Here is a 144,179-nt window from a genome sequence, read left to right on the forward strand (position 1 = left end):
TTGGACCTCTTAACTAAGAAGTCAGTGTGTGCACAGTTCTTTTCTTTTGCACCGAGACGTAAACAGGTGTTTGGTGCTTTTATCTGAATGGTATGTGTGTTAAGTTGCAGCCTTGTTGTAACATACCTTAAAATGTGATTTACAGATAGGCCTTCTTTTGTATTTACATGCTTTTGTTTAGATTTTGTTAGTGGATGGTGAGTTTTGGTGATGCCCACCAATATGTGAAATCTGTTCAGAATAAAGGTGCAAGCTGCACTCCAGTGTACCACCCTGTATTGTGTAATGTATTGAGAGTTGAATTGTGCATAATACATTTGCTGCATGTAGGTGCCAATACAGTGATGCAATTGATAAATCTTTAAGTTCTTGGGTTTTTTTTTTTTTTTCATAAGATATTGAACACACACAAAAAATCAATTAAGTGGAAGCTGCCACTGCTGGCTAGTGCTTAAAGACTTAATTTAACTATTGTGTCATTATGGCATAAATAGTCAAGTGAACAGCTGCATTTACATTAAGTAGCCTAAATCAGTAAAAGTATCACAATGTATTTCTAATACAGGAACGGCAAATTAGCATGTTACCTTTTACACAAGTAAATTATTCAATAAATAAATTAATTGATAAATATGCCGCGAGTTTAACCCCCCCAATGTTAGAGCCAAAGTTACGCCCTTGGCTTTAGTTGTCAATTAAGAAATGTATTTGAATTTCCCCTTTCTTTAGTTTGTATTTTAAATGACAGGCCTCTGACAGTTTAGGTTATCTCCAAGCACATTTTTCCACACTACGTTTTAACCTAACTTTATACATGCACATTGAATACACCTTTTATGTAAATCTGAAACCCCTAACAGAAACAAAATCAAGACTTTGTAAAAGGACATAATAGGACCCTTTTAAAAACAGGATAAACAGCAATTTATTCCAAACATTATAAAGCAGTGTTGTGTTGTGTTGTGTTGTGTTGTGTTGCAACACAATGTATTGCATCTAGGGATGGGCGTATCGATACAAAGTATCGATACATCGATACTGACGTCGAGTATCGAAAGTATCGATACTAAAATAAAAATATCGATACTGCAGTTTTTTTTTTTTTGTTTTTTTTTTTACCATTTTGGTTATTTGACAAGAAGTTTAATGCGTACAATATGCATTGAATTGGATGAATAACCTATGTTTAGCAAACAATTGTGTAGTATAACCATTTTCCTGCTTATCTGAACACACGCAAATGCTGCAAGTCCAAAGCAATCAATCACAGAGAGTATTCACACACTGCAGACATTGCATTCAAACAGGGATGCGTTTCCTAAAAGTATCACAAGAAACCATTGATGCTTTTGGGAAACGCAGCCCAGAACAATATGCTAAAGACAGAAAAACATCATATGTTTGAGCTATTTCACAATAAACTAATTTAAATTGTAGCCTACATAGTTTGTGCAAATTAATTTTGAATGATAAAAGTTCATAGTTCTATTCTGTAACAAATTTTAATATAAATCATAAAAAGGTTGCATTTTATGGGTGCAACAGTCGGTCACTGGCAGTCCCTTATGGAAATTAACATTACAGTGATCATAGTTCAACTAGGCCTATAATATTTTTTAGATTTCCATGGTTACCACTACAAGTAAACATTGTAATCATGTGTAAATAAAAATATAATCTAAAAAATTCCAATTACGGCATATATTGAATGTTAAAATGTCTTTAATATATAATGTTAAGTGGGTATCATTACCCATTTTAATCTTAGTAATTCAATAATTTAAGAAATTTTCAAATTTAAAAGTTCAGTTTAGAGGTATCGGTATCGGTATCGATATCGGCGATACTGGCCTTGAAAGTATCGGTATCGTATCGAAAACAAAATAAGTGGTATCGCCCATCCCTAATTGCATCCGAAGTTCTCTCTGGTGGTATATAATAGTTTTGTGGAGGTAAGAATTTAAATTACTAATAGCTGAAAATCGTATCCTGGACCACTCTGTGAAGGTGCACATTTTATTCAAATGCACAACTATGGAAGTAAAATAATGACAAATGTTTTTGAAACAAAAAAGCTTGTTGTATTGCACTAATAAAAAAAAAAAAAAAAAATGCATTGCATTAACCGTGCTTGCATTTTAATACATTGTATTTTTAGGGCTTGCATTTGTATGGGCTGAAATTCAACATGGAATATTTAAGATGTGAATATTTCAATTCAAAATATTTCACACATATTTTCATTATTAATAATTCACATTCACCTTTCAGATTTCACTTCCAAAATGTTCATTCTGTTTAAAATCCAACCTATAATATTCAACAGGCAATTTTCAGTCCATTTTATTTCGCCTTACAAATTCGCTTCCACAAATTCAGTGGTTCAAATTCGACAGCAAATTCGACATTTGACATCTAGATCCAGTCAAGAACCAGTTTTGTAACAAATTTATCTTTTATTCTCTTTAAGGTCGCGAGCAGGAACAGCAACAGAACTACTCTGACTCTCAGTCTGCGTACTCTACAGGTAAGTGTAATGCTACTGACACCTAGTGGTTAGTTTCGGTACTCACATCTACAACTACACTATCACTACAGTAGATTACCGACTAATAATCTCCATAGCTGTTAGTCGACCTCACCAGGAGGTGCAAGCGGATGTTGACGAAGACCAGAGCAACGGGTGAGAGAGTCATTCATTCATAAAAACGGATTTACCGAAATGGAGCAAGCGGTCAGTATGTTTATCAGGACCAGTAGTAGCTATATATGGAAAAGCTGATAAAGACATAAAAGCTGTGTTTACATTTAAGTCTTCATAGTTAGTTTTGCACATGTAAGCAGCTTTCTCTACCGTGAACGAGATTATAACGTTCTCGAGATATGAAGCCAAAAAATTATCCTTTATTTTTATAATCTTGTCAACGCAGTGCAGCAGCACGCAGACCTAGAGCAGGCTATCTAGCGTGCTCATTGGCTGCCCTGCGGCAACTGCAGCAGCCTACCACTGAGCCTGGTGTGACGTCACGCCCAATGAGGGCGCTTGGCGCCCTCACGCGTCCCAGCCCACCAGAAGGGCCATGGTTTAGCGTATATAAGGAAGGGCTCGGAGGCTGCTCCCCTGATTTTTGTCTCTTCAGCGAAGCTCTCCGCATCGCTGGATCTTTGAGAGAAGCTGCCGCCGTCGAAGCAAGTGACAGAGCAAGCAGAGGACAGCGCCTGAGGAAGCCGGACGATTCTTTGCCGCCTTCAGCCATCCGTGCCTGCTATCCAGCGTCATATCCTTTTACTGCTGTGTGTGTTCGCCGCTGTGACACACACTCTCGCTCCTTCTAAAAGAGAAATTTCAAATGCCTCGCACCACTTCCCGCTCTCTCTCTCTCCCTCTGTTCGAGCCGCGCAAACTGCACCGCTCACAAGGGGTGTCAGAGGCGTACGGTCACGTGGCTAGCTTTCTTTACCAGAGTAACTATGAGCGTCTAAATATATGAGCCTTCAAAGCATTTCGCTCTGTCAGTCCCCTTAAAAAGGCGACTACAGATGTGTATTTTGCAGCCAACGATCGCGTTGTACAACCCGCTCGCCTGCACCCAAACACCGTTTTTAGAATAGGGTCTGGCTGCAGACTTACGGGGCGAGTGGAGCTCCACTCAATAGCGGAAATACGTCACCTCCACTGCGCCGGAGCACATATATACGTCACCTCCACTGCGCCCAAGAGGATATATAAATGATAACGATTATTATAAATGTATAAATGACCTAATCTTCACGCAAAATATCGAAGCGGTATACTAAGCTTTTACGTTTTATGTCTTTTTAAAATGTAATATTATATATTTAATATTATTTAATAATATTATAGTAAAAATAATTTCAGAATTTTCTATTTAAAGCAAAATAACATGTACAAATCAACCAATGTAAAATAATGAAGAATAATTTCCACAAATTAAGTTTTAATTGTTTTTATGTAAAAAAAACCCCCAAAAATCTTAAATTATTTTGACAACACACAATAACTGCAAGGGACCATACTGTACATTTTTTGTTTATATTAAAATTTAGAAATATGAAATAATAATTAATCTGAATTTTGTATTTACAGCAAAATAACATACAGATCAACCACAGTAAAATAATGAAGAATAATTTCCAGTTAATTTAATTGTTTTTTTAAAGAAAAGGTAAAAAATATATATATTGACAACACACTTGACCTACAAAAAAGTGACAAATTGTTACATCAGACACATTGCGCGCGCACACACACACACACACACACACACACACACACTTCACTCTTCAAGACCTCCATCGTCCAAAAAACAATCCCAGCTACAGTAGCCAGGTTTGTCATCTGAGGAGTAAAACCCCACAAGCACTCCCCGTTGTCCATTTCCCTGGTAGCCAGACCCACAGTCTTTGTAAAGCTGGCTGCATTGTAGACGGCTGCATCTAGAGATGGTGTATGGCTTTCTGTAGCTTTGACTATCAACCTTATACAATGTTCTTGTGCATTTTCATTGCAAATGATTATTACCTCAACATCCAGGCCTGACTGTTCTTCCCATGGCCCGGGCATGAGCTTTTGTGCAACAGCCCTGATAAAAATCAAGACAGTGTTACGAAGAATACTTACAATTTAAATACACACAGTACAATTCAGCTGGGGAACACAAACCGTTTCAGAAATGCAGAATAAAATTAAGAAATTGGTCGAACATGAAATGCCAACAATGCTTACATCCTCTGAACGTGAGGTACTATAACTATGAAGTTTGTGCAAGCAGCCTTGACAAGTCAAAGGAACGCGACTGCCGAGAGTACATGTATATAAACGTGGGCAAGTCAGAAGAACACAACTGCCAAAATTGTAGTTGCATTAATGTGGGCAAGTCAGGGGAACGTGACTGCCGAAATATATCATCGTGTTGTAACCTCAATATGTCTCGGTAGGGCTTGTAGCCAAAGCCTTGTTCCCACTGTGCAAACAGCGAATCGAGGAACAGTATTCCTCTTTTGAGTGGCATCATCACCTATGAGAATTGTCTTGGCAATGAGTAAACCTTTCATGTGTAATATTCCAATAAGCGTTGTAAAAAGAAATCTTCATATGCTTCTTTCATATTCAAACTTTCTTTGAAAGCATGCATTACTTACACATAGCAAAAAATGGCCTTGTGTCCACAGCGGGAATATAAGTGCATCTTTCTCGGTGGAGTCGACCTTAAAAGAAAGCAAGTTATGCTGTTAATTCAAATCAGTTTAATTATTGCTGTTAACCCTCTACAATGCGAGCAAATCACTCGCATATGCAAGTAAATTTCACTCTGGGCGACTATTAGAAAATAGAAAATAGAAAATTTAAATTACTAGCCAATGACGATTCTATTGCCAAGGTGTGCGTAGAGGGTTGACTGTACAAATGGGTAGGTACTTAGAGGAAGACTGCCTAGAGGGTCACAACTCAAGGGTGGGAGCCATGTTGGGGGGATGTGGAAGTCCATAATAAAGACATTTTTCCCCTACAGAAAGACAACTGACTTTGTTGTACTGCACAGAGCTCACATAGGTCCCTCTAAAATATACGTTTATACATGTGTATACGTACCTGTAACTCGACTATTTCCTTAACAAGCCTCAGACAAGCATTTCCCACCTGTTCATATGATTTAATGTTTTTTACTGTATTTACAATACAATAATTAAAACATATCGAGTACTTTACCATTCCAACAAAGTCTTTCACTCACCACCGAGTCCATTTCCCTGTTAAGACCTAAAGATAACAGGTTCTCCCTGGTCAAACATGTAGGGCCATCCTTAACCAGAATTTCATTGGCAGGCCTACCCTCATCCAGAACATAGCTGACCTACAAGCAAGACAAATTAAAAGTAGCATTACATAATAATAATAATAATACAATCAACAACATCAACAAAATCCTTTAATTACTTCAATGGAAGAAGAAGAAATTAAATTCTGTCAAATAAGCTATGCATTTATGTACCAGCACACCACAGTTGTGCTTCGTCGTTTTGATGCATCACCTATGACAGCTTGTCCCAAAGTAGACAAGGTGACGGTGTTTAGAAGTTCAAGCCGACATCCAGAATTTAACTGCCTCTCCAGAAGTGCTCTATTTGTGGAGGTGTTATGACGATGGATAACACTTCTCATAAGAAATGCATGCGTTGATGGAGTCATGTTATTGAAGAAGTAGTTGCTTTTACGCATTTTGGCAAAGAACTGCTCAGCAACTTGGCTATTCAACCACCCTTTCAGCTCAGGGACAAGTTGGATCCTGCGTAGTATGTCCTTTGGATCTGTGGCATTCTGCTCATGGAAGCGGTCATATAAGGCATAGTGCTCAGATGATCCAGTGACCGGATGAGCATTATCCTCCCCACAGTGCACACTTTCATTTAGCCATGGCAGTGATACCAGCAATTTTCCATCCCTGGCAGCCTTCACATTCTCTTCTGTGGGCTCAGACAGTCTGCCCTCAAAAGGCTGGAAAGGCAGTGAATGAGGAACCCGTAAATTGGAGTGTGTCGCCAAACCTCTTGCGAAATCATAAACACAGACATTTGGAAAGTGCTTCCAGGAGAGTAACAGGGCTGCAAAGTCCCTGGGACTTTCAGCGCGTAGATTAAATTTGATGCTGTATACAATGCCATGTGGGCAAAGTATTACAGACCATCCACCTAAAATTAAAGATTCAAAAGATTGTAAAGTGTGTAACTTACAACAACTTAATACCATAGTTTACAGAGCGACACAAACTTACCAGATGCACCCCATATGCTTTGGAAGACCTTGTCATATGTTTGTCTGCTCTTCATGTTCTCCTTCAGTCTTGTTATGAGATCAAGGCGGGAGCCCTTGGTGTCGATGTTGCAGGCTTTGCACAATTTTCTCACAACTCCAACCTGATAATATTTATGACAAACTGTAAACAGAACATTTACTGGACACTTTCTTACCCTTCAAACCCAGTGAGCTTCATCACATGGCAACATCACCTTTTGTTTTGCCAACTCATCAATCAGAGGGTCCTCAGTAACACTGCTCAGCTGTGCTTCAGTTGAAGAGGGGCATGTTCTCACTTTTTTGAACTCTGTGTTAAGAACAGTGCCACATCGACGTGTTTCACTCCTAATCCAGGGTGCCCAGTGTTCGTAGCTTGGACTGACAGTGAAAGGGTTGTTTGCACTGCCTACAAAATGTGATGCATTATTTTTAATCCACATTGTGTTTACAATGTAGAATCTGATGAAATTTAGTAATCACCATAACTCACTTTGGAAAAAAACACGACTTATCGTCACAAGATTAACAGAATTCCAAAAACTCTCAATGTCATGTTCACCGTTGAAGTCATCAGGGGGTGCTTTGAGGTCACTGACTGTAATGAATCACACCATTAGGCAAAAGCAACACTTATGCACTGTAAACACACAAAATAATCACAATATCACTTACCTGCCAGCTTGAAAACCCCTTTCCTGTGTAAATCCATGACTACCACAGGTGGGTAAAATCCACAGTTGATACAGGAGTAAGTGTAGTCTGTGTCACACAAAGCCTCAAAGTGGCAATAGGCGTGAAATATGACAGTCCTGGGTGGAAACTTCTCTCCTCTTAACCCCTACAATGAATCCACAACTCTTGACACAGACACATGGTTCTAAAGTGTGGAGCAAACACAAATAAGTCTGAGATTAGAGAGAGACAAATATTCTTGTTACTTAAGGATAGAAACTTCAAAATAAAAATAAATAAAAATGATGTAATGTTCCATGTACATATAGCCCATAGTCAAGTAATCTTAAGGAGAAAAGATTAATACTCACAGTAACATTTTCTCTGAGAAACACACAAAGTTCAAGGGTGAGAAAAATAATGGTTATCAAAGTTGTGAAGACCATCTTTCCACTCCTGGTACCTATACACCATGTTGCACTGTGGACATATCCTATGGTATGTTGAAATGTCTGTGAAACACAAATCACATTGATGTCAACCCATCAAAATACTAGCCATCACTGATCACAATTGCTCTTTACATTAGTTATGCTTCTTTGACTTACTTTCTATCAAGCCCATCATGCTGACAATCCTAGCTTTTTTGGTAACGAGTACAGCCTCTGCAAGTGCAGGATGTCCAAGGCATAACTGGCACGCTGTCTCAAGAGGAAAGAACTGCTTTGGGTATTCAATCTTCATTATTGGTGTTGTAACTTCTTTTGGCAGTGTTTCTGGGAATTTTTTTCTTTGAAAATGTACTGCACACTTCTTTTGATACCAGTGTTGTCCAGGAGACTGCAACCCTCTGAGCTTGGTGTTGTGGGCACCTCTGACTTGAAGAGGTCTCTTTGGGTTTTAAAAGGATGCCACTTTGAGATGTTTATGTGTGGACAAGATGTCCGTGGCTTCGTGCAGGGACAATGCCAGGTGTTCCTTTGAGTGTTGTAGGTGACCATTATCCTCCCAAGTCGGCTAAAACTATGAATGTCTGGCTCATGGATCGACAGGCATATTTGTGATGGAGAACCACCAAAGTCCACAGGCACACAAAGAGGAACATGCGCTGCACAAGCAGCCTTTTGCCTTTTCACACATATAGCAGCTTTTGCCTCTCCCAAAATTTTTGCTGCAATCATATCCCTCAGGACGTCTTCTCCGAGAAATGTCTCTGCAGCGATCTCGCTACAGTAGTCTACAGAGCGAATGTGAGAGCACAAACTGTAGCTTAATCCACTCCGCTGAGCCAAAAAACTGATACTGCACACATTCCTCTAGCTCACATCTAACTTGATGTATTGTTCCCCATGTTTTTCTCTGGACATGGACTGGCACAGAAAACCCATGTCCAGTTTTTTGCACAGAAAATATGCCATTTGTCTCATCGACAGTAACACTCCGCAGATGACAGGCCTGAGTGATGTCGTGAGACAAATCAGCATGTCTCCTCAAGAGGTGTGTGTTATAATTCTTCTTGAGGAGACTAAGATTGCAATGAGGACACCTGACAGACTTCCCATAAACCTCTGCTGCACCCTGCACCGGTTGCCATGCATACAAGTGGTCTTGTGATGACCCAGGCTCGGCTGATGGAGTGGCACGATGCAGGTAAGGCTCGGCTGATGGAGTGGCACGATGCAGGTAAGGCTCGGCTGATGGAGTGGCACGAGGCAGGTCAGGCTCGGCTGATGGAGTGGCACGATGCAGGTAAGGCTCGGCTGATGGAGTGGCACGATGCAGGTAAGGCTCAGCTGATGGAGTGGCACGAGGCAGGTCAGGCTCGGCTGATGGAGTGGCACGATGCAGGTAAGGCTCGGCTGATGGAGTGGCACGATGCAGGTAAGGCTCGGCTGATGGAGTGGCACGATGCAGGTCAGGCTCGGCTGATGGAGTGGCACGATGCAGGTCAGGCTCGGCTGATGGAGTGGCACGAGGCAGGTCAGGCTCGGCTGATGGAGTGGCACGATGCAGGTCAGGCTCGGCTGATGGAGTGGCACGATGCAGGTCAGGCTCGGCTGATGGAGTGGGACGATGCAGGTCAGGCTCGGCTGATGGAGTGGCACGATGCAGGTCAGGCTCGGCTGATGGAGTGGCACGATGCAGGTAAGGCTCGGCTGATGGAGTGGCACGATGCAGGTCAGGCTCGGCTGATGGAGTGGCACGATGCAGGTCAGGCTCGGCTGATGGAGTGGCACGATGCAGGTAAGGCTCGGCTGATGGAGTGGCACGATGCAGGTAAGGCTCGGCTGATGGAGTGGCACGATGCAGGTCAGGCTCGGCTGATGGAGTGGCACGATGCAGGTAAGGCTCGGCTGATGGAGTGGCACGATGCAGGTCAGGCTCGGCTGATGGAGTGGCACGAGGCAGGTCAGGCTGCATAGACTGTGAGGTCAGCTGATTATAACATAAGACCAAATGCCTTTCCATGTCCACTCTTCGTATAACAGTCCGTGAACAGTGGTAATGCCCCACAGCACGGCATGGTAATCTACATCTGTTTGAAATTTGCCCTGAAACAAAAAAGTAAAACAACAGAATAATAGAACAAAAAATTAGGACAAAAAAATGTGTAAAAAGCCTTTGACTTTTAGGGTAGCAACATATCTCTAAAATGTAAAGATTGCTGCATCCTTCGTGCTAATCCTAGCTCTGAAAGTGAGTGAGAAAACGTGAATGAAAACAGTCAAAAAACAGAAAAAAAACTCAATCCGTCCCCTCAGTTTATAAACTGTAACTTACTCACAAATTCTTAAAACTGTTCCCTCAATTTAACAAATCGTGCCCACGGATTAATAAACTGTACCGTACCCACGAGTTCCTAATCCGCGCTCTCAGATTTGTAAACCGTGTAACGTTAGTAGCTACCGTACAAAGTTAGGTAATTGTTTTACTGAAAATGCATAACGTTAGATTCCTCAAATTCTCTTCACATTTACACTTCTCAATACCCGTGAATCAACAATCAGCACTAAATAAACAGAATTAAACAATAAATACAAACATACGTACAACACACCAACACTAAAATGTTATCTAACGTTATATGTGGTCTCGCGCCATTACTGCTCAAAATGGAGATTTGCGTTCGTGCATCTCTTAACTAAAGAACTTTAAAACATTTAAATTAACAAGCAATCGATATAATACTCACACTCTACAAACATTATACAACATTATATTTAAAAAAAACATTAGAATTAATACCTGAATATAGAAGGGGAGAAAATCGCTGATGTTTCCCCACAGCGAAGTAGGGATGGCTGACGCGAAACAGTCGTTCCGAAGCTTTGCGAGATCCCGAAGCGCAAATGTTTCGAAACACTGATCCGAAGCGTGATTCAAAACACCCATGTCACGTGACTTTGGCCAAACGAAGCCTCGAAGTGTTTCACGAAGTGTTTCATCAGGTGTGGTCCGGCGAATCAGCGTTTGATTGACACGGTCGAGAACAGACCACACAATAGCACATCTATAAAATTGAAATCAACGCATTGACCTCGTGGGTTTTTGTGAGAGGAGTTTGATTTTGAGATAGCGGATTTTTGATGATATAGTGACATAGTGCGATTTGATTTATAGCCTATTTAGGCTTAGGCTACATTTAAATTTACACAACACATTGACTGATAGGCTAGAGACAGACAGAGTATAGCCTACATATAGTGACACATTAATAGATACATAGAAACAGTGGCGGCTTGTCCATAGGGGGCGCTGGGGCGCCACCCCCATCAACATTTCAGAAATTAACATGTGTAAAAACATTATATTAAAATGAAATAAAAAAATAATAATAATAGTTTACTCATGTGCCGGCTGGTAGTAAGAGCCTCAGAATTGAATAAAAACTGTCTTTAATCGATTAACTATTTACTATGTTTTTCAATACGTTTCATGGGCGAGGGACGCCGGACACATGGGTGTTTATGTGAGTACACAAATTCTCGGGCAGCATGTGACCTGAAGCTGGTCTCTAATTGGTTTCTTAAAGATCCTCCTCGGGGCGCAAGTCGTTGCGTCCCTGGCCAATCATAATTGGATACATGTTATTTTATCCAATCTGATTGGTTCTCGTCACCTGTCATTCAACTGTACTACGCGGTGGGAAATAACCTTGCTTGCTACTAGGCTGATCACTTTTTATTACGCAATGGCAGCAGTTAATCGAAATTCTGTTATTTATTTACAAAAAAACCCTTTCTCAAGACTTTCGCTTGAAGAAAAAAAAGATTAAGGATCTCGGACCGGAACAACCAGATTTACACATCCAGCAGCAGGCAAGTGACAGAGGACGAAGCATGGTAAGTGTGTGCGCCATGGTGATGCAGGATTGACTGACAGCAGATGAACTCTGACACGGTGGGCATCGCAGTACAACAGCCACGTTACAACAAACACATGCTAACTTACGAGACGTTGAAGAGAGACAGGAATATGATGGCAGACATCGCAATGTTTCAATGTGCAGTTTATTTACATATAACGTTAGACGTCGTCTTTTTGTCTGGTACTAATAATCTTCACTAAGTTAGCTAAACACTAAGTTAGCATGAGTTTTATTTATTTAATATTTATTTGACAGGGACAAATAGAACATTGCTTTATAAAGAATACAAAGTAGATGCCATGCAATTCATAAAGCTTTTCTGCTGAAGGAAGCATGAAGTGCAGAATGTCCTGGAAGTCCAGAGTCAACGCAGCCGTCTACCAGGATATTTAGAGCACTTCATGCTTCCTTCAGCAGAAAAGCTTTATGAAGATGAAGATGATTTTCCAGCAGGATTTTCACCTGCCCACACTGCCAAAATAACCAAAACTTGGTTCAATGACCATGGGATTACTGTGTAACTACTGCAGTGTGATTTCATGTAATATTCTAATTTTCAAAAAAAAAATATTTCGTGGGTTCCATAAGCTGTAAGCCATAATCATCAAAATTATAACAAATCAAGGCTTAAAATATCTCACTTTGCAAGCAATCAGCCTTTTTTATAAAATTAGTTTCACATTTTAAGTTGAATTCCTAAAATAATTTAACTTTTCCATGATATTCTAATTTTTGGAAAGGGTCTGTATATAAAGGAGAGCAACATTATGTTCAAGTAGGAAACATGCTTTTTGTTACTACTTTGTTGGTCTGAAATGTAAATAAAAAGAGATCAAAATTGCTTTTTTGTTTCTGCTTTGTATTTTGACCAAATGCTTTGTATTTTGAACATATATATATATATGTTCCATATACAGCTCCTACTGCAACAATACATCATCCATGATGCGCCATTTGAGGAGCACTCATCCTGCCATTTTGCAGGGTGCAGAGGATGGCATTCCTCCTTGCTACTGACACTGCTGGGCCATCTAAGCAAGGTATGCATTGTTTGAAATATAATTATAATTGAAATATAATTACAAACTGTTGGGACACTTTTTAGAAAGTCCATAGGCCTGTGTCAACCCAAGCCCTACAACCTAACATCCCAATCTTAACTGCCAGTCATGTTAAAAACAGCTTCATTGTGAATATAATATAATATGATTCATGTAATTTACACTTCATATATGCAGTCAGTTTAGGATTTGTTACTAACTGCTGTTTTCATTTTCATTCTGAGCCACAAATATCAACATCAGGCCCATCATCATCAACATCAACACAGGACAGTTTATGGGAACTTTTTGATAATCGTATCCGTGAAACCCAGATGATACACAATGCTACAGCTGATGCCACAGTGGTAGTGAAAAAAATACCTCAACGATGCGTTTTTGCCCAGAACTCATGATCCCCTAACTTACTGGAAAGAGAGAGCAGTAATCTTTCCCTTATTTGTATGTCCTTGCTAAAAAATATCTTTGCATGCCAGCAACAAGTGTCCCTTGTGAGAGGATTTTTTCAAAGGCTGGAGAAATTATCTGTAAAAAAAAGTAGTAGGCTAAGTGCTTCCACAGCAGAGAAATTCATAGTTTTGAATAAAAATCTATAAAAAAAGTGAGACATTGTGGCTTGATTTCTTTTATTAATATTCATTTTTCATGACCAAAATAACATGCACAGTGAGGAGCCTACAGGTTACAAGCTTCACATATTAAAAAAATAAAATAATAAAAAAACAACACATTTTTAATGGCTTCGTTGTCAAGGTTGTTTCAGATCAACACCTGCAAGTGACCACTAGGTGTCACCGTTGAGACGGGTGTCAGATTGTTTCGAAGCCTCGACACAATATGGCACATTTCCTTCAACTGTTTCATTGTTTCAGGAAGCCTCGGTCTGCCCATCACTACAGCGAAGTATGTGGAATGTAAAAACCCCGCGAATTTTCCAAGTGGAGGTGACGTATTTCCTGTCTGAGAGTGGAGCTCCACTCGCCCACAGTCTGCAGCCAGACCCTTCTCCGTTTTTACGGCACCCCAGAGAAGTCTCATAAGAGTATAATGTCTGGTAATCACTGCATTGCTGATCATGGTTTTGAGTATCGATATATATATCGGTCCTTTCCAATGAACACAAGAACACATAGTAATCTCAGATAACTTAATCCAGATATTTTAATCAAATCCGCAAATTCGTTTGAAAAACCAAATTAGCCAGAGATCAGAAGTAAGCAGTAAGTCACAGAGATGAATCGACGAGTCACCATGGAAACGGACGCTAAGAAAAAGTGTGGGTAACACTTTATATTACGACCCGCAAACAACTGCGTAAGTAAACACGAAATTACGGTGTACGTTTCTGTAATTATAGTGTAGGTATAAGGGAACAATATGTTAAGTTTTGGGTAATAAAGTGGTAACAAGCAGATATACAACCTGCAAAGAACTTCGTAAGTAAACAGAAATTACGGTGTACGTTTCTGTAATTATAGTGTACCTCCGTGTAGGTATAAGGGAACAATATGTTAAGTTTTGGGTAATAAAGGGGTACAACCAGATATACAAGCAAATTATTTATAATGTAATTACTTTAAAACTACAGGTATCTACTGTATTCTGTTAATATATTCCAGGCAAAAATTGTACGTCTGTTGTATATAAAAGTTTTTATCACATTTCTGGCAAAATATGCTCTTGTGCAATGTAGTTACAGGGTAATTTTGACATCTGTGGGTTGTAAATTAAACTTAATAATATATATATGGCTGTATGTAAGCACAGTATGATAAAAATTGAATCTGAAACAATTTTATAAACAGCTGATTTCGAAAAACATTGGCAATGCTATTTATTGGCTTTTGTTACTAAACTACTTAACGTTAAGCCAAAAAAATTAGTTTCTGCTATGATTTTAATCTAGAACGTACCATGTAGTACTTAGTACTTACCTTATCACGTCGTATTGCAATGACACTTAAATGTCAGGGCAAATATACTGTGTAATTAAAAGTTTTTTTTTTTTTTTTTTTTTTTTAATAAGAGTACCTTTCTCTGTAATTACTGTGCAAATAGTGTTGTTTTGTATTGTTACATAGTAAGTAGATAAAAACTATATACAACAGACGTACAATTTTTGCCTGGAATATATTAACAGAAAAGGTACCCGTTAGTTTTAAAATAATTACATTATAAATAATTTGCTTGTATATCTAGTTGTACCCCTTTATTACCCAAAACTTAACATATTGTTCCCTTATACCTACATGGAGGTACACTATAATTACAGAAACGTACACCGTAATTTCGGTTTACTCACGAAGTTCTTTGCAGGTTATATCTGCTTGTTACCCCTTTATTACCCAAAACTTAACATATTGTTCCCTTATACCTACATGGAAGTACACTATAATTACAGAAACGTACACCGTAATTTCGCTTTACTTACGCAGTTGTTTGCGGGTCGTAATATAAAGTGTTACCAAAGTGTGCCATAATAATTATTTCTTCGTCTTTTGTTAAATGTTTATTTACACTATTACAATAGTGCATTTCACCACCTATTTGGTGATCGTTTTTCAATCTTTTCATTTAATAATCTTTAATGATTAAAGACAAACAAACAATACAGTTCTTATTCACAGTGATAAATAAGGGTATACGAACTATATTGTTTGTTTGTAAAAATAACATGGCTGTACTTTTTGTTTAGTCATTTTGCTTTCACATTACTTGAAAGGTAAGATGTATTATATATCATATCATATGTCTTTTATTATATAAATACATTAAAGCAGAGAAAATGTCCTGTTGCAAAAAAACAAAAACGTCTTATCAACGGAGATCAAAGATGTGTGAGAATAATATAGCTATATAAAACAAAAACGTCTTATCAACGGAGATCAAAGATGTGTGAGAATAATATAGCTATATATTAGAAAAAAATTAACATTACTTTGTTTTAATAGTGCTTTAAATATTGATATAACTATATATATGATATTGTGCGCAATCTGTCACGCCCACTGGAGCCTCATCAATAGAGCACGCCTGCGCTGAACACCTCTGAAGTAAACTAACCCTGGAACAGATTCTGCTCCGGAGCAGGTTATGTTCAGAGAGTAAGTTGCTATGGCTACTTACATACCCTGAAAGTTAACTCAGCTTTCGGAACCAGAAGTTGAGGTTATCTGCTTACTTACCCTTAAAGGCCCCCTGAAATCAAAATTTAAGTTTTTTAGCTCTTGGGATGGATATGTTAGCCTTAATGTTATGAATAAGCTGGTTTGTTCCAAAACAGTGACAAAATTCGCATTTAGAAGATATAAGCATTCAAAACTTACAGTCTCTCACTTCCACTAAAATGGATCACGTATTTTTTATGACGTCACCACGGACTTCAGCTGCTCATCATATCTTCTGTCCAATCAAATGCTCTCTAGAATCTGAAGCGTCCCGCCCCCTCTGCTATAAATACCATCTGGCTAAAACGACTGTGGCTGTACCTGACTGTACGTTGGGTAGTAAACGTGTCAGCTGCTCATGCTCATCAGTTCCATCAGTTAACTGTCAGAGTTACTGGAGTATATACTCTGGGATATTGTTTATTTCGAGTCGGAGTGACTGTCAGGCACGTCCGAAAGCGAGTAACTTTAGAAAACTGGATCAGCGCTGACTCTGTTTTGAATGATTCACTTTTATTTGGTGAACTGGTACGACTGGTTCACAAAAAAAGAACCAGTTCAAAAGAACAATTCGTCACGAACCGGACATCACTACCGTTGTCACGTCACTGAGCAATATGGGTTGGAGATGTGTGTTCGGTTGTTCAAACGCTCGAGTTTTATTCCATTTTCAGAATGAAATGGCTAGAATTTATACACACCTCTAACGTTACTATTGAATCCAACGTATCAGCGCTCGGATTCGTTTTCATGGTGCTGTCAAGTACGACTTGCTGTCTGTGATGTAAACTAAACGCTATTGACTATTTGAAATGGGGGAGAACCCTTTCAATATGTCCCACCTTCCTGTTTCAGTGGAAATTACGTCAACGCATCATACAAAGCTGAGAGTTTCAAGGCACTTTAGTGAGCCTTTAAACATACCCAGGCATGTCACATAACCTGCTTTCTGGAATGCCCCAGCACACAACATCTAACACAATATACACTATTATAATAACATACAAATAAATAAGCACGAAATACCTATATGGCCATTTACACACCCTGAAAGTTACCTCAGTTTTTGGAACCAAAGGTTGAGGTTAAAAATAAATAAATAATGAATTTAATTTAATTAATTTTGAGATTATACAGGTTTACAGTAAGCAAGTAGGTGCTAAGCTTGGTAAGTTTTAACAATATGTATACGGTACCAGAAGTTTCTTACAGATGCTAATTTTTGTACTGTAGGTACATACATTTCTTGGTATATTATAACAAAGTGAGGTAAATATTATTGTGTCAGGCAGGACAGATATATGAGAGCAACACGTCGACTTCATTAGCAATGATAACAGGACCTGGGTGAATATCTTCACGTAGATAGTGACAGGACGTCATCTGCCAGACATCGAAGTAGATTACTCCATCAATATCTCGGAACATCTCCTGCATCACTGTATTCAGCTGCATTGCATACCAATCACTCTGAAAAATATCCTGTAACAACACAGATAAGTAACAGACAGTACTATAAGCATTAATATTAACTTGGTTTAGACAAACTACATTGTTTGTATTTTCTACCAGAAACAGTGCTGAGTAGGTTACTTAAATATTTGTCTGTCACCTGTTATAACTGAGGCCCTGTCCCAAATGGCACTCTAAGCACTCGTGGTCTTCCTACGAGTCCGCACTTTCGTGACGTAATGCCGCATTTACTGTCGGGAAAAAGTCTGCTGCGGAGCGCGCATCAGTGCGGGCTCGGCAAAAGTGTGCATCGAGGGCGCAAATCGGTCGCAAAGGGGGGTCTGAGGCTTAAAATGACAAATGGGACACCCTACGGTCTCACGGACTTAACGGACACTTATCTAATAAGGGGAAAACAAGGAATAGTTAATTAAAAAAAACTATTAATTCATTTATATATTTCCGCATGTATTATGCTGAGCTCTATACTAGTCTCTTTTATTGAACAAAAAAGTTACTTATAGCAGAATGTCCAGTGAATGGTGACCATTTTTTCATGGGAAAAATAGTTACATTTCAGTCTGTTTCTCTCACAGTGAGAGGAGTCATATGGACTACTTTGCTTATACTCTGGTATCCATCCACTTTCATTCTGCAAAACCATGGAAGACAATCATACAGGTTTGTAATGACAGGATATGACTGAAACTCCTTTAAGGGATGGAATTTGGCATGAATTGGATAATGAAGTGTCACCTTAGCACATGCATATTTGTGTTTCTAGACTTTAAATATAAAAGACAGCAGGACAAATGTACCATTACAAATACAAGACAGAAAAATGATTGAAAATGGAGTAGGATTGGAAAATGAGCAATTGTACCTTAAATCCTGCAGTGTTTCCAGACTTGATGATGACGGTAGTCTCTGGTGCACGACTCAACAATGCAACAACAGACTGACGGATTTTGGCCACTTCATGCACGTAAAATGTTATAGGGTGAAAAACAAAGTGGGCAAAGAATGTGAAGACAACGACTGCATGAGGTCCACCAGCTATTTCATCAATATCATTGCTGATATAATGCAAGTCAGTAATGGGCATTTTAGAAAATCGCAAAGGAACACCGTGTGGCCTCCAGTGAACAATGATATTATTTTTCAATTCTACAGCCATCAGGGGTCCACCGGCACGAGGAGTGTGGAGGTCCATTCTTTTTATGTCTAAATAAGATAAGTAAAACTTACATTAGACTCATTGCTTTATTTATTTCTTAAACAACTTTGCAAAGCTGCTTTTTATTGTACACAGCAGCCCCCTAGAAATATGGAAATATGGCACTTAAGGAATAGTACACTTAAGATTTTTAATTCTGTCATAATTTACTCACCCATATTGAATGTTTGAATGTTGATGAGTAAATGATGACATAATTTTCATTATGGAGTGAACTATCCCTTCAAGATGCACTGACTTATTTGCATGTCTGAATGTCATTGCATTAGATGCAAACAAATTCTTTTTGAATGTTTGCAATTACATGTTGCAATGAGGAAAAAAAATACAGTGTAATTTTTAAGTGTGACCTGTTTAAGTCTTTACAAACAATTGTCACTTGGTTTAATATTTTGGTGTAATGGCAAGACATTCATGCATTTGTTGATGAAGTATCCAAATGCTTTTTGGGGCTTCTGTATATTTCAGTTATATTACTTTTATGACATCAAGTCTTAAATAACATGAGGACATTTTTAAATAATCCCCCGCCACCCTCCCATCAATGTCATTTATGAACAACTTGCCTGGCACTTTTCTTTCTAAATACTCAAACCACTGCCTTGTGGTGGAGTCTCCCATCAAGTAGACAATCTTGTTTTTAAGACAATTTCCCATTTGTGAAGAACTGAACTTCTGGGTGTTGCACACAAAAGAATTCCAGACATCTTTCAGATAAAACCCTGCAGGAACTGGTGTTGTCATGCCAGATCTGCATCTCTCCATTGTGCCTAAAGCAAAGGAACATTAACCTGAAGAGACAGTGCCGTAATTATGCAAATTCTTAATTCTATTGCAACTAACTACATTTGATTTTAGATTATATCGGTCCTGATATATGAACATACCGATGCCTGTAGTGTTGGGAAGGACATTTATGATTTGTGTGTCTCCAGTAATAGCAACATTTGTTAATGTCCTGTGGAGAGAAAAAATATATATTCTGCAGTTTTTCTAGTTTTACAATTCCTCTGTAATTCATTTTGAATTCTTTCCCACTTACTTTGTGAAAATTTGCTTCTCAAAAGGATTTAATGGGTTTTCCAAACCTCCGTAAGAGTGATGAACCAGTTTGTCACAAGAAAGTTTCTTTGGTCTCTCACATTGCCACACCGTCCCTGTTTTTATATCCTTATACTCACAGCAGCAGTCGCCTTTACTCCAACTTCCACCTGCACCCCACTTAAGATTGCATTGTACTACTTCACTGATCCTGGTTTTATTGGGTCCTGGCCCTTCAAAGTAGCCATTATAGTGGCTGCGTGGGAATGAGGACTCCCTGTATTTTTTTAGAATCTGCACAACCTCACTGGAGTGCTCTAGACGTACATAAACTTGTGCCTGACCTTCCCAGGGCAGAAGAAGAGCAACAGAGTAAGTCCCATTACAGTGATCCACAACCTCCCCGTACACACTCGCCTTCAAGAAGAACAGAGAAGGTTAAGTGTAATGCAGAAAACTAATGTCTATTGGTAAATCCAAATTTAAAGCATATAAAACTATAATATATAAAATCAAGGCAAATGAAACTCAGCTAATCAAACTCAGTGTCTTAATTTTTATAAAAAATAAATATTATAAAATAATATAAAACAAACACACCTTTAGCTTTGAATTGAATAGCTTTGCTTTGAAAAAATCTCCTCCATATCTTTTCAGGTTCTTGTTGTGGTCTCTGGCTGTGATGGTAACAGAGATCTTTTCTCCCACTTTGTAACTCTCCTTGAGTCCCACAATAGAGAATGTTGAGTGGACTGGGCTTGTGCTCTGATTCAGCTGAGTGATTTCTTGATCTGGACCTGGCCAGTCCAGAGCCTTCTGTAGCCGTTCCCACTCCTCTTCACTGATTCCCATGTCATGAGCGGATATTGCAGATGAGGAATTTGTTTGTATCTGTTTTCCTTTAACACGTGTAGGAATGGGGGGCTGGAATTGTCGTATCTGATGACCACTCTCCAGGAATCTCCATAAAGTCTGAAAGATGACCAAGAAATCAAATTATATTTAAATGTTAGCATTGTATCACAAAACAACAGTGTTGGGGAAAGTTAACTTTAAGCAATATTACAATATTAATTATGTTACTTACGTAGTTACTTTTGTGGAAAGTAATGTTACTTTTCCTCACTTGGCTGAGGCTCGATCTCTTTTTTTGCAAGTGTTTAACACCATATTGCACTCAACAACAGCCTATATAACTTACACCTTCATTTTCTTTTAAAAACACATTTAGATTAGATTAGATTTAGATTATTCTGACCCCTAGAGCTATGCCATCCAAAAGATCCCTTGACGTTACAGGTTATACCTACTGTACCTACTGTACAACTCTTCTTATTGAAAGTTGAAAACAATAATAAAACAAAAAACTAGTTAATTCAGTATTTTAAAAAAAATGTTTAAGCAAATTAATTAAACTGAAAAGTGATGTGTTACTTTAAAAAAAAAAAAGTAACTCAAATATTTATATGTAAATATTTATGTTTTAAAAGTAATGTTACTTTACTTGTTACATCAAAAAGAAAACAAATCTGATTATGTAATGCATGTTAATTCTAATGCGTTACCCCCAACACTGCAAAGCAGTTTCCTACACAGTGAGGAAAATAAGTATTTGAACACCCTGCTATTTTGCAAGTTCTCCCACTTGGAAATCATGGAGGGGTCTGAAATTGTCATCGTAGGTGCATGTCCACTGTGAGAGACAATCTAAAAAAAAAAAATCCAGAAATCACAATATATGATTTTTTAACTATTTATTTGTATGATACAGCTGCAAATAAGTATTTGAACACCTGTCTATCAGCTAGAATTCTGACCCTCAAAGACCTGTTAGTCTGCCTTTAAAATGTCCACCTCCACTCCATTTATTATCCTAAATTAGATGCACTTGTTTGAGGTCGTTAGCTGCATAAAGACACCTGTCCACCCCATACAATCAGTAAGAATCCAACTAACATGGCCAAGACCAAAGAGCTGTCCAAAGACACTAGAGACAAAATTGTACACCTCCACAAGGCTGGAAAGGGCTACGGGGAAATTGCCAAGCAGCTTGGTGAAAAAAGGTCCACTGTTGGAGCAATCATTAGAAAATGGAAGAAGCTAAACATGACTGTCAATCTCCCTCGGACTGGGGCTCCATGCAAGATCTCACCTCGTGGGGTCTCAATGATCCTAAGAAAGGTGAGAAATCAGCCCAGAACTACACGGGAGGAGCTGGTCAATGACCTGAAAAGAGCTGAGACCACCGTTTCCAAGGTTACTGTTGGTAATACACTAAGACGTCATGGTTTGAAATCATGCATGGCACGGAAGGTTCCCCTGCTTAACCCCCTGAGGTCGGCTATCGCGCCGGCGCGATAGGCTCGTTTTTTTCCGTATGAGTGCAAAAAAAAATATTAAAAAAAATATTAATTTTTATCTTATATGCTTGTGTTATACATCAATCGATCCTGTTTAGTGTGTATTTTTTTGTGTATGCTCATAATAAAAACAAAGTGTTGTGCTTTTCGCCAAATAAAGAAAAATAAACATGATGCGAGTTCTGCCTACTCTCCGTCAGTGAAGTCAATTCTGAAACGCGTCCGAAAATGAACTGTAACTCAGCGAATACTCAGTCAAACAGGCATACAGTCACACAGGCATGAAGCTTGAATTCTCTTCTTTCAAATGAAGTAATTTTTATAAAAAACAAATATTCACAGTTTATATAATATGTATGTAAAGAGAGAGATGTCAGTCGTTCTCATCTCAGCTAATTAAGTTTTAATGTGACTCCGCCTACGGAGACCGCGCTATTCAAACGCAAATGTGAGGTGATCCATACAAACCTGTGAAACGCCCACATCCGCTGGATAAGGCCGGTGAAACACTGGATGCGTGGCGTAAGCGTCTCAGCTGCGTGGCGTGTCCGTTTTTATTTCGGCTCCCATCCATGTTAACAGTTTAGAGTTTGCACACTGCCTGTGTGAGACGCGCGTCTCAGGCGCGGCACGAGCCGCGTGGAAAACGCGTGCATTCTAGAAATAGAACCGACGCCTATTTTTCACGCGACACGCAAGCGTCTTGGAAGCGTTTCCATGCAAAATTGAATAGGAAAATCTGTTTATTTGTCATTTTGACACGAATACATATTAATAAATGTCCTTTTGATGTTTAAAAGTGTCTAGGTTTTGACATAAATGCAAATATAAATGTAATTTTACAAAATATGATCGATTTTCAAATACTGCTGTATTGAATGAAAGGCTTTTAGCAAACTCTATTGCTATACTGAGATGAGGAATATATACTGTATGTGTTTTGTCAAAAATAAAGTCATCAACTAACTAATGAATCCTTTACTTTGAAATACGTATGATAAAATGTATACTTTAGTTTTGAAAGACGTTGACTAGTTTTGAAAAGATTATAAAGTATGTATGTGCATGCATATATATATGTGTGTGTATATATGAAGAGTTCAGATGCAAAAGCCTCTAAATGCCATCTGAAATTTTCTCCTAGAATGATCATTTTTATGAAGCTTGTATATTTAAGTTAGCTATAGGTGACACACCTGAATGAATGGCTCATTAAGTATGCAGGGACGTAGTCTCACCAGGTGTGAACTACTAAATATGCATGATGCTGTTGGAGCGTTTACGCCCCATCCGCATATTGGTTTTCCAAACTAAAAGTGTTTCACAAAACTAAAATCAATGTATCGTTTTTTTGTGGATGATTAGGCAGGATGATTTTCATATCATTTTGAAGAAAAAACACTAGGCGATGACATCCATTAGTCAAAAGTCTTATTGCCACATATTTAGTATGTGTTTTGTGGCCTTATTTCAGAAACTTTAATTTTTAGTTTTTTCGATAACCATGCATAAACATTATTCTCTCAAAAATGAAAACATGTACATACATGTGGCTCACATATTATGGAAGTCCTGTTTGTGCTATATAGAGTGAATTTACACCTTTGCCATTAATATGTTTATAAGCAACTGAAAAAAGCACAAATGTCAGGGCATGTCAGAACATCTCAAGGACCCCAAAAACACCCCAGACCCCAGAGGGTTAAACCAGCACGTCAAGGCCCGTCTTAAGTTTGCCAATGACCATTTGGATGATCCAAAGGAGTCATGGGAGAAAGTCATGTGGTCAGATGAGACCAAAATAGAACTTTTTGGTCATAATTCCACTAAATGTGTTTGGAGGAAGAAGAATGATGAGTACCATCCCAAGAACACCATCCCTACTGTGAAGCATGGGGGTGGTAGCATCATGCTTTGGAGGTGTTTTTCTGCACATGGGACAGGGCGACTGCACTGTATTAAGGAGAGGATGACCGGGGCCATGTATTGCGAGATTTTGGGGAACTACCTCCTTCCCTCAGTTAGAGCATTGAAGATGGGTCGAGGCTGGGTCTTCCAACATGACAATCATAGTTCGAATTACGGGGGGTATTGGGGGGGTCCGACCCCCCTAGATGAGACTTGGTACCTCCCAAAAGGGAGGAAAATAATAGTTGGGGGGTACTGATTTAAAAAAAGAAAAAATATATAATGTTAGCCTATCCAAAATAGTACGTTATGTATTTAAATACGATTTCAAACCCTACCCCCCATCGGGCTGTACCATTTTTCTGGTACGTTCAGCCTCTGTTCTTTACCATGTTTTTTTGATATCACTTCACTAGCTGTCAAAACGTACGTAGGCTACTCGATAGTGTGTCGATAGTGCTGCACAGATCATAATCTGCCGGTCAGTCAAGTAATAACAACATTCCATTCAATCGAGGGTGGATGACAGATAAATCATTATAATGTGTTGAGTGTAATAAAGACACGGAACTCCCATCATGGTAACTTATCTACTGTACAGACGGTAACAAAGTTGCGCTGTTGAGGTTCGCGCAGTTATTTATAACATATTAATTATAGTTAAGAAACAATAACGTTATATAGGCTACACACGACCAGAATGCTGTTTTCCTGGATGCTATCACGATTGAAACCGAGATATTGATTTCATAACAGTTCAATAAACAAATAATTAAAACTAAGTTAGGCTACTTACATTTTTAGACGCAATGACTGTTTTTGTTCTGTTTCAGCAGCGAAAATAGTTCCAAACAACAGAACCATAGCGCATCTCACAGCAACACGCATCCATGATTCATTACTGAATGATTCAGCGTTTTGAACTAATCGCTCGAGTCAAAGATTCAAATTACCCATTATTAAACTGCCTCATTCTGAATAAATCAGCCGTTTGAACGAATCGTTTAAATTAATGACTCAATGACTCGCTCATTAAGACGGTCGCCTGCCGCCTCCTACTGGCGGTTTAGTTTAATAAAGTATCATTCTTTTCAACATTCCTTATTTGTATATTCAAAAAATATTCAAAACAATCTCATAATCTCATTTAATACAGTTATAATTTTTCAATGTAAATTATTTAATTTGATTGGTAACAGCCTAGTGTCTTATTATTTTAATTGAATGTATTGATAAAATGTAAGAATTTGAAATGAAATTTAGAGCATGCATTAAATAAAATTAGGGGAAAAATGCCCTTTATAAAGGTACAAAAAATTATTCCGATAAGTGTTTTCAAAAATGAAACATTGACAATTTAAGTTTAAAGGGAGTAAAGCCTCTGTTTAGGCTATAAAGGAAATGTAATTTTGCCAAAAGAAGAACTTTTATTTTAAATAAATGTTCATTTTAAATCAGCCTACTTTAGTGTGATATGTTACCATATTATCATGCTTAATTGAATAATTGTAATGTGATGATCAGATGCAGATATCTAAATCAAAGAATATGGGTGGTTGGCGGGTGGATTATTATTTATTTTTAACAACAGATTCGAGTGACTCAAAGTGCACCAGATTAATGAATTTAACTTTAAAATGTACAAAAATGTACAAAATGTACAGGAAACGTTTGACCTCTGTAATTGCAAACAAAGGCTACTGTACCAAATATTAACATTGATTTTCTCAGGTGTTCAAATACTTATTTGCAGCTGTATCATACAAATAAATAATTAAAAAATCATACATTGTGATTTCTGGATTTTTTTTTTAGATTATGTCTCTCACAGTGGACATGCACCTACGATGACAATTTCAGACCCCTCCATGATTTCTAAGTGGGAGAACTTGCAAAATAGCAGGGTGTTCAAATACTTATTTTCCTCACTGTATATATATATATGTATGTATATATGTATGTATGTATATATATGTATGTATATGTATATATATATATGATCTCCATTATCTCCACCAGAGATCCCCTGTCTCCTTTGTTATCTGATGATGAACTACATTTTCCATTGCCTGGACTCATTATGGTCTGATTAACACCTTTATGCTTGCCTATAAAAGTCTTGTTAGAGTTACACTGCAATTCTTAGTTCTAATTTCTGGTTTCCATGTTATGATTTTGATTTTCTGCCTGTCTCCCTGGATTTCCTTGTTTGCCTGTGTCTTGTTATCTGCCAAATAATTCGACACCCGTCTCCATGGTGACCCCTAGTGGTCAGAACAGTGTAAATGCAACAAAAACCTGGGCCAAACATGCATAAAAACACCTTTTACAAATCTATTGCAAATTTTTATTGAAATTATTATCTTTCAAATGCAACTATCTAATTATCTAATAAGATTATCAAGTGTCTATATGTTCTTTTATCAATTGTCAGGGTTTGTTTTATTTGTTCTATGAATGGCTCAGCTAAACAGGCCAATAAGAGACAATTAACTACCATTATTAATTTGAATTATACCAATGTCTGATTAAAACATCTAGGTAAACATCAAGTAAAACCCACAGACACTTGTTCATTTGCTCCCTTCTCCACTTTTGTTGAAATCTTATGGGCTAACACCAGCTTGAAACAGCCAGCCAATTGTTGTGAAGTATGCAAATACTGACAGGCTCGCGGGCAGTATAAAATGCATGGGGGCGACAATTGCGTCAGAATCTCTTTCTTCACGCTGTCATTGTGGAAGCTGCACCAGGAGAACTAGCAACCTTTTTCTTTGAGCATCCGATGGCATCAACTTGCCAGATTTGTGCAGGCCCCATCGACCCGCCCGACGAACATGAGTTCTGCGTCGCCTGTCTGGGCCTTGGCCACGCCGAGGCGGCCTTCACGGACTCCACGTGCGCCCACTGCGCCGAGCTCCCGGTGTGTGCCCTAAGAACCAGGAGGGACCTGGTTCGCGCTATAATGGGGACGAGGCCCATTGCCGCCAGAGAACCGCTGGTGGGCCCTCCTCTGCCTGGCAGCAAAGAAGACGTGACCGCTGTGTCATTTCCTAGACATGTGGAGGGCTATTCCGGGCGTTTCACCATGGCTACTGGGAATAATTCAACAGATATTCTCTTCAGTTCAGACGCAGACCACCCTGCTTCAATGGCTTGGTCCCATCACTGACATTGCCCCAAAACGCCCCCGTTCTGAGACAGGAAGTTCTCAGTCTGCTCGAAAAAGGAGCGATAAAGCGCATCCCTCCGAGTGAGCAGGAGAGCGGTTTTTACAGCCGCTATTTCGTGGTGCCAAAGAAGGATGGAGGACTCCGTCTGATTCTGGACCTGAGACCTATCAAACGAGCACTTCACAAGCGCGCGTTCAGGATGACAACACTGAAGCAAATCCTGGCACAGATCCATCCCGGGGACTGGTTCACATCAGTGGATTTAAAGGACACGTACTTCCATATTCAAATTGCGACGCACCACAGGCACTTCCTGAGATTTGCTTTCGAAGGCACGGCATACCAGTATTCAGTGCTTCAGTTTGGGCTGGCCCTAGCCCCCCGCACTTTTTCCAAGTGTGTGGACGCAGCGCTTTCTCCCCTCAGAATGAGCAAATGCGCATTTGGAAATATCTGGATGATTGGCTAATTGTAGCGCACTCAAGGGATGAGCAAATCAGTCACATGGAAAGGCTGCTTCGTCATCTGGATTCGCTGGGACTGCGTGTGAATGTGCAGAAGAGTGTGTTTATTCCGAGTCAGACTATAACATATCTGGGCGTGTGTTTCGACTCGGTGGCGATGCGAGCACACCTCTCTCTAGAGTGCATAGAGACAATTTCATCGACTCTGCGCTGTTTCAGACTGGGCAGGTCTGTTTCACTGAGAGAATTTCAGAGGCTTCTGGGGCTGATGACGGCAGCTTCTTCAGTGTGCCATCTGGGCCTGCTGCATATGCTGCCGCTGCAGTTTTGGCTGAAAACACGAGTCCTGCCGAGGGCGTGGTCTTCAGGTCACACGTGCATTCCGGTCACACACAGTTGCGTCAGAGCTCTGAGACCGTGGCACAACCCGGATATGTTCAGCCCAGGAGTGCCTTTAGGAATAGTGACACAACACACCGTGGTATCGTCGGATGCGTCGACGTCAGGTTGGGGTGCAGTTTGCTTGGGTTTGCCTGCCTCAGGTCTGTGGTCGGAGTCACAGAGAGAGTGGCACATAAACCGTTTGGAATTAAAGGCGGTGTCCTTAGCCCTGGAAGCTTTTCGGTCGAGGTTGGAGCAGCAGCAGCATGTACTGATTGTTTCCCTGCCCGCTTTATCTGCTGAGCTGTCATCCTCGCATGACGCTCAGAGCACTGTTTGCCCTGCCAGGGCTTTGCGGATGTATGTGAATCGCACGGCCGCCTTTCGTCAGTCGGACCAGCTTTTTGTGTGCTTTGGTGGATGTACTAAGGGACGTGCTGTCTCAAAACTGAGATTTTCTCACTGGATTGTGGACGCTATCGCATTGGCTTACGAATGCCAGGGGAAAGATTGTCCCCTTAACATCAGAAATCATTCGACGAGGGTGGTTGGTATTGTGGTTGGTATTGTGAACTTTCTAGTTGTATCCAGTGGTTACCGCTATGCTGTTGACTCTGTGTATATGGCTACTAGTGTTTAATACAGCTGTCACCGCTACTGCATTGACACTGTGTTTAACACTCATGCTTGAGTGCTTATTGTGTTGTGTCTGCCCTGGATCAGTGCAGCCTTCACTTTCATTGTGTTTTGGATATGTAAATTTCCGCCTATCAGATGCAAGCACTCCTAGCGGTGCGGCTATTGGCTGACTGTCTGTCTCTTCTGTGGCTGGTGTAGCTTGACCCCGTTTCTCCGGGCTTATCTTCACAACTCTCACGGCGGGATTTAATACAGTTCCCGCAGTGTTGCTAAGCAATGTAGAGTGTTCGCTGTTTGATCAGCTGTGCAAGCGTTCAGTCGTGATTCTGACGCAATTGTCGCACCCATGCATTTTATACTGCCCATGAGCCGGTCAATATTTGCATACTTCGCGACAATTGGCCAGCTGATCCAAGCTGGCGTTAGCCCATAAGATTTGAACAAAAAGTGGAGAAGGGAGGAGTTCCCGCAGCGTTGCTACGCAATGACTCGTTTCCACCTCTCAGGGAACCGAGGTTATGATAGCAACCGGAGACAGTTTCAAAGCTTCAAGAAGCAGTTTTTCGAAATTGCCATCACTAGTTATCTGGATTGTTTGTCCTGTGGTTTTGACCCTATACCTGTTCTGTGGATTACAGCTGTGAATTACCCTCAATAAAGCAGTGTTTGGGTCTTCAACCTGTGTTTCAAAGCAGTTTGTAACAATAACATAAATGGGTATAATATTATGGTTTTTAACATTTTATATATATATTATTTAATATGTTTTAAATGGACTTACCATACAGGTGGATGTCCAAAGACAAAGCAGCAAAAAACAAATGGAACAGTGAGTTATCCTGTGAACTAAGACACTGTAATGAGAATTTGTTTTTGCAAATGTGACCTAATTGTAACCACATTCTTGTACATCCATCTTTGTGAGGACATTCATTGACACAATACAATCTAATACCTTACCCATCACAAATAGGTGTCTAACCCAAACCTTTACCCTAAACCTACCCTTAATCTTATCCCGAAAACCAAGTCTTGACGTTCAAACAGGCATTTAACACCAGAACCGCCACTGGGTAAAATTGACCCATGGCTGTTTTTCAAATGTGCATAACAGATTTTCAATAAAATATCCCTTTAAAAAAGGTCACACAATCATTGACTTTTACTAAAATTGTGTCCAAAGTGCCAGCAGGTCAAATGTAATAATGCCTTTATTTTGGTGCAATTTGTTTGATCAATATGTATGCTTACTGTAAACAGTCATACAATGCATTTTTAAATGTAGATGTTTTAGCCTACTCAAAAATGCTCAAACTTTCTATTAATTATGAATACTTGTTTTGCAATTTTTATAATTTATTGTTCCCTACCGTGTTGCTATTAATTCAAGTCTGCCCGTTTCCTGAAAAAAAAAAAAATCCGATCTATGATGTAATGAATAAAACAATTTTTATGATTACCCCAAGTTTATTGGTGTTCATTTATTCAAATTATAAATGATATACATTTTTTATAATTAATTAGGTGAAACTGTGTTGAATTTGTCGTTGCATCATACATCCACGCAGTGTGTTGAATTATTATTGCTCATTAATTTAAATAACATGGGTTATCTTAATATGCGATTAATTACACCACCCAAATATGTATTTATTTCCTTCTAATTCTCATTGTCATTGCAGGCTGTTTTAGCCTATATTCACAGTTAAGAAAAGTGATTAGTGTAGCTTGGTTAAAATAGCCTTGAACATGAAACAACAGGATAAAAACATAGTTGATGACTAAAATAATCATAATAATCATTTCATGACTCTAGACACTTTGTGAAGATGGTGGCATAATACAGTGACATAATAAATTTTTTAGCCATATCAAAACAGTAGTCATGTGCATGGGTCATTTTTTTCCCTCTAGCGATTTTAGGTATACAACGACCCCTGGCGGTTAAAGTGTTTAAAGGGCCACCTCACCAAAAAGTGAGGACCGGACAAAATGTCCTCACTTTACTAATTTTGTCCTCACTCCACTGATCTACAACTCAAACTGGTCCTCACAAAGACATTTACAAGTACACAATGAATCACATTTAAAGTAAAAATAAATAAATAAATAAATAAATAATAATTTTGATTTATATTCCATTTTGATTTATATTCTAATCGTTTTTATATTCTCAATCATAATAAACTCCCTATAAACAATTATTTACCTGAAGAATTAGCTGTGGGTTGAATGAACATAGTCACATCCGATGGTTTCTGTACAGCAGGGGTCTCCAGACTTGGTCCTGGAGGGCCACTGTCCTGCAGAGTTTAGCTCCGACCCCAACACCTAAACCAGAAAAACAGTTGGTGTTAAGATCACACATTAGTTTCAGCTGTGCACTAATCAGTCATCTCATTATCCTCTCACTATTTAAGTTCTGTTCTGTTTGTGTGTCTTTGTCGGGTCTCGCCAGGATTGATGTTGTGTTGTGTTGTGTTAACCCCCCCCCACCCAATATATGTGTGTGTATATATATATATATATATATATGTATATATATGTATATATATATATATATATCAGTTGCTGGTCCCCATTGACAGCCATAGTATTTTTTTTTTTCCTACTATTGAAGTCAATGGAGTCCATCAGTCGTTTGGTTACCGACTTTCTTCAAAATATCTTCTTTTGTGTTCAGCAGAAGAAAGAAACTCATACAGGTTTGGAACAACTTGAGGGAGAGTAAATGATGACAGAATTTTCATTTTTGGGTGAACTATCCCTTTAACCTGGTGCAGGCTTGATTCCCTCTGAATATCTTGTACAGTTGGGTTTCGACATGCTCCCTACATTAAACCAGCTGCCTGTAATGAATAAAAAAAAATGTTTTTAATGTTTTTAGTTTTAATGATTTCCTGTTGCGGCTGCGATCAAGTTTCATTCTCGCGCAGCTTGTTTAGTAACTTCACGAGCGTGTGTTGTCTGCTACGTGTGTGCGCCGTTCTCTTTGTTCCGCGCGCGTGTGTGTGTGTGTCGGCGCGCTGCGCTCTCTGCTCAATGTTCTGCTCCGTGTTTGCGCTGCACGTTCTGCTCTGTCGTTAACGGCCCAAATGCTCGAATCATGTACCGATCGGCGATCACGCACTGGAAAAGCAAAGTCCGCTCAAATAACGTGCAATTTAGAGGTGGATAAACGCAATGTAGAGGTGGATAAACGCACTTTGGAGGTGGGCAAACGCTATTTCCGAATTTTGGGAGGTGCGTAAACGGCGTTTACGTGCGTTTAGCCTCCACTACATCCCTGTATATATATATATATATGTATATATACAGGGTGCGATTTGCCGGGGGGGATGCGTGGGATTTCCCCCTTTCTGGTCAATGTATCCCTGCCTCTGCTTACTTATTTTTATCCCCGGTGGGGATAAATTTATCCCCCCCTCAAAGTGATCAGTGCTACTACATAGTGGCGAGGCGGATCACAAAACTTATCACGGATCCGTGGTTTGATTAAAGTCCATTTTATTTAAAAATGCGCTACTTTGGCTGGCTCCGCAGCCTCTCTGTAGCCTAATCACCACTCTGCAGACTTGCTCAATCTCAATGTCCCGCCCACGGCGCTGGTTACACCTCACGAGTAATAGCCTATCAACACTTGCGAGACGGTTGCAGGTCTTTTTTTACGCCGCATATTCAACATATTACTTAAGCGGGAATAAACATCACAATCTGATTATCTGTTTCGACGAGCAGAGTTAGTGTCCCAGTCACACCACTGAGAATGGCCGAAGTTACACACGGTGTTTTACTCAATTGAGGCTAAAGCAAAGGTTTTTTTTTTATTACTCACTCACTTCTGAGTGTCTGGCGCGAGATCTTCCATCTCTCCTTCCCTGGCGCCACGTACCCCTGGTTATAACGGCCCACGTATTTAAAAAAATGGTCGTGTTTAAATCGGGCTCGGGCTCATGATTACAGTTAATGTGTCGGGCCGGACCGACAAAGTCAATTCGCCTCATTCGGGCTTCGCGATACCGCGCCGCGCGAAACGCCTTCGCGCCGCAGGACCTCTAGACTCGCGTAAACGCGTCTTTACATTGATTGAAATCACTCGCGCCAGACACTCAGAAGTGAGTGAGTAATAAAAAAAAACCTTTGCTTTAGCCTCAATTGAGTAAAACACCGTGTGTAACTTCGGCCATTCTCAGTGGTGTGACTGGGACACTAACTCTGCTCGTCATCATAGAAACAGATAATCAGATTGTGATGTTTATTCCCGCTTAAGTAATATGTTGAATATGCGGCGTAAAAAAAGACCTGCAACCGTCTCGCAAGTGTTGATAGGCTATTACTCGTGAGGTGTAACCAGCGCCGTGGGCGGGACATTGAGATTGAGCAAGTCTGCAGAGTGGTGATTAGGCTACAGAGAGGCTGCGGAGCCAGCCAAAGTAGCGCATTTTTAAATAAAATGGACTTTAATCAAACCACGGATCCGTGATAAGTTTTGTGATCCGCCTCGCCACTATGTAGTAGCACTGATCACTTTGAGGGGTGGATAAATTTATCCCCACCGGGGATAAAAATAAGTAAGCAGAGGCAGGGATACATTGACCAGAAAGGGGGAAATCCCACGCATCCCCCCCGGCAAATCGCACCCTGTATATATACTGTATACACAATCGCTTGGACCGATTTCTCAATACTCATATCACTTTTACAAAACTCAGTCTATGAGGGCTAAGGTGAGGATCATTTATATCCTATATATATATATATATATATATATATATATATATATATATATATATATATATATATATATATTGTTTTATGGTGCTTAATCTAACCCCTACGTGGTTCTTAATTAAAGACACCTTCTACCTTATTTTGATTTTTCTCAGGTTAGGTAAAGTAAGTCGAATCCATTCTAAATAATAAGTATTTAAATTTCCATACTAGTCAGAAGACTTCTCCGTGGTTAGTTCAGCTCATTTTTCATAAAGCAGAGACTATGTCAGGCTGGTTCTTTTTATATCAAAAATAAGTAGTTTTTATTAAATTTAGGTTAATTAGTTCACATACAAAATACTAATATATAAAATCAAATCGAATCAAATCAAAAACAAGCAGTTTACAAACTTTGACTGCAGGAGGCCCATGGCAAGAGACTTCTAACACCGGAGAGGCGGACTGGTGGTCCCGTTGAATCCGCGTCTCCCTTTGACATTCCTGACAATACTTTTTATAGTCCACACTCCCTCCGCACAGATTCAGTCCTTTACAGACAATCTGTCCAATCCGAATTCTTGAACTGTCCTCAGTTCTGGAAAACCCCTTACAAACTTATATAAAGCTCTTTCCTTTTTTTCTCTTTTGCTTGCTGGCTCTGTATCCTCTGCCTTTCTCCTGCGCCTCATGCTCCTCATCAAACATAATGCTTGGATTTTTCTTCTTTCTTTGGCACAGCTCTTTCTAATACATTTTCAATTTCTCTATACTCTGCTATAATAAATAAATGCTTACAACATTCAGTGTGGTATATTTTTCTATATAAACCATTTTCTCAATAAATGATTTTACATCACCAATTGCAGTGTCTCTTCTTTATTAACCATTTTCTTAATAAATGTTTTTAAAATAACAGTTTCAGTGTCTTTCTTAATAAACCACATTGGCAATAAAGAACTTTAAAATAACAGTTTCAGTGTCTTTCTTAATGACAATTTCTTAATAAACATGTTTATAAAAACAAGTCTCAGTGTCTTTTCTAATGAACCAGATTCAAGGGTTTCTTATAAAAACTCTTTACAGTGTTTTTCTTAATAATAAGGTTTCTTATAAAAACCTTTTACAGTGTTTCCATATAATAAGGTTTCTTATAAAAACCTTATAAAGTGTTTTTCTTAATAATAAGGTTTCTTATAAAAACCTTTTACATTGTTTCCATATAATAAGGTTTCTTATAAAAACCTTATACAGTGTTTCCATATAATAAGGTTTCTTATAAAAACCTTACAGTGTTTCCATAAGGTTTCTTATAAAAACCTTATAAAGTGTTTTTCTTATACAACACTTTTCTTACACAAAGTCACAATTATACTTAATACCCTATTATAAGCCTATATGAGGCATTAATCATAACAGAATAAATTGCATGTTTACCTAACAATTTATATATATATATATATATATATATATATATATATACTGTATATATATATCCAAGATGTTCATGTCTTTCTTTCTTCAGTCGAAAAGAAATTAAGTTTTTTTTCAACGAAGACTTCAACGAGAACATACCAACATTGAAGGTCCAAATTGTAGTTTCAATGCAGCTTCATAGTTTTATAGTCGTGTAGTTTCATTTACTACACGATCCCAGCCGAGGAATAAGGTTGAAACGATCAGGCATTTTCTAAAAATAAAATAAAAATGTATATACTTTTTTATATAATCACGTTGGAAAGGTCAGGCGGTAACCGGAAAATGTAGGGTAGAGCGAAAAACGTTCGACATCGCTGTTTTACCTCTTATTTCTTTCTTTTTTTGGGTGAAGGGCATTTGACTTAGTCTTTGCACATTTACTTTGTAAACACTAGGTCTGCACTTCTGCCTATGTCACGCGTGACCTTTCAACGTGATTACGTAATGCGTGGTGCATCGGAGAGGTGGTGCAAGTCGAGCGTTTGTGGTTAAACAGTATATAAAAATTTCCTTTTTTTATAGAAAATGACAGATTGTTTTGCTAGATAAGATACTTATTCCTGAAGCTGCATTGAAACTGCAATTTGGACCTTCAACCCATACGTTGGTTCCCGTTAAAGTCCACTATATGGAGAAAAATCCTGGAATGTTTTCCTCAAAAACCTTAATTTCTTTTCGACTGAAGAAAGAAAGACATGAATATCTTGGATGACGTGGGGGGTGAGTAAATTATCAGTACATTTTAATTCAGAAGTGAACTAAACCTTTAACAATGACACATGACAGGATCACATTACGGGATAAGAGAATCACATGACAAAACCAGGAACATGACAATGGGAAAACTTCAAAATAAGAGACATGAAAACATGGAGATGAATACCAAATCCAAAAGTTTTGTTAAGAATGTATATTATATTGTGGGCTACTATTTTGAAAAGGGAGAAAAATAACTTTTGTGGAATGATGTAATGTGTGAGAAGAAGACTGAATCCGAAATCGCCCCCTATACCCTCAAATAGGGCGTATATGTTTATTTAAAGGGGTCATATAATGCCATTTTTGTACAAGCTAATATGATTCTTTAGGGTCTAAATTAAAAGTTTGTAATATACTTTAATTAAAAATTCTCATTAGTATTGTAAGAAAACACTAATTTTACCTGGTCAAAAACAGCTCTGTTTTCAGCACGCCGTTTCAGTGCATGTGTCTTTAAATGATAATGAGCTTTGCTCACCCCGCCCCTCTGTTCTGTGGGTACACCGTATCTAACACAATAACCACGTGTTATTCGTTATAAACGTGTGATTATGAATTATATTGAGAACGTCGTACATAGAAAACATGCCGTAATGTACCCTGAGTGTAAACCTTAGACGCATTCATTGTGAAGCCTGCAGCAAGGTTTGCAAATTTCGCAAAGATTAATATAAATACTAATATAAAGGTTAATAAAACATTACACTCACATCTTCTGGAGGTTCAGCAGTAACACGTTGGTACCGATCCGTTTTTTCTCGTTTGTAAAGCTGTCTGGTGTGAAATGATTCGCGTAAACATGAAAGCATGGACGATCGTGGGGAATCCCCGTGAGGGAATCCCCGCGTCAATCCTTTGGGCATATCGCTTCAAAAACAAAACTCAGCCACTGCATCTTCAACGGCTCAGATTTAGGAACATCCAAATGACTGCTGTGTTCCTTATTACATCTAAGAACAGAACACCACAATCGCTTAGACGCCATTCTACTCCAGCATATCAACAATGGCGGACTACTATGACGACGGCTGTCACAGCTCGCTCAGGGCAGGTCTTGTGTTGAAACACGGCTGTCAATCACAATCGCGGGAGGGGCGTACGATCGTATGACGTCACAATATCGAACGGCTTGATTTCATAGATGGTCAAACATATATGGAGATTAAAACAAAACCACTGGATGGATTTTAATCATGATAGGATGGTTGTGTACAGGCACTGCCAACAGACATTTCAGTGCAATCAACTTGTAAAAGTGCATGTACCATTATATGACCCCTTTAAATGGAGAAAAATCGATCATAACTCCAGTAAACTATGGAGTGCCGCAGGGATCTGTGTTAGGCGCTCTGCTATTTTCAATATATATGCTGCCACTTGGAAATATTATAAGGAAACATGTGTAATAAACCTAAATCAGGGGCTAATGTTGTGGCTAGAGAAATCTACTCTATAAAGCAAGCAGCACCACGGGATTAGAAACAATAATCTTTATTTAACATAATTCATTCAGTTACCAAACATTTCAGAGACTGGGTCAGGTGCTAAATGTCCCAAATATATGGCGTCATTTTTTAGTCAAATGTTATGAGCGTGTAAGACATGCTCACGAGCACATTATGTTATTTCACACGCGCAAAAATGAACCTTCAGCTGGCATGATAAAAGTACTCGCGCACAAATTCAACAACCGAGAGGTGTACAGGTAGCTGCGAGCGAGCGCCTGGCATACTCTCATGCTTGTACAGTGGAATCCTGCTCGCGCGCAGCGGGCTTCTGCTCGCGGAGTGCTGTTTTGCTCGCGCAGTGGATTTCTGCTCGCTCAGCTGATTTCTGCTCCCTCGAGTCTACATGACTTTTGACAATTTGGGGGCGGAAACCAAGGAGGGCACTGACCCTCTTATGATTGGTCACTTTCATCATGGAAAATCTTGGGAAATCCTAACCCCGCCCACCTTCAGACGCAGCGCGAGTCACTCAGCTCGCTCTGCTACTCCGGCTATCTCTGTATATTTTAGACAACGAAATATGTGATAAAACACCATACTAACTCTTTTCATTTTCATTTAAATAAATCTTAAACATGATAGCCACACAAATGTGGTTCATGCAACGCGTATTGATTATATTCACTGCACATAACGTTTGCCTATTTATAAAAAAATATATACATATATATATATATATAAAACACAAACCTGCCTCTTTTCGTTTTAAATATAATATAAAAACATTAAACATTTTAATATGGCCCAGGCAATATGTGCATTTGTACTAAACAACAGATTTTGCAGTAAACAACATTACAATTTTTAAATTTTTAAATACAGTTATTACAATTTAAAATGACAAAACTCAACCCAGTCTCTTTTTGTTAAATTTCAGTTTTATCAATATTAGCCATTATAAAAGTATAAGTAAAAGGTATAAGAAGCTATACAAATAAAGCAAACAATTCAGTCAAACACACAAAGTCAGCGCTCTATAAAACCATACAAAGGTAATGTTAAATAGCTTATAAAGTTATGAAACTTCCCCTCAGCCAAAACGATTGGCCAGGGAATAAATTATAGATTCACGAGACCAAAAATCGCTCGTTAGATATACACAAGACGAATTATATCTCATGTTTAACCACTACAGAGACGCCAGCGAAAGCGGCGAACGTCAGAACGACTATAGCTGAGGAAAGGCTGTTCCAGGCGGGGTACATGAGTGCCGAGCGCCCGGTCATCGTTGTATGGTTAGACTAGCGCTGACTTTGTATGTTTGACTGAATTGTTTGCTTTATTTGTATAGCTTCTTATACCTTTTACTTATACTTTTATCATGGCTAATATTGATAAAACTGAAATTTAACAAAAAGAGACTGGGTTGAGTTTTGTCATTTTAAATTGTAGGCTAATAATTGTATTTAAAAATTTTAAAACTGTAATGTTGTTTACTGCAAAATCTGTTGTTTAGTACAAATGCACATATTGCCTGGGCCATATTAAAATGTTTAATGTTTTTATATTATATTTAAAACGAAAAGAGGCAGGTTTGTGTTTTATATTTTGTTTTGTTTTTATAAATAGGCAAAGATTATGTGCAGTGAATATAATCAATACGCGTTGCCTGAACCACATTTGTGTGGCTATCATGTTTAAGATTTCTTTAAATGAAAACGAAAATAGTTAGTAAGGTGTTTTATCACATATTTCGTTGCCTAAAATATACAGAGATAGCCGGAGTAGCAGAGCGAGCTGAGTGACTCGCGCTGCGTCTGAAGGTGGGCGGGGTTAGGATTTCCCAAGATTTTCCATGATGAAAGTGACCAATCATAAGAGGGTCAGTGCCCTCCTTGGTTTCCGCCCCCAAATTGTCAAAAGTCATGTAGACTCGAGCGAGCAGAAATCAGCTGAGCGAGCAGAAATCCACTGCGCGAGCAAAACAGCACTCCGCGAGCAGAAGCCCGCTGCGCGCGAGCAGAAGCCCGCTGCGCGCGAGCAGGATTCCACTGTACAAGCATGAGAGTATGCCAGGCGCTCGCTCGCAGCTACCTGTACACCTCTCGGTTGTTGAATTTGTGCGCGAGTACTTTTATCATGCCAGCTGAAGGTTCATTTTTGCGCGTGTGAAATAACATAATGTGCTCGTGAGCATGTCTTACACGCTCATAACATTTGACTAAAAAATGACGCCATACAAATACCTATGTTAAGTAGCCTGAGCGAACACCACCACAATGGAGCATGCTACACAGAGGAAACCGCAAATAAATAGACAATCTAAAAGCTAGTATACACACAATAAATATGCAAAAGCTATAAAACACATCACCACCGCAAGACACGGCACACATTCACAAGGCACGTGCACCTAACACCCAAGACGCCATCAGACTGCAACATACGAACTTAGTTCATTCTAACCCTCCCACCCATCATGATATGGTTATACTGCTAGATTTAAAATCACAAACACACACACACACACACACACACACACATATAAAGTTTGGTACTTAACTCTCCCGAGAGACGAGACCCTCCCCCAGGGTCTAGGCTTTGGCGCTGTTTGGTCAAGGGGAAAAAGCAAACACCAATCCAGCGCTCGTGAGGCCTCCGAGCAAATAGCGGAAACGGAGCACCCCTCTTCTGAAAAGCTGCGGCGCCCAACGCACTCCTATACCCGGCCTTATCTACAGTTTAGCCCGCTACACTATCTTCGCAGCCGGCAGCCCTAAACAGCGTGCGAACGGCACCCACCCCCCAACCTTGAGTGCAGCTCGGCGTTAGTAAAAACACACCGCTTCTCAGAACCCCGCACGCTTCGCTGTGCCCCTCTTTTTATCACTCTCTTCCTTCACGCTCATCAATGGTCAGGTGCAACAATCATTTAACTCAACCCACTCTTCCCTCAAATCCCTCCCCCCCCCCCACACACACACAACAGTCATAACAGTACACTTTTCCCACATCACTTCATTACACTCCCCCCACCCATAAGGCAGACTCGTCCTCGAGTCCAATTCAAAACATCTCATAGTCCCGGGACCACACAGGTGCTCTCCTTGATCGTCCTTGGCATGAGTCTTTGGATAACGTTGCACCTTGTTGGACCTCAGTCACTGCAAACTGGCTAGTCATGGGTGTTTGCATATGCCCCGTGTGTGAAGATCCTTGACCACCTTGGTCCTCGGTGGTCGGGGCCGGCCTGTCCATTTGCCCTTTTGATCTCAGTGAGGTAGCACTGCTTCCTGGCACATCACTTGCTCCTTTCGCAGGTGTGACTGGGGGTCCCTCAGACCTGGCCCCTGGCACTGCCACCTCGCTCTCTCGACCCACTGTAGAATCTGAAGTCTGCAGCCAGGTCTCCTTAGGTGGAACGCCATCTATCGGTGGGGTCTCTGCACCCTCTTGGCTGGTAACCTCTGTCACAGAAGAAAGACATGGTTTAAGTCGGTTGAAGTGCACCACTATTTCTGTTCCCCCGTCAACTGGCACAAGTCTATACAGAACTTCGGTTATCCTCTCTGTGACTTTATAAGGCCCCTTAAACCTTCGTTGTAATTTTGGACAGAGCCCCCTTTTCCTCGCTTTCCCCCGAACCCAGACCAATTCTCCTTCAGAATAATATTGAAAATGTGCTCTGAAGTCATAACCTCCTTTCTGCTTCACAGCGGCTCTTAACTGATGGCCCTTTACCGCCTCTACCACTGTAGACAATGTCTCCAACAGTCTAGCCACATATTCTGATGTAGAAGAGAATCTTTCCTCCCCACCCAAGTTAAGCATTACATCCACGGGAAGGACTATCTCTTTCCCAAAAACAACTTTGTAGGGTGTAAACCCAGTGCTGGAGTGAACACTACTTCTATAGGCCATCATCACATACGGCAACAGGACATCCCAGTTAGCTTGGTTATCGTCTACAAAAAGAGACAACATAGAGGCCAATGTTCTGTTAAACATTTCGACCATCCCGTCCGATTGAGGATGGTACGGTGACGTTCTGGTCTTATAAATATTCAACAACTGGCACACTTCTTTAAATAACCTGGATTCAAAATTTCGGCCCTGATCAGTATGGATTATCCTGGGGGCTCCAAAGCGGCACACCCACTGTTCAACCAACAACTTAGCCACTGTCTCTGCTTCCTGATTAGCCAGAGGGAACGCCTCCGTCCATTTGGAAAAGTAATCCCCAATAACTACAATATATTTGTTTTTGTTGGGGGTTTCGGGGAGAGGTCCCAAAATATCTAACGCCACCCGCTCATATGGCCTTGATGCTACCACCGATTGGAGTGGGGCCCGCCATTGTTTCCCTACAGCTTTTCTGGACCCACAATCTACACACTCCCGACACCATCGCTTCACATCCCCAAACCAGCCCAGCCAATAAAACCGGTCTTTCACTTTTGCTTGTAATTTCTGTATTCCCAAGTGTCCACCCGTAACATCATTGTGCAACTGTCTTAAGATGTCTGGCACCATTACAGTGGGAATAACCACCTGGACCTGGTTTGCGGCATCTGAGTTCAGTGGAGGAAACCTCACCAACCGGGAGCCCTGCATTTGTAACTGGGACCATACTGGTGCATACCTTTGTAGATCATCCGGTGGTTGCACCCCACACTCTCCCTCTTTTTTTTTGAGCAATGATCTTTTGTAACTCTGCATCTTCCCATTGCGCCCGAGCCAGCTCATCCCCTCCCCCCCCCCGGGTTTACATTAGGAGGCACATTTTGTACTGCAGCTATTACCGGTGCCCCTCGTGTCGGTGGAGCTGGCTCCAAGGGCACTGGAGTTGACAGATAAGCAGGCAACCTAGAAAGGGCGTCAGCATTAGCATGCCCTCGTCCAGGGCGGTGAACAATTTTATACTGAAAACTTGCTAACTGCTCCACCCATCTGGCTAACTGTCCCTCTAAACCCTGGAAATTATGCAGCCACCTCAAAGAATTATGATCAGTTCGCAGGACAAATTCCTTACCCAACAGGTAATGTTTAAAATGCTTAATGAACGTGACCATGCTTAACAGCTCTTTCTTGGTTGTGGCATATTTTCTTTCCTGCTTAGTAAGGGCTCTGCTGGCATATGCTATAACATGTTCAAACCCCCCATCTTCTTGTGACAACACAGCCCCAATACCAGCGTCGCTAGCATCCGTGTCCAGAATGAATGTTTTAGAGGGATCAGGGTATACAAGAACAGGAGCTGACATTAAACTCACTTTGAGCTGTTCAAAAGCTGTTTGGCATGCCTCTGTCCATTTAAAACGCCTGCCTTTCTCAGTGAGTTGGTGCAGGGGGCGAGCTATCTCAGCAAACCCCTTTACAAACCTCCGATAGTACGAGGCTAAACCCACAAAGCTCCTAACCTCCGTTTGGTTCTTGGGCACCGGCCACTGACGCACAGCCTCCACTTTTGCGGGATCTGCTTTTACCCCTTTCAATGAGATGATATGTCCTAAATACTGCACCTGAGTGGCAAAACAAGTTACACTTAGTGGGCTTGACTTTAAGGTTAGCCTGGCGTAGTTTTATCAAAACTTCGTCCAGACGGCCTAGATGTTCCTGAAAGGTCCGTCCAAATATAATAATGTCGTCCAAGTACACCAGACAGGTAGTCCACTGAAGATCTGCCAGCACCAGATCCATCAGTCGCTGAAATGTACTTGGACTATTGCAAAGACCAAAACTAAGGACATTAAATTCAAACAGACCCTGGCGAGCAGTGGTGTAGTGGTAAAAAAAGAGGTGGGTAAACTATAAATTCTGGTGGACCACGACGTGGTCACCCGGTAAGGTGGGCCACTGCCTACCGGTGTATGTGTGTCCTGATGACATCGCTATAGGCTATCATTTGATGGTACTACCAAGGTTATCACTGGTTGTTTCCTCATCATAGGTCACACAATCACTTTTTCAATTCATACATTAATCTAAGTTCTTGTTAAAGAGACTCAAAAAGGAATAATATGGTTGAAATCTATAAAGTTTACTAAATGAAAAAACAGAGAAAACAAAAATATTTAAGAGAGATCGAGAGGGAGGCTTATATCCAGGGCTTCCAATGCAATGCACTTGTGCATAATGATTAGGGACTTGGGATTATTTTCATAGTCGATTAATCTGTTGAATATTTCCTCAATTAATTGATTAGTTGTTTGGTCTATCAGAAAAATGTGGATCAGTGTTTCCCTGTAGAGGGAAAAGTCTTTAAAGGGATAGTTCACCCAAAAATGAAAATTCTGTCATCATTTACTCTTCCTCAAGTTGTTCCAAACCTGTATGATTTCCTTTCTTCTGCTAAACACAAAAGAAGATATTTTAAAGAAGGTTGGTAATTAAACAGTTGCTGGTCCCCATTGACATCCATAGTATTTTTTTTTTCCTACTATTGAAGTCAATGGAGTCCATCAGTCGTTTGGTTACCGACTTTCTTCAAAATATCTTCTTTTGTGTTCAGCAGAAGAAAGAAACTCATACAGGTTTGGAACAACTTGAGGGAGAGTAAATGATGACAGAATTTTCATTTTTGGGTGAACTATCCCTTTAACCTGGTGCAGGCTTGATTCCCTCTGAATATCTTGTACAGTTGGGTTTCGACATGCTCCCTACATTAAACCAGCTGCCTGTAATGAATAAAACATTTTTTTTAAATGTTTTTAGATTTAATGATTTCCTGTTGCGGCTGCGATCAAGTTTCATTCTATCGCAGCTTGTTTAGTAACTTCACGAGCGTGTGTTGTCTGCTACGTGTGTGCGCCGTTCTCTTTGTTCCGCGCGCGCGCGCTTGTGTCGGCGCGCTGCGCTCTCTGCTCAATGTTCTGCTCCGTGTTTGCGCTGCACGTTCTGCTCTGTCGTTAACGGCCCAAATGCTCGAATCATGTACCGATCGGCGATCACGCACTGGAAAAGCAAAGTCCGCTCAAATAACGTGCAATTTAGAGGTGGATAAACGCAATGTAGAGGTGGATAAACGCACTTTGGAGGTGGGCAAACGCTATTTCCGAATTTTGGGAGGTGCGTAAACGGCGTTTACGTGCGTTTAGCCTCCACTACATCCCTGCTGGCGAGTGATAAAAGCAGTCTTATATTTATCCCCAGGATCCAACTCCACCTGCCAGTAACCACTGGCTAAATCAAGAGTGGAGAACCAGCAAGCTTTATTCAGACTATCAAGGGCATCATCGATCCGTGGCAACGGATACGCATCCTTCCAGGTTACATCGTTTAACTTACGATAATCCACACAAAAGCGGAGGCCGCCGTCACGCTTACGCACCAAAACTACCAGAGCTGCCCATGGACTATGAGAAGGCTGAATTATGTTATTTGCCAACATTTGCTTTACATGGTCAGCAACCTCATGTTGTAAATGGAGGGGAACACGACGGGGTGGCAACTTCACAGGCTTTGCATCCCCTGTATCAATCTGGTGCAGTGTCAAGTGTGTTCTCCCCAAATCCCCCTCCCCCTCACTAAACACAGACATATTTCTTCGCAACAGCTCACGAATTTCTATCAAGTCAGATGGAGTAAAATTCTTCTGATGCAACCCAAAATGAGCAATAAGCTTGTCAACAGACCAAGGCTCATTTGGGCCAGCCTCATCCTCACCCATGCCCAAATGTTCAGCCTTACAGCCCACCTCAATGTCCGTATGTAAAGTTCCCAACCTCATACCCCCCTTTAATGTGAGGGCATCTTTCGTTACATTAATCACTCGTACCGGCAGTCTACCCCTCTCCACCCTACAGACCACCCGAGCTATCATTACCTCACATTGATTTGATAATGTGTCTGATGGTTCCAACATACCCTCAAAACCGGCCATGAAGGAATCATCCACCTTTCCAGCAATGATTACCTCACTACGTGGGGGAATTACCGTATCTTCAAAGACGACCACGGTCCGGGGTTTATCAATATCTGCCGGGACAATCAGGGGGAACATTTTACCCATAATTCGACACTCATTTTTACCAAAATCCACAATGACACCATATTTACTCAAAAAGTCGAAACCCAAAAGAATATCCTTGGATGGTACATCAGCTACCAAAAACTCTGCGATTAATGCCAATGAATCAAACTGGCAGACTGTTTGCCATTTTCACAAAATCCCCATCAACCCTCCATTAGCTGCAGACACATCACCATGATATCCAGACAGTTCTGTTCCCCCTTTAGTAATTTCAAGCCAACGTTGTTTTGGTATAACTGATAATGTTGCCCCACTATCTACCAAGAGAAGGGAGTCTGACGCACCTATTTTGGCTCCGATGTATCCAGAGCCACCCTGGTTGCTTGCAGAGGCCGCATATGTACCAACTCGCCAGGGGGCAGGCAGCGGGCCTACAGTACCTGCCCCCTGTAGTTTCCCTGCGAGTATGGGCAGTCTCGTTTTATGTGTCTGGTACACCCACACTCCCAGCAACCACCCCCTGCCCCTCTGGCTCGATCAACAGCCCCTTGCAAACCACTATTCCTGGATTCCCGTACGGGTTCCCTGGAAAATTGAGAAGGAGTAGGGTTTACCATAGCCTGTTGAATGTTACTCACTGTTATATGAAGAGTTTTTACTTCCTGCCTCAATTCCTCCACCATTCCTAACATCATTTGCATTTGTTCATCACTCTTAGATTTATTCTCTACCACTTCCCTTACTTTTGCATCAGGCATCAGATGGGTTTGCTCCATATTCCTAAGAAGCTCTAGTTCAGAAGCAAGATCAATTGCATCTTCTAGGGTATCAGGTTTTGCTCTGCGCAGGCTAATACAAAAGTCACCAGATGCAAAATATGTAAGAAACTGATCTCTTGCCAACATATCACGAGTGCAATTATCGGCTGTGGGGTAAGCTTTAGTGGCAAGACGCCGTAAGGCATTTCCGAATTCTCTTGCGGTCTCATTATGCATACGCCTGCGAGCTGTAAATGTAGCCCTACTCCAATCGCTACTGTCACAGGGCTCAAAACATCTAGCCATAGCAGCTTTTAGCAGCACATAATTTCCTTTAGCCTCACTGGACAAACCACTATACATATCTCTTGCACGCCCAGAGAGCAGAAGAGACATAAATTTAAGTTTTAAGGGTTCATCCCAATTATTTACATCAGCTGCCAGATCAAATTGCTCTGACCAATCAGACCACTCTCGGCCTACACCAGTAAATGTCTCAGGCATAAAAACTGGCCGCGCAGTAGCTCTTAATGTTCCCACATCCCTTACGTGGTCTCCACCTTCGGGCACAACATTATCCTCCCCCTGTAGCATCTTTGCAACAGTGTCTAGGTTTAATAGGGTTAAAAAAAAAAAAAAAAAAAAAATCTCACCGCTGCCACCAGTGTAATAAACCTAAATCAGGGGCTAATGTTGTGGCTAGAGAAATCTACTCTATAAAGCAAGCAGCACCACGGGATTAGAAACAATAATCTTTATTTAACATAATTCATTCAGTTACCAAACATTTCAGAGACTGGGTCAGGTGCTAAATGTCCCAAATACCTATGTTAAGTAGCCTGAGCGAACAACACCACAATGGAGCATGCTACACAGAGGAAACCGCAAATAAATAGACAATCTAAAAGCTAGTATACACACAATAAATATGCAAAAGCTATAAAACACATCACCACCGCAAGACACGGCACACATTCACAAGGCACGTGCACCTAACACCCAAGACGCCATCAGACTGCAACATACGAACTTAGTTCATTCTAACCCTCCCACCCATCATGATATGGTTATACTGCTAGATTTAAAATCCCAAACACACACACACACACACATATAAAGTTTGGTACTTAACTCTCCCGAGAGACGAGACCCTCCCCCAGGGTCTAGGCTTTGGCGCTGTTTGGTCAAGGGGAAAAAGCAAACACCAATCCAGCGCTCGTGAGGCCTCCGAGCAAATAGCGGAAACGGAGCACCCCTCTTCTGAAAAGCTGCGGCGCCCAACGCACTCCTATACCCGGCCTTATCTACAGTTTAGCCCGCTACACTATCTTCGCAGCCGGCAGCCCTAAACAGCGTGCGAACGGCACCCACCCCCCAACCTTGAGTGCAGCTCGGCGTTAGTAAAAACACACCGCTTCTCAGAACCCCGCACGATTCGCTGTGCCCCTCTTTTTATCACTCTCTTCCTTCACGCTCATCAATGGTCAGGTGCAACAATCATTTAACTCAACCCACTCTTCCCTCAAATCCCTCCCCCCCCACACACACACAACAGTCATAACAGTACACTTTTCCCACATCACTTCATTACACATGGAATTAGTTTCCATTGTTATGCTGATGACACTCAAATCTATATTTCAACACGGCCAGATGAAAACGCTAAATTATCCAAATTGACAGAGTGTGTTAAAGATATAAAAGATTGGATGACGTGCAATTTTCTTTTATTAAATCCAGACAAGACAGAGGTACTAATCATTGGTTCAAAAAACCACCCACAAAACCTCTCACAATACAACTTTAACATAGTAGGATATCCTGTTACTTTATCCGCTACAGTAAAAAACCTGGGTGTTATATTAGACTGCAACCTGTCTTTTGAAAATCATATTTCATATGTTACAAGAACAGCCTTTTTCCACCTTAGAAACATTGCTAAGCTACGTAACATGCTATCAGTTTCTGACGCAGAAAAGTTAGTTCATGCATTCATGACCTCGAGACTAGATTACTGTAATGCTTTATTAGCTGGTTGTCCTGCAACCTCAATAAACAAGATACAGTTAGTCCAAAATGCCGCCGCTAGAGTTCTAACTAGATCAAGAAAATATGATCATATAACACCAATTTTATCATCACTACATTGGTTACCTATAATGTTCCGTATTATTTACAAGGTATTGCTACTGACTTATAAAGCCCTAAACGGCTTAGCTCCAGTCTATTTAACCGATCTTCTATCGCTGTATAATCCATCACGCTCTTTAAGGTCACTAAATTCGAGGCTTTTGGTCATACCTAGGATATCCAGATCCACCAAAGGAGGGAGAGCATTTTCACATTTAGCTCCAAAACTCTGGAATAGCCTTCCTGATACTGTTCGTTGCTCAGACTCACTCTCCCAGTTTAAAACTAGATTAAAGACGCATCTTTTCGGCCAGGCATTCATATAATACTTTTAATCTTACAGTTAAATCCGACCTCTAGTTCATAAACGCCAGAGGAGAACTGGCCCCCGACTGAGCCTGGGTTGGAGTTTTTCGGTTCCTTGCCACTGTTGCCTTTGGCTTGCTCAGTTGGGGATATTTGGATATTTTGGGATATTTAATTTAATGAATCAATCAACGATACTATTGATCAGCATTACCAAACGTGGACGTTCCACTAGAAACAAACATTGATGTATTGTTTTAATTTAATACTGTGAAGCTGCTTTGATACAACCTATGTTGTGAAAAGCGCTATATAAATAAACTTGACTTGACTTGACTTGACTTGACTTATTTGAGGGGACAGCCATTTGTGGTGTTCGAAACCATAGGGGACGTTATTGAGTGCACTTAGTCAGTCCTACATTGCACTGCAATGACGAGTGTACAACCGATGTACACTCAACAGCTGTCCGAATTTGCTCACTCGTTTTCATTCACTCCTTCAAGTGAACAGTATTAGTGGACTAACGTAGGGAAGAGTGAATGAGGGTGTGAGGGCAATTTCAGATTCAGTTCAGAAGTGATGAAAAAACAAGATGAATGAAGTTCGCTAATCCTGTCTCATGTGCTTCGTTGTTTAATAACTCCTGACAGATACCACACATTGGCGATGAGGTTTAGTTTTTTCCCCCCCCCACTATCTATAGCCGCTTTCCGACCAAGTAGTTACAGGAACTTAGTTCTAGGAACTGTCCACTTCTAAACAGTTCTCTCCCCAAACTCGGTTTTGCTGTTTGCGTTTGCACTGGCCAAGTGGCCATAGGAACTAGTAGGAGGGGTAAGGGAGTGACGCAAGCATGGTGACTTTTATTTTGACGGCGCGACGGACCTTTATTTTGGCGGCGCTGAGAACGCCAGAGCAAACAATGCTCACATTCTCTGTGTTTATTAGTTAGCGATCTGTCTAACAGTACTGTTTAATATGTTATTAGATAGAATTGTTATAGATAGTACACAGTATATGAAAAAAAAAGTTATTAGCCTATGCCGTGTGGTTGATGTGCTGCTAGCTGGGCAGATAAACATAATCATGTTTGGCTTGGTCCCCTCAAAGTTGCGTTGGATTTTCTCTTCAGCATAAAGGTTTAGAGACCCATCTATCACTGTTTTCCATGTTTGTATAGTTAGTTTCTGGAGTAAATATATAGGCTATAATCTGTGTGTTTACATTCTAGCTGTTTTAAAAATGGCAGCCAGGTGCTGGTGTTTTGCGTGCGTTCGGTCAATCAGCGTACACTAACGTCACGGGTAGTTCCTATAGTGCTGGTTCAGACCTGACTCTGAAGTAGGACCTAAATTATTTCCTCCAAACGGAGTTCCTAGAACTAAAATCATTCCTAGTTCCTGCGGTGCGAACACGCCGACATCCGGGTACTTTAGCCAATAGTTCTAGGAACTGTGAAAAGGTTCCTCCGGTCGGAAAGCGGCTTATACTATACGTTGAGAATAACATAGAGATAAAATATTGTGTTTAATTAAACTGACCATGAGATAATGTTAGCACCACAAATGACAAATATTTGGCCATCTTTTATTAACCTTATAACTGTTAAAACAAATTATAACAAGTGGAGCCTAAAAACACATTTAAACATTTGCGTAACAACACGCACACACACACATACACATACACACACACACACACACACACACACACACACACACACACACACACACACACACACCTAACCAACAGTTAAACTCTGGTAACCTAACAAGGCACAATATTTAATTAAATTACTAATAAAATAAATAAATATTAAATAAAAGGAAATAAAATCTCAAAGATATCACAGGTGTATATGCTAATGAATATATAGCAAAAATAAAATAAATAATACAAAAAAAACATTAAATGTACTTAAATTAAATAATTAATGAATCATTTGGCTTAGTCTGCTGTGGAGGAAGAGAAAGTTACTGATCGACTAAGGTGAACTTTATTTGTTACTTAGGTGGCAAATGAATGTAAAGATTGAACATTACGCTAAATTGTGCAGATCAACGCAATCAAACATTCACAAGGTCCATGTAACTGAATTGAAACCAGAAGTTACTGCACTGTACTGTGCATGGAATATTCAGCTCGTACTCCCAGAATTACAAGCGGAGTGACTATAGGGGCTTTTGCACCGGAGGAACCTTTTCATAGTTCCTAGAACTATTGGCAACTATTGGCAGAAGTACCCTGGTGTCGGCGTGTTCGCACCGCAGGAACTAGGAATGGTTTTAGTTCTAGGAACTCTTTTGGAGGAACTAATTTAGCTCCTACTTCAGAGTCAGGTCTAAACAAGCGCTATAGGAACTATCCAGGACGTTAGTGTACGTGGATTGGCCAAACGCACGCGAAACACCAGCACCCGCCATTTTTAAAACAGCTATATGTAAACACACAGATTAGCCTATATATTTACTCCGGAAAATAACTATATAAACATGGAAAACAGTGATAGAAGGGCCTCTTAACCTTTACGCTGAGGAGAAAAGCCAAACATGATTATGTATTTTTTTCATGATTATGTATTAGCTAGCAACACTGGACATCAACCTCACAGTACACGAAAATAACTTTTCATTTACTGTCTACTCTCTATGTACAACAGTTCTATCTAATAACGTATTAGGACAGGACTGTTAGAGAGATCGTAAACTATAATGAACACGAAGAATGGGTGCGCTGTGTGCTCAGGCTCTGGCTGGTGTTCTCAGCGCCGTCAAAATAACAGTGTCTGGTTTGTGTTCCCCGGATAGCCACTAGAGGTCCTCTTTCCCCACGGTGTCATTCACTACATTTCCCATCATTCTGTTCTGTGTTATCATTAATTCATTGCACGCAGCTGTTTCCCCTCACCTTGTTAGTGTCTGTGTATATATACCCTGTCTGTGTCAGTGTTTTTCATGGAGTCCTTGGTTAATGTCACACCACTTCCTGAGATCTGTTCTTTCTTGTTCTTGTTCGTTTCTTGTTTTTGGATTGCCTTTTTGGATTTTGACCCTTGCCTGGACTAGTGATGGGCAGATCGAGGCTTCGTGAAGCAATGAAACAGTTGAACCAAATGTGCCATATTGTTTCGAGGCTTCGAATCAATCCGACACCCGTCTCAACGGTGACACCTAGTGGTCACTTGCAGGTGTTGATCTGAAACAACCTTGACGAGCCATTAAAAAAATGTTTTTTTTTTTTTTATTATTGTATTTTTCTAATAGTGAAGCTTGTAACCTATAGGCTCCTCACTGTGCATAATGTTATTTTGGTCCTGCAAAATTAATATTAATATAAGAAATCATCCACAATGTCTCACTTTTTTAGAGATTTTTATTCAAAAATATTAATTTCTCTGCTGTGGAAGGACTTAGCCTACTTCTTTTTTTACAGATAATTTCTCCAGCCTTTGAAAAAATCCTCTCACAAGGGACACTTGTTGCTGGCATGCAAAGATATTTTTTAGCTAGGACATACACATGAGGAAAGATTACTGCTCTCTCTTTGAAGTAAGTTAGGGGATCATGAGTTCTGGGCAAATACGCATCGTTGATGTATTTTTTCACTTCCACTGTGGCATCAGCCGTAGCATTGTGTGTCTCATATGTAGACCTATAAAATGTATATTCACACAATATTATATTATATTATATTCACATTGAAGCTATTTTTAACATGATTGGCAGTTGTGATTGGGACATTAGATTGTAGGGCATAGGGCTATGGACTTTCTAAACAGTGTCCCAAAAGTTTGTAATTATATTTCAATTATAATTATATTTCAAACAATGTATCCCTTGCTTAGATGGCCCAGCAGTGTCAGTAGCAGGCCTAGGTACAGGGGTAATGATACCATCCTCTGCACCCTGCAAAATGGCAGGATGAGTGCTCCTCAAATGGCGCATCATGTATGATGTATTGTTGCAGTAGGCTAGCTGCCGATCACAATACACACATCTCACTTTATTTGGGGTTTCTAAACGGAAATGCTCTCACACCACAGATGTACGGCAGCTCTTCTGAGGACTCGGAGCCTCCATTTTATCTATCTATCCAAATCTATCTATCTATGTATCTAGATATGTATCTATAGATAGACCTACTGTATCTAGATATGTACCTAGATATAATCTATCTATCTATATATGTATCTATCTATCTATCTATAATCTATATGTATTTATATTTATATATGCATCTATAATCTATCTATCTATATATTTATCTATCTATTAATCAAGCTGTCTATATTCATATCTATGTATCTATTAATGTTTCACTATATATACTCTGACTGTCTCTAGCCTATCTGTCAATGTGTTGTGTAAATTTAAATGTAAGCCTAAATAGCCTATAACTCATCAAATCGCACTATGTCACTATATAATCAAAAATCCGCTATCTCAAAATCAAACTCCCAAACAAAAACCCACGAGGTCAATATGCGTTGATTTCACTTTTATACAGATGTGCGATTGTGTGGTCTGTTCCCGACCGTGTCAATCAAACGCTGATTCGGCGGACCACACCTGATGAAACACTTAGTGAAACACTTCAAGGTTCGTTTGGCCATAGTCACGTGACATGGGTGTTTTGAATCACGCTTCGGATCAGTGTTTCGAAACATCTGCGCTTCGGGATCTCGCAAAGCTTCGGAACGACTGTTTCGCGTCAGCCATCCCTAGCCTGGACTAGTTTGTGAGTACGGATTTCCCTAATAAATACTGCGCTTGGATCTACCTGTTTGTGTGCGTTCCGTGACAGAAGGACTCCATCATGTCAAGATCCAGCAGTACGGGGTTCCGTATCCCTCCCCCTACTAATGGGAGGAAGGGAATGCAACTTAGTGTGATTTCTCAAGCCGGAGAGGCGGAGCCTCATATGAACATTTTTCAATGCTTTGCGTTGTGGGCCCGTCTGACTGAGGAGACCATGGCGGTAAATTCTCCCGAGCCCCCTTCCATCGGACATGGACCGTCTTTTGAGGGAACCCGTCTGGACAGGTTTTCTGGGACCTGTGGAGGTCGCAGGAGAGGAGGTGCTAGAGGTGAGCCCCGGCACCACTCTCCGCTTCGGTCTCGCTTCGACCCTGGGCCGGGGATGCCCAACCCAGAGCTCCCTTCACCGCTGGTCTTGTCCAGCCCGGAGCCTGCACCTCGCCATCAAAGACGGTGGAGGAGGAGGAAGACTTCCTGCCTCCCCAATGAACCAGAGGCCGTCCCCGAACAGCCCGCTGTCATCCCGGAGGCCGTTCCCGAGAAGCCTGCTGTCATCCCGGAGGCCGTCCCCGAACAGCCCGCTGTCGTCCCGGAGGCCGTTCCCGAGAAGCCTGCTGTCATCCCGGAGGCCGTCCCCGAACAGCCCGCTGTCGTCCCGGAGGCCGTCCCCAAACAGCCCGCTGCCCACCATCAGTCCTGCCACGGCCAAGAGGGCTGTTTTCCTTTTTAATGCATTGGCTGTACTGCATGCATGGAGGAGACACACGTCTGCCGATCCAGAGACCGTTCACGTCACGTCTGCCAATCCAGAGACCGTTCACGTCACGTCTGCCGATCCAGAGACCGTTCGCGTCACGTCTGTCGATGCAGAGACTGTTCCTGTGCCGGAGGCTGTACCCGTCAGCCCTGCCACGGCCAAGAGGGCTGTCTTCACTTTTTATATGGTTGCTGTCCTGCGTGCCTGGGCTGCACACACCACCAAGATGGCAGCCTCCAGTCCGGTTGGAACCCCGGACACTGTTCCCGAGCCGGTGTCTGTTCCCGAGCCGCTGTCTGTTCCCGAGCCGCTGTCTCTTCCCGAGCCGCTGTCTCTTCCCGAGCCGCTGTCTCTTCCAGAGCCTCCGCCGTGGCCGCCCGAGGGGTCGTCTCCACCGTGGCCGCCCGAGGGGTCGTCTCCACCATGGCCGCCCGAGGGGTCGTCTCCGCCCTGGCCGCCTGATGAGAGATCCCCACCCTGGTCGCCTGAGGGAAAGTCTCCTTCCTGGCCGCCCGATGGGTCGTCTGCTTCGCCCTGGCCACCCGATGGGTCGTCTGCTTCGCCCTGGCCGCCCGATGGACTGTCTGCTTCACCCTGGCCGCCGGCTAAGCCGTCACCCCCTGTTTCTGTTCCCCTTCATGGACCTGGCCCCCCATCCCTCCCCCTGATCTTCCACCGTTCTTCTGTCTGGTAGCCGCTCCGTAGAGGGGGGGTTATGTCACAGTGTCTGGTTTGTGTTCCCCAGATAGCCACTAGAGGTCTTCTTTTCCCACGGTGTCATTCACTAAATTTCCCATCATTCTGTTCTGTGTTAAAAGCCCAAATTCTGGCGGTTGGATGTTTGTCAGCAACCGTTTCCCTACATGACCACTCAGTTCTTAGTTCCACTATGTTCTTTATTGTGGACAAAGGGACACCACTCATGGGAAGGGACCTAATGTCTGCACTGCATGTGTAAGGATTGAAAACAATCAAGTCCTTCCTCCTAATGCCCTTTTGTGCCTGTTTCTCTTGTGCCAGTCTTTCCCTGCACTGTTTCTGAGTCAACTGATTTTTGATGTGCTAAAAACTTTATACTCCAGGTAAAGCTGGATGAAACTAATGCACCAAAAAATTCACTGTCTACCACTCTTTGTTTGCAGTGCTGTGACAGAGGAATTAAATTGCTTACAAGCAGCTTGGGTGATAGTGTATCGACACCTCTGCATGGGTGTCTCCAATTGTTGTTACGCAGAAAAAATTAAATAAAAATAGGATGTGCATTGACCTCAGAGAGCCAAATAAAGCAGTGATCGTGGACTCTTTTCCATTGTTACACATGGATGAACTGCTCTCTGCTCTAAAAGGTTCTACTGATTTCCGTACCATCGACCTGAACAATGCTTACTATCAAGTGCCACTGCACAAGGACAGTCGTACTCTCACGGCCTTTATTACTCATAATGGACTGTTCCGTTTTTTTATGTTCCTTGTGGATTGGCTTCAACGCCTGCGGCATTTCAGAAGATGATGACCATCATCCTGACTGCCTTGTCAGAGGATGATAATTACCTGAACGACATTATCATCCACGGACAAGACATGTCTATGCATGAAAGCACCCCAAACAGTCTTGCAACGACTAGAAGCAGCTGGCTTGCAGCTCAATAAAGACAAGGGTTGTTTCAGGCAAACCAGCCTGCTTTTCTTAGTTCATACTGTTCAGCAGAGGGTCTTCTACTTGGTGAATCACAGGCGATTCCCAATGCCTGATTATCAGTCATGTTTACTCTACCTGCTTCTCTTGCAGATGATGCTGTTGCTCCAGCTCCTATTGATGATGTTGATGAGGAGTGTGTTGCTTTTCAAATTGCCGCCTGTTATTCTCTGTCTGTTGCTGATGTTGATGCTGCATGTGCTTCTTGCCCTGCTCTAACCAAACTTCGTACACTGGACGTGACAACTAGAAGCTGTCTATACTGGATGCAACAAAGCGACCATTGCGAATCCATTTGTCTTTCCTATGAGAAGTATCGCGACTGCTTGGATTATGTCACAAATAGAATGAGGCATCAGTTTACTGTCGGGGATTTGTCATGTTGCTCCCCATTCAGTGTAGACAACATCACTGATTATGAAGGGTTCTATTGTCTTCTGTCGCGTTGCATTGCACCGCTTGTGTCCAGTGTAGTGACGGTGCAAGGGACACAGAAAGTTGACCGATCCACTCAAGGTTGCCGAAAGACTGGGGGTGGGTACATGCGTTGTTAGTGATGGAAAGACATGGACACTGCATTTCCATGCACACCAACAACTCCGGCTGAGAACACTGCTCACTACACACACACTCATACCACTAGACCTAGATGTTCGGAAGCCTAGTTGGTTAAAGAAGTAGATGAACGAGAGAAACTTAAGAAAAAAGCCAGCATGGTCACAGGATCAGTGGTGTGGTGAGACAGTGATGTCAGGAGAGTGACGTCACCTTTTGATACAACCGACCCGAGTTTGACTCTGTCTTTTTACGATCCCTTTTCCTCTGGCATATCAGATTGGGTAGGCATTTATTTTTAAATAAAAAACTATTTGAAAAGTTCAAATAAAGTGACTAACAGCTATTCAATAGGCCTATAACTGAAATCTAATGTGGGGTTATAGTGTTGATTGGACATGACGTGTGCAGCTCATATTTTGATGTGAATACTAGCATATGCATAAAGGCTGATTTATACTTCTGCGTTGGACCTACGCCGCAGCCTCTACGCTGTAGGCTATGTGTCGGTTTTTATTTATACTTCTGCGTTGTTGTCCGCATTGACGTGCAATTACACATGCAGAGAGAGCATGTAAAACCCGAGGGAGGGGTTCTTGCAGACCAATCACAGTGCTTGCGGTCTGTGTAGAATTGATGCGTTGTTACATTTTTGGAGAGGTGCACATGAGGGTACACCATAGGCTACGCGTGCTACAGACAGCCAATGGCGTAAGTTCGACGCAGAAGTATTAATTGGGCTTTAGGCCCAATATATAACTATAGCTCCCTCCCTGGACCTTTGAGGATACCTTTACTGATCAGAAGGTTCAGTATGGTTATGGTTAGGAGTAGGTGTAGGGGAGGGCTTTAGGAATAGCAACAAGTAATGTATCCACTTATGATTTTAATAAATATAATCATATACACTGAATATGTTATTGCATACTGTTTTACAATGTAGTACATACACTGAGGTGCCAATAGTTTTTGCCACTATTTGCACCAAGTATAAATAGCATCTATTGCGACTTACACTTAGTACAAATAGCCTCTGCCTTTTTTATACCAGATTTTTCATTCTCTAATATATTGTACATTAGCTTTGCAATAATCAAAATGCATCAAAATAGTTTATTTTTTTATCCTTATTTTATGTTTCATATCAATGGTGTAGAAGACAGGCACGCACTGTGTGAATAATGCTTTACTTGGGAAACTTTGGCTATGTTTGGAATAACATACTACAAATTTACGACATATAGCAATACTTTTACTATTGATGCAGATTGTAGTTCATACCAGGCTTGGCAGAGCCCTATCACGCTAGTCATCTGCTTGAGAACATAAATCCAAACTATAAACTGGCAATACTGGAATTTATTAGCCATGATTACACTGACAATACATGTGTTTAAAAACAAGTTTACACTCCTAAAAATAAAGGTTCTTTATTTTACATTGATAATCTCATGAAGAACTTTAACATTGATGGAACCCTTCCATTACACAAAAGGTTCTTTAGATTTTTTAAATGTTTTTCACACCAAGATAAAGATGGCTCTTTTAAAAACTGTTCTCTGAATCATTATTTCCCTGAACTGTAATTATTGTTCTCACACTATGGCATTTTTTTGGTGTTTTTTAAAGTCACCATGAAATCAAAATTGACAATTCTTTATTTCTTTTTTTTTATTTCTTTTTTTTTTTTATGGAATTTATTTAATATTGCAGTATTTATTATAAATGATGTATCTGTTCAAATCCGTTTTTTTTTAATTATTATTATTATTATTATTATTATTATTATTATTATTATTATTATTATTATTCATGTGCACTCTTGAATCAAATAACTTTTCATTCCTCTTGCAGTGACATTTCTTCTCTTCTCTGATGACATGATTTGCGGTGCGAGGGTGGGAAAACCTGTCACTCAGTCACATGAAATCACAGCAAGAGCAAACTCCTGTGCACATGGTGTAGATTTTCTGCATGTGCACAACTGAGCTGCATTCAGGTCACTTCATCAAATCAACATCCAACCTATCACAACAATGTTATTGTTAAATAATTGAGTAATTTTACATCTAAGGACTGTGAGCAACATATATATATATATATATATATATATATATATATATATATATATATATATATATATATATATTGATTAATATCAATATTCATGTATTTTGCTTATTTTTTTCAAATTAATTTAAAAGTTAAGTTAGTATAGATTGATTCATTAGAAAAGCTTCAAATCAAAAGAGTGAATCATTTCTAAATCTGATATTTCTAGTTCTGATCTTAAACTGCTAAAAAATACTTGACTTGATTATTTATGTTATATAAATATCTTCAAAAATAGGTAGGCAATAATAATAATAAACTTTATTTTCTATAGCGCCTTTAAAAGTTGCATCTCAAAGCGCTTCACAAGAATAGAAACAAAATAAAACATACAATTTTACAAACAATGCATTAATGAAAGAAAAAACAGATGAAATAAAATACCAAATAAAAACATACTATCAAATGTTCGTTAAATAATGATAATAATATGGTAATTACGAACAATCATGTAAAAGCTACCCTAAACAAATGTTTTAAGGGATGATTTAAAAACACTAAGGGATTAAGTAACTTAAGTAATGGCTTAAGTAACTTTAAATATAATTTATATTAAATTATATTAATGATAGGGCCTAATATTAAATGGTAACGTGTGTCATTACTTCACATTTGGTGGCTATTATTTTTATAAAGAATGAATGAACTGAGATATACATTCTGATTGATTAAACTGACTATTTCTGTGTTTATATGCCTGCAAATACAGAAAGTATTTGCAGGCATATAATCTTACTATTTTTCTTGCTAAAATCTTAATATTTTTGTGTTTATATGCCTGCAAATACCTAGCATTTTTTTTTGCAATAGAATGAATGAAAGAATGAAACACTAGTCAAAAATCCTATTTAATTAATTGCCATTTTTCTCCTGTTCAAATTGCTTAAAATGACTAGAAAAAAGGAGAGAAGTGCCTGTGTTTTAAATGAATGTATGATATCCCGTGATTTTAAGTGATATTGTGCAGTCTTCATGTAAATTACTTACAGCCGCACTTTCTGTGTTCCATCTCAACCACTGACATTATGATGGGGGGCGTTTGAAGTGGCGAAAGCACCAGTCTATTTCCACTGGCTGTGGAGAAGGGGAGGGTCTTTTTTACCCCGGACCGAGACTGAATCAGTTCAGTACAGTTGGAGCCGGAGACAGACGCCGCATCGGCGAAAAAACACGCGCATCACGACGCGCGACTGGAAAACAAGACCCCGGCGGATGTTCGCAGAGTATTGAATGCATCCTGACTGCATTCATAACGCTTACTCGGTTATAATGTACTAATGTCTATTCCGCTACTGTAGTGGTTCTCCATCACCGCAGAACAACGTAAGCAAACGTTTCAAAAGGGATTTCTCTTACGGTCGATACTGATGGACGTACAAACGGATATGATGTTGTGAATGATCGCGATCATTTTTTCTGAGGACTGAGGGGAGAATCCGCGCACTGCAGTGACTCTACATTCAACAATGCACACGACTGGACTGTGGATGTGATGGATATTAGATATATGTCGGCAAACGACGAGAATACATCTGGGTTTTCATTAAGAACAAAGTTTGCTTGCATGGAAACATCGTTTTAATTGATAGTGTGTGTGCAGTTGCTCATTCACTGTAATTGAGTGGTTCAAGCCACACTATCCTTCAACAGATGAGAAGCAACCAGTTCCTGCAACTTCAATTGTCTGTACTAGGGGAAAAGAATGGTGTTTATGACAGAAATCTCAAAACATATCGGAACCATCCCACAAAAATAGTATCCCAGCCTGGAATCGTAATGAAAGTGTTGCGGAGAAAAAGAATAGTACTGTTTATAGCATATTTTCTGCTGTTACTTCTCACAATGCTGAACTTGGCTAACTACAGATGGACTAAAGAACCTCAACAGTGTAATCTCCAGATGAGAAGCACTCCGTATCAGGGAAGGTCGGACATCCGATTCCTCTACAGACCATCTCTTGCTAAGAAGAGACAGCTTGTCTACGTTTTGACCACATGGAGGTCCGGTTCATCATTTTTTGGAGAGCTATTTAATCAACATCCAGAGGTTTTCTTCTTGTATGAACCTATGTGGCACATCTGGCAGAAGCTGTACCCGGGTGATGCTGTGTCCTTACAGGGAGCAGCGAGGGACATGCTGAGCTCGTTGTACCGCTGCGATCTTTCAGTTTTTCAACTGTACAACAGCCCTGGGAGCAAAAACTTCACCTCCCTTGGACTTTTTGGGGCCACACTTAATAAAGTCATCTGCTCGTATCCTCTTTGCTCAGGTTATAGAAAAGAAGTAGTCGGGATGGTGGATGACAAAGTGTGCAAAAAATGTCCCCCACAAAGCCTCAGTCTTTTAGAGGAAGAATGCCTTAAGTACAACACTATAGTCATAAAAGGGGTCCGGGTTCTGGACGTCAATGTTTTGGCTCCCCTTATGGAGGATCCGTCTCTGGATCTGAAGGTGATTCACCTTGTGCGAGATCCCAGAGCCGTGGCCAACTCCAGGATTAAATCGAGGCACGGGCTGATTCGTGAGAACTTGCAGGTGGTCCGAAGCAGGGATCCCAAACTCCGTCGGGTACCCTTTGTGGATCCTGGCCACAAAATTAGTAAAAAAGACGGTGCAGATTACCATTCGGTTGGGGCTATGGAGGTGATATGTGATCAGACGTACAGGAGCCTGAGGACTGCCTTAAATCCACCCAACTGGCTGAAAGGGAAATACCTGGCGGTGCGCTATGAAGATCTGGTGGATAACCCTGTCAAAATGCTCCGGAATGTTTATCAATTTGCCAATCTCAGTGCCAACCTAGACATTGAGTCTTTTGCTCTTAACATGACTAATGGCACAAGCTCTTCCTCAAAGCCATTTATTGTGTCGGCCAGGAACGCGACACAGGCGGCCAGTGCATGGAGAACAGTGTTGAGTATTCAACAGATAAAACAAGTAGAGGAGTACTGCCATAATGCAATGTCCATCCTGGGTTATGAACGTGTAAGAACAGCTGGAGAAGCAAAAGACCTGAGTAAATCTTTATTGACTGCCTCCAAACTGTGACAGAGTTCTTGCACTAGAGATGCTTTCAAAAGCCCACCTGAAACTGTGGATTTGTTTGTTCCAATCAAAGTGCTTTTGAAAGATTTCACTATCACTTTCTGGAATGTCATAGCTCTTTGTGGTCATTCAATAGCATTGTTAGTTTTTTAAACGAACCAGTAGATGTTTGATACAGCAGCATCTGTGAACCACAGCTGGAAAATTTATATTGTACAAAACAAATGTTGCATTGCCCTTTTTCCCTTAAATGGATGCTTAAGGTTGTTTGGAATGTTCTAGGTCTGTTTTTGAGTTTCAGTCCATTTGCTGTATATTAAATCAAGAAATGAAAATGGAAAATGAGCAACAAAAATACTGATCAAAACTGTTATGCAGAATGCAGGTAATGTTATTTCTTTAGAATTAATTCAAAGACAATCATTAAAGTTCACAATGAATGCCAGTGTTATGTGTTGTTTAAGGCATATTTTCTCATTACCAAATAAAACGTTAAAGCAATTCTTTACAAAATCTTAAAAACTGTATTTCATTTCACTGCTTATAGTTCCAGGCTTATTTGATCAAGAAAGCCTTTGAGTCCCTTTTATGTCTACCTTCATCATATTAGGCGAAAATGATTGCATTTTAACGAAGTAAAAAAACAAACAAAAAACAAAACAAAACACTGTAGTTTTAGTTAGTTCTGAGAAAAGATCTAGCAGCATTTGTTGGCTGATTTGTTTGGGTTGGTGTTTTGTCATGTACAGTGTACATTGTGTAGTGACATTCAGACTATATATATATATATATATATATATATATATATATATATATATATATATATATACATACATATATATCAGAATATAAAAGTATATATAAAATAAATATATATATATTTTATGAAAATTGTTTCTTTTAGACACTATAGTGCATGCTTGGAAGAAAACAAATAGGACTAAACCACCAACTTTTCAGCCTAAAAAAAAAAAAAAAAAAAACATGAAATCATACAAATCAGTGTTAGAATGACCCTATTCTATAATAATAATATAATAGTAAACCTATAATAAGTAAATTGTTGGTTATATTTGACCCAAATTAAATGGCAAAACCTACCAAACAACATTTCTCTATTAAATGCAGTTATTTTGAACACACATTTTACTACTACTACTACTACTACTAATAATAATAATAATACATTTCATGTGGTTATGATAGCTCTCTGGATACTAAGAAGAGACAAGGGTCTTTCTTGTACCACAGGTAATTTTCATGGGTATTTAGGACTTCTTTACAGCTTTTATATTTCTCAAAATGAATGGATGTTATATAGAACCATATGTAATTGCTTATGGGTTCTGTAAGAAACAGAATGTCTTCAGCTAATCTTGCTTGAAAGTAAAAATAACATGACGTGAAGGCCAATGTGGTAATGCATACCCAGAATTTGTCTTCTGCCATCCAAGTTAGTCCACACACATTAGGAGCAGTGAGCACACAAACACTGCAAACCAGGGACACACACACCCGGAGCAGTGAGCAGTTATTTTGCTGTGGCGCCCGGGAGTTAGTTTGCCTTGCTTACACTCAGTCATTTTCTGCCAGTATTGAGAATCATTCCCCCAACCTTCGGGTTACCAGTCTGACTTTCAGACCATTAGGCCATGACTGTGCTAGCTACCAACACAGTCTGGCTACAAACAGACAAGAACACGCTTGCGCACAGTTTGTTCCCCATGTACATCATAATGACCGGGTACCACAGCATCTCTCTGCTTTCCTCTGATGATGTCTTGTGCAGTTGCCATGACAACAACTCAAGGAGGTGCAGCTATTATTGTGTATGAACTGAAGCAGGTGGTGAAGTCTCAACCTTATGAGAGAGAGACAACGAGAGATAAGCTGTATACACACTCTTGTTGAATTAATATATGGTCCACTTTTGGTGGCATCATCACATGTTGGAATTGTCCATGTCATGACTGGATTAGATGTTATGCCTGTGATATAGGTTTGACTGTAGTTTTTACATTGTGTCTCTTTCACTGCACTTAACAGCATGAATTATGTTCTCTGATACAGGAATAAGAATTACTCAGTGTGGATACAAGTTTTTTTTTGGCATTATGCACAGGATACTGAATTTTGATTTAGGCCTACTGCAGAATGACAGGAAGAGGAATATACTCAATTGACTCAAGTAAAATTTTGATACTTTGATTCCCTGATACTTCCCCCCTCCTCAGCCGGGTAGACATATTTCTCTCAATCATTCAACACTGCCATTGGATTTTAATTTAGTCATTCTGCACCACAAACATATTGTTTTAGGATAGCTTTATAACATCATACAGAATCATCATAATTATGGAATATGTTAGAGCATTCTGGGAAATAAAGTATATTCATTTATTAAAATAATGAAAATATCGATTAAATTAAATTTTTTATGGCATTTAAATTTTTGATACTGTGTAAAGTTAAGTGTATAATATTGTTTGAGTAATTTGTACTGAACATATGAACATCTTTTTGAATTCTATTCCACTTGAATTCGACTTCCTTTCAAATTCATTTTGAATTAAATTCTGAATAGCACCCAAACTGTGCCTATACTTCTAAACTGAATAATAATTTTGAATATAATAAGTTATTCTTATTCTAGTATCTGTCCTTTTTTTATTTTATAATATGAATTAATAGGAGAACCAAAACTTAATTTTATGTATATTTAAAGTGAGTTTTTGTGACATAATCAAGAAAAACCTTTTAAGAACAAGTGATTTGTGAAAATACAAATGGGTTAATACAGCAAACAAACAAACAAAAATAATGCAAATGTATTAATTAATACTTTAATATAATTACTTTTTGTTTGTGCATATATCACTGGTATTTGATTTTTAGGAATTTTTGCTATATTTAAGTTTGTTTTTCTTGTTTTAACAGAGGCATTTTTGCTGTGTAACAACACAGTTCTTCTGCAATCATAGTGTTACCCCCCCCCCCGAAATGTAAATGAGCCTGAACTTGAGTCTACTGGGGTCAAATGGACCATATCCAATGACCCATGCACTCAAAGAAAGTCCTTTCCGTCAATGGAAATAACCCACTGTTGTAAATGAGACACCAAATCTGGGGGCGGGGGTTCCCTTAAAAAGAGCCTCATGTAAGGTTTGATTATTCTCCCAGGTGAGATGAAGGTAAGGTTGTCAGTTACACTACCTATTTACATTAGAATAATGTTCAGAGTGCTTTTAAAACCTCAAGCCCTGCTGCTCCGTTTGTATGCTGGCAGCACAGCAGTTACCTCCAAGACAAAGGAAAACTACATCCGCAAAAAAACATCCCCTAAAACAACATTTGTATGAAATGAAGATGCGAATGCTAAGGATAACTAAATCTAGTCATGCTATCCTTCACTGCAGTTCTTCAACAATAATAAAACGCATTGATGGTAGCAATTTTATGCAAAGGGAGGATGCTTTTCTTTAATGCCAAATCATTATTGTGTACACAATACTAGACAAAAGTGTGAAAAAAAAAAAAAAAATACCGCTTTAAATATTTAGGGATATTGTGAGGGAATTGAATGTAACAAGATAAAATACCAAAGTTTTAGAACTGCTTAAAAAATATGGTAATGAATTATTTAACATTAATTAGGTATTCATTAGTGTAATGTATATTCAGCTGATTGGCACATTTACGGCGCTGCACTGTGGCGACGAGTGCCTACAGCACGTCTGAAATGTTTGTTTGTTTGTTTTATGGTTTATATGTAAGCGTCTTTCATCGCATAAGCCCCGAACTACACGCTGGGAAAGTTTGGTTGCTAAGTCAGAAGCGAGCCAACAAAGTCAAGATGCGTTTTGTTACGCAGCTTTTGTCTATCGTCTTGGCGATTCACCTGTTGCTGTTAACAGTCCTTTCACTGAGTCAGGGAAGCTATGCATCGGCCGCCGCCACAACATATGGGATTTTACGTTATACCCGGGATCAACTCTGGCAACTAAGGGATTTGCACAGCGGAAACTTTCCAGTCGATCTGCCAGATGAGTGTACACGGACATCCACAGCACCGAGGAAAAGAGGCTGGCGCGGGGGCGTACGGCGTAGAGTTCGCGCACGGGGGAGCAAGCCACCGCTACCTACGGTCATCCTGGCTAACACCCGCTCCTTGGTGAAGCAACTTACGGAGCTACGGAACGCTGTGAGGTACCTCTCAGAGTATCGGGAAAGTACGAGTAATAACTCAACACTCAGGATCACAGGGTTTAGCGACCCGATTAGACTGGACCGTGATGCACAGGTAACTGGCAAAATAATGGGTGGGGGAGTGTGTGTTTATATAAATGAGGGATGGTGTGAAAACTACACAGTAAGAGACTCCCATTGCTCGGAGGACATTGAGCTATTGTCACTGTCGGTAAGACCTTACTATCTACCTAGGGAATTTGGTCAGGTGTTTGTCACTGTGGTATATATTCATCCCCGCGCTAATACTAAGGTCGTGGCAAATAAGATATACGACACAATGACTAAACTAGAAAACATGGCACCTGATGCACCGAAGTTTGTTCTCTGAGACTTTAACCCTTGTATGGTGTTCGGGTCTGTTGGACCCGTTTTCATTTTTTATCAAAAGAAAAATGATACAATTAATTATTTTTTCAAACTGAGACTCATTGGCCTTGGCTCATTTTCTGTGAGGAATATATATCAGAACACATTTTTAATGAAAACACACTGTACACCCCCCCTACACATTTATATTACACACAGGATGTTCGGGTCCACTGGACCCGGGGCTAATAAAAGTGTGGAAATTGTAGGTCCTGTGTACCTTTACTCTGTCCTCCTCCTGTCAGGGCCTGCTGTTAGTGTGTGTATGTTCTTGTATATGGTTTATGAGGACACAAATGTGTATAATGACATGGGTATTACAACGTAAACATGGTTTATGACAACATCTGTGTCCTCATACTAAAACATACTAAATGGTGTTTTTTGAAATTCAAAAAATGCCAAAAGTTTTCTGTGATTGGTAGGTTTAGTGGTAGGGTTAGTGTAGGGGGATATATTATACAGTTTGTACATTAGAAAAACCATTATGCCTATGGAGAGTGACCGTACACCACATATCCAAGTGAGTGTGTGTGTGTGTGTATGTGCATGTGTATGTGTGTGTGTGTGTGTGGGGGGGGGGGGGGGGGGGTTGTGTGTGTCTGTGTGTGTGTTGTGGGTGTGTGTGTTGTGGGTGTGTGTATGTGTCTGCATGAGTGTGTGTGTGCGTGCATGTGAGAGAGAGATTGTGTGTAAGTGTGAAAGAGTGCAAGAGTGAGTTTTGTGCTTCTACTCCTGCCATTCCCACACGAGGTTGCAATTCTTAAATGTGATCTAACAAAGGTAAAGAGAAAATATTGACCATATATGCTGTTTATATTGCTTGTAATTGGGATGAAGTAAACATCTGTTGAGTATTTTAATATAACATTTTTGATTGTGTTGAATTAAAAACCCAAAAATGCAGCGGGTCCACCAGACCCACGAACACTGGCTGAGTAACAAAAATATGAACACCACACAAGGGTTAATGGATGCTCAATCAAAAGCGTATTGCCCAATTACTATCAATACGTCAAGTGCCCGACAAGGAGGGATAAGACACTCGATCTATGCTTTGGGAATATTAAAGACGCTTATAAGGGCTACGCAAAACCACCCCTCGGAGACTCGGATCACAGTGGTGACTGACTATATTCGGTTTTGTGTGGACTGTATAATCCCAGAAAAAACTTTTAGGGTATTTCCAAATGACAAACCTTGGGTAAATAAAGAATTAAAAGTTGCATTGTACAGGAAAAGGACAGCTTTTGAGCAGGGAGACATGCTTAAAATGAAAGCAATTCAGAAGGAAATTAGACAGATAACAAATGACTGTAAACAGAAATATAAACAGCAGATTGAGACGAAAATGAGGGGGAATAACCTGAAACATGCATGGCAAGGGATGTATACAATGATAGGGAAGGAAGAGAAGAAAAGGCACATAGATACAAATGGAGATGATCAAGCATTTGCAAATGAACTGAATGGTTTTTATGCACGGTTCGAAACATCAGACTTTCTCCTGGAGCGTGATACCATTAGACAGCAGCTACAGTATGGTATTCCTCCAACTATTACAGCAGATGAGGTGCGTAGAGTTTTTAATAAAATTAATTCCAAAAAAGCACCAGGCCCTGATCAAATAAGTGGAAGGGTTCTGCAGAAGTGTAGTGAACAACTTAGCCTCATTTTCTGCCAGCTTTTTCAAAAGTCATTAGATACACACTACATTCCTAAAGCCTGGAAGTCCTCGCTCATAGTACCAGTACCTAAGGTAGCAAGACCAGCTGATTTAAATGATTATCGTCCAGTCATCCCCTAACATCAATCCTGATGAAGAGCCTAGAAAGAATTGTTCTGAGACATATTCTAAATGATGTGCAATGTAATATCGACCCTTTACAGTTTGCCTATAGAAACAAGCGGAGCACAGATGATGCCCTTCTGTATATGCTCCATAATATCTATTGCCATCTGGATAAGCCCAAACGATATGCCCAGGTTCTCTTTATAGATTTTTCCTCCGCCTTCAACACCATCAGGCCCCACATTATGATGGAGAGGCTGGGGCAGTTAGGGGTAAATCCTAACATAATCAGGTGGGTTGAGTCCTTTCTGACGGAGAGAACACAGTGTGTTAGGGTAAATGAGGCTGTGTCCTCCCCGATTATGACCAATACAGGATCCCCACAGGGCAGTGTCATCTCACCAGTATTGTTCACTCTTTACACTAATGAGTGTAGAAGTAATACATATGAGCATCTCACAATAAAATTTGCAGATGACACAGCAATAGTGGGGTTAATACAGAATAGTGATGAGACCAACTACAGGGCCTGGGTGGATCAATTCGCAGACTGGTGTAGGTCCAGCTGTCTTCTTCTAAATATAAAGAAAACAAAGGAAATAATAATAGATTACAGAATTGGGAGCCAGCCCCATCAGTGCTTGGTTATAAATGAAGAGGATGTTGCGATTGTAGCCGAGTACAAGTACTTAGGCACAATATTAGATAATTAGTTGCAATGGAACAGTAATACCGACACCATCTATAAGAAGGGGCAGCAAAGGCTGCATTTTATGCGGAGGCTAAGACAATTTAGAGTGGATAGAGATATGATGTTACTTTTTTATCACTCATTTGTGGAGAGCATTCTACTTTTTTGTTGTGTTGCCTGGTATTTCTCTTTGTCAGTGACCAACAAAAACAGACTGAGCAAGATAGTTAACTTGGCCAGCAAGGTTGCGGGGGAAAAACTAGACAGTATGGCTATTACCTGTGAAAGAAGGGTGTTGAAGAAAGGTCAAGCAATTAATAAAGATATGTCACATCCCCTACACCAGGCATATGAGTTGTTGCCATCAGGGAGGAGGTTTAGGCTACCCTCTTTCAAAACTAATCGAGCCAGTAAGTCATTCATTCCAATTAGCTTTACATTGATGAATAAGGAGTTACCTGCAGGACAGCACTTTAAATAGCACCATGCACTTTCTTTCCAGCTTGACTGTTACAGTATGCACAACTGCACTTTATTATCCTAGTTATGTGTAGTGGGGTTTGAGTCTTTTGTCCTGATGCTGTGTATGTGTGGGGGTGTGGTAGGGTGGGGGTGTTTGGGGTGAGGGAAATTTTGTTGTATATTTTGTTTTGTATTCTGTCTTGTCAAACTGTCATTGGGCCCTATTTTAACGATCTGAAACGCAAGTATCAAGCGCAAAACTTAACTTTGAAAAAAAGTAAAAAAAGTAACTTTGTGGGCGGGTCTTAGGCGCTGTTGCTATTATACCGGCGGGATAAATGACTCTTGCGCCCGACGCAAATCTAAAATGGGTTGGTCTGAAGTAGCTTCATTATTCATAGGTGTGGTTTGGGCGTAACGTGAAATAAACCAATCAGAGCGTCATCTCACATTCCCTTTAAGAGCAGGCGCGCTTGTTCTATAGCGGATTCCTATTATAACGGCGGATTTGCCAGGCGAGTGCCAGGAGCAGTTCACAGCTGAGGAGACCGACGTTCTCGTCACGGCCGTAAAAGAGAGAGAAGTTACATTGGGGATGGAGAAACACACCCAAATTAACTTCGGTTAAACAGGCGTATGATAATTTGGGTAAATGTGTAAGCTAGATGTCTGCTTTTATAATAAACTGTCTATCTATCTATCTATCTATCTATCTATCTATCTATCATAATAATAATTATGATTTGAAAACCGCTGCTTCTGTATAGATGAGAGAATCAAAGTGTATGCGCGTTGTGCACACTCTACATTGTTTATGGCCAAGCATGCGCCCATAAAATAGCATATGAATAACATGCGCAACGCGGAATTCAGTCAGTGGCGGAATTGTTTTCTAAACCTGCAAAATAGAATGAGGGAACGTTTGCGACGGAACACGCCTCCTCTTTGCGCTGAACCGCCCCGGGGAGCGCAAGTGTATTTCTTAGTTAACCTACGTGCGTCTGTGGAGGGAAAAGTCCGCTGTGCGCGGGTGCAAAATAGGAATGATACATGCGTTGGTGTACAAAGTCAATTGCGCTGGGTGCAAGATAGGGCCCTTATTGTCTTATGTATAAATGTATCAGACGTACTGTATGGTGCAGAACAATTTTCCGAAAGGATAAATAAATCTCTCTCTATCTCTATCTATGTTTAGTAATACAAATTATTAATACAAATCATTAAGATATTCAAAGTAGAAGAAATAATTGTTATTTTTATTTAATTATTATTTGTTTAATAACCTTTTTCTGTTTAGGTTGGGTGAAGGGATGAGGCGAGGACTCATGGATGCAGAAACAATGGGCTTTTTTATTAATAATAAAATTAAACAAGACAAAGAAAAACTACCTTGTAGGGGAAGACATGACCGGGAACTTGACTGGAAAGGAAACAACAAAGCAGGGCAGGAACATGCAAGGAAACACAGGAGTGGAACCTTTGACAAAGAACTGGCACAGGACTTCTAACCAGAGCCAGGACAAACAAACTAGTGGAGCCCCCAACGTGAGTTTTATAAGCGTTTATCTCAGCGTTATTTTATAACGTATCACCAGTATGACAGATGTAGCCTACCGCTATTATTTAGTTTTTCTTTTTTCCCCCAAAAAATATTCACAAACTTATATTTCATGATATGATATATTCCAATTGTCAAGTATGTCTGAGTGAATATGTTTTGTCATTTAAACACATTTATAATGATCATGTTAGATCTATGACGTGCAATGGGAGCCGCCATGTTAGTTTGCACAGCAATTTAAAGACTCGGATCTGTCGGATTTACATCACGTAAATTTCCATTTCTCACAAATTAGGCTACATAAAAGTAAGTGGCCAATGAACTGGGAGAAGATCGAGAAGAGACTCGATCGCTTTATATGATGAATATTCCGATTAAATTTAGGCTTTTATTAACAAACATTGATCAGTGAACATAAACAGAAGCTCAACCGAACCTGCTTAACGTATGAGAACAAACTTCTTGCTCAAACATGCTGAGTAACAGGAGAATAATCCTCACACGTCAAGCAAACATGCTTGAGTTTCCATTTACCACAACTGATGTGTGAGTTGATGAATGTTTATGTGTGAATAAAAGCCTAAATTCAATCCGTTCATCATATAAAGCAGTCTAGTCTCTTCAGAAAATTATTATTATCTGCTTGATTAGTTTTATGATCTCTTTATGAACTTTTTGAAGAGTCAAAGCGTCAGTTGCGGAGGGATAGAAAGCGCTCAGATATCATCAAAAAGATCTTCATTTGGGGAGAGGTCAAGTGACACATACACGCGATGGTTGACGGACTCTGATGCTCCTTCCAAACCTCCTTTCTTTTGCTAAATAACAATATATAGTACCAACAGCCAGTTAGTTCCTACTCTGTATTTTGTCAGCAAGCATAATGTATGGAAACAAAAAACAGGACTCCTCGCCGTCCACAACTCCCTCCAGGAAGAAAAAGATGAAGCTAGCGAGCACTGAGGCTAATCTGACAGATGCTATTGCTGAGGCGCTTTCAAAACAACAACTCTCGCTTGAAACTACGATTCAAAATGCGATTCGGTTGGCTATGGAGGATGTTAAATCCTCTCTGATTGAGCTCTGTCAAGAAGTGCAATCTCAAACGAACACGGTACGAGAATTGGTATCAAAGGTAGACAAGATTAAGGGTGAGACGCGGCAGATGAAGAATGATCTAAACGTGCACAACAGAGCAGCAAAGCCTCTCCTTGAAAATCGTGGAGTTAAAAGACAGGTCTCGCTGTGATAATGTGCGTTTGGTGGTACTGCCGCAGGGCCGGGAAGGGGATGACCCAATAGGCTTCATTCAAAAGATTCTTCAGGGAGCCAGGGAAGTGACGAAAACCGAACCAATTCGTGACCAGGAGTTCCTACTGTGTTTTTTCGCTGATTACAACGGGTTTACCTCCCGTAGACGACAGGCCTTCGGAAGTATTCAAAAGGGGCTGCATGCGCTGGGAATTCCAAACTTCCTCATATACCCCACCATCCTTCCTGTCAGTTTTGGTGGTAATCATCACTCATTTGATTCAGTTAAAAAAGCGGAGGAATTCTTAGTGGAAGCTCTTAATACTCATGCATCGGGTGCCAGATTAAAAAAAAAAAAAAAAAAATTCTCTTTCGGACAAATTGGTCAAACACTTATATTTATTTCATACATATAAAACATGGCTGTCACTACTGTTTATACTATGTATACTGTTGTTATACTACATACTTCATGTTCAATGGAAGAGGGTGGTTGATGCTCTGGTGAACGTTGACATTATGCCAGCAGCCATATTACCCTATAGCCCAAGACTGGTTGCCCACTGAAGCTAAGCAGGGTTGAACCTGGTTAGTACCTGGATGGGAGACCTCCTGAGAAAACCAGGTTACTGCTGGAAGAGGTGTAAGTGAGGGCAGCAGGGGGTGCTCACCCTGTGGTCTGTGTGGGTCCTAACACCCTAGTATAGTGACGGGGACACTCTATTGTCAAAGAGCACCGTCCTTCGGATGAAACGTAAAACCGAGGTCCTGACTCTCTGTGGTCATTAAAAATCCCATGGCATTTCTCATAAAGAGTAGGGGTGTAACCCCAGTGTCCTGGCCACATTCCACCCATTGGCCCTTGCCAATCATGGCCTCCTAATAATTACCATCCCATGAAATTGCCTCTATCACTCTCTCTCCTCCCCACCTATAGCTGGTGTGTAGTGAGCGCACTGGCGCCGTTATACTGTGGCTGCCGTCGCATCATCCAAGTGGATGCTGCATACTGGTGGTGGTTGAGGAGAGATCCCGACATGATTGTAAAGCGCTTTGGGTGTACAGTAGTACATATGAAAGCGATATTTAAATGCCTCATTCATTCAACGATGGTGGATGTTGTCACGGGCCCTTATAATGTTGGGGGATTCTGTGGCCTCTGATAGGGGGTATTTGTTCATGTTATTTCTATCTATCTCTTACAATGTTTTGGTTTTGTCACAGGTCAAGCAGATATATTTTGGTTTTGCAAAACGTATTCGCACCACTTTTTCATCAGATTATGGATCAATTAAAAATTATATCACCTAATATCAGAGGACTCAACAGTCCAAATAAGAGAGCCAAATTCTTGATCTACTTGCGCAGGAAAGCGATTGATATCACTCTAATTCAGGAAACACATCTAAAGAGAGCAGACGTTCAGAGATTATAGAATACATTTTATAGAGTTGCAACCTTTTCTACTAATACTAAAACTAAAACTAAAGGTACAGTTGTTTTGATTTCTCACGACTGAAACCTCAAGATTGACAGTGAAAGTCAAGATCAATATTGCAGGCTTGCATATTTTTGTACAAACATTAAGGGGAAGAACATAGCATTTGTATCAAATTCATGCCCCTACAATATTTGAGGCAAATTTTTTCCCACATGTAACTAGCCACTTGCTTTCATTGATAGACTGATATAATGCGGTGATAGATCCTGTATTGGATAGATCTTCCTCCTAGTCAAGTTCAGCTTAATTCCTCGGCTGCGCTTAATGATCTTGTAAAAGCACTGAATTTGGTCGATGTTTGGAGATCTGGGAACCCCTTGAGTAGAAACCTTTTTCTCGACATGGCATCTCTCTTATTCAAGAATAGACTATCTACTTTGCTCCAAGGAACTTCTGAACTCTTTTGACCAGACAGTGATACTACCAGCTATTCTTGCAGATCACAATTCTTTAATGGCAGAATTTGAATGTACTCCATTTGTTGAAATATATCCGCGGTGGCGATTTAATATCTCTCGTTTACAGAACAACCAGTTCGATGAAGACTTCAAATCTGGTCTGTCTGAATTTCTTTCATTTAATATTGGTTCGGTTGAAGACCCTATATTTGTCTGGAAACTACGAAAGATTTTATTAAAGATTTCTCAATAGCCTTTGCCACTAATGTAAAAAAGATGCAGAATCAGAGAATTGAAGAATGTCAAACACTTGAATTTAACTAAAATCTTCATTCTCTCATTCACATTTTAAGACGCTGCAGACCCTTAAAGCTGAATTGAACGATCTTCTGAGAAGGAAAGCTGAATTTGTGATTCACAGAACCAGACAGACCTATCCCATATGGAAAAGGTTTGCTAAAAACACCTGTGATTCTTATATGTTCCAACAGAATATTGTAAAGGACATATATGCTGCAAAAACAAAAATATAAATTGCATAATATTAATGTATTTTTAATCATGTATGTCATATATGTCCTACATACAACTAAAGCCATATCGATTTTTATGACGTAAAAACAGGAAAATAATGCTAATTTAATATGAATGTCCAGCATATCTCTTAAGATGTGTATAAAACACAGTGCAGTTTACCAATCAGTATAAGGCTGTACTTCACTCATGCTTTTGCTCTTATCTTGTCCTAAGTGGAGTATGCCTATAGTCAGTCATGGTTACATACTGTATAATCAACCTTAGATGAAACACAACATTTAAACTACATACACAAGCACACATTTTATTTACAAAATTATTTATTAGAGTGTATTCTACAAGATATAATTGCATGACCGAAAGTTAGAACAACAGAATTTTCATTTTTGGGTAAACTATCCCTTTAACTGAGAAAATAATCGGCTGTTTGGAAAAGTAAGGAAAAACTTATGTCTTCTTGTCTGGATCTTACATCCATCAGAAATGGCTTGTAGTGCAGTTTAGCATATATGATGGTGTTAGGTGTTAAATGACTAATATTTTTGTCTGAGATGCTCCAGTCTAAATCTCTAAATCCAGTCTAAGTCTCTAAGGCTGTTGAACGTCTAGGTTACAGCTGTAACCTCTGTTCCCTGAGAACAGGGAAAGAGACACTGCGTCGATTGGCACTAAGGGGAACGTCTCAGGTGTGACAGGTGTCTGAAATCACAATCAAATCACGGTAATCCTATTGACCGGCAACAGCCCATGACATCATCGTCATGCTAACCAGGAAGTATATAAGGGCGCCTTGCAAACATGACATCACCTTTACGTCTGAAGGGACTGTTTGGCAGGCAGGCCTCGAGGCATGGCGAAAAGACGCAGTGTCTCGCTCCCTGTTCTCAGGGAACAGAGGTTACAGTCGTAACCTAGACGTTCCCTTTCGAAAGGGAACTTGCACAGCGTCGATTGATGCTAAGGGGAACAATATACCATGCCACCATGCTAAGGGAAGTGCATACCCATTGGCAGTGACAACTGTCAAAACCAGTAAATTCAAATGAAATGCCAGAACCCCTCACCCTCAGGTCACACTGGGCTGTCAGTGACAGCATTCCCTACGGTCATAGCCCAAGCTATATGTTCCACAGGAAAACCTCCATAAACACTGCTTACCTGGGCCTGCTCAAGGGCCTAGGACCACAGCTTTAAATTTAGAAGGGGTCCCTTTTAAGGAATGTGGCTAGGGAACCCGAAGGAGCCCCAGCCAATCACTATTCAGGGGAACATACTCACCCGAAATGCCACCAGGAAGGCCTGACCTGGCGTCACTTACATTGGACACTTCAGTCTAGCCAACTTCCTGTCTGTCCAAAGACAGACCCTCTGGACACTTGCCTTTAGGTACGGCATCCAACCCGAGGGACTGTGAAGCTGACAGTGAACCACTCGGCCTGGACCTCAGAGACAGGGTATCCTGGAGAACATGACTCAGCATAGTGCTTACAACCCTTGCTAGCGAGGGGAGTTTCTCTGCTCGGCCCACAGATCTACCCAGTGTTTGTTTTTCAAAAAACTGAGGAGGCCTGAAAAGGCTTAAGGGATGATCTAACTGGGAGGCCTCACTAGAGGCCTACGACCGTCTGACCCGACTCAGGAGGCCGAGTACTCATAGTGACCCTCAGTGAGGGGAGCACATGGTCTGTTCGGTAGGCAAACCAGGCTGTAGTCTAGATAAAAGAGGTTCTGGGAGGGAACCAGTAGCAGAAAATTACCATTAGTCATGCTAGGGCGCAAGCTCACCTTCAGAAGCTGCCTGCTAAGGCCATCTGAACTGATAGTAAGTGGCCACTAGCTGCCAGAACAACTAGGGAGGCCTGGAGGAGCCTACTACCTGCCTTCAAGGAGGCCTGGAGAGGCCTACTATCTGATAGCAAGCTAAAACATATAGCAATGGTTATTGCTATGAACCCTGATTCTGGGTGTCAGTCTCAGGGTGGCCTGCTAAGGCCTGCCAGTCTTAGGGCTCAGTCTCGGAGCGGCCTGTTAAAGCCGGTCACCTGAAAATTTTATTTAGGTGAGAAACTGACTGCCATGGGCGAGTAAGGTTTGGGACTGAGCTACATGGTGGCCTGATAAGGCCAACCGCCTGACACTGATCAATCCTATTCGGCTGATCATAATCAGGGCGTGCCTCCAGAGAGGCCCACTGAAGCCAATTGTCTGATTGGCCAGCGAATTAACAGTCGAGCACCCCATGATGGGGCTCAGGGTCAGGGAGGCCTTGCTATTTAGGTCAGCACCTGACCATCAACACTACTGTTTGTATACCCCGTCACTCAAGACTCACTTAGAGGATTTGAGAGGCCTGAAGCAAGTCAGTGCTGTCAGCCAAATTCATACTGCCGAGGACTCGCCATTAGGGTGGCCTGGTCGGGCCTACTAGCTGATAGCCAGTCTATTCTGCAACAAACATACACCGTTGGGAACCATATTACACAAACACAAATATTGAGGCCACCCACAGGAGGCCTAATAAGGCTAGCTACCAGGTCGCAGCTATAATGTATGTCCCACAACGTTAGGACTCCCTTCCGAAGACGCCTGTTTAAGGCCTACTACTCATCAGTGAGTCTACTGCCTGAACTACTAAGGCCAACCACCTGAGGTAAGCTGGCCTACAGATCCCTCTTGGGGGCTGCCCGGTCAAGGAGGCCTGCTGAGGCCTACTACCTACTGTAACAGCACAGCCTTCGTTGGCAAATAAGCTGTTTACACAGCGCCTACAGCATCCTGGTACATAATCACATTGCCCATGGCAGTGTACTCAGCAAGAACACAACACCCTTTAAGCAAGGGGAGTACAACATATGCCACTCTGCCTCAACGGAGTCAGAGTCAGGGGCCTACCATCTGTATGCATGGGCGTCAGCTCATGGCAATGCTCTGGCTTCATGGGAGCGTACTTCGAAATCCAAAAAGAAGTGAAGGTTAAAACTTTCCGCTCGACCCGAGCCATAATGGTGCGAGGTAGGATAATACAGAACTGAAAGTGAAGTACTCAGACCTACCCTTTATAAACAGGGGAATACCACCACCTAACCCTGAAATTTAACAGGGTGTGGGCCCACCAGCAGCTCTAGATGTGACCGAATTTTATCTGCGTCCAGCCTAGGGGAGTGGGGCTTATTTGTAAGTTAACCACCTACAACCTGTCGCTTGAGCGAGGTGAGTGGAGCCTCTTCTGGCGGCCCAAGTCCATATGCTAGTTCTGCATAGTGGGGTCAGGCAGACAAAACCCAGTCTCATTGTGAGGCGAAAGACGGCCTAACCCTGCTCAAGAAAGACCCATTGTTCTGGGGAGGTCTCATGCATAACCAAGGGTCTTTATAAATTATCCCTCTGCACCAAACTGCATTACTCTTCTTGCCCCAGAACACAGAAAGGGGACGGGCCTTGGCCTAACGACTCCCATGGGAGGAGACTGTCATATAAGGATGCTAAAAGACTACATTCACAAAGTGAAGGGCCAGAGGCAGAAATGCTTTAGCAGAAGGCCTCCACTATCCCTAGTATAGCCTAGGCCAGCTACAGAGGCCCTGGTGAGGGCCAGCCTGTAAGCATAGATCTACCTGAAGGCTCGGAGGAGCCACAACCTCCAAGAAAGTTTACTCAACAAGGGGCTGCAAAACCGCTCAGCCTAACTGAAAACCCAAACAGAGCTCAAGGGGGCGATGTACTCAGGACCAAAAAATGTCACGGTCCTGTGGGCTGGACATAAGATCTATCTGAAGCTCCAGCGTCAGTCTATACTCCAAAAAAAAAAAAAAAAAAAAAAAAAAAAGTAAAATTTTTACACTTTTTAAGAGAGACCAACTACTCTACCCTGAGGTGGCTAATAGCCTGAGGGCTAACACAGATGTGTGTAGAAAAAACTAGCAGCAGCATAAACATTTCCATTCTTCTTTCTAGAATGACGTTCTGCCACTTAACTCTCCACTAATAATATATTCATATGAATGAGTAGCGGCCTCAAATGCTCTCACCATGAGAGGAAGCCTAAGCTATAAACATAGTTTACAACTAGAATGAGCGGTGGCACACCTCAATTTATCTTATAACGACAACAAGGGAAGCCATCACATACTCACAAAACAAGCCCATACAACTGGTACTTCTCTCTATCGTTCTAGCCACCTAACAGGGGGACTTCAGGGCCCTAATAACCAAAAATAAAATAAAAATGACCTAACATTATGACATTGACATGACCCCATAACTCTATACAGGGAATGAGGTCTGCAGAGAGATACATTTTAGAGTTAGTTGCAAAGTAGTAATAAAAATAGTAAAGTTAGTAGTAAAAATTACTCTAAAACAAGACCAACTCAGCTCATCTGTGGCGTGCAAAGTGAAGACTCATCAAAACGTTATTTGCCGAACACCGGCCTGACCCGCTGCCATGTAAGCTCTGCCATTCAAACGGGATGTTGCTTTAAGCGGTTTGGATGGCAGGGTTGGAGCTCTCAGTGTCGATGCCCGCTCAGACGCGAGATAGTTCGAGAAAGTCTCGTCGATGGGCGGCATCGACACATACCCATGTTCCCCTATCCCCTCAACATCAGCGAAACTAGCCCAGTGTCCGTATGGAGATCAGGAAGGAATGGAAGGCTCACCTGAGCTGGTGGCTTATGGCCGGGGAAAAATAGATCGTCAAGCCTTCCGCGAGCAATCTCTCCCCCAGAGCACTTCCAAGGCAACCGCAGCCTGCCTGCAGTGCGATCCATCACAGCATACACGGGGCAGAGTGGATGAGAGGGTTCAGAATCTATCTGAATTTCACCACCCTCATAAGCCATCTCCAGCTCATCCTGATAAGCACTCGCTGGGCTAGGCGGAGGAGAGAAATCCTCCACCTGCAGCTCACCCTTGTCAGCCGCCAAACCATCTGATAGGGTTATCCCCCTCTCAAAGCACGAGCGGGACCCGAACCACGAGGTCCAGAAGCTGAACCCTCTTTGCTCGAGAAGAGGGCCAGACAAGAGCGGAGCATTCTCAAGGGAAAACGCTCACAGTTTGCACAGGCAGCTCCCTCGAGAACTGCCTGTGCGTGCTCTTCACCCAAACAAAAAACGCACAGCTCGTGTGTGTCACCCGGTGCCAGATATCTTGGGCACGGGTCTGCACACTTCTGGAAGCTTTGCTTCTCTTACAGACAGAACAGTCCCTGAAGACGAAAAGATGATTGTCATGTTTGCAAGTGCCCTTATACTGTATACTTCCGGGTTCGCACGACAATGATGTCATGGGCTGTCGCCGGTCAATAGGATTACCGTGATTTGATTGTGATTTCAGACACCTGTCATGCCTGAGGCGTTGCCCTTAGCATCAATCGACGAAGTTCAAAAGGGAACTCATTGACGTACTGAAAAAGACACTGACGCATTATCGCAGTGAGGCCTTTTTTGAAGACGTTTGGTCAAAGATACTTAAGACATGTGAAAAAATTGACATTTCAACAACACTTCACATCTGAAAGCAGTCAAAACAGGTAGCTATGGAATTTCAAAATTCCATCATTACTTCCACACTTGGACACTATGTAGAACCAGATTGCAAGAAAACTTTTCGAGTCAAAGTGTTCTACCCTGTCTCCATGATTAGGGAAATAGAAAGACGTTTTTCAGATACCAATTGCAACATCATGAAATGCATCCAGGCTCTAAATCCATCAAGCAGTAGCTTTTTGAGGAAGGAAGAGATTGTCATTTTGGTTAATGCTTCTGAGTCAAATGTTGAAGATATTAAGCATGAGCTTCACTAGGTAGGGGGAGTATTAGAATGGGGATGAAAAGAGTACTAGGTAGGGAGAGTATTAGATCAACTTAAGATGAATGGAAAAGAAAGTCCTACTACTTTGATGGAGTTTGTTTGTTCATTTTACTGGAACCATATAAGAATGTTTTCTTTGAACTGTTTAAGTTGTGCAAAATAGCTGTTGTGTTAGCAGCACCACATGTGAATAATTTTTTTTCAGCTCTGAAGATAAAATCACCTAAGGGACTGTTCGTTTTTTATTTAAGGGGCCACCGAAGGAGTTTTGAGATCTGTAGTCAAAAAACACATGACCCTCCCTTCGCCAGCAATAAATTAATTGATAATTTATTGATAAGCCCTATCATTTATTGATAAGCCTACTTCTGTACTGGTTTGCGCTTGGCAAAGATGTTCAGATAGCCATTGTTTTTTTTTTTTACAACCATAAACTCTTGCTTTCTCATCTTACTAGGGCTGTAACGATAGACCAAACCTACGATTCGGTTCGTATCACGATTTTTGATTTTAGATTAGAAAAAAATCATGTTTTCGTTGCTGATGCGCTGTGACGCGTTCATCTAAAAGCTGTCACAAAGAACCAGCAAAAGTAATGATTATGAATATGTCAAATATAACAAGGAGACATTTTAATTGTTTATTAATAAACAAGTGTTTTCTGTGTCGACTGCAAAGATAAAGTTGACGATGCGTCGCGATCTTCGCAGTAGTGAACGCGCCAGAGAGAAATGCACATTTCATACGGATTACATAAGAGAACAGTCTGTTTTCTTTCGTTTTGAATTGTTCTGTTTAAAAGTAGACATTTCTATTTCTCAGGTCTGTGAGGCAAGTAGCCTAGCCTACCTTGCGCTGAGTTTCGGTTCATTTATTAAGAGTCCAGTTCACTCGCCGGCGCCTCTGTGTCATGATTATCTATTTTCTACTATATTTACTTAAATCCAGGCAATTGGTTGATGAAACATTGATTAAAATTAAGATACAATTAATAAAAAACGAAATTCACTTTAAAGACAGGCTTTGTGCTTTCTGTTTGAGGTCTCTGTGATTTTTTTAAAGTCGCTTTCAGAGCAGTCATGTCCGTAATGGAGAACTGTCACGCCCTTAACCCTCTGGGGTCCTTCGGGTCCAAATGGACCCGAAGCATTTAAATAAAAAAAATTAAAAAATCATAGCTTCATCGGAATGGTCCGAAATTTGGTGACTTTGTTGGTACTTGGTATATGAACACCCAAAAAAATTGGGGACAGGATTTGAATAGTCTAAGTGGTTGTAAAAAAAATATGGACCAAATGGACCCCCATAGGAAATGAAAGGGAAATTGGCAAAATTGTGACAATACAGAGTTTTTTTGTGTGTACAATCTACAAATCAGCCACGATCCAGAAAAAAAGCACACAACAGTGAAGGGGTGAATCTATAAAACATCAAGAGTGCAAAACAGACACATCCACACAGACACACACACACACAAACACACTTTTATACACATACACACTAATAAATTCAGATTACAAAAATCTGTTTTGAATTTTTAAAAATCACAGCTTCATCGGAATGTTACGAAACTAGGTGACTTTTATGGTATTAGGTATGTGAACACAAACAATATTGAGGTCATGATCCAAGCATGCTAAGTGGTCATCACACTTCTTAATTATAAATCATAAAATGATCTCAAAACACCAAAAAAGAAAAGAAAAAATATTATAAAAAACTTATATTATAATAAGATTCTTTTTTATATATATTAATCCCGCCCTCCGGGTCCATTTGGACCCGAAGGTCCTGACTGTGACTGTTAAACGAAGGACCCCAGAGGGTTAACATTGTTTTGTTTTTGTTTTGTTTTTTTGTTTGTTTTTTTTAACATAAATGCGAACACGAAAAATAAAATAAAAAGAATATTTTATGTTCTGTGGAGGCCGACACTTCTTCTTCCGGTGGGTATATATATTTTGGTTTGCGCAGTGTAATTCATAGAATTACTAAAAAATATTTTGCCACATAAAAGTCCCTCATATTAAATATAAAACGCATGTGTAGACTGATATTTTTCTAATGTCTTGACTCCTTTATTAAGGGAGTATATATTAACAGACGTTTCAATATATTGGTATTAAATGCATTTTCTGAGAATTTATATTTCAAGTTTTGACTGCAAATGTCACCTCCATAGCACTGGAATTGCCCAATTTTAACGAATTTATCCTCAACTAGTTTTTTGGTCTAGGTCTACGTATTTTAACTTGAATAATAGCCTACTAATAGTAATTTAAAGATGTGGTAGCCCTACATCTTACACATCACACTCCACTGTTATGGTGGCAATTTCAGTATATCTCTAACATTATTGTGGAAACAAAATATGGTAGTAGCGCTATCGCGCTACAGTGCACATTCTATCAGCTGCAGTTCTGGCAGTTCCAATACTGTAAAACTCGACGTACATTCACATCACATAATGCAGCGGTAGAGTTACACTCACAGGACACTGTGCACTTATTCTCAATCACAAACGTTCATTATTTGCTCGTGCTTTAAAGCTTTGCCGGGTAAACATTTCATTGGCGTTCTGTTCTGACATGATGCACTTTTTCTGAGCGCGTACTGAAGTGCACGCGCACTGTCAAACAGCGCCAAACTGGATTTTTGTTGGGTCAGACCCATCTGATATAGATGGGGGGCTGATTCCGCGAGAGCAACGTGGAGCTACATGTAAAAGATATGCAGCAAACAAGCCACTTTGAAATGTTGCTGTTTTCAAGAGTATAAAAGTTGGGTGACCCTCCCCCTAGACTAAAAAAAGTTGGATGACCCTCCCCTCAACAAAGAATAAAAAGACATGACCCTCCCCTATTTTCCTCCGGTGGCCCTTTCCATAAATACCGAACGGTCCCTAAGGGCTACAATGGCAGAGAGTAGATTGTCGAGTTTGGCTATTCTCAGCACTGAGTCAAAACACACCAAGGCCTTGAAAGATTTGCTGAACAACATGGTAATCGCTGCATTTAGCTGCTGTAGATTCAATTCACTTGCATCCTTTAGAGGTCAATAGTAGATAATATGTCTGCAATTGGACACGTATACCAAAGTCATGGACATTTTTAATTTGTTGGACAATTTAATAGATTGCTGGTCATAAGCTTGTTACACCAAAATGTGTGATTTCGTTTTTTGTTTCATCCAAGTTTGGTGGTTTTGTAAGAAAAAAAAAAAAAAAAAAAAAAAAAAAGAACAAAGACTTTTTTTTTGGCTTTTCATCCAAAATCCAAGATACTTGACTTAAAGGGTCTTTTGTTGCTGTAGTTGCACTAAACTTCTTGATTTTGTTTTTTGTTTCATCCAAGATATTTGATGACTTTAGAGGATTATTTTGTTGTTCTTGTTGCACTGAAACCTGTGATTTATTTTTGTATGTATTTTGTATATATTAATTTATATGTTAGGAGATATTACACAACAAGAGTAGCGAACTTCATCCGTCTTGTAAACTCATTCACTTCCATTCTTGCACATTACATCATTCCACAACACTTCAAAATAGTAATCAACAATAATACAATTCTTCTCATGAACACAACACACATAACTGAATAGTTATATACACTGCATGCAATCTGGATGAGTGATGGCAGATAGATACATGTGTGTTTACGGTTATTCCTCCAACTATGGTGCATAGTGCTCTGTGTGATATTGAAAGTGCAGAAATGCTGTTGAACAGAATCAAGCAACTGAAGCAGTTCATTTGGAGAGAAAAATTAACTTTGACAGTCATCGAACAGCCTTAATGAGAGCTAAGCTCTGAAAAATCCTGCTTCTATTTTGGTCCACTGCCCCACTACTGACAAATAGACACTTGTTAATATATTTAGGTTTTTTAAGGACAGATGCATCAAGAGTTGGCAATTACTCCTTAAAGCACAAACTGGTTTAGTTAGACCTATTACAGACATCAAAACAAATCAGACCTAGGATGGGGAAATAAGTTCAAAATGACTAATAATAATTAAATGACTTAAAGGCCTACAGTACTTCTCTTGTGAAGTTAAAGGGATAATTCAACCAAAAATGAAAATTACCCCATGATTTACTCACCCCCAAGCAATCCTAGGTGTACATTACATTATTCTTTCAGACATTATATTAAAAAATGTCCTGGCTAATCCAAGCTTTATAGTGGGAGTGAATGGCTGGTGAAAATTTGAAGCCCAAAAAAGTGCATCCATCCATTATAAAATTACTCCACACGGCTCCGGGGGGTTAATAAAGGCCTTCTGAAGAGAAACCATGGGTTTTTGTAAGAAAAATACCCATATTTATAACTTTATAATCTAAAATAACTAGCTTCCACCAGACGACCATACGCATACTACGCAAGTCGACTTGAGCCACAAGAGTAATACGCATGTATGACGTATAGGAGTATCGTAAGCTTAGAAGCCTCTCGCGGTTTAAACAAATAGGGCTGTGCAACAAACTGAAGCTCCTCTTCTATTATATAAAAAGTCCTCTGACATTTCTCTTCAAAATTTGTAATTCGCAACAGGTGTTTTGTTTTTCTCTTTCCACTGAGCTTCCGCTTTCGTCATTACGTTGTGCGTTGGGTCAGGGGTTAGCCTTCCACCGATGCGTACGGTCATCTGCTGAAGCAAGTGATTATAGTTTATAAAGTTTTAAATATGGGTATTTTCCTCGCACAAACACGTGGCTTTGCTTCAGAATGCCTTTATTAACCCCCTGGATTATGGATTACTATTATAATGGATGGATGCACTTTTTTGGGCTTTACATTTTCACCAGCCATTCACTCCCATTATAAAGCTTGGAGGATACATTTTTAATATAACTCCGATTTTTTTTTTTGAGAAAAAAATATACTTTTTATACATTTGAAAAACCTTTGTAAGCTGAACACTAAAGAACAATATTAACTATTGAGCGGTGGTGCGCGCGTTCATGTAGGTAGGCTAACATGTAAGGGACCTAAAGCGCACCTAAAAGCTGTCACAAAGAACCGGCAGATATAGCAAGGATATAGCAAGGATACAGCAAAGATATAGCAAGGATACAGCAAAGATATAGCAAGGATACATTTCAATTGTTAATTAATAAACAAGTGTTTTCTGTGTCAAAGATGAAGTTGCCGATGCTGACTCGCGATCTTCACAGTAGTGAACGCGCCAGAGAGAAATGTACATTTCATACAGATTACATAAACAGAGAGCAGTCTGTTTTCTTTCGTTTTAAATTGTTTTGTTTAAAAGTACACATTTCAAGCTTTCTATAGATATATTTCTCAGGTCTGTGAGGTAGCTTATACGCTGAGTTTCGATCGGTTAATTTATGAGATGAACTCCAGTTCACGCGCCAGCGCCTCCGTGTCCTGATTATATTGCCTGCTATATTTATTATTAATTAAATCCAGGCAATTGGTTGATGAAACATTGATTAAAATTAAGATACAATTAATACAAAACGAAATTCACTTTAAAGAAAGGCTTTCTACAAAAACAAACTTAATGAAGTGGCCAAAATCATGTCTGCTCAAGTGTTTTGGAGGAGGCGTGGCTTTAGAGAGTGCTTTAAAGGGTGGTTTATATCTCCCAATTTTTACTTTATTAATCGCAATTGCGAGTTTATATTTTGAGGGGAAAAGTATAAGAGAAGAAAAATCTGAATTGCAAGGTATAAACTCATTATTATACAGAATAACAAGTTTTTCTGATATTTTTCAAAAAACTCGGAATTGCAAGAAAAAAAGTCAGAATTCTGAGACATAAACCTAAAATTACTTTTTTTTTAATTCTTTTGTTTCATGGCTTCAGTAGACTGCTACTCTTTTGGTCTTTCTGTGTCTTGCTTGCTAATGTCGGCCACTTCCAGGGCTGTGTTCTGTGACTAAGTGCCTGACAAAAAAAATAAAATAAAAGTGAAATACTACTATTGATAACCGACAAAGGGCAACAGTGTTTGTTTATGAACTGCAGCTCGGAAAAGATAACCGTGTCGCGCATAACATTCGTTTATATGCACTTTCCAGCAAAACATCTGTGGGGACCAGTACAGTATGGGCGTGATGACACTCCTCATTATAGGTGCACATACTTTTAAAACAAGACAATGATTATCTAGTCTCCAAGTCAAGGTTTAGTTACAACTCTGCAATAAAGCAAGATGGAAAGCAATGTATTGACATTGACTATTGATTTATAAGCTATATTAAAACACAGTGACATGCTATGGCAAGCCATTTTAGCTTTTATTTATTTACAGGATGCATTTTTGATATCAATAATTAAATTTGTACTACTTAAAATATGAATTCTTGATATTAAGAATGTACTTTTTCTAGAAACAATGTCTATTTCTGATATCAGGAATTAAATGTTCATTAGTACTAGTTAAAGGAGGGAGGATTGTAGTGGGAGCACTGGGGTGTCAGGTGTGACTGTGAGGCAATGGCAAATGGTTTACATGGCTCATGGGTCAGGCAGGAGGGCCCCTTAACAGAATTTTGCTTAGGGCCCAGGATCGGCTCTGCCTACACCCAAATGGTCTATTGAAAAAATTACATGTGATCAAGGACCTTTGCATGCCATTGGAAAGACTGTTCTATCTGGACTAAGGTATATTACACTAAAAGCATGCTACTTTTTCCACAAGCCTGATGAATGTGACTGTGGCAACATTTTATGCTAGTTCTTGCACTTATTGCAGCAGTTTAGAAATAACATGAATGTGCTAAAAGCCCCTTACATAAAAGGCATTACATTTTTTTTTTAAAACCCTATATATATAGATATACTGTATATATATATATATATATATATATATATATATATATATATATATATATATATATATACTGTATATATATATAAAAACTGTTTTAATGTAACAAAAGTAAATTATGTTAATAAAAAGTTTTAATAAAAAAAAAAAAAAAAAAAAAAAAAACTAGGACATAAAAGTGCCCAAACGGAGGAGACCTCTATCTACGGAATCCCTCTTTTATCACTCACTTCTTCTGGTTAGCTTCTGATAACCTTTTTATCCCTGTATGCCTTGTGCTGTTTATCTCAGAAAAGAGGTTATCAAAGAACTGTGAGGAATGTAACAGAAATAAGTGGCAACAGAGGAGAATGCAAAGCTTTTAATAAAAAAAGGTGTAAAGTGTCTGAATGTTAGATAAAGGAAGTCAGTTCTGCACTGGGGCCCATGTGGGGTCATAAAGTTACAGAGAGCCCGCAGCAACACTGAACACTTCCTGTTATAAGAAAGTCTTACTAAAACTTGAGAAAGAAAAAAGCATTGAGCCAACTTAGATGTTGGTCTGGATGGTATATTTGTCATAATTACCTGACATTAATATGTTTACCTAGATTGTATCTCTGATGGAAGAAATCCAGTAAATACTCTGTGATATAATTTATCCTGTGGTAGATGTCTGCATAGCAGTCAATGGGTAGTATTGCAGTACTAGAGAGCGACATGGAATAATATAAAAATACAGAGGTGTAAAGCAAGTGTAAACGTTGCCATTGTGTTCCATTTTTAACATAATGCTGTTTAAAAAGTAGGCGAAGTGTGAAAGAAATTTCAGTGATAACCCTACTCTTAAAATAACTGTTTGTTGAAGGTACACTCTGCTACTTTTGGCGCTAAAGTGGTAATAAACAAAACTGCATTACAAGATAAATTGAATTCGAGCAAAAATAAACTCCGGAATTTAATTTTGGTTATACTGTCCATCCCTATGAGCAATGATTGAAAGATGATCAAATAAGCTCTACTTCAACATTTAAGCATTTGGTAGACACTTTTATAAAAACAACAACTTACTTTCTCTAGCTGAGTCACAAGAACTGTACAGATGTTGAGGAGACTCAATGAAGAGTTGAACTTGGTTCAATGGATTCTAGTAAGTTCTGTGAACTATCAGACTATTTTTTTGTGAAAATCTCTTAATAATGTTGTCGTTTGTATGGCTCATGCATGCAGAGACTGTTACAGTTAGATAACCAGTGCTGGCAGCATGAGAGCTAAACATGCTCCACCCTTCCAGCTCTGTGTACATCCTTCCTTTCACATCTGAAACCACATTGCCATTTCAATGGCCAAAAGAAAAAAAAAACAAAAGAAAAAAAAAATCTGCAGACTGTGAAAAACAGGGCTATTACAGTTAACTAAAACTAACACCATAAAAAAAGTTACTTGAAATTAAATAAAATTGAACTGAAACTAAATAACAAAAATAAACTTATTTTAACATAAAAATGTATATATAAAAAACTACATAGACAATAAAAATGACAGAAACAACACAATTACTAAAACTTTTCAAACTATTGATAACCATACTAGTATCTCAATAATACTTAAATAACACTGTATGAAACATGCAAGAAACAATTCTATACCATTTTGCAGAAGTGTCACCACATTTTTCGAATGAGCCTGGGTTGATATTTGCCCTGGGAACCATAATTCTTAGTGTAAAACTGCAGCTGTTAAATTAATAAATATAAATTGAATGTGTTTTTAAAAAAGGACTACATCTTCAATTAAAAAAAGCTTTAATGCCAGTAACACTTTATCAAACTTTGACAAGTTAGCTTAAAAGAGAAAATATCTGGGCAGAAATTCCAGTTTCCTTTAAACAGTGAGATCAGGTTGGGGCTCAAGGCTTGATATGCATGACAAAGTGAGTTTGACAGAGCCTTTAGGGCCAGAATGAACCTATCTTCTCCAGCCACAGCTTGCTATGCCATGCGATTATTATTCTGCTCTTCAATTATTCAAAAGCACTCTTAAATTTTGATCACCTGCATAGGAGTTGAATAATTTTTAAAGCAGACATAGAGAAGGAGGAGGAGGTAAGAAAGGAAGAAGAGACGACAGGATGTTGTAATCAAGGCGTATGCGAACAAAGGATGTCTCTTTCTTTCTCGTACATCCACCCACACTTACTCCTGCCATGCCGTTTTGGTTTCTTACATTCAGAGACAGCTGTTTCCCATTCCAAAGATTACAGAGCATATTAGAAGGCCAGGCCAGAGTAATGTGATTCTGCCAGAAACAGAATGAGACCTTTCATCAGAAGTGTTCATGTTCATTTTCTAACGGCTCTACAGACAGAGAGAGAGAGAAATGAGTCACTGGTACCAGATCCTCAGTATTCAACCTTCTGCTGCTGAGCCTGAGAGTGACAGAAAATGCATTGAAGAGGGGTAATACATGGCAAGTACTCCAAAACTTAGTTAAGGGAAATCTGCATCATTGTTTTCATGGCTGCATCTCAAAGTGAGTGGTGCTAAAAGTGTGTTCAATTTGATCTGAAACAGATGAACGTGAATCTGACATAATTTTATTACATTGATTGTTGTGAGTGACAGCGCATGTTTCGTGGTCAAAATGAACACAGATTGACATGAAAATGTAGTAATCTCACCGTAATGCATTTAATTAAATACTACTATTTTTCACAGTCATCTTTTTACTTTAAGACCGGGGTAAATCAAGGAAAACTACAATTTACTTCAACAAGGAACAACATAATGAACAACACTCGTCTCATTCGTGGAGGTGGAAAAACAAGTTCTTTGTGAGATACAATATTGTATTAAAATTTAAATGCAAACGAAAAGGCATGAGAGTCTGTTGTTTTTGTCAATTTTAAGTTTTAATTTAAAATGTTTGCGATTTTAATACAAGTACATTGTTAAATATTTTACCACTTGCTTGAGCAACTTAATATATAAATCTATATAGAGGTAATGCATTGAATAATACGTTGTTTAAATTGTGTTTATAAACGTGAATACGTCTATTAAAGAGTGTATTTGTATAAAGAGAATTGAAATAAAAGTTGCTGATAAGTTCTGGATTTGAAATAAAAATTGTGAGTATGTGTTTGTGGTACAGCCGCGGATCAGTTACACAATGCAAACACAGCATATGTGAAAGCAGCGCGTGCTGCTCCTGCACCGCATTCGCACTGCACACAGAGTATGAGTGAAACGGGCATTAACCTCAGCTTTCTCATCTTACACATCACACTTCACTGTTATGGTGGCCATTTCAGTAGATAAAAATAATAAGCATGGAAACTAAAATATGGTAGTATCATGCTACAGCGCACATTATATTAGCTGCAGTTCTGGCGCCTCAGTCCCAATACTGTAAAACTCGACCTACATTCACACCACATGTTAATGCAGCGGTAGAGTTACACTCACAGGACACTGAACTTATTCACAATGCTTTAAAGCTTTGCCGGGTAAACATTTCATTGGCGTTCTGTTCTGACATAATGCACTTTTTCTGAGCGTGTACGCCCCGAAGCGCGCACGCACTGTCAAACAGCGCCAAACAGGATTTTCGTTGGGTCAGACCCATCTGCTAGCGATGGAAAAATATGCACAAAACAAGCCACTTTGAAATTTTGCTGTTTTCATGAATAGCCTACAAAAGTAGGGTGACCCTCCCCCTAGACTAAAAAAAGTTGGATGACCCTCCCCTCAACAAAGAATAAAAAGACATGACCCTCCCCTATTTTCCTCCGGTGGTCCATTCCATAAATACCGAACGGTCCCTTATTAAGCCGAGCATTTTCAGCAGGAGATAACTCCAGATTTCTGCCCCGTTCACAAATATATACTGTGAGGATGTACCAGCAGCCAGTTGACATGATAAAGGGCAGAAATAGCACAGTCCAGAGTGGTTTTAATTCCAAAAGGTGCAAAAATATCAACATCCAATGGAAATAGTGAAGTAATAGAAAACAACAGATTAACAAAAGTTATAATACCAAAGAAAATAAATCAAAATAGTTTACAAGACACAAATGTAAGTTGGCTATGCCAATGTACAGGTCCACAAATACAAACAAAATACCACACCAACCCTCTCCACTAAAATGGCTGCCTCTTTTATAGGCATTAGCTCCTCCTATTTTTGGAAAATACCATTTTACGGAGAAACCTATAAATTACAAAGAGGTGACAAGACATAAACAAACAAACTGTCATGACATTTCAACTCTAAATCATACATAATTTATATCCAGTACAATTTAAAGGGCTCAAAACAATGAAGAAAAAACATAAGAAGAAAACTTACATACTAGGTTCCCTCCCTCCCCCATGATGTCAGAACCGAATGCAACGTAACATGAGGAGAGTAAAGATGGAAAGCTCCTAAAGCTTGTTTCCATATAAATTCACAGATAATTTTTTATCTAAGTTATTATGCTTTTCATTGAAATTACAAGTTCATGACATTTCCTCATATAGAGTCAGTTCATTACGTTGCATTCGGAGATCGACTACTTTTGACTGAGAAAATTCCAGCCAGAAACACTAACTGATAAAGTGAGTCGGACAAAACCTTTCTTTTTAGTAAACTTTGTGTACATAAACAATGTAGTCAATGCTCAAGTTCATGTGTAGAGCCCCTGGTGATACTTCGAGCACAGTTTTATGTTGTGTCGAGCCTTCTTAGTGTTTTAAAAATAGCGATTTTGATGCTATCATAGAAGTGCCCCATGCACTCCCATTCAAAAGGCATTTTGATCGAAAACGAAAATACGGTCAATCTTAAAAGTGGTGTTTCCATTCTAATTATGCTTTTACAAGAAAGTTTGACCCGGGTAGATTAACAAAAAGAGCCAAGGTTCAATTTTGGGGAGAGTTAACCTTTAAACATACCTATGTCACATGACCTGCTTTCTGGAAAACCCCCAGAGATTTCTTTCCCTCCATTGAAAGTCCATTCACCCAAAACTTTTATGCTTCAAAAAGTTCATGAAGACATTGTAAAAGTAATCCATATGAATTGAGTGGTTAAATCTTAAGTGGTTAAGTCTTCTGTAGAGATAAATGATTTACATGATGAACAGATTTAATTGAGGCTTTTATTCACATACAAACATTGATCAACGCACAAATATAGAGCACATCAACTATGTTCAACGGCAGTTCAAATATATTTTACACACAAGTACTAATGTACAGGATACAATATTGTACAACTACAGTATATCAAAAGAAGGAACAGAGCCTCTACTTTTAAACAAATAAACTACAACAAACATTTTATTTTAGCTGCATGCATTTTTTTTTATCAACACTTAAATATGGGCAAGTTTCATAAAAAAAACAAAAAAAAAAAAACAAACAAAAAAAACATTTTAAACAAAAAGCAAAAATAAAAGTGCATTTTGGTCAAATATCCGGATCGGATTCAGAACGATTAGATCAAGCATAAATCAAGAAGACTGAGTCCATCAAACCTCCAAAGCTTGAACAGTCGTATACCTCTTCATGGGTACAACATTTAATTTTCGTATCGTTACGCAGTTCTGATTTATATGCTGTTAATGTTTAATGATCGCGTTAGCTTACATGTAAGTAAGTAATGTTTTTCTATCGCTTGTGTCTGCTTCATTTGTTTTTGGATCTGGAGATTCTGTACTATTTCAGAAGATCAGTAATAGAGCCCCCTACCGTATAACAGTGAAAACATGGATTGTCGGAAAATTCCGTCAATGGCAAGAGAAGAGTAAATTACTGTCAATTACTTATTACTTTTTTAAGCCTAACTGCTTAATATGGTTTTCTTTGCAATAATTTCTATCAGAATTTTAATCAGGCTTTTTTTTATTATTACAACAGTTGTGTCACCCTGACATTTCTGATTTTATGCGCCCAAAAATCTCAAAGAAGATTCAAGTCATTGAATGTATTAATATATTTTTTTTTTTTATAGATCCCCAAAAAAAAAAAAAAAAAAAAAAAAAAAAAGACTGGACTGTCATTGACCAAGCACTACCTGGTTTATCTGGATATGACGACAGTCCTGTCAAGCCCAGCGGTATTGTGGCTGAAACGACAAGGAGATCTGTCTTTTCTAGGCACACACAGGCACAGGTAGGCATGCATTCACAAACAACAATGGCCTGGACCATCTGTGATGTCATGCTGAGTTGCGGAGGCTAGAATCTGAGCTGCTTGACTGGGTGTAAGCCAGACTGAACAACCAGAGGAGAACTCATTTAGCTTTGCTATACACACAAGAACAGTCCTAAATTGAACTTGCCATGTCTAGCCACTCGGCCCTTAGCCCATGACCCTCATAATCCACTTTACACCCATATTCCTTTCTCATTTCTCATTCTTTCTTTTTGCCCACTTGGATCTATTCGTTTCGTCTAAAAGCAGAAACTAACCTCCTGTTAAAATCTTGTGCCCGACTTCCAGAACATTGTACTTTTCTAATATCCCAAGGTGTGCTGGCATAACATATGGCTCAGGCACAGGGATTTTAAGTGAACCAAGAGGCTGTGTGCAGGCTGAGGTATCTTAAACGTATTACCAGTGATCAGGAACAGGATAACGTGAAAACAAGATATGTGTGAATTCATGATATGTGTGAATTCATGATTCAGAGAAGACATGAATAGAAGTGGGACTGAAAGCTTGACAAAATCTGAAATGGGCAATTTAGAAACCAACAGACTCAAAGGCAGTATAATAACAGCAACTAGAACAAACATAGGAATATGGACTGCAGGAATAACAGCAGAAATGAGGGTTACGGTTAATTAATCAAAGAGGGGTTGATAAATGTTAGCCTCTGCATTAGATGGCCCATTTTTGCAATCCAACAAATCTTTGTCAGTATATCAGGACATTTTGTGGTAGCATTAGTTTCAGATTTACTCAGAAATTGCGCATGGCCATTTTATATGTTGTCAGAGGACCCCTTCCTGCAGGTTAGTGGGTATTGAGCTACAATATTCAATTCAAGTTGGTCCAGGCTGGATAGAGTTGGTAGTTCTGGTCTAACTGATGGCACTCCCGCTTCCCATGCTGGGGACCAGAAAACCAGCATCCAATGCTGGTTCCAGCATGCAAAACATACCTTATGCATTGTTCCTTATTCCTCAGGGCTGCTGAATGTTGATTCTGATTGGTTGAGGAACGTTCTAATATGTGCAATTATTTTCCAGTAAACTAAAGTAGTTCCAGGCGCTGCCCCACTATTAACTAAAATAGTTTCAATAAAATGTGATGTGATCTGGGAAAACCCGTCGGATGTCGCGTTGGTACAGTACAGTATGTCTTCAGTAAGGTCTAAAAATAGGTTGAATGTAATTTTTTTTTTGTCAAAATTGTGTTTTCATCAAATTATTATTCTATAACATCTTGTCTATCATCTCTGAATATATTGTGGCACAATTCACTAGTTTAGTGCAGAAAAATAGTGTTTTATAGTGGCAAGCTGAAAAGACTGTGTCTTTCTCTTTAAGAACATGCACGGCGGAGATGCAAAAAATAAATAAAAAATTGCCTATAGATCTCTTTCTCTTAACACTACAAAGACAGTTCACCTATCAAAATAAACCATATAACATCTAGAATAAAGGTATATCAATGCGCCAGTCCTGTGTAATCTACAACGGCACGGTTTTTATTTTATTTTTATTTGTGATACACGTTATCGTGAGATGCGGAGAGGGGAGCACAAGAGAACAATGGAGTCTGAAGTAGCTGTTTGTTTAAAAGATCTTGCTTGCCTCTCAATCGTCCAATTTCAAAACGGTTTGCACAGGATGAATTTTGAGTTCGTAAGATGTCGAATGATACCTAATCTATGATGATTACTAAAATATGTGAGATGAAACAATGGCAATAAAAAAAAGAGCGCCAATCATCCCGCTAGCAGGACATGACAGTTAATTAAACCTATTTTTCTCAAAATTCCGTTCCTGAAAATCATAGCGATCAGCCAACTTCAGATAGCCATAACTTTTGTTACCAACAAACGATGAAAGAAATAAAAACAGGGCTTTAAACCAGGTTTAATATGGTATCAAAACTTGTAATAGGTCAAATTTCACCATGTTATGGGTTTTCCCAGATCGCATCACAAATAGTTTTGCGATTAAAACATCACATTTCTCAATATTGAGGTAGTAAGGTCACTGTTCTTGAAGCAGATAAATGAAAAGTTTCGCTATTAGTAGAGATGCTTACCCTGGAAATCCAAAGTTCTCATGAGAGCACAAGTTGAATTTGCTCAGCGAGTTTACTCTGGCGTCAAGTAATGATGCTCATTAAATATGCCCCTGTATCCAAGCTGCACCAATCACATCGGGTTATCTGATATAGGCGGGCCAGAGTAGAGCTAAATAGATGACGACGGTGCTGTGACGTCGAAGTCATTAGTAAACATTGCAAGATGGCTATGGATGAACACCAGTTGCTTGAAACGGCTTTGGCCACTACAATGAACGAGTTAGACTTGGCTTTTTATCTAAAAGAGGAACAGAAGACGGCGCTCGAATCGTTCCTTTGCAAGAAGGGCGTTTTTGCTGTTTTGCCGACAGGATACGGCAAGAGTCTAATCCAGTGTTTCACAAACTTTTTTTCTGGGGACCCACATTTTAAAGTCGATAAATCCTTGTGACCCAATAAACATTAGGCCCATATAGTTCATATATCACGAAGAGAATTTATGCATTAACTGTCAGGGTTCTGTCACTTCGGTCTAGTTAATTTCTTGGTTTTGTGACAGAGCTCTGACACTCCCTGTTTTGTCTCGTCTCTGTGTGAGTGTGCGGTTCCGAGCGCGCTCGGGCCGTGCACTCACTTGTCTATGTGCCTTGTTATATGTGCGGGGCATGGTGTTTGGATCCCGACATGTCTGTCTAGTTAGATTTCGGTTCTGTGTCGGGATTCGGACATCAATGCTCCGCGTGTTCGTTTTCTTTTGTGAGCGCACGGAATGAGCTTTCGCTCGTTCTCGTGCGCTCTGTCTTGTCACGTGAGCGCGCGCGGTTTCGAGTTCGCTCGAGCCGCGCGCTCTTCTGTCTGCGTGTTTTTTCTTGTCTTGTGCTGTGTAGCACACAGCTAGTTTTTCACTGGCTGTGTGCTTTCATGTTATGTTTTGTGTGAACACGTGGCTTATGAGTTTTCACTAGCTGCGTGTTCATGTCTCGTTTTGTGTTCTAGTCCTGTTTGTTGTGAGCACATGGCTTGTCATGTGTTTCCTTGTGCCATGTGCTCTCCTGTCAATTGTCTAACCCCGCCCACCTTGTTACCTGATTATTGATTCATTTTCCCCACCTGTCCTCCCTCGTTACCTGCTTTGTTTGCTCTCTCTATTTATTCTCCTTGTGTTTGCAGTCCTGTGCTGGTTCGTTGTCGTATCTATGCTGTGTGTTTCCCTGCTGTGTGCTTCAGTCAAGTCAAGTCAAGTCCAGTCCAAGTCGAAGTTCAAGTCCAAGTCTAAGTCTGTCTTGTTTTTCCCCCTCGGGGTAGTTTTGTTTGTATTTGTTTTATTTTATGCTTAATAAAAGCCCATTTGATCTGCACGTGAGTCCTCGCTACTTCCACCTACCCAAACCTGACAGAACGAACCAGCCATCAGAGGACTCAGCAGAAAGATGGTCATCTTCCTGTTTCCATCTCCCAGTGCTCGCCCCTCCACTTGTCAGACGATGAAGCACTATGGCAAGCTCTTTTCTCTTCGCCAAGGGGTGTCTACAGTGAAAGAGTTTGCCCACCAGTTTGTCATCACTGCGGAGGGGCTTGATATTAACAACACTGCGCTCAAGGACATTTTCAACAACGGCCTCAATGAGCCTGTCCCTGCCTGGGAGATGGGAATGCTGGGGATACTTTCATTCTGGCAGTTTGTGGGGTTTGTATACAACCGTGGAGAGGAGGGTGGCCTTCCACCTCTTGGTCCACCTCCTATTCACCTCACAAACTGCCAGGTCCCCAGTCCTCCGATGACCCCTTCGGGGAGAGGGAGGAAGAACAGTTCTGCCTCCTACCCACTGGCGGTCGAAGAGGCTGCAGCGCCCCCACTGGCGGTCGAAGAGGCTGCAGCGCCCCCACTGGCGGTCCAAGAGGCTGCAGCGCCCCCACTGGCGGTCCAAGAGGCTGCAGCGCCTCCACTGGCGGTCCAAGAGGCTGCAGCGCCCTCACTGGTGGTCCAAGAGGCTGCAGCGCCCCCTGTGGAGGTCCAAGAGACTGCAGCACCACCTCGCTCTCGGAAACGGAGGAGGAGAAGGAGGAAGGCTTCCTCCATACCCCAGGACCAAGAGGTTGTCCCAGAGCCTGCTGCGGGTCCAGAGGCCATTCCCAGGCTCCTTGCCCTGCCGGCGCCACCCAGGCTCCTTGCCCTGCCGGCGCCACCCAGGGTCCTTGCTCTGCTGGCGCCACCCAAGCTCCTTGCCCTGCCGGCGCCCCCCAAGCTCCTTGCCCTGCCGGCGCCCCCCAAGCTCCTTGCCCTGCCGGCGCCCCCCAAGCTCCTTGCCCTGTCGGCGCCACCCAAGCTCCTTGCCCTGCCGGCGCCACCCAAGCTTCTTGCCCTGCCGGCGCCACCCATGCTCCCTGTCATGCCGGTTTCGGACAAGCTCCCGGAGGCCGTCCCAGAGCCCGCAGCCAGCCCGGAGGCCGTCCCAGAGCCCGCAGCCAGCCCGGAGGCCGTCCCAGAGCCCGCAGCCAGCCCGGAGGCCGTCCCAGAGCCCGCAGCCAGCCCGGAGGCCGTCCCAGAGCCCGCAGCCAGCCCGGAGGCCGTCCCAGAGCCCGCAGCCGGCCTGGAGCCCGCAGCCGGCCCGGAGGCCGTCCCAGAGCCCGCAGTCAGCCCGGAGGCCGTCCCAGAGCCCGCAGCCAGCCCGGAGGCCGTCCCAGAGAACCGTCTGTCCTATGCCCACTGTGCATCCGTTGGAGCAGTGATATTTGTAGGATTTCCCTTCCTCACTATAATCCCTGTCTTTCCCAAGTCTGGCCAGTCTGCTCCGCCTGCCCTGATGGATCTGCCCTTGCAACCTGCCCTGTCGACGCCACCCAAGGCCCCTGTACTGTCCTGGCTCTCAGCTGGGACTCCTGTCCCGCCGGATTCTCCCTGGTCAGTCCCTCCGGCACCACCCTGGCCCTCAGCCAGGATTCCAGACCCGCCGGAGTCTCCCTGGTCAGTTCCCCCAGCACCGCCCTGGCCCTCAGCCAGGATTCCAGACCCGCCGGAATCTCCCTGGTCTGTCCCTCCGGTTCCACCCTGGTCTTCTGCCATGACCCCAGATCTGCCTGAGCCTTCCTGGCTCAACCCGCCCGTCCCTCCCTGGTCCCTCTTTTTGACTTTGTGGATGTTCCTGCTGGCTCTGACTTGGCTCCCTCCCTCCCTCCCTCCCCACTTTGTCTCTGTGTCTTGATCTGCCTGTCTTGTATTGTCTGTTGGTGAGTTGTCTTGTCATGTTCCTGTCTTGTTTTTGATGTCCCGCTTTGGGACGCCAGGTGGCGTCCCTTGGAGGAGGGGTAGTGTCAGGGTTCTGTCACTTCGGTCTAGTTAATTTCTTGGTTTTGTGACAGAGCTCTGACACTCCCTGTTTTGTCTCGTCTCTGTGTGAGTGTGCGGTTCCGAGCGCGCTCGGGCCGTGCACTCACTTGTCTATGTGCCTTGTTATATGTGCGGGGCATGGTGTTTGGATCCCGACATGTCTGTCTAGTTAGATTTCGGTTCTGTGTCGGGATTCGGACATCAATGCTCCGCGTGTTTGTTTTCTTTTGTGAGCGCACGGAATGAGCTTTCGCTCGTTCTCGTGCGCTCTGTCTTGTCACGTGAGCGCGCGCGGTTTCGAGTTCGCTCGAGCCGCGCGCTCTTCTGTCTGCGTGTTTTTTCTTGTCTTGTGCTGTGTAGCACACAGCTAGTTTTTCACTGGCTGTGTGCTTTCATGTTATGTTTTGTGTGAACACGTGGCTTATGAGTTTTCACTAGCTGCGTGTTCATGTCTCGTTTTGTGTTCTAGTCCTGTTTGTTGTGAGCACATGGCTTGTCATGTGTTTCCTTGTGCCATGTGCTCTCCTGTCAATTGTCTAACCCCGCCCACCTTGTTACCTGATTATTGATTCATTTTCCCCACCTGTCCTCCCTCGTTACCTGCTTTGTTTGCTCTCTCTATTTATTCTCCTTGTGTTTGCAGTCCTGTGCTGGTTCGTTGTCGTATCTATGCTGTGTGTTTCCCTGCTGTGTGCTTCAGTCAAGTCAAGTCCAGTCCAAGTCGAAGTTCAAGTCCAAGTCTAAGTCTGTCTTGTTTTTCCCCCTCGGGGTAGTTTTGTTTGTATTTGTTTTATTTTATGCTTAATAAAAGCCCATTTGATCTGCACGTGAGTCCTCGCTACTTCCACCTACCCAAACCTGACATTAACAAAATATGTATGACCATTTTTAAGGTCAGTTAAGCTTCCACTTAACTATTTAAAAGAGATACAGATATTTGACAAAGCACAATTTTTTTTATTTACCTGTTGTTGACAATAAGTAAAATGCAGAGGTGAAATGAGAAAGGAAGAGTTGACAGGGCATCTCATTGTTTTCATATTCTCATCATTACAGTGTACACAATTTATACTTAATGAGACAAAGTCCCAAGGCGTCATATACTGACGCTTTTGACATTTCGGCCACATGGAACGCACATGGCACCCTTTAGCGTCAATATGAGACGCAGATAGATATGGGCCAGAAGGCGCCTCCTAGTGGTCTAACCCTACCCCTACCCCTACCCCAGACCTAAACCTACCCATAACCTGTGCGTCTCATATTGACGCTAAAGGGTGCCATGTGCGTTGCATGTGGACGAAATGTCAAAAGCGGCAGAATATGACGCCCTAGGATGAGAACGCGTTTATAGCACACTGAAAAATAGTGCTTGACTTGACGACCCATACAAAATCTCCCGCGAGCCACTTGTGGGTCGGGACACCGCCTTTGGGAATGACTGGTCTAATCTACCAGTTTGCTCCACTGGTAGCTAAGCGTATGGGGCTTGTTGTGATTGGTCGTGCTATCCAATTGTGTGCAGTGAGATTTTCAAATGCATACTTGGTGCCGCCCCTCGAGCTGGCTGATTTTCAGTAGTCGATGCCAGACCCTTAATCTTTCAGATTTAGGTCTGGATTTCCAGGCTAAGAGATGCTGCTGTCGACCACTGTTTAGAGACACACATACTTTGTTAAATTAACACATTGCTCTCTTGCTCAAACTCAAATTCAAAATAGCTTTATTGGGATGACTGTAAGTAATAAAATTGTAACGAGTGGGGGAAGAGATGGCAGGCAGAGAAGTAGATACAAATGAGCAGTATGAACAAGGCAAAGACAGGAAGACCATGAACAAGGGTAGGGAAAAAAAACAAAAACATCTACACACATCCACAGCTAACATTAATTGACAAGGAACAAGGGAAAAACAAGGGCTATACACAAGGAGTAAGTAGCTAACAAGTCACACCTATGAACAATCCAGACAAATCGACATGAAAAACTACAAACATGGCACTAGAAACAGGGAATACAACAAAGGTCCTGAAAAGATTTCACTGAATTATTAGAAAAATGCATCGTGATAGCATGACCACCTCAGGTGTGCATAATTTGTAATTCAACAGCCTGTTGTCAATTATTCCTCACATAATGTAGCCTACACTAAATGCAATTATTACACGGCTCTCTGAAATGTTAGATTCTGACTGGTCATTTGCAACATTCCAAGGTCAGTTATTCTTCGATAACAGTCGGAGTCAATAGTAATGCAGTATAATGATCGCTCATCCAGTTATTTGGGGCGAATCACACTGCTGACTCTTTTTCTCAAATCAGCAATCAACTGTATTTACTGAAAAATGTAACTGATGGACTTAAGTATTAATAGTAGGCCACTGGTAATATTGTTGAAGTGTTTATATTGTTAGTAGAATGATTGTTTTGTGAATTGTACTGGATAATACGTTAATAAACAGCTAAGATTGTAAAATGTAATTTTTAAAAAAAAACGATTTCTTCTCAAATCAATATTTCATGTCCTCATCATGATTTATATGGTGAAAAGCTGTGTAGTAAGTGATACCAGGCCCGTCGCGACAAGGCAAGCAAACCAAGCAATTGCTTGGGGCCCCGAGCTGGCCTGGGGCCCCAAGACAACGACTGGTTAAGAATAAAATGCAACGACAAACTGTGTGAGCATGTGACATTGCTATAACCTTAGCTTTGTAATAGGTTTTGATGAAAGTGGCATAGCATGCTACACTAACTATGTCCATGTCCATGTCCATTTTGCTTGGGGCCCCCAAATTCCTTCAAATGGCCCTGAGTGATACGACTGTACATTTATCCATTCAATGTCTGTCTTTTTTTTAACTTGTTTGTTTGTCTAGGCTCAAAGCTGCTTGCTAGGAACTTTTTCTTTGTGTAAGCTTTGCGTCCGACTGAAAGGGAAACTCTAGTTCTGTGTGAAGACACTGCACTCATGAAGACACTGCACAAAAAAGGAGCAGACAAACCACAGTAGCATGGTTGCTAGGCTTTATTTGTTCCATAGAAATAAAGTTTAGAAGAGCATGTTTGAAACTTGCCTTGCATGGCTATAAAACTGCTTGCCACTTCTCCACACCACTACATGCGGGAAAAAGTAGCTTGTTACTGGAAAAGGGTATTTATTTTATAGTAAACTTGTTCAACTTACTTGCTTGTAATTTCAGTGATGCCACAAATATCTCTGCAGGAAAAATAAAAAAATAAATAAAAAATGTACTATGCAATGTAGGCCTACTGTACAGTACATATACTAAACATATCGGTTGCACTTTTGATGCTTAGGAGGAAGATTGCTGAAATGTGCATACCAAGAATAGTCTGCTATAAATAGTTCTGCTCATTTCAGGTTATTGATGGCCAAAGCTGAGAATGATGGGTAATGGACGACTCATTCCTCTCTAGCGACAACCCACGCCCAGTTTTGTTATTGTTACACACACAGAGGAAATGCATAGCACCTCTTTTCTTTCAGTTCCTTGCAAGTACGTTTAAGAACTAACCCACATTTCTCACAATGTCACTTTACAGACAATACAGACAAAGTGATACATCAATTTCCCATACACAAAAGAAATATATTTGAAATATATTTTCAAAATATATTTTTGGAATATATGCAAATATTTGAAATTGGCCCAATAAATATATTTTAGTTAAATATATGTAAATATATTTTCATATATGTTTACATATATGTTCATATATGTTTTAACTTTTGCTAATTGTTTCATTTGAAATTTAAAAAGTTAACATTTTCACAAGCAAACTACACATTTTCAATTTATTTTTTAGATAGACCTCTTCAGCTGTGGATGTGGACATGGGAGAGCAGTGCTCTACCACTTCCCCCGCCCACATTTTTCCTACTGGTCGGGGATTGAACCGGCAACCCTTCGGTTACAAGCCCAAAGCCCTAACCAGTAGCGCCACGGCAACCCATTTACTGATTTTATTGGCCTAAAATGACAATTTTATGTAGGAAATAACACACAGAATGCAGAGTTTTTTTCCCCTATTTTTACAGAATTTAATACAGTTATTTAATAGTGTGTGTATGCAGTGTTAGACACTGAGTTCTATCTATTGTTTAAGTGCACTTCACTGTTGTAGTGTCACAGCTATACTTGCATCATACATATTGTGCATATTTTCAATATTTAAATGACTTCAGGAAAGATGTCAATAAAACACAACAATAAATCTAATAATTGCACTTAGTGTTAGGTACGTGCCACCTAATATGGCCTAATAGTCCTAGGAAAGCAACTATCTGTCATTTTACATTGCAGTCATTTAAATGTAAGTACCGTATTTATTATAGCTGTGTGTCATAATACAGTAGTGAAATATGGTAGCCTACTGTTGTGTATAGGGGAAAAGGTAGAGGAATTACTATGATCAAAATACATTTTCGATCCTTCTTTAGCAAGCTAAACATTTTATGACCATATATTTTGTCATATATTTTACATTACATGTTATAAATGTAAATATATTTCACACTTAACATCATATATTTTTGTTATATTTCAGAATATATTTCAAAATGATAAATATAAGTGAACAACAATGCAAATACACTCACCTAAAGGATTATTAGAAACACCTGTTCAATTTCTCATTAATGCAATTATCTAATCAATCAATCACATGGCAGTTGCTTCAATGCATTTAGGGGTGTGGTCCTGGTCAAGACAATCTCCTGAACTCCAAACTGAATGTCAGAATGGGAAAGAAAGGTGATTTAAGCAATTTTGAGCGTGGCATGGTTGTTGGTGCCAGACGGGCCGGTCTGAGTATTTCACAATCTGCTCAGTTACTGGGATTTTCACGCACAACCATTTCTAGGGTTTACAAAGAATGGTGTGAAAAGGGAAAAACATCCAGTATGCGGCAGTCCTGTGGGCGAAAATGCCTTGTTGATGCTAGAGGTCAGAGGAGAATGGGCCGACTGATTCAAGCTGATAGAAGAGCAACTTTGACTGAAATAACCACTTGTTACAACCGAGGTATGCAGCAAAGCATTTGTGAAGCCACAACACGCACAACCTTGAGGCGGATGGGCTACAACAGCAGAAGACCCCACCGGGTACCACTCATCTCCACTACAAATAGGAAAAAGAGGCTACAATGTGCACGAGCTCACCACAATTGGACAGTTGAAGACTGGAAAAATGTTGCCTGGTCTGATGAGTCTCGATTTCTGTTGAGACATTCAGATGGTAGAGTCAGAATTTGGTGTAAACAGAATGAGAACATGGATCCATCATGCCTTGTTACCACTGTGCAGGCTGGTGGTGGTGGTGTAATGGTGTGGGGGATGTTTTCTTGGCACACTTTAGGCCCCTTAGTGCCAATTGGGCATCGTTTAAATGCCACGGCCTACCTGAGCATTGTTTCTGACCATGTCCATCCCTTTATGACCACCATGTACCCATCCTCTGATGGCTACTTCCAGCAGGATAATGCACCATGTCACAAAGCTCGAATCATTTCAAATTGGTTTCTTGAACATGACAATGAGTTCACTGTACTAAAATGGCCCCCACAGTCACCAGATCTCAACCCAATAGAGCATCTTTGGGATGTGGTGTAACGGGAGCTTCGTGCCCTGGATGTGCATCCCACAAATCTCCATCAACTGCAAGATGCTATCCTATCAATATGGGCCAACATTTCTAAAGAATGCCTTCAGCACCTTGTTGAATCAATGCCACGTAGAATTAACCCTTTAACTGTCCCCCCCCCCCCCCCTTTTTTTTTTCGCATACACAAAAAAATCACTATACAAACTTAAATGGTTGTAATTCAAGAATGCTTTGGAATTTAGACATATGGTTGGTCTTGTTTTTAAGAAGATATTTGCCAGATTATGGTGGAAGTGAAATAAATTATGAAAGTGAAACAGAAAAAAAGTTATATAAGTTTGAGTTTATGAAAATATAGAATGTAAAAATATAATTATTTATATTTTATATAAAATATATATATATTACAAAATATATTTTACTCTAAAACTGCTAGAAAATTAAAGCCAAAAATCTAAACAAGTTGTGTTCCAAATTTTAGGTTGATATCTAAAAAAATGAGCTTTCAGTAAGATTTTATTTGGGCGCAGTACCAAACTTTTTCACTAGATGGACAGCCAGCTTCCTTACTGACCATATAAGGCGTCTCCATTTTCATATATGTTTTGAGTGATCTGAACCATGTATTTCCATAATTTCATACAATTTATGAAGTATACATCCTATTCAGAAATAGTATGGGTGTTTTGGCAGTATTTGATTTGATTTCAACCTCTAATAAACATAAAAAGAGCACATATGTGCGTTATAGCTCGCTGCCGCTGCGTGCCGCATCACAAATCGAGAATCCATAATATTTTTCTTTATATTCTAAACATTTACAGACCTTTTTTTCACATAAAATTGAATTGGTGTTATCTTTTGAACTCTTGGCATGAAAACAAACTGAGGTTTCTACCAATCTTTCATGATTTTTCATGTTTATTTCTATTTCAAAATAAAGGCCTAAACACGCCTAATGAATATGAAATATTCTTGTTGCAAATTGATAAATTACTGCTCCTCTGTAATTTATTTGAAAAAAAACAGCCACCAAATATGAAAACTAGAGAGCTTTCAAATGATATATAGTTTGTCAATATTACTTTAGGTTTTTACTAAGATATTATTGTTCTAAATATATATGGGCAAACGTCCCACCTGTGGGACGGTGACGGCAGTTCTGAAGGCGAAAGGGGGTCAAACAGTATTAGTATGGTGTTCCTAATAATCCTTTAGGTGAGTGTATATTTCAATGTATTTGGAATATATGCCAAATATATTTTTGACACTTTAAAATATATTTCAATTTTTTTTTTTTTCTGTATGGGTTGTCTTAGAGAATTTGAGAGAATGAGTCCATATCAGTGGAGTGTGGTGGTCTTATGAAATGAGGTCCTTTTATTCGTTGATAGTCTAATTTAAATTCCTGTTCCATTATAATGTTTACTCAGTTTCAACAAGCTACCAATACCATAATATTTATATATGTATTGATGAGAATATTAGTCACAAAGACTTATCAGGTTTTACCCTTTTTTATTGCTTCCAAAATAATAGCAATTATACCATACAGACAATATTTTGCGAAATTTTTGTAATGCTAATTATTTTCTAATTTGAGGCAAACACTCCTAGTTCATACATTATTTTTAATCCTTACTTATTGCTTTTATCCTCCAGGACTGTTTTTTTCCACTTTGCTGTTAACTTTGCTGTTTGAAGCTTACAACTGTTGTAGTTGTCATATTATTTCAAAGTCAATCAATTTATTTGTAATTTACAAAGATCACACCAGATAACCTGGGCACTAAAATTCTTCAGGTAGATCCTTCAACAATAAAACAGCATAAAACATTAAATGCAATATAATTAAATGATAATACTTATATATATAGTATATCAGCACAATGTGCAAACAACATACAATAATGACAGCAACAACATAATTAAAAAGGCAACATATACATATAAAGGTATAAACCAGTCAATCCATCCATCCATTTTCCAAAATTAAGTGTAGCATCAGTTCTGGCAGGACACGTTAGTCAAGCTGACACTCAGCTGATCCATGTCTAACTATACAACACCTATCACTGTATACATATATAAGATCCTTCAGTATTATAAGCAGCTATTGCGTTTCTCAGTAGCTCATTACCCTCCTCCATCCCCAGCTCCTCCTCTTGTGCAGTCAGTATGGCATTCTGATTCCCCTTGAATAATTATAATAATTTCTCAAATTAAGTTGTACTTTAAAATCTTGAATTAATGATATCTGCAATACATTCATGTTGGTTCTGTTCTGTTTACCTCAAGGGGGGTTATTACTGCTCTCCTTGCTCTTATCCATGCTAGGCTGCATGGATGCGCAGGGAGTTCTTGCCCAGAACAGAACCATACTGCCAATCCTAACTGTATGCAATTGCCAATCGTATTTGACGATAGTGGTCCTGACAGAACTGCTTGTACTGTTCATCTCAAGGCTATATGCAGTGAAACCAGTCCTACATATCTTTGGAATGTGGGGGAAACAAGAGGAAGACGCTGCAGACACTGGGAGAACATGCAAACTTAATGTCAGCAGACTTCACAATGGTGTTGGTGTTATAGATTGCCACACAGACATGTGTAAACAGCATTATACTGGGACCCTGGTGCAGAAGATGAGAGTGGAGGATGTAAGGCTACCAATTGTCATTCCTAAATGTCATCCAATTGCATATAGGCGGTTGTCCAGCGAAAGGCCCTGTAGCTTTGCGACAAGCTTGGCTGGAATAATGGTGTTGAATGCTGAGGTGTCATCACCATTCTCACATAGGACTTGTTTTTTTTAGTTTTTTTTTAGATGACTTAGGGAATTGTGTAATGTAAACGCAATAGTCTTCTGTAGATCTATTGGAGCAATATTCAAACTAAAAAGAGGAGCCATGGAGGTAGATGGAGAAGAGCATGCATATGTTTTGAGCAACCACTCAAAGCACTTCATGATGATGGAAGTTGGTCGAACTTTAATCATTAAAAATGTCATAACCTGAGAGCAGTGAGTCGCTAGTGCTGATTTCATGCGCCAGCAGAATACTGGGTAGAGGAGGATTTGAATCCCTACTCTATTTTCAGGCATAGATTACCAGCTAGCTTACCTCTCTTCCTCCTTTTTCTTAAACAAGGGGGAGAGGAGGACAAGCAAAGCTCCTTCCGTATTGTAGTTGCTTTGTTGAAAAATTTAAATCCGAATTCACAGATGATCGTATGTTCAAAAGTGCTTGTTGGTCATACTGAATCAATAACCTCACAACAGGAGCAAGGACAGACAAACACACAAAACAACACTCAAACATATAGAAAACAACAGTTTTGTGCAGGGCTCCAGGAAGTATTATTCCCATGACAAGATATACAAATTATTAGCCCAAATGGGCTGCTGAATTTGTTGTACAAATGCTCCATCTGCCAAATGGAGTTTGTTACCAATCTTGAACAAATCTTTGTCACCAATACATTTTATTTCTACAGGGAACCTTGAGCAACTGATCAACTGTGAGTGTGATAATGCTCACCATTATTATTTTTTTCTCAACCATTCAATAAAGAAAAGCTAATGTTGTGTAACTTACATTTTAGACATAACTATACTTGTATATTTTTACTCCAGCATTGAAAATAATTTGAAACGAGGTCAAGCGCAATAAACCAATCCATCTCCAAGCAACACAGAGTATTGGTGTTTCGTTACTTACTGAATCAGTGTTGGTGAATGATTCAGTTGGGTGAATGATTCAATGACTCATACATAAAGACAAGGGCTGCATCCAAAATTGCATTCTTCCCTACTTTATAGTAAGTGAAAAACAGTAAGTGAAAAGAGTAGAATGTCTGAATTCACAGTATTCATAAAACAGTAACAAAAAGTACCTGGATTACTTAATACTTCTGCCAATATTCCGAAATGCTCATTTAATGAACATTTTACTATCTCATGAGGCCACAATAAAGGAGCTATGAATGGCAGTGAAGCATCACAACTGATGTTGGTAGGTCATAATAATGACAACATTACCAGTGCAGTACTTCCGGATTATGCATTCTATATACTAATACTATTTTGAATGTATTTTCTTTTTACTTTGCAAAGTAAAAAAGAAGCACCTACTCAGAGATTATGGCATTTCAGATGCTGAAAGGCGCTTGTTTCTTTCCTAAATGAATCAGTATTTTTGAACAAATGGGTTAAGTGAATGATTCCATGACTCATTTGTCGCCTCCTTCAGGCATTACGATGCAATCTGCAGGAAGAGTCACATAAAAATCCCCAGGATAAAACAGGTTCCCTGGTAATAAGCTACCTGAAATCGTTGGGGTGCAGTGCTCGGCTGTATGCATTTATTTTTTATTAATAATTCTGTGCTATTATTGTACAAAGATGTGTTATGTGGCATACTGCTATAGCACTAACACTTGTATTTGATTGAGCAAACTACATGACCAGCACCACAGTCTCCCTTCTTTCTCTGCTTCAAGGGTACCAGTTTATGACATGCCATTATCATTTTCTGTGCATATCTCTCAGTGTTTTTATTGATGTCATGTCAATTTAATGGCTGTTGGCTTGATTAGACGAGTGGAGGACGTTGGTTTCCCTGCTGATAAACAGTCCCCTGCTCACCACTGCCTGCTGCACTGTCATATGTTATCTCTTTAACACAGCACCATCTACAACAGTGAGACCAAGAAGTCCATGGGGGATATTTACAGAGAGAGAGAGAGAGAGAGAGAGAGAGAGAGAGAGAGATCGAGAGAGAGATTGAGAGAGAGAGATAGAGAGAGAGAGATCGAGATCGAGAGAGAGAGAGAGATTTGGGATAAATTGGGATAAAACATCAGTAGAAAAATTACAATTGGAAATTGGCAAAAATATTCTCGGGGTTCACAGAAGCACGTCCACTGCCGCCTGCAGGGCTGAGCTGGGCCTGTACCCGCTGAACATCGAGATCCAGAAGAGATGTGTTCAGTTCTGGCATCATCTCCATCAGTCTGATCCAGAATCAGTGCAATATAAAGCCCTCCTCGCCAATGAAACCTCAGCAGAACCTCATCCTCTGAACACACTCGCTCTCCAACTCGTCCATCAGACTATACTCCCCATCAACCCCAAACCTATCATTAACCAAATCCACAAACATCTAAAAGACACCCATGATGAATCACTAAAAGCACATTTTGCCCTCCAAAATAAACTCCAATGTTACTCGACCCTCAGTAGAACCACTAAATTGGCCAGTTATCTATTTATTAAACATTTTAAAGAAAGACAAATCCTCTACAAATACAGATTAAGTGACCATGATCTAGAGATAAGGAGAGGAAGACGTAGACAAACATGGACAGAGAGAGAGCAGAGGATCTGTAGACACTGTGATCTACAGCACATCGAGGATGAGGAACACTTTCTGCTCTTCTGCTCTAAATACTCCAGTATAAGAGAAACCTTTCTGCCCAGATTTGAAATCTTGATTCCATAATTCTCTGAACTGAGTGACACTGAAAAAATGTTCTTCTACTGGGAGAAGATGATAGTACAGCTGCACTCTCGGCTAAATATGTGTTAGCTATTCACAACGCCAGAGTCAGCTAATTCTCTAGAGAGACCCACTGTATTTATTCATTTATTAGGATAGATTGTGTTTATTTATCTATTTATTTATATTTACTATGCTACATATGACATGATCTATACATATATGTTTTATTTGTTTTATTATTTATATATAATATGTTGATGCTTTGGCAACATTGTGTTACACAGTCATGCTAATAAAGCTCATTTTGAATTTGAAATTGAATTGAATTGAATTGAGAGAGAGAGAGAGAGAGAGAGAGAGAGAGAGAGAGAGAGAGAGAGAGAGAGAAAGAGAGAGAGAGATTCAACCCCATCAACCCCAAACCTATCATTAACGAAATCCACAAACATCTAAAAGTCACTCATGATGAATCACTAAAAGCACATTTTGCCCTCCAGAATAAACTCCAATGTTACTCGACCCTCAATAGAACCACTAAATTGGCCAGTTATCTATTTATTAAACATTTTAAAGAAAGACAAATCCTCTCCAAATACAGATTAAGTGACCATGATCTAGAGATAGAGAGAGGAAGACGTAGACAAACATGGACAGAGAGAGAGCAGAGGATCTGTAGACACTGTGAACTACAGCACATCGAGGATGAGGAACACTTTCTGCTCTTCTGCTCCAAATACACCAGTATAAGGCAAGGCAAGTTTATTTATATAGCACATTTCATACACAATGGCAATTCAAAGTGCTTTACATAGAAGAAATTAAAATAATAAAAAGAGTTAAGAATAATTAAAACAGTTTAGAAAAATAAAATAAAACACAGTACAAACAGTCGGACGAACATTGGCACAGTGCTCATTCAGTAAATGCACAGCTAAACAGAAGTGTTTTGAGTCTGGATTTGAATGTGACTACTGTAGGAGCACATCTGATCTCTTCAGGAAACTGGTTCCAGTTGCGGCTGGCATAATAGCTAAAAGCGGACTCGCCATGCTTAGAGTGAACCCTTGGTATTTCTAGCTGATATGATCCTAGTGATCTGAGTGATCTTTTGGGTTTATATTCAGTGAGCATATCTGCAATGTATTGAGGTCCTAGGCCATTGAATGATTTAAATACCAGTAATAATACTTTAAAATCAATCCTAAATTTAACTGGGAGCCAGTGTAAAGACCTGAGGACTGGTGTGATATGTTCATATTTTCTGGTTCTGCTCAGAATCCTGGCGGCAGCGTTCTGTATGAGCTGCAACTGTCTTATGGTCTTTTTGGGAAGGCCAGTGAGGAGTCCATTACAATAATCCACCCTGCTGGTGATGAAAGCATGCACAAGTTTCTCTAAGTCTTGTCTGGAAACAAAGCATCTAATTCTTGCAATATTTTTCAGATGATAGTATGCTGATTTAGTTATTGCTTTGACATGACTACTGAAACTAAGGTCTGACTCTAGGGACACACCGAGATTCCTGACTTGATTTTTAGTTGTTTGACCCCTAGAGTGAAGGTATGCGTTCACCTTGAGAACTTCATCTTTGTTTCCAAACGCAATGACTTCAGTTTTGTCTTTGTTTAACTGAAGAAAGTTTTGACACATCCAACTGTTGACTTCATCGATGCATTGGCACAGGGAGTCAATGGGGCTGTAATCGTTAGGCGATAGGGCTAAGTAGATCTGTGTGTCGTCTGCATAGCTGTGGTAAGCAATTTGGTTCTTTCTCATTATTTGGCTCATTGGGAGCATATACAGGTTGAACAGGAGTGGTGCAAGAATTGAGCCTTGAGGTACTCTGCATGTCATGGATGTCCACTCAGACTTATGGTCTCCTATACTCACATAATAACCTCTCCCATCTAATTATGACCTGAACCATTTTAGGACTATCCCAGAAAGCCCCACCCAGTTTTCCAGCCTGTCAAGAAGTATGTTATGATCAACAGTGTCAAATGCAGCACTGAGGTCGAGTAGTACCAGCACTGATAATTTGCCTGAATCAGTATTTAAGCGAATATCGTTTATTATCTTTATGAGCGCTGTCTCTGTGCTGTGGTGCGGTCGGAAACCAGATTGAAAATTGTCAAAGTATCCATTCAAGCTCAAGAATTTGTTCAGCTGATTGAAGACAACTTTTTCAATGATCTTGCCTATGAAAGGAAGATTTGAGATCGGTCTATAGTTGCTTAATATGGTCTTATCCAGATTGCTCTTTTTCAGGAGGGGCTTGACAACTGCAGTTTTCAGGGAGTATGGAAAACTCCCAGAGCGAAGTGAGACATTTACCACTTCTAGAAGATCTGCTTCTAAACTGTTTAACACACTTTTGAAAAATGATGTGGGAAGTGTGTCAAGAGCACAGGTTGATGTTTTAAGGTGCTGTACAGTTTCTTCCAAAATTTTGCCATCAATTTCTTTGAAATCAGACATAGTAACTACTTTCTCAGGTGGTTTGATCTGTCTGACCTCAGTGCAACTCAAGGGTGTGCTGATCACCTTTCTGATATTACTGATTTTCTCAGAGAAGAAAGAAGCAAACTCACTGCACTTGTTCACTGAGCATTTCACTGGGAATCTGGCTTGGGGGGTTTGTCAGTATCTCTACAGTAGCAAAAAGCGTGCGTGTGTTGTTTAAATTGCTGTTTATAATATTTGAGAAGAAAGTCTGTCTAGCTTTGCCTAGTTCCATATTGAAAGCATGAAGGCTGTCTTTGTAGATGTTATAATGGACTACAAGTTTAGTCTTCCGCCACATGCGCTCTGCTTTTCTACATTGTCTTTTCATATTTTGCACTGCTGTTGAGTTTCTCCAAGGTGCTTTTTGTCTGCCACTCTTCTTCCTGACTTTAACAGGAGCAATATCATCAATTATACCTTTAACTTTTGAGTTAAAAGAATCAAGGAGAAAATCAACAGAGTCAGCAGATATACTTGGTGTTAAGGATATAGCCTTCATAAATAGTACACTGGTGTTCTCATTTAAGCATCTCTTCTTGACAGACACAGATTTAGCTTCAATGGCAGGAGAGATCAATATATCAAAGAAAATACAGAAATGATCAGACAGTGCTACATCCTTAATAACAATTAATGAAATGTTTAGACCCTTACTGATAAGTAAATCTAGAGTGTGTCCACGATTGTGTGTGGGTCCATGTACACCCTTGTGAAAAAGAAGTGTGCTTAATTGTATTGAAAGCGTACTTTTTGTGTGCTTAAAATAATCAAAGTATACTTTTTGAAAAGTGCACTTGCAGATAATATAATAAAATTAAAATTAAAGACCACTTAAGTGTACTTAAAGGGAATACACTTTAATGACAATATTTATTAACACACTTAAGTGCACTTTTTACAAATGCACTTTGTAATAATATCTAATTAAGTTTAACTTAAAGTAAGTACACTTTCATCACAATATTTATAAACACACTTAAGTGCATTTTAAAAAATGCCCTTTGTAATAATGTCTAATTAAGCTTAACTTAAAGAAAGTACACTTTCATCACAATATTTATAAACACACTTAAGTACAATTTTTACAAATGCACTTTGTAATAATATCTAATTAAGTCTAATTTAAAGTAAGTACACTTTCATCACAATATTTCTTAACACATTTAAATACACTTTTTAAAAATGCACTTTGTAATAATGTCTAATTAAGTTTTACTTAAAGAAAGTACACTTTTATCATAATATTTATAAACACACTTAAGTGCACTTTTTACGAATGCACTTTGTAATAATATCTAATTAAGTTTAACTTAAAGTAAGTACACTTTCATCACAATATTTATAAACACACTTAAGTGCACTTTTTACAAATGCACTTTGTAATAATATCTAATTAAGTTTAATTTAAAGTAAGTACACTTTCATCACAATATTTATAAACACACTTAAGTAAAATTTTTACAAATGCACTTTGTAATAATATCTAATTAAGTCTAATTTAAAGTAAGTACACTTTCATCACAATATTTCTTAACACACTTAAATACACTTTTTAAAAATGCACTTTGTAATAATGTCTAATTAAGCTTAACCTAAAGAAAGTACACTTTCATCATAATTTTTATAAACACACTTAAGTGCACTTTTTACAAATGCACTTTTTAATAATGTCTAATTAAATGTTACTTAAAGAAAGAACACTTTCATGACAATATTTATAAACACTTAAGTGCATGTTTTAAAAAATGCACTTTGTAATGTCTGCTAAGTTTTACTTAAACATACATTTTAAATAATTATGATTTATAGTGTTTTATTTAATGTATTAAAGTTAAAGTTATAAGTTATTAAAGGGAATTTATTTTGATGTATTGACTAATATATAAAATAACAGTTTTAATGGAAAACATGGAAAATAATTGATTTTAATTCCAACTCAAGTGTGTTGTCCAAAATTAATTTGTTAATGTATTTTAAATGTGTTTTGTCTATAATATATACTGTGTGCATTATGCAGTTGAAATGTATTTTTCCAATACATCTGCTTATACAGTATAATCCAGTACAACTTATTGTTGACATTTTTATCACCAGCCCTTGCTCTATGAATTCAACTAGTGTCAGCTTTCTACATAATATTTGAAAATAAAATGTAATATATGAGAGGAGTCTAATAGTAATGTGTTGTAGCTACTTTACATCTGTGAACATAATACTTTCAATATCATTATGTTGTTCTAAGTCAATTAAACACACATTTAAAATTGTATTAATTGCGAGCAAAAGTTAAACAAATGTAAACAAAATGAATTTGCATTTCAATTCAGTTAAAATACATTTAATTTTAATCACACTAGACTACATTGAAAAAAAAGATTTACTTTTAGTTAGGTTAATGAGTAAAGTTTTGTGAACTTACAGAGTTTAACAACACAATGAGTTAGAACAACTTAAACAGAAAAGCTGAAATAACATTTAACGATGCATGATATATGAATATGTTGTTTAATGCGCATGCGCGAGAAATACTACGTCATTATGACGCTCTACTTCACTAGAGTTTGAAAAATGCGCTATGTTTTGCGATCCGTTTGCGATGCGTGATGATACTGAAGCTAGCCAAACAAGAGAACAAAAGGAGCACCACGTTTGGATGTTTGTTTGCAGATGAGACGTTATGCTGCAAATAATCAGTCAAGTAAGTATATATTGATGCTTTCTTTAGTTAATTTTTTTTTCACCGTAACATGTCAGTTGCTGAGTGCATTTTAATCACAGATATTATAAACTCAATAGACTCGGGAGGTGAATTAATCATGTTTATATATGATTGCATTCTAATAATGTCTTACATTGTAATGTGAGGAAGGCGTGTGTGGTCGTGTTCGAGGAATTTGGTTGCTGATTTAAAAAAAAAAACTAAACCGACTTTTTAAATTATTTTAAACAAGCTACTAAACATTTGCTGAATGCTGATCCAATATTGTAACACTCGAAGACGTTTATATAGCCTACAGTTAATACAAATAATCAATCTTATAACCACCATAAATATTTAATATATTACCCACCTCTAGAAAAAATGCTTGTAATGTGTTCAATTTCATTTTGTATTTAAAGAGTTGTTCAATTACTATTTGTTTTGGAATATGTAATATTTTTGTGTTTATCTGGATTTAAACATTCATTTTGCAGGATCAGTTCATATTTGTTATTGGAGATACAGTGCAAGCGGTGTGGAATCACAGACCTGTATTGATGAGGTGATTTTACAAGATTTATCATGACAGCACATCCTGATCAAGCTAAAACACTACTTTCAAGTCACTAACTAACGTTATCCCTATAGCTTTTAAATGCTTTGAATCTTTTGCATGTGCAAGTAATAAATTCCCACCTGTGCATTTACACCTGCCCTATAATCATCATATATTTTATAGGTAACAAACCAAAGGAAGAAGGCTTGCAGCATTGCTGTGTCAACCGTGGTAAATACAAGAACAGGAACATCCTTCATGAAGATAGCTATGTGGGGCAAGCTTAAAATGTAAGAATACCTTTCTTAATTTGCATTGGTCCTGGGTTTGCATGGGTCATATATCTATATTTGTGTAATTGGTAAAGTTATGCTTAATTCCCTGTAAAGTAGCAATAAAAAGGTTCTCTATTTTTAATCACTTTAAGCCCAGTGTCAGTAAAGATGGCGTAGTCAGTGGAATCCTGCTGTTTGTGGGAAATAGAAGGAACCTTGCCCAGCTTTCTACTACGATGTGGCCCTGGTGACTGAGGTAATCAATCACATCACACAATTTATCAACAGTTAACAGTCAAAAGTTTACATACACCTTGCAGAATAAACTGCTTCATCAGGGTAGTACTAAATAAAGATAAAACGTATACATTTTTGTGATCCCTATTACTGATAAAATTGTTAACATTTTGCAGATACTGCAAGGTGTATATCAACTTTGAAGCGCAACTGTATATCTATCTCTTTCATTCAATTGAGCCAAATATAATAATGGACTGGATCTGTATTATAAACAAATTTTCTGTTTTTTTGTTTTTTTCCTCAAGGCATTTTTTCTGACTTTCCTGCATCTTTGAAACATTTCCATTCACATATACTCTGGAGAGCATCTGGGACATTGACATAAACAGCACTTTCCAACAACTTAAAAAATTGGATTGAAATTTGAATTTCTTTCTTCTGCTGAACATCCCTTTAAGAGCTAAATAACAAGGTTCGGTAACTTTTAATTAGGTCTCATTTGTTAATATTAGTTTATTTTTTAGCCAACATGATCTAACCAAGACTAATATTATCTTACTTAGACTAATAAATGCTTAAAGTATTATTCATTCTTAGTTCATGTTAACTGAAGTAGGTAACTAATATATTTTTGTAAAGCATTACCCAAAGGTCTCTTTCCAAAACTGTTTGTGTTTATGCATAGTGTTTCTTGGGGTTTTCTTGTGCATCAACAGAAAGGTTTTTATGTACTTCTTTTAGAGATTATTTTGTCAGTAAATTTAGAGGGTTTTACATTTAGTTTTGTTGATTGTAACATTGCATTTAATTCACACTTAAGTGTATTGTTAACTGACATTAAAGTATATTTTAAATCACATTAATTGCATGTCATTATATTGTGTAGTGCACTTTAACTATATTTTGAAGATATTAGAAGCAATTATGAAAGTAGATATAAAGTTGTATTAAAGTACCAATTAAGTTGTTCCAAAAAATCACTCTTAATGGCAACTTATTGCATTTTATTTCAACTTAATATGTGATATATTTTAAATTAATTGCACTTAATGTGCATTCAGTGTGTCGAAAACATTGCATTTAATTCACACTTAAGTGTATTGTTAACTGACATTAAAGTATATTTTAAATCACATTAATTGCGTGTCATTATATTGTGTAGTGCACTTTAAGTATATTTTAAAAACACTAGAAGCAATTATGAAAGTAGATATAAAGTTGTAATAAAGTACCAATTAAGTTGTTCCAAAAAATCGCTCTTAATGGCAACTTATTACATTTTATTTCAACTTAATATGTGATATATTATAAATTAATTGCACTTAATGTGCATTCAGTGTGTCGAAAACATTGCATTTAATTCACACTTAAGTGTATTGTTAACTGACATTAAAGTATATTTTAAATCACATTAATTGCGTGTCATTACATTTTGTAGTGCACTTTAAGTATATTTTAAAAGCACTAGAAGCAATTATGAAAGTATATATAAAGTTGTAATAAAGTACCAATTAAGTTGTTCCAAAAAATCACTCTTAATGGCAACTTATTACATTTTATTTCAACTTAATATATGATATATTTGAAATTAATTACACTTAATGTGCATTAAGTGCGCCGAAAAGATGGCATTTAATTCACACTTAAGTGTATATATTTAAAGTATATTATTTATGTAATAAGTACACTTTATAAAAGTACACTTAAGTGCACTTTTTTTTCACAAGGGCATGCTGAGTCAGATCAAAAGTTTTTAAAACAGTTTTGATTTCTTTTGCCATATTGTTTTCTGCATTATCTATGTGAATGTTAAAATCTCCTGCAATGGCAAAACAGTCAAACTCTGAGGTAATTGCTGATAACAGTTCTGTAAAGTCCTCAGCAAAGGCTGGAGAGTATTTTGGAGGCCTGTAAATAATGATAAGTAAAATGTGTGGAGCACCTTTCAACACAATACCCAGATATTCGAAAGAAGGGTAATTCCCAAATGATATTTGCTTACATTGATAGATATCTTTAAAAAGAGCAGCTAGACCCCCACCTCTCTTAACAGCTCTGCAGACACTCATAAAAGTAAAGTTCGGAGGGGCTGTTTCATTGAGGACTGTTGCACTGCAGCTGTCTTATAGCCAGATTTCATTTAGAAGCATAAAATCCAGGTTGTTTGTGGTTATTAAATCGTTGACTAGAAGTGATTTATTTTTAAGTGAATGAATGTTTAAAAGTGCTAACTTAACAGTCTTACTTTTTGTCCTCACATCAATCTTACTTTGACGTGTAATAGGCACCAGATTAGTTAGGTTTGCTGCACGGCTATTGAAGGCCTTAAGGCCTCATTATACTTCTGCGTCGGACCTACGCCGGAGCATATACGCCGTAGGCAACGTGTTGGTTTTAATTTATACTTCTGTGTCGTTGTCCGCGTTGACGCGCACCTAGGGAGCATGTGAAACCCCGAGGGAGGGGTTCTGGCAGACCAATCACCGCGCTTGTGTCCGCGTAGAATTGACGCGTTGTTACATTTTTGGAGAGGTGCACGTCAGGGTATGCCGTAGGGTACGCGCGCTACACACAGCCTACGACGTAGCTACGGCGGCAGTTCGACGCAGAAGTATAAAACAGGCTTTAGACTTTCTATCTTGTAATAGAACAGCAATAGAGAAAGATACAGGCACACTGGGTTCCCGCTTGTTCTGTAAACATTTGAGAAAGTTACTGTTATCAGAGCTGGGACCCAAAACACATCACTGAGAGCTGGTATCAGTTGTTTTTAGTTCATCTCGAGCAGATAGAGGAGGGTGTGGGCCCTGGCGTTGTGGCAGAGGACGAAGAGCTCTCACAGGAGGGGGAGGGCGAGCTGGGCCCGCAGGCTTTGGTGCGGGTGGTAATGGTGCCTGTCGTTTTTTGGTTGGTATCTGGGGGCTTGCAGCAAAAGAGTGGGATAGTCTGGTTCCAGCATACACCAGTTCTTCCATTTTCTGTGAGAAACACAGTAGTGGCGATGCTGGAGAGAGGGATAGCGTGTCTGGTGAAAGGGGCTGTTGTATAAGAGAAACCTTTCTGCCCAGATTTGAAATCATCTGTGTTACACAGTCATGCTAATAAAGCTAAATTGAATTGAGAGAGAGAGAGAGAGAGAGAGAGAGAGAGAGAGAGAGAGAGAGAGAGAGAGAGAGAGAGAGAGAGAGAGAGAGAGAGAGAGAGAGAGAGAGATCCTGATAGCAATCACTATGTTAAGCGGTCTAAATGTATTTTTATTTATTAAATATATATATTGTCTGTGGAAGGTGTAGGACCATATAATGTTTGTCATGCACACTAAACAGAAGTTGAACTGAAAAAAGTGGTGTAGACTTTTTTTATTTCACAAATTACAAAGAATCAACAAGTAATGTATTAAATTAAAGGTAAAATTCTGAAGTAACAAAACTGATTTCTCTTGTAAAATGTACTCCAGTAATCTTCCAAAAAAAAGTTTTACAGTGTGGGTAACTGTAATGATGTCGCAGACGCTGAGGGATCCATTTGCAGCTTTTATTAGAATGGTCAACAGGCAGGGTAAATCAACAGCAAACAGATCAACGGAGAGAACACAGAGCAGAACGGGGTCACAGGCAGAAGTCAGGGCAGGCAGCAAAAGGCAAAGTCCAATAAGCAATCCGGGTCAAGGCAGGCAGAGAACAATCAGAGGTCGGGGTACACAGTCCTAGGTCAGTAATCAGATCAGCAAACACAGAGATAAACGCTTGGAATTGAAAGCCGGGGCAATACTTCACAGAGAAGTGGAGTGTGGAAGTGGCTTTTATGTGTGTGTGTGAATGAGGTGCAGGTGTGTGTGCAATCAGTGCAGTGCAGGTGTGTAGTGCAATCAGTCCCAGGTAAGAGGCATGATGGGATATTGAGTTCATGGAGGTGTTTAATATTCCGGAGACGGATCACTCCGGTGGTGGAGAGGAAGCGGTACGGGAGCCTGCTCCGTTACAGTAACACTTTACAATAATGTTCCATAAACTAACAATGAAAAATACTTCTAAAGCTTTTTAAAAATATTTGTTTATGTTAATTTCAACATTTACTAATACATTATTGAAATAATAATAAAAAAATATTACTAACATCAACTAACAATGAACAGTTTTATTATTTTTAACTAAAAAAGACGAATAAAAACTGTAACAAATGTATTGCTCATTTAAGGCAATGTTAATGCATTCATTTATGTTAACTAATGGGAATTGTAAAATGTTGAATGTTGTTTTTGGAACAAAACGTTGTTCCAAAAAACGTTATGCTCTCTTAAGACATATTTTTCTGTCAAATTCAAAGCCAGAATTAAATGAATACTTTATTTAATTAATAAATCAAAAAATCATTAATCAATCAATCATTAAATAGTAACAGGTTTCAAATATAAAAAAACAAACAAACAAACAAACAAAAAAAAAACTCTTTAAGAAACAGTTTATTTATATAATACAGTTCAATTCATGTAACGGGGAGCATGCAAAACATGAGACAGCTAAATGTTATGTTTGCTAATTAAAATGAATTCTTAATTGTTTCATAAAGACATAATGACATTGCTCTCATGATTTTAATTGTTAGATACAGATAAAATGGTCAAGACCATAAGATGAGGTCACCCTTGACACGTTTTCGCACTCAAGGACATTGAATTTGTACCTCTTTATATGGTCTAAAAAAGTGACACTTTTCACATTTGTGGAAAGTGCGAGTTGTCTGTGTAGGCAGTAAACAGCAAGGCAGCTCACTGGGTTTTGGAATAGAGTTCAAGAGAATCCCATGAGGATGACTGCAACTTAGCATCTTAATAGTGCGATACTGAGAGCGAGAGAGGGAAAGATGTGCCTGGGCTGTATGATTAGGCAAGATAACATTTCCCTTCTGATCAGCATCAGTGCTGTAATCCCTGCTGAAACTCACTGTCTCATTACCAGAGCCTTCGAGCAAGATGTGCAATTAACATTCTTCACACATTACATCCCACATCTACTCATCAGCTCAGAGTTCAGGCCCAGTTAATGTAAATGTTAGCTCATCCTGATTGCTGACATACTGTATTTCACTGTGTCAGTATAGCCGAGTGTTGTTCCATCTGTGAGGAGGTTGGCGAGTAATGTCTGAAACAGCTGTAGGAGACATGAATGTCTGTGTTGGGAATGCAATAGACCTATTCCAAAAAGAAGGGAGTGAGAGGAATATTGTATTAACAGGGAGTGATAAAATGAGAGCGATTCAATTCTGTCTAGAGGCAGAGTAAAAACTAAATCAATAGCAGGGTTAGCTACGACAAAGCTCACTATATAAACTGAAAAGCCAAATAATTCAGGGTCATTCTACATAGTGAGAGCCATTTCTTTCCCTCATACATTTTTAATTTTTTCTAAAACTAAAACCGAAAACTATAGCAAAACAAAACACGGAGCAGAAACAGGCAGCTCAAAAAGATCTGAATGTGCTGGTTCTAACACGCATGGCACTCGATTCAGTTAAATTCTGAGAATCAGCTTGACCGGTTACGAGCTTAACAGAACAATTTGTTCAATAATCGAACATCACAACAACCTAACATTATGACATAAGCAACAATACAAAATAAATCAACACAGGACAGAACACACAATTAATTAATAATCAGATAACTTATAACTAAATATCAGATAACAAGGAGGGCGAGGTCAAGACATTAGACAGGAGAGCACATGACACTTGGGCTGCGTTTAACTCAGGGGGGTAATCCAGCACCCGGAAAGCGTACCATCCCCGGGGGCCGCCATTGGCTAACAAGCCATCACCTGCTGTTCGCATTCCATTGACTCCCATTCATTTTGGCGTCACTTTGACAGCGAATAACTTTACATCTGAGGCGTTTAAAGACTCCATTTGTCCACTGTTTATTTCTAAAGAAACATGAAAATGTATAAAAGGCTCCATTACCTTGTATCTTACGTTATGGCCCCGTAGAAGCAGTTTTTGTAAAAATAGGCTAACGATTGCATCATAACCACGCGACTCTCTGTAAATTACCGTATAGAAAGGAGGAGAAGCTCGCAGTCAATCGGGGGGACGTGGAGGCATAAAGTCAAGGGAGAAGCCCATAAAGAGTCATAAAGTTTCTCCTGCTCCAAGCTCATGGACAGCTCCTACTCACGCTCTCCGTCTCTGCAAGTTTCGGAAGGGAATGATTCAGATTTCTCTCGGCACAGCTACTAGAAGACAGACGGGTTGCTCACGTCACATCTACATCGTCAAGCTCAGTTTGAGTCTGCGCAGTACGCTCAGCCATCAGGAAGTGAGTGCTTCTAATTTGCTTCACTTTTCTCTGTTGAAGTCTATGGGGTCGCTGTGTCCATTTCTTTTACTGTCTATGGTTTAACGCCACTTTAGACATACCTTCACAAACTTCCCTAAGCACTTCCAATTCAATCTCACAGCACATATTTTTTGAGGTGGCTAACTCGTACGAATCCGTACGACCTCACTTATACAGTTTCGTATGATTTGTTTAGACCTTAGTACGATTTGTCCTTCCTGATGACTTTTTTTGAAAATTCATACAAGTTTGTACGATTCAAATCATTCAAATTCGTTTGAATTAGCCAACTCTTAAAATATTAAATTACCATGAGATCGGGTTGGAAAATCCCTGCCGCCATTTTGAAGTACATTCAACTTTGTCAAGTGGACGAGGGAAGTTTATTTGAACAGACCATCGACCCCTTGATTTTGACTGAGGGAGTGAGTGAGTCAAAATATACACTTCAGGCAGATCCATAGATCAGAATGGAACATTATTGTGATGTCACAGCAGATCGCACTTAATTTACCCCCCAGTTTTTTATATTTTCTCCAACATCCCAATTCAGGCCTATAGAATGGTGCGTAAAACAAAATCATAAGGAAAAAAGAACTGTAAATAATAAATCAGCTCCATTGCGGATTGCAAGTGATCAAGGGCTTAGGTTGATTAAACACATTTCAAGGGTTCCACCTGTAGTGGGCACTCATGCAACGTAAGCAATGTTGTATATTCGAGTAAATGAGATAGAGGGAAGTTAGCGAGGTAAGGGCATAAAAATGGGACTTAAACGCAGCCATAGAAACAAACATGACAGAAGCAATGTGCAGACACCAAAAATGAAAATACAAGAGCAACTGGCCAATGAAAACTCACAAGCCACTGGGAAAGGCACCTACTGTAGAAAACCCGAGCTTCTAACTCCACCTGGAGCGTGTTATTTGTTTTGCAAAAATCCACCGCTCCGGATCATCGGGTCCAATCAGCGCAGGGGGGTGTGAGATCTGACTGTCAATCACAGGTCGTGCACACGCCACAGATCCCCCCCTCCCTCACGCACGTTACAATATCACATGCACACGACACGCCTGAAGTTCGCCTGAAGATTGTACGAAGCGTGATGGCGGAGAAAAATCTACTAACAAGCTTCCAATTCCTCGGTTATTGCTATCTATGGGTAGATTAGCCAGGGCAGCCTACCTCCGAGTCCATGGTGTTGATCGATGCTGAAGAGATGGACGCGTTCACAGAAAATCTGGTTCACATGCACTGACTAGCACGACCTCGATGGGAGGGTGCTCGCTGGTAGTGGGGGAGGGGCATGAGAGTTGTAAACATTAAAAATTTTGGCTAAGTCGACCCAATCTGCCAGACTTGCCGACTGCAGCTTTAATGTTAGTTAATGAAAACGTTCATGTTAGTTCACAGTCCATTAACGTGACTGTTAACAGCTACAACTTTTGATCTTAAAAATGTTTTAGTAAATGTTGTGATTAACAACTTTAGTACATGCTTGTAGTATTGTTCATTTTTAGTTAATGTTAACTAATGTAGTTAACTAATGTTAACAAATGAAAAGTTATTGTAGTGTTACCAGCACCTACTTCTTATATTAACCCTTAAAACGTCAACTCTGTTACTATGATTTTGTAAACAACTGATACTTGTATATTGTAACTGATAAGTGTTCATATTAAAGGTGCAATAGGTGATTCTCTACATTTTTTTTTTTGTTATGCTGGTTGAAAGTCTCCTCATATCCTGATAGCAATCACTATGTTAAGCGGTCTAAATGTATTTTTATTTATTAAATATATATTGTCTGTGGAAGGTGTAGGACCATATAATGTTCGTTAAATCATTGGAATCTGTCCGAATGAAATGAAAGCATGTGTTCCCTGTCAGTCAACGTGTGTTTGCATACCACTGCACAACCTGTTCACGCAAACATCATAAGTCATCAGCACGTTCACGTACGCTGATGTGCAGACAGAGCTGCATCTGAAAGAATATATGTTACAAAAATACACCTTATTAATATCCACATTATTAAACAGGAAATCACTCCAGTTTCATAGAATGACCTTTGAACTTGAAATTATTTGTTAATGTTCTAAGGCATATTTAAAAACCTATTACAAATGACTGCAAAACAGAGACAGAGACATAATTAGAGATTTGATTGTGAAATTCAGGCAGAAGAGGTCTTGGAGGAATATTACAGCTGCAATCCATATCTGATTATACCACTAAGAGACTCATCTCCCACACAGTGCTGCATTGTCTATTCCATAGCGTCCTCTATTTTGTTTAATAATAATGCATACCAAAAATTGCTCATTTCAGAATTCCCAACCCGGAGAGATATGGTTGGCCCTGTAAGCCAAGAAATCTCATTACAGCTTGCTTCATATTTCTCTAGTTAAAGTGCACACTCATTTGCAAACTTCATGTCTTAAAGCCAGCCATCCTTTAAATTGGTTTTCGAATGCACATTTTTCAAACTTCATTTATGTTTGTGCTAGATTGAAGAGAGCCGTTTGAGGGGACGAAAGAAATGAGAGAGCAATAGATTCAGGCTGCTGGACAGAGTGGTATCAGACAGAGGGTGGCATGGCAGTCATTTCTTTATTCCACTTTATCTTTATCAGTCCTTCCATTGTTGGCTGACTTTCGTTGCGATTTTTGATCCAGGCCAACACAACACTCTCCTCCTCTGATTACACCAGAGAGAAAACTAGGTTTTGTGCATTGGTTGGACTGTGCGAGGAGAGCTCTGGATACACCATATCTTGTTGCAAAGTGTCTGGCACTGAAAACTGTTACCATCAGTTTTGGGGAAGCTACTTTGAAACTGTAGTTTTCCAAGTTAATTGTATCCGAAAGTAATTCAAGCTACCTATTTGAAAAGGTATAATTAGCTACACTACAAAGTAATGACAAAAATCAACCAACAACACTGAAGTACATGGTAATTTAGTCAGTCAAAGTTAAACGGATAGTTCACCTAAAAATTAAAATTATTTAATTTACTTACCCTAATGTTGTTCCAAACTTGAATGAGTTTCTTTCTTCTGCTGAACACAAACAAAGATATTTTGAAGAATGTTGGTAACCAGACAATGACGGCACCTAATGACTTCCATAGTATTTTTTTTTCAAGTATGAAAGTCAATGGATGCCGTAAACTGTCTGGTTTCCAACATTCTAACATTAAAATATCTTAATTTGATTTCAACAGAGGAAATAATCTCATACAAGTTTGGAACAATTTGAGGGTGAGTAAGGATTTACTTATTGAGGCAGCAAATTTTTTATTTGTATCGAGTGGGGGATTTGACCAGTCACTAAATAACAAACTAGTGCTGCACAATTAATTGCTATGAAACCGCACGGATTTGGTAAAGGCTGCGATTATTTTATGCGCAGCTTGTCAGTGCAGTGCGGCTGATCGGTAGTAAATTCTGCCCCATCTGAACACCAGAGGGCGCTTTCACGCAAACACGCCAAACATGCCCCGGGCCGCTACAGAAGTACGAAAACACACATCATTCCTTTGCTGTGTTCGAAATCGCCACCTATACCCTCATTCACTATTCCCTACATTTCTCCCCTAATTTAGTCCACTGAAGGAGTGAATGCAAACGAGTGAGTGAATTCAAACACAGAGTGCTCCAGAAGCATGGTTTGTGCTGCTTAATAATCATTTAAAACATGGCAAACTGGCAGCTCCAGTAGTAATGACAATATTTATCTTGAACTCTGTCATGGAAACTAGCATACATAAACCGTAGTTAAACAATCTAATAATCAATTAAAAAGGAACTGCACCAGCGGTTTGGAAAATGGATGGATGATTCAGCTGCAGACGCCATCTTCTGGTCAGACGCGGGAATTCATTTGATGCGCGACTCTCACAATGCATTATGGGTATTCTCTGGCCGTTGAGCATCAGTTCGTTATTGCGGTGTATTGTGGGATTGAATGAGTGCACTCAATAACGTCCACTATGGTTTCGGACACCACTACAAATGGCTGTCCCCTCAAATAGTGCCCTATTTAAGGGTATAGTGCACTGAAAAAAAACAATAAGTAAAATTTACTTCATTTTTTTTTTTTTAAGTTTTTGCACGCATATTTTTTTAATAAATTTCACAAATGGAATTAAGTAAACTCTACTTAACTAAATTAAATTAACAAAGAAAATAAGTAATTTTAACTTGGCCAGAGTAATATTTATTTAGTTGAAGTTTCGTTTGCAATACATTTCATTCGAACAATATAACATTGAATTAAACCACACTTTTTAAGTTTATGCTTTACTTAGAGGCATCTAAGTGAACAATACAATAGAAATTGTGTGAAACACCATATCTACATATCAGAAGTATCACATCACCTGAACACAGAGACCTTACCTCAATACTTGGTACACAATACACAATGACTGTGCATTTGATGGATCGTTTATGTATATGAATGTGTCATTTTGAGTAGAAAATGAACTCCAAATGTCACAAAATGACTGAAAAATCAACCTAATTAATTATTCAAGGCCCAGTGCAGCCTTGAATAATTAATTAGGTTAATTTTTCACTGTTTTCCAGCTGTATTTACACTGTTTTATCATTGCTTTTGTTGTTAGGATTAGTATCTTGCCATTTTGATGGGAACACCAGCATCAGGAACAATTGAGTAATTTTACTTAATTTTATAACATTGAAATTTACGCTTTAATTTCTACATGCTTGAATTAAGTCCTAATATAGAATTTACTTCATTTTTTAAATTCTTGCCTTGAACTAACTTTTTCATGTAGAAATAAAATAATAATAATTTCTGTAGTATTTACTTCACAAAATAATTTTTATCAGTGGCGATTTCGGACGCAGGCCAGGAAATCCTGATCGGGCATCATACTATTGCTGTAGCTGAATAAACAGAAGATTGAAACACTTTGATTGATTAAACATGACCAGAGTTGGGTATAACGCGTTACAAAGTATTCAAATTACTTTTTGTGATAACGCAATAATGTAACTCATTACATTTAAAATGTATTTAATTTTATTACAGTTACTGATGTCAGTAAAATTAAGTTACTTGCGTTACAAATGTATTGTTAAGAAAAAATTAAGTAAAATTAATTTCTAATCACGTTTGGCGCGGCTGTGTCAGTTAATGAGCATGCGCTTTAATGAATTACCTGAGAACACATGCTGCTAGAATGGACGCAGACGAGTGTGGTGGTTGTTTCTTCAAGTGGAAATATAAACATTATTTTGATTTCATTGAGCGTAAAGACAAAAATATAACTGTTAAATGCAAACCGTGAGCAATTTCTAAAGAACTTTCTACCGCTATTAACTCGACCAGCAATTTGTTGAAGCACTTGAACAGAATGCGATTGTGGCGTTCGGGTTCAGAAACAGGGACACCAAATGAATAAACCAACTACGCCACCCTGGGGGCTTATTACCAGGGAATCGCCCTAAACAAATTAGGAGCACACAAGGCTCACAGGCTCGTATTGGTTGGAGTCAGGCATGAGACATGGGTGAAGGATACAAACAATAAAATCACTTTATTGATTAAAATGATACAAACAATAAAAAAAAAAGAAAATAAAAAAAAAGACAGTAATCAGAAAAAGAATATTCAAAATGGGACACTCCTGGCGACAGAAATTGGGAACGGCAGCCAAATTACTCCACCCAAGGGGCCTCCCTATTCTCCTAAAAGAAAAGAAACAAAGAAAACCACAAACACACGTGCACTCACACTGCACTCAGTCAAACACCTCCAGGTGGCACAGCAATCACTCCAAAATACCACCACCAAGATGAGGAGGGCTGCCGCCCTTAGTTTCCTTGCCGCCCAGGCCTACAATAAAGAACACACATCAGACTCATACACCACAAAATAAAGAAAACAAAAAGAAAAAAACCAAGAAATACACAAAAACAATTATTTGACCCAAATGCACAATGTTCGTCTCAAACCAGTATGATAACAAGCATTCTCATCATAGACAGATACATTCCAGATGATCGTCACCTCACAACATTGTTGAATTTTACACGTTCACCACTTAAATCAGGGTACTCTCATGAGAACAATTGGATAACCGGATATCCTAGACAGCATCCGGAAAATACAGACCAGGTGTTTGGTTAACTCGTACCGGGCCACAAAGACCGCACTTGAGCCAAAAAGAAAGAATTAAACAAAACACACATTCACATAATAATAAATAAACCAAAAAAAAGGAAAACTTAAATCAAAACAATGAACAGTGATGACTAAGAATGAGCATCAAAAAGCCACTTTATATACACTCTTTACATTCTGAGTACCCAATATCAACCCCCGGGCAATGAAAACATCCACACCAGTTCTCATGGAATGAAAGAGAAAAGTTAACGTTGTTAGTGCCGTTGAGATCGGAGATGTCGCAGTGACGCTAGTCAATAAGGCTACACAGCAGAGCAGCACGTAGTAAGTTTGTGGTCGCTCAGCATTCATATATCCGTGGAATCAAGCCAAACAGAAGCACGCAGTAAATTTGTGATCGCTCAGCAGTTTATGTTGAACCGGACTGTTGATTAAAACGTCCAGTGAACGACAATGACGACGACAGCCCACCATAACCTTAAACAGGCATATGAAACACACCTGGATTAAAACAAAGGAAACTCACCAAGCGGACTTGAGTTGGACTAAGGCATTAAATATAAAAGGTTAAAAACATACCTGAACAGCACGTCATTAAAGAACCACGAAACTCATCCGTGTTTCTAGAAGTTCGCACAACAACGAGCGCCGCCGAGTGTACGCCGATTAGTTCCCCTGTCCACTATAACAAAGAAGTCTATATTACCCAGTGCCACAGGAATCATTTGCAACAGAGTCGCTAACCGGCAGCTCTTACCTCTCCAGCTCTTGCACACCGCGCCGGAACAACAACGACATGACGTCACGTGTAATGCCCTCACAGGTAACGTACACCAACCGCATTTATAGTCACCATAACTAGAGCTAATCACCATCCAGCCGAGCATTAATAGGCGGAGCTAATGCCTACTGCTACACATTCTACAACAAAACTCGTCACCAAGGAGGATAACAATACCCAAGCCCGAGACGAGAGTGGTGCAACCTCGTCTAAACAAGCTAGATTGGATTTTTGTTCAGGATCGGGAGGGAAGGTAACTTCTGGACAGGTGAAGTGAGCTGTAGCAGCGTATGTGGTGGAGGAAATGCTGCCCTTGTCGACTGTGGAATCGCAGTCATTTAAAGACTTGCTTACGATGATACCCGTGACGGACAGGTCTGTACCCTTGCAGGACCGAAAGACATTTGCAAGGTATCTAGATAAATGCTATGCGGATATGGAGTATGAACTTAAAAAAACATTTAAGCGTTTTGAAGTATGTCTCCACAACCGCAGACATATGGACTTGTAATAATAAAAGCTTCCTTGGAATGACAGCCTATTGGATTAATCCTGTGAATTTCAGCTGTGAAAAAGCTGCTTTAGCCTGTAAAAGAATCAAAGGAAGGCATATATGATGTGATTGCAAGTGAAATAGAGCAAGTGCATTCAGCATTTGGACTGTCATTTAAAACCACAGCGACCGTCACAGACAATGGGCCAAATTTCCTTAAGCCTTCAGAATGTATAAGCTGAAGATACAGAATCTGATCAAGTCAAGTTGCTGTTTTCATATTTCTGTAATATTTTTCAGTCAATATTAAATTATGGCAAGAACTGAGTTTCACTTTGTAGTGTATTCTTGTAGGTTTAATAGGTTTTCAAAGTAACTTGAAAGTAAAGTAATTAGTAATCTGATTACTTTTTACATGCAGTAATCAATAATGTAATCAAATTACAATTTTAAAGTAGTAATTCGTAATTTGAAGTGGATTACTTTTTTTGAGTAACTTACCCAACACTGAACATGACTAATAAACACACGAGACACGACTGCCTTATTCTGTGTAAGAAGCATAGACTGTAAAAAAATATGGACGTAGTGTCCGTGACGTCACCCGTAGGTTTCTGAAGAGCATTTTTGAAGCCTAAAGTGGGCGGAGCCGACGGTCGCCATCTTGGCCTTGCGTCACTCCCGGATAACAGAAAATGGGCAAAGAGGCGGGGCATGAGTGGAGCTGAGGAGCCTGTGATCGAGTTAGCTCAGGCTGGGGAGGTAATGCTATAACGTTATGCTACTGACAGTACCAAGTCTGCGACTGCACAGGGCCTCGCGCTAAAGTGACAGTTGATGATGTAAAGCCAATTAAAAGTTCCTATTTTTGCCCTTCAAAATATTATAATAGTTAAAAGACATGGCTACAAGTGAGACTGTGTATCGTGATTCAGTACTATTCTGCTAGTTGAAAATGTATTATGCAGTAACTTAATATTACTCTGAGAGTGTGTGTGTGACAGTGATTTATGTGCATACATGTCAGTCACTCTTTTTTTATAGTCTATGGTCCGTCAGCGCAGCATCGCTCGTCAAGTTCGTAGAGAGCTTATTCAGTCCATTTTAAATTCTGATTTTGGCCGCCTCTCAAATGGGTTAAACCATAGATATATTACCTATGAAGTTCAAGTAAATGCGCTAGAAAATCCGCGCTCATTCAAGGATGTGCATTTATAGCATGGATGGAGAAAGCGCCGACACCTGCAGAATTTCATCTGACGGGTCATAAGCATATTATAATCTATCTGTTCCGTGACCGTGAGAGCAGAACGAACGAGCCTTTATTAACATTTTTAAATCTGAAAACTCCAAAAAGCAATGGAATTGTCAGACATCCATTAGTGCATGTTCACAGAGGAAAACAACTGAAATACAGCGCTGGTTGTTCTCTCGAACGATACTCGACGACAACGACGGAATCCTAAGCCGTGGGTGAAGTAATGGGTGTATTAAATTGTATGAAATAATCCCGAAAAAAAGCACAAAACACTGCAGAGGTGGCAAGTTCAGCAGCTAACAGCTAGTAACAGCAGACAAACGGCTATCAGCGGCAATCCACCTGTCACTCAAGTGGCCACACCCTTAATTATGCAGAACTTTAAATATTAATCAACTAAACGGATGAGTTATAAAAAAATTCACCCCCCTCACAGTTGTTATGAAGGGCAAAATTAGCTGTATAGACCAAAGCCACAGAGAGAACCAGGCTGTAAACATGTTTTTTTTTTCTGCTGTAAAGTTGGTAATTTTAACATGAGGGAGATACAGATTTGACTCACTTCTGCAGCCAGCCTCAAGCGGCCAGTCAATGAATTGCAGTTTAACTCACTTCCGTGTTGGTTTCAAGAGAGAGACCGGGAGGTTGCCGCTTGGTAAGAAGCCACATCATCTCACAGAAGTATGAGCTCAACTGTTGTTATGAAATGAGTTTGGAGTAAAAGCATGTTATTAAATGTTGTCTTTTGTTGGACAAGAGGTTCATAAATGCTTCTCATGTTTGGAAAGATGTTTGACTCGTGTTTCTTTTTCAAAAGCACGTTCTAAGCGACTCAATCTCACAGTGCTTTCAGATGGAGCAGTGTTTACAGAGCCATACATCAATGACAAGCTGTGCATAAAAAACTATTTCGATTTCATAATCGCGATAAGCCAAATCAGTTTAATGTGTTTCATGGTTAGTTCATGTTAACTAATCTAGTTAAAGGTGAAGTATGTAAGATTTTGTAAATATAACATGACGATACTTCAACGTTTTGTTCCACAATGTAAATTACACACCCATGTTGAAAACGCAAATTTTGAAGCTGTTTTCATTTTTTTTAAAAAAATGTATGTTTCTAATAAGTAACTAGATAATAATGTTTGGGGTGTGATTGTGTGTTTGTGATGTTTGAGTTGGGGGAGGCACAAAAGAGGTGTTTGCAAAATATGCTTTATTTTTGTAATTCCGCTAGTCGCCACTAGTGTTGCAGAAACTACTTCACCTGTAAGCAATGTTAACAAATGAAACCGTATTATGCAAAGTGAAATTTTACAATTATGGATTCCAATGAAGTCACATCACATAAAGGGAGGAATCACACTTATTTATCAAATTGTATCAAATAAACAATAACCAGAGACGAAAGGATGACATGATTTCAATAAAAGCTGTTTCATTATAAAGATCAACAGACAGAAATATCTTCGGTGCAAAGTCCAATGATAGACAGTATCGGACTGACCGATACATGACCCAATGTGACAGCTTTTTTTTTCAGAGCGAAATGGCTTTGTAACAATTTTCCCTCAGAAATTGCTAGTGAATTTACAAATGCACAGAGAAAGGGCAAGTAACACATTGAATTAAACATGAAGTTGAAAGTAAACATGAAGTTTTTTTTTTATATATATATACTCCTATAATATTTTTTTTTGATTTACAACTTTGATGAATGATTTTAAGACGGCTCATTTCTGCAAAACAACATTAGATTAAACATCATCTGCCCAAAGGCACCCAATTAATGCCTCTAGAGGATTGGGATAGGGGCCTACTTCTCAAACTGTTTATCAAATATCAGTACTCGCAATGTCCCACAAATCATTGTTTTCCATTTCGCTGCTAGAGCTTCCGTGGCTTGACAGTGAAATCTAATAGGAGCAATAATGGCTTTTGGGCCAAACATTTGGGCGTCCACCGTGAAAAGTCAGGCCTTTTGGAAATAGGCCATATCAGATTGTCATGGGGACTGAGCTTTGCTCTGGTGTCACTAAAGTGTTTATACAGTCTCTTTAGCCAGCACTCCACTACACTACAGACAGAACAAGAGGGTTTAGAAGTCCAGTGTTCAGTCAAACCATAGTGAATAGCTTTGCGTTTCTAATGTTCCCCTCAAAATAAGGCTCAAAAAGGAAACATAAAAGTTTTACAGAAATAATGTGCCAGAAAACATCAAATTCAATTATAAGTAAACGACTATGATGACAAACGCACAAAGTAAAATGAATGTTCAATTACAGACATGCAGATATGCTTTCACACAGGATAAACAAGAGAAAATATGGGTGAGGCACAAATGGCTTCAATAAATATGCTGAAAGGCATGTTTTGGCAGCTTTCAAAACTGTGGTTTTGTAGCTGTGGTATGGCTAAGCAATAGCTAAGCTATGGATAATATTTGAAGGATGTGTGTTATTCAAGCTGGTCTTGTTAAAATGTTTCCCTATAAACTCAATATAAGACAAACCTATCTGGGAAACGGCACAACTGTTGATTGAAACTTACTTACTTCCTAATCTAACCACAATAAAAGTGATATATTCTCATGGTTAAAAGTGATTTGAAGCTAATGGCTCAGAAAAAAAAAGTAAGCACTATCATAAAAGATCACATTGTGTGCTATTAAACAGTGAAAGTAAGTCATGTTCCTGGATCATCTTCTGTTGATCCTGAAAGAACATTTCTATCAAATAAATATAGTTGTAATCCTATCCCCATTTCTAACCATAAAGTCCCCTGTAAAGATATGCTGTGTCATGATCTTTTTTTTTAAATTACACTAAAATTTAATATTAATGAATTGGCACAAAAAGTCATATAAAATAAACTCTGCATGACAGCTCAAAAATCACGGTTTTCTTCACACAAAATAATGTGTTAAAGCCCGAACTCACCAAGAATGATAGCTATAATGATGGGCTGTTAATGTTTTTGTATTCCATCAGCTGGAAAAAAAATCGTTCTGAAAGTCATTCGAATGATATCATTCCTCTTTGCCATTATCGTTATAGTTCTGCTATTTTAAAAAAATATATATTTACAACAATTTTTAGAACTGCATCTTTATCGTTATCCTTGTAGTTATGGTGTTGTGATGATACCACAGTAGTTATCGTCCTTGGTGTGAATGGGCTTTTAGTAATTTTTTACAGTTTTTGATTAAGTATGCCCTAAATGCTTTTTTTATGTAAAAATCATGTAACTTGCAGTGATTATAAAAATAGTCTAAATTGTTAAGTTGCATTCATAATCTGCTTGGTTCAGAAATTAGTGCGTACAAAATGCAGTTCGCAAGCCACCATCGGCCAAGGATATTAGGAGACTGGTAAAGTGCCTCTATCATGCTTTTTTGGATAACTTTAATGTAATGTGTTTGTGTGATAGCTGTTTGTGAATATAAAATGTTCAAACGTTGCAAAGTTTCAAAGATAAAAAGTGCAAAGGAAGAAACAATTCTGAACTGCCTTAAACAAGTCATCAGTAATTACAGCCTTCCTTCCTGCACAAACATGTACTGTAACAAATATGCATAATGCCAGTCTTGTTCTTCATTGGCTGTCTGCGAACAACGTCTATCTTGACCCGCCTGGAAGAGTTTGGTTCATGTTGAAGACACTGTTGAAGACACTGTTGAAGACACTGTTTTCAGACAGGAGGGGTTTAGAGAGACCAGCTTCTTAAACAAAATCGTATCAGACACTGAGAAAAGAGGTGATGCTCCAATGTATATTATGAGAAAATTAAAGTGTTTTTGACCTTGGAGGCATGTTAACCTATCGTGGGAGACCAAAATCTCTCCTTTAAAATAACATAATAGGGCACTTTAATGACAGATGTATTAAATGTGGTTCTCTTCTGGGAGACTCAGTGGAGGCAGAAGCTTGGAGGGCATGTTAATTATGGAGGTGAAAGGTCACCTCTCACATGTGTAGTTGACATTGTAGAGGTCATGCAGCGTTAAAAGCTGATCCCTGTTATAAAGCTAACAGAGTGAAAACGGAGGTTAATGAAAGTGATAAACCTAGAGGACTAAACCCCAGTGTATCTGAGAGAGAGAAAATAACTAAGATAATAACAGGATTTATTATATAACTGGGTTGATGTATTGTGGAATCTGGTCATATGGTTGAGATTTATCTATGAGCCATGTAGCACACACACACACACACACACACACACACACACACACACACACATATACATATATATATATATATATATATATATATATATATATATATATATATATACACAGTATATATATATATATATATATATATATATATATATATACAGTAAAATTGGTCTGCAAAAGAAGCTTCTTGTCAGTATATGTTATTTGCATCATATTGTTTGTGATTACTTGTATCATTTGCTTTTTTTATGATTTGGGGTGAAATATGACCTAGACAGGTTTTGTAAGATGTATTTAAATAACACATGGACAAGGACCATTACAAAACATCATGTTCAATCCAACTACAAAATCTGTTCCCACACTCACAGACAGTGCGAGAGCATGTGTTCAGGCCTGGAGAGACAATCCGAGATAGAGAGGAACAGAGAGAAATGTATACTCTTGAACTGACTCTAGAAAGGGGTGGTGTGTATATACACTGTAAAAAGACCATCAGACTCATCAAGATGGCCTTGGACAACATCAAAGGAGACATTTGCAAAAGAGGAATTCAACTGTGAATTTTCACAATAGCTTTGCTATTATTTTGGCAGATGTAGAGCGAGACTGAAATGAATACTATATTGAATTTCAAAGGTTATGCAAGATATCTAAGGTTTCTTAGTTGTATGCCAAAGAAAGCATCATGCCATCTATGAGATCTGGGACATGTATAACACGGATTTAAGAAGCTACTTGCATACCGTAGATGCTGCTAAAAGCTCACCAAGGACAGATTATAAAAGAAATGTGAAGGTCAGAAGAAGAAAAAAAAACCAAAAACACTGCAGACATTTTTTGCAACATTTTGTGATTGTGCATTGTGATGGAAACTGGGTTGGAGCAAATCAATTTTTTAAGAGCCCCGAGACTGTTAAGTATTTAATGCATTGGAGGGGAATAGTCTCTATGTCAAAATTGCTATTATTCCTCCTAGCAAGTTCTGTTCTGTCTTGAATGATTTACCAACAAGAACAATGTACAGATTAAATAATAAGTGAGAACACATCCAAAATGTCCCACACACATACTATATGCTAACTATGAAGGGAACATAATTAAAACAGTTTTGACAAACTTCTACTGTAAGCCCCACCCACGTTCAGTTTTAACCAAATACAGACACGGATTCAAATAAGTTTGCCATTGCAGAAACAGATACTAGATACAGATACTAAATTATTATTATCATTATTATTTTTTTACCAAAACACTGACAACGAAATTGACGATTTTATCAACACTCAAATAAAAGTATACAAACATTTAAACGGCACATTAATAAGTTTTGATATAAACTTTTAATGATATAATGATGTTTTCATGAAAGATTTATAATAACAAAAGCTTATTGTTATTATTGGATGGCATATGCATTACAAATACTATTTTGTGAAGTTTTGTTAACATATCTGTGTGTGCATGAAACAGATATATAAATACACCATTGGAGAAGCACTAATGAAATGTCACTTTTTGGGATTTTAGCCCTCCAAAACCATTTCAGACAAAAAATGTGTGCATCACTAACAGATACAGACATTTGCTGCATACCCCTAGTGGACACTCTTATATGTCATTAATCCTTTTAAAAACTCATGAACATACCATAGATGTTGTCCTTAATTTGTTTTGCACCCCGCTCATTCCTTTAGGCCACAATTTATTTTGATGGTCCACTGTAGGGTTAGGTTTAGGGGTAGGGATAATGTTAATTTTCGGACAGGAATATTGTTCCAGGATCTACGAAATATGTTGATCCAGGAACATGTTCTACTTGGCAAAATCACTACTGGCTATAAGTAACTTTGCAACTATGTCAACTTTTTCAACTTACCCAAACAGTTAGAATATATTTGAAGCTAATTTTAATGTGCTTCAAGAACATTTCAATAGCATTTGAGCAAATTAGAAATGTATTAACATTACACTAGTTTATTATAAAGCTGTTTTTTTTTTTGTTTTTTTGTTTTCAGTATTCAAAATGGTATATTAAAAGTGCACAAATAATGAAATATAAATGTTAAGACACACTTTGAAATCAAGAAAAGTCTTGTTGTGTCCATGCAAAATAAATATATAAAAAACAAAATACATTATAATACATGAAAGATCAGTGAAATGCTATGGCAGTGCTATTTTTATAATTTTTTTGAAGAACATTTCTGTAATACCTGTATTACTGAAAAGTATTAATATTACATCACTAAATAAGCATCACAAAAGTTATGGAAAAACAATATGCAGAAGTGAATAATCTATTATTTACAAACTTAAACCAAAGAAACAGAAGAGTTGAAATATCTTCATCTTCAAGTGGACGGTCACTTCTTTGAGTACGACTCGCATTTTCCACAACTGAGGGCTTGTGGTTCAGATACTGTAGTATTTGAAGACTGCTTTATCATAGGATCTGTGAATTAACCAACGATTAACATTTCTGTATCCATGTTTGAATATGTGTATTATAATTTGCATAGACATGCATTTGAATTCCGTTGACTTCTCAGTTTACCTTTCAAAGCTTTGACTATATGCTCATCAAGCTGGAAATGAGTGTCCATTTTTATCCTGTCTGTTGTCACAATACAGCACCTCTATGGGCCCTATCTTGCACCCAGCACAATTTACTTTGTACACCGACGCATGTATCATTTCTTATTTTGCACACGCGCACAGTGGACTTTTCCCTCCACAGACGCACGTCGGTAAACTAGGAAATGCATTTGTGCTCCCGGGGGCGGTTCAGCGCAAAGAGGAGTCGTGTTCCGGCGCAAACGTTCCCTGGTGCTATTTTGCAGGTTTAGAAAACAATTCCGCCACTGACCAGGAAAAACCTAGTCTAAAGTCAGTAGCGCGTTGCGCCTGTTATTCATATTCTATTTTAAGGGTGCATGCTTGGCCATAATTAATGTAGCATGTGCACAACGCGCATACACTTTGCTTATCTCATCTACACACAGACGCAGCAGTTCTCATTTTTAGAAAACCATACATTATTACAAGGAAAAATATTAACACACGAGGGAAATCATTGTTGTGTCCATGAAGATGTGAAAAAATAGGCATAAATCTAGCTTACACCTTTACTTTTTATACGCCTGTTTAACCGAAGCTAATTTGGGTGGGTTTCTCCCATACCCATACAATGTCACTTCTCTGTCTTTTACGGCCCTGACGAGAACATCGGTCTCCTCGGCTGTGAACCGCTCCTGGCGTGCGCCTGGCAAATCCGCCGTTATAATAGCAATCCGCCATGGAACAAGCGGCGCCTGCTCTTAAAGGGAATGTGAGATGTCACTCTGATTGGTTTATTTCACGTTACGCCCCAAACCACACCTATGAATAATAAAGCTACTTCAGACCAACCCATTTTAGATTTGCGTCAGGAGCAAGAGGCATTTATCCCGCCGGTATAATAGCAACAGCGCCCAAGACCCGCCCACAAAGTTACTTGCGTTTCTCACTTGATACTTGCATTTCAGATCGTTAAAATAGGGCCCCATGAGTTTTGAACATATGATTAGAAGAAGCCCAACACAACTTACAGTGAGCAAAGTTCAATCAAAAAGTCACTGATATAGTTATTTGCAGCAATAAAGCAACCTGTGAGTATTAGAGGGTATGTTGTATATTGATAATTGTGGTTTATTTAAACCTAGGGTATTTCCAATTAATGTGTACAGTATATTGTGGTCATTATAACATGCACTCTCTTCATCTCTGTTAAAAAGATTTAAGGAAATTAGAAGTTGTGCAAAATATTGTATGCCAGGACAACTAGGACAAATGACTTGCAGCTTTACCAAAAAACAATTAAATAAACAGATTTTTATATTAATGACTCAAAGGAAGCACAAATTAGCCACCTGAAATGGACATGTTGCTAATATGACAGAATCACCTTTCAATAGGCCTGATTCAAAAATGTCTATAACAGAGGTGATATATGATTAAACCATAGGCTAATTACCACTGTTGGAAACTCAGAATCGATGACCAGGAGACTTGGTTCTTTCTTCAGCAGGATTCTTTATTGAGAACACGAGCTGTCGGTAGCTGCAGTCACCAAGTCTAACTAAGGCAGTGGTTCTCAACTCCAGTCCTCGGGACCCACTGCTCTGCACATTTTGTATGTCTCTCTTATCTGACACACTCAAATCAGTTCATGGAGTCTCTCCTAACGAGCTGGTGATCTGGTTCAGGTGTGTTAAATAAGGGAGACATACAAAATGTGCAGAGCAGTGGGTCCCGAGGACTGGAATTGAGAACCACTGAACTAAGGGAACATTCTCTTACAGTTTATATACATTTAGGGGCAGGAACCAAAACTTTGTGATGAGACAGGTTTAGGAACCTGTTCTAGACTGAGAGTGTTGCCAATCCTAATCCACTCAGCATATCTATTCTAGAGCCCGACCGATATATCGGCAGGCCGATATTATCGGCCGATATTAGGCATTTTCAAAACTATCGGTATCGGCATTTATAACGGCCGATAAATAAATATTTCAAAAATAAAATAAAAACGGACGAAACACCCTTCAACCATGATATGAGTGTTGGCGTTGTATAGTTAGTCCACCAGAGGGCACTCTACACCGTCCCTGTTGGCAACACTCGTGTATAACGCGCCACACATTCTGCAACCTGCTGATCCAGCCAGAGTCGGGCAGAGAGAACCGCGAGTGAGATCATCGGTGAAGTGTGTTCATGGTGAGTTGGTAACGACTCACGAGACATACATTGCTTGAATAACAATTAAAAGAACATCCCTATCAGTTCTCTTAACTCAAATAAGGATGACAAAATTCGTGACTCATGTCCAGTTTTGCTGCGGTTAAATAAGCCGATAGTGAAGCGGAACAACGCGACGTAGGCTATATTCACATAAAATGTTAACACTGCAGTTCACAAAAGTTCATAATGTGCATGTGCTTTAATGCTTTGTCGGTTAAACATTTAATTTTAAATGCTGATGTGCTGTTCTAACGTGTGCGTTTCTCAGCGCGTACATGTGAAGCTCACATGCACTAAAAGCCTTTCTACCAGCGCCTGGATACTGGACTAAGTTATCTTTCGAGTATTATTGTGCTAATACTGTTAAATACACACAATATTTACATAAACAAAGTCGGTTGTCTAAAGTGAAGGCAAAATTGAGAGAAAATCTGCTTGTCAAATGCGTGTACATTAGACGTGTCGTGCTCAGCTCTTAAAGAGACAGTAGCAATTGTAAACACATTGCCTCTTGTCCTTAAAGGGATAGTTCACCCAATAATAAAAATGATCTCATTATTTACAGGCACTCTAATGTTGTTCCAACTGTATTAATTTCCTTCTAATATTTTTCTAATATTAATAGTTTGAAGAATGTGGGTAACCAAACAGTAGCTGGTCCCCATTGACTTCCAAAGGAGAAAAATATACTATGGAAGTCACTGGGTACATCAACTGTTTGGTTACCCACATTCATCCAAATAACTTATTTTCAACAGAAGAAAAAAACAACTTGAGAGAGTAAATTATGACAATTTGAATTTGTTGTCAATTTTAATGTGAAATTGTTGTTTTTGTTCAAAGGACTAAACGTTTAGTCTTAAAAAAAAATCTTAAGTTTGTATTTTTATACATTTTATTTATAAGAACTTTAATATATTTTGATGTTCCTCTGTTCTGTTGTGACAATAAAAGAAACAAGTTTCTTTTTAAAATGCATTATCATATTATTTTAGTTAAAACTCATAAATAACTACAAATAACTAATGTTAGGGAAATTTGTTAATGTTTTGTTGCGCGTTTCTGAAAAAAAATAAAAAATATCGTCCGATATATCGGAATATCGGATTTTAAAACCAACAAATATTTGTACCGGTATCGGCCTTCAAAATCCTTTATCGGTCGGGCTCTAGTACCCATCAAAAGTTTGTACACACCAATTGTAAAGTGTGTCCAAACTTACTGTACTATAATACACATAAATAATATTGCCACTGTATTATAATATACACATAAATAATATCGGCCGATATATCGGTATCTGGCTTTTTTTTATCGGTATCGGCGCCCAAAAATCCATATCGGTCGGGCTCTAATCTATTCAAATGCTGAGACTCTCTTGCTAACACACAAGCTCCAAGAGCCATTAAGAGTTTTCAGGAGAAAACAGGAATTGCAACTTTTCTGAGCCAAATCATTCGTGTGATATCATCATCTTAACCTTAAAAGCTAAATACAATATTATTTACTGTGATGTTATGTACGGAAGCATATTTGAAATAGATTCTTAAATTTGTTATTCCACACTACTCTCTTCTTTGCTTGTCTCTGCACTCAGATTTCAGTTTTTCTTCTATAGCAGCTGGTCTGAAAAACAAAAAACATTAATATTGCTGTTTGCATAAATAAATAGCACACTGTTCAGTTTTTCCTTGGTGGATAGGTCTAAAAACGTTGATAAATCTGTTTAAATTTATGTGGAGACATTTGTCTGTCTTAAAACAACTATAAAACATTGTCCAATACATCTAAAACACAATTAGTTATTATAACGTACAACATTAAATTAACATTCTTTTTATTTGCAAAATGAAGCTGTGTATTTAATTATGATTTCCTGAACAATTTGGCTTCATTGTTATGATGTAAATGATCTTTGAAAAGTAAAAAAACAACAACAAAAAAAAACACGTTTTATAAAAACTAAACAGTGAGCTATTTATTTATGCAAACAGCAACTAAAACTTACCAGTAACCTCTGAGGGCAGTATCTTCATCTCTTCGAGTCTGCTTCGATTTTGACCAAAAATACGACTGGCACAGACAAGTAACGCAAATTTAATACAAATCTTAGAATCACAAAATAATGAGGTTCCAAAAGTCACAAGCCATGCAAACTTGATGAAGCTGGATAAAAAATAAAATAAAAAAAACCACACATAACACTACGTTTTCTATTAAAGAGTTAGTTCACCCAAAAATGAAGATTCTGTCAGTAATTACTCACCCTCATGTTGTTCCAACCCCGTAAGACTTTCATTCATCTTCGGAACACAAATTAAAGGGATGATTCGGAGTAAAACCAACCTAGGGTCCTTTGCACTATGACCTCAAGGCAAACACCCCCCCAGAAGCCTTTTTTCCCTTGGTCGAACATTATTAAAGTTAGAGCTTATTTAGAGAAATCAGTCGAATGGCTTAGTGCAGGCGCTAACGGATCCAAGGATGTATCTCGTAAATTACCCTACTAATAATGCCCAGAATGGTACCAAACTTCTACAATAGTACAAATAGGTTCTGTACTCGTAAAACGAGGCATTGGAAAGTTTGTAAGTACATCAGGAGTTTATTTAAATAACACTTGCCTGGCGGCTCATGCTACTGCTAACCCGGACATCGACGTCACTTCAGTGGTTTGGGAAAACATGTAAAAGTCCTGGCAGAAAGCGAAGCATAAGGATGTCGAAATATATTAAAGGGCACCTATTATGCAAAATTCACTTTTACATGGTGTTTGAACATAAATGTGTGTTGGCAGTGTGTGTACACAACCACCCTATAATGATAAAAATCCACCCAGTGCTTTTTTTTATAATCCCCATAAATCATAAGCACTGTCTCAGAACAAGCTGTTCTCAGATTCGGGGCAATGTGACGTCACTTTACACAGGCCCCTCCCACAACTGTTGATTGACACTATAGTGTCACTATAGTCGTGGGAGGGGCCTGTATACAGGGCCTGTATACAGTTTGAGCATAGACCCACCCTGAGTGAGCTGGACACAGAGTCCGCCATTGTTTCGATGCTTGAGCAGCTGTAGACATGAATGTCTCCTAAGCGATTGAGGTGTTTTGTTGTTGGATGTAAGAATGAACATAGCAGTCTTCATTTACTCTCGTTACTCGAGGATGGATCTGTACTGTTCGTGATCCAGCTTACAGTCTTCAGAGCGACAGGAATTGAGCGTCAGCGTCAGTTCTGGCAGGCCAGGTAGTCAAGATGCTGCTAATGCTATTTGCTAACAACACTGTCCTGTCAGCTGATCTGCTCCAGCTGAGCTGCATTAGCTCGTTAACTCCCCTCGCTGCTCAATGGCCAAGCTCAAACAAGGTGCCCTATTTAAAGCACATTCAGTTTGATCATACATGCTTGCTGCTCGCTTCTGCTGATCTGTACGCTGGTAAAAAGCTGTTTAATTCCTTCATCTAGCTTGTTTCTCAGAAGGTGGCGTAGTCATCTCTTCATAGCGCTTACACTGTAGACTGTCAAAACAGTTCAAAGACAGATAATTCTAGGTAACAGCATGTTTTAGCAGTTGTAGTCTTGAATAGTCATTTCAGTAATTAATAATTTTTACCATAATATAAATTGCTAAATTAGGGTGGCTCAGACGACACTGTTCAAGACACTCAATTTCTGTTTTGGGGGGGATAGCTCATCTAGTCAAATAACATGAGCTTGCTGCTGCTGCTTCCCCTCATGCTGATAATGCTGTCCCTATATGCGGCTGCTATCTCCTCATACTGCTGCTGTCCCCTGACTTCTAATTCTTGAATGGTCAGGGGCCTCATCTGATCAGAAACGGACTGCTGCTGCTGTCCCCTGATTCTGCTAACTCATGGGTGGTCAGGACTCATCTGATTATAACATATTGCAAATTATCCGTATATATTCGTAGATTACTAAGCATATAAGTTGTTAAAATAAAATCATCCTCTGTATCTCAAAGGATTGCCAGGTGTGGTTTTGTTTGGGGGGATATTTTAGCTCTCACAGTCCTAAACTGAGCGTTCCCTATGCTGCTGCTGTCCTCTGACTCTCTGCTATTTCATGGTGCTCATGAAAGGTCAGAGGACTCCCTGAACAGAGCCATACCGCCAAATTTCAATTCAGGAACATCAACTTGTTTGCAATCTATTCAATAAAAATTCTTAAATTATTTTTATTGTCTGTGTTCTTGACTTAATGGACCTGACAGAAATTGAGCGTCAGCGTCAGTTCTGGCAGGCCAGGTAGTCAAGATGCTGCTAATGCTATTTGCTAACAACAACACTGTCCTGTCAGCTGATCTGCTCCAGCTGAGCTGCATTAGCTCGTTAACTCCCCTCGCTGCTCAATGGCCAAGCTCAAACAAGGCGCCCTATTTAAAGCACATTCAGTTTGATCATACATGCTTGCTGCTCGCTTCTGCTGCCCTCCACCTCCCCAGCTCCTCCTTATGCATAACGTGGCATTTGCTTTGTCATGTTGCCTGCTCTGTTCACAAGGGGATATTTTAGCTCTCACAGTCCTAAACTGAGCGTTCCCTATGCTGCTGCTGTCCTC

General features: G+C 39.5%; 2 protein-coding genes and 3 long non-coding RNA genes across 7 annotated transcripts; 2 read left to right on the forward strand and 3 right to left on the reverse strand.

The window, feature by feature from the left end:
• Positions 1-4,545: 4,545 nt before the first annotated feature.
• On the reverse strand, positions 4,546-5,229 carry LOC307153848. Its single transcript, XR_013820217.1, has 3 exons — positions 5,164-5,229; positions 4,942-5,039; positions 4,546-4,604 (listed from the first exon to the last, which is right to left on the reverse strand). It is a non-coding gene; the product is annotated as an uncharacterized lncRNA (long non-coding RNA).
• A 2,095-nt stretch (positions 5,230-7,324) lies between these two features.
• On the reverse strand, positions 7,325-8,455 carry LOC307153858. Its single transcript, XR_013820219.1, has 4 exons — positions 8,098-8,455; positions 7,861-8,001; positions 7,490-7,694; positions 7,325-7,412 (listed from the first exon to the last, which is right to left on the reverse strand). It is a non-coding gene; the product is annotated as an uncharacterized lncRNA (long non-coding RNA).
• Positions 8,456-13,442: 4,987 nt separating this feature from the next.
• LOC307153992 (NXPE family member 3-like) lies at positions 13,443-87,881 on the reverse strand. 3 transcript variants are annotated; one of them, XM_079863859.1, is made up of 9 exons: positions 87,701-87,881; positions 30,951-31,072; positions 29,523-29,587; positions 20,417-20,788; positions 19,818-20,233; positions 19,663-19,733; positions 19,342-19,545; positions 18,422-18,762; positions 13,443-17,568 (listed from the first exon to the last, which is right to left on the reverse strand). In XM_079863859.1, the coding sequence occupies exons 2-9, from the start codon at positions 30,979-30,981 to the stop codon at positions 17,371-17,373; spliced, it is 1,698 nt and encodes a 565-aa protein (XP_079719985.1). In that variant the 5' UTR covers positions 30,982-31,072; positions 87,701-87,881; the 3' UTR covers positions 13,443-17,370. The 3 variants fall into 3 exon arrangements, with proteins under 3 accessions (XP_079719985.1, XP_079719986.1, XP_079719987.1); XM_079863860.1 differs by having other exon boundaries at positions 29,523-29,595; positions 87,701-87,870; XM_079863861.1 differs by having other exon boundaries at positions 29,523-29,580; positions 87,701-87,713.
• chst2b (carbohydrate (N-acetylglucosamine-6-O) sulfotransferase 2b) lies at positions 59,201-61,736 on the forward strand. The gene has a single exon (XM_079863612.1). The coding sequence runs from the start codon at positions 59,834-59,836 to the stop codon at positions 61,229-61,231; it is 1,398 nt and encodes a 465-aa protein (XP_079719738.1). The 5' UTR covers positions 59,201-59,833; the 3' UTR covers positions 61,232-61,736.
• A 26,525-nt stretch (positions 87,882-114,406) lies between the features above and the next one.
• Positions 114,407-115,321, forward strand: LOC307153938. The gene is made up of 3 exons (XR_013820230.1): positions 114,407-114,533; positions 115,031-115,098; positions 115,276-115,321. It is a non-coding gene; the product is annotated as an uncharacterized lncRNA (long non-coding RNA).
• The last annotated feature ends 28,858 nt before the right edge of the window (positions 115,322-144,179 follow it).

This window comes from Squalius cephalus (assembly GCF_949319135.1).
Source record: "Squalius cephalus genome assembly, chromosome: 25".
NCBI lineage: Eukaryota > Metazoa > Chordata > Actinopteri > Cypriniformes > Leuciscidae > Squalius > Squalius cephalus.

What these genes read in the sequence shown, in the direction of transcription:
- LOC307153992 (XM_079863859.1), bottom strand. Translation starts at nt 30,981, where the DNA reads ATGTTCATTCAACCCACAGCTAATTCTTCAG. An exon ending in GAGAAGCAAATTTTCACAAA is followed by an intron (nt 19,734 to 19,817) that starts GTAAGTGGGAAA and finishes TTCTCTCCACAG; the next exon opens with GACATTAACAAATGTTGCTA. An exon ending in GAAACACTGCAGGATTTAAG is followed by an intron (nt 17,569 to 18,421) that starts GTACAATTGCTC and finishes GTGTTGTTACAG; the next exon opens with GATATTTTTCAGAGTGATTG.
- chst2b (XM_079863612.1), top strand. Translation starts at nt 59,834, where the DNA reads ATGAGAAGCAACCAGTTCCTGCAACTTCAATTGTCTGTACTAGGGGAA.